Below are 126527 nucleotides of genomic sequence, written 5' to 3'. Positions count from 1 at the left end.
ATCAGTGGCTGTGAGGGGATGCTGGGAGTTGTAGGCTTATAATGTTGGTATTATTTCCAGGGGTGTCCGGATGTTTTACACTTTACTTGGAAAAGTGTTATAGGAAAAGTGGCCAGTATTGGACTGGGCCGGTGGGCCCCAGCAGACACTGCCGGCGCAGACCCAATCCCACCAGTACTTCCCCCGGGCTGCTGATCTCGCTGCCCCTGGGCCACCGATCTCTCTCAGTCTCTCTGGACTGGGAGTCAAAATAGGCCCTGGGTGGCATTTCAAGTACACAGAGGCCCAAAAAGACCCCCACAAGCCCACTAAACAGTAACTGCCTATAGCACCTTACAGTAGCCCCTCTGGCATTTGCCCGAACCCACAGATTGCCAGTCCCGGGCCTGTGTCAGTCGGTGCAATAGCCTTACATTGGGACATCAGGAACAGCCTTTCTTTCTAGGCAGCAGGAAATAGAAAGTCCCCCTCCCCCCATTTAAAGAGCCACATGCAATCCACATCCTGCATGGCTAATTAGCATTTCATTTCGATGCCGGGCTACATGGGAATCAGTGCAGACTGCATTAAGCTTTACCAGTTACTTATATTGTGTGTGTTTGTATAGATATACTTAGTCTGAATTTATTAATTAGGAATTTCATTTCATTTCTATAAACGAAATTTGTGCCCTGGGTACCCCTGGAACTATAGCAGGGTGACTGTTACCCCAATGTTTCTATATATCTGTAACCTTGTTATGGGCTAAGGGGGCCCAGCCTGAAGGCCAGTTAGGGGGGGTTTTGGGTGAGTGCTTATTTGTGCCCTGGGTACCCCTGGAACTATAGCGGGGTGACTGTTACCCCAATGTTTCTATATATCTGTAACCTTGTTATGGGCTAAGGGGGCCCAGCCTGAAGGCCAGTTAGGGGGGGATTTGGGGTGAGTGCTTATTTGTGCCCTGGGTACCCCTGGAACTATAGCAGGGTGACTGTTACCCCAATGTTTCTATATATCTGTAACCTTGTTATGGGCTAAGGGGGCCCAGCCTGAAGGCCAGTTAGGGGGGATTTAGGGTGAGTGCTGATTTGTGCCCTGGGTACCCCTGGAACTATAGCGGGGTGACTGTTACCCCAATGTTTCTATATATCTGTAACCTTGTTATGGGCTAAGGGGGCCCAGCCTGAAGGCCAGTTAGGGGGGGATTTGGGGTGAGTGCTTATTTGTGCCCTGGGTACCCCTGGAACTATAGCGGGGTGACTGTTACCCCAATGTTTCTATATATCTGTAACCTTGTTACCTTGGGCCAGTATCCCTTTAAGACAATATAGTACATAAAGTGGCGGCTCCTATGATTCCCAGACTGTTGCTATATGACAGTTGCAGATTTATGCTGCAGGGAGGGTGGAACAGAAGTGCCATTTAAAAGAACATAAAACACGCAGATAAATCTCGCTGTCGGGCACATACAATACAATAAGCTTGGGGCCCTCCCCATTTCCGTTGGCCCCATATATTACTTGCATTGCTCTAAGACATTTGAAGATTTTTTTCAGCTTCTCGGCGTGTGGGTTTCCTCCCTGATCCCTGCAGCCCATGATAAGCACCTAGTGGGTGCCGGACAGGATGAATGGGACCCATTACAGGATTGTAAACAGGGGGAGAAGCTGGGAATGTATTTTCCTATCCAAGTGATTTATTTCATAACAATCTTCGTTTCAATGCTTAGAGCTCATTATCGTGGGTCTGGGGGAGACAGGGGGAAATTGGAAATCCTCCCATAAAATCATTTTCTGCCCCATCCTTTGTGTCGCCCAATCACTGCCTTGTATCTACGACCTCATAAATAACCCTTTATTTGCCATTCACATGATTTACTCCATTTTGCCCCCCCCCCTCGGGGTGTGTTCTGTGGACTCAAAACTTCCAGACGTTCCTTTCCGGATTCTTCTCATCGCAGAAGTAAAGAGAAACTTCTCCGATTTTCCAGCACTTTTCCTTTTTTTTTTTTTAAATGGAAATTTTGGCAAATGTTAAAGAATTCCGCAGCCACTTGTTTCTGTTGCCATGGAAACCTGCTGAATAAATACTATGACATCATTATCGTTATGACATTTTCGTATTTAAAGGAACTAAGTTTGCCCCGGAGCAGTAACCCATAGCAACCAATCACCAAATAGAATTTACTGGTTGCCTTTTTTAAATCAAACATCATATTGGTTGCTATGGGTTACTGCTCTGGGCAATCTTAGTGCCTCTTATTACATATGGGGGTTAGAGAAATCACCCTACTCTTTAGGGTAACTTTTAATATGTTATAGAATGGCTTATTCTTAGCAACTGTTTAGTTGGTCTTTATTTTTTTTATCGTTTTTGAATGATTTGCCTTTCTTTTCTGATTCTTTGCAGCTTTCCAATGGGGGTCACTGACCCCAGCAACCAAATAACTACTTCTCTGTGAGGCTCCAGTTTTATTGTTATTACTTATTTATGTACTTAGACCCCCTCCTCTATTCATATTCATGTTTCTTTTTTTAAATCACTGCCTGGTTGCTAGGTTAAAATGGACCCTAGCAACCAGATAGCTGCCAAAAACTCCAAACTGCAGAGCTTCTGAACAAAAAAAGCTGAACAGTTTAAAAACCTCAGTTATTAAAAAATGAAGACCAATTGCAAACTGTCTCCAAATAGAATTTTCGACATCATACTAGTAAATTTAACCCCTTTAATGCCTTATTTTCTGTTTTTATTTTAGAGTGTACCGGCAGGGCACAGAGCGCTCATTTGGGGAGTTTTAGAGCCCCCCGAGGTCCCATTCACCCCTGTAACTCTGTAGGCGGAGCCGAGGGAGGGGCCACTCTACAGCCCGGTGCTAGAGACACAGGACGTTCGTACATCTCAGATGTTGGTGGGGAATTTATTTCCCATGCAACTGATTTTCCCATTAACCTCAATGACGGCCCTGATTGACAGGCACAAGTTTAGGGGTGGGGGTTCAAATGGGCAATTAATTAACAAGGGGAAGTCACACAAGGGCAGATCAGTAGATCCCCCCACTAAGGGACCAGCTCCAGCTGAGACACCTGCTTGCCCCCCCCCCCTCGGTGTCACTTGGTACAGGGAAGGTGCTGCTCGGGGGTGTAACTACCTGGGGGGCCAGGGGGCTGGGGCCTTGGGCAGTGCCAGGTATTAATGGGGTGCTTCCCCTTTAAGTTAAGTTTTTGTTATTTTGTATAGTTTTTAATTATTTCCCTTCTTCTTCTGACTCTTTGCAGCTTTCAAATGGGGGTCACTGACCCCGGCAGCCAGAAATTATTGCTCTGTGAGGCTCCAGTTTTATTGTTATTGTTACTTTTTATTCCTTATCTTTCTATTCAGCCCCTCCCCTATTCATATACCGGCCTCTCATTCAAACCACTGCCTGGTTTCTAAGGTAATTGGGACCCTAGCAACCAGATAGATGCTGGAATTCCAAACTGGAGAGCTGCTAAATAATTGAAAAACCACAGAACATAAAAAGTGAAGACCAATTGCAAATTGTCTCAGAATATCGAGCTCCGTGTCATAGTAATAGTTAATATTAAGGTGGCACTGGATAGGCTGTGTATGTTACTGAATAAGGCAATGGCACAGGGGGGGGGGGGGGGGTGAAAAAGAGATGGGAATATGAATAGGGGAGGGGCCTGGATAGAAAGATAAGTCATAAAAAGTAACAATAAAACTGGAGCCTCACAGAGCAGTCGTTTTTTTAGCTGCCGGGGTCAGTGACCCCCATTTAAAATCTGGAAGGGGTCAGAAAATGATACAAAAACTACACAAAAAAAAAATGAAGACCAATTGAAAAGTTGCTATGAATTTGCCATTCTGTAAAGTTAACCTGAAGGGGAACCACCCCTTTAATGCATACTGGCACTTACATGGTTAAGGCAGTCTTCCAGCTGAAGGCCGGCTGTGCGAGTCAGAACCGACAGTCACTCACAAAGTCCTGTGTATCCCTTGGTGCTAAACCCAAACACCCGTCCAGCACCCGATGCCCCCCCCCTTCCAGGGTGATCCCATGACCCCTGCTTGCAAATATTTACAGCTTGCCCAGCTCTGTGGTCCCCCCCCATACAGGTAAACATTTCCCCCCCAGCTGTATTTGCAGAGCAGGGTTATCACATGACTGTTCTACTGACACTTAGCAACCAATCAGCAGGCAGCACCTACAGGTCTACATTGTGCCCCCTATTAGGGCAACACAAGGGGACACGAGAGCAAACGCTTGCCTGTAAGCCCCCCCTAGGGTGTCCATTGATTAATAAATCCATATTCAGCTTTATGGAGAGTTAGTTCTCCCAGACTCAGATGCCCAACACTCGATATTCTACTCATTATCGGGGGCAGTTAGTGATTTCCCACTCATATAGATTTGGGGTGTAACATAGCAGCCAAAAACTTAGCAAGCAATAGGGTTGTAATAGAATAGTCTGACCCCCCCCCCCCCCCCCCCCCCTCCCGCTTCATGTAGACACCCCTTCCCCAACCTGAATAAGCCCTGGATATTTGGATCCCAGTCCAGGGCTTGTTCAGGTTGGGGAAGGGGTGTCTACATGAAGCGGGAGGGGGGGTCAGACTATTCTATCCCAAGAACCCAGAAGCCCAAACAGCCCCATAAGGCAAATAGGTTGATCAGGGCAATGGGGGGCACCTGTGGGTGTGGCCAGCCTTAGGGCGAAGACACACGGGGCGATTAGTCGCTGCCACTTTTAATTAAGTCTGTTGCGGCGACTAATCGCAGCTACTTTTCTGCCATAGGGTAGAATAGCAGTCGCTGCGACTAATCGCCCCGTGTGTCTTAGCCCTTAAAACTACCAGCCCTACAGTGCCCTCCTGGGAGAACAATGGTGCAGAATGGAGCACAGGAACCAGCACCTTGGGGGGGCTCATTCACATTGGAAGCGTAAAATGACACTGACAGTGGAACTGGCGTAGTGTTTACTTGTCTCACATTGTGACCTATGAGGCCGGACACACACAGACAGCTGAGTTACCCCCCCCCCCATGGGTGCAGCTGGGGGCGCAGCGTCAGTGACAGGGGAGTGTTGCAAGGAAGTGACCCGACAGCTGAATTTGCACCAAGGTGTTAGAGGTGTTGCCTTCCCCTGTGTCTGTCCATGGGTGGCCATTCCTTCTGCTGTGAACATCCCCCCCCCCCAGTGGTCTGTATCTCCCTTTTGACAACTAGCGATTGGTCTTCATTTTTTATCATTCCTGGTTTTTTAATTATTTTGCTCTTCGTTCAGCAGCTCTCCAATTTTGAATTTTAGCAGCTATCTGGTTGCTAGGGTCCAGAGTACCCTAGCAACCAGGCAGTGGTTTCAGGGAGAGTCACGGATAGGAATAGGAGAGGGGCTGAATAGAAAGATAAGTATAACAATAAAACTGGAGCCTCACAGAGCAATAGTTTCTGGCTGCCGGGGTCAGTGACCCCCATTTGGAAGAGGAAGGCAAATAATTCAAAAACTATGAAAAATGAAGACCAATTGAAAAGTTGCTAAGAATCATCCAGTCTATAATGAACTAAAAATGAATGTTAATGTTGCAGTGACTTGGCAGTGGGGGTGACCCATAGTGCCCCCTATGGGGCCACATTGCCATGAATCCCCAGGAGGAGCCAACCAATGGCCTTACCTTATTGGATCACAAAATGCTTGGTTGGTCCCTGAAGGACCAATTTCATGAAGTGAATGCAGGAATGGTAGCTTTGCCTTCTGGTCACTTTCAATGAACCATTAGGATTCTGGGAAGGAACTGGTTATTCAGGTTAAACTGGTTTCATAGTCACTGGGGGGCCCCGGGGCCTCGTTGCACCAACTTAATGTTCTTTGTTTATTTGAAAAAAGAATTCTCTTCCCAAACCCCAAGCAAAGGCTCCCGTGGTCTCTTCTAATGGGAATTCCCAGGCCCCCGAGCTGCATCCCAGCCATTAGTGCCTGGGGGGATCAGTACAGGTAGGTACTTACATACAGGCCTCCCATCATCCCATAGGTGGGGTGTAGTTTGGCCACTTGACCAGCGTGCAGGTCAATTAAACACAAAGGGGATGTTGAGAAGTTTTGGCTTCTGTCATTTCTGGGGTCCCAACTATAAGATACAAAGTTCCTAATATTCATCTGATACCCCCCAACTTTCCAACCACCCACCAAGGGTGATTATAGCAAAAGGGTAAGGGGCGGGTAAAGCCTCCTGCAGCAAAGGTAACTGTCCTGTCCGGGGTACCCCGTGACTGTTACCCCAATGTTTCTATATATCTGTAACCTTGTTATGGGCTAAGGGGGCCCAGCCTGAAGGCCAGTTAGGGGGGGATTTGGGGTGAGTGCTTATTTGTGCCCTGGGTACCCCTGGAACTATAGCGGGGTGACTGTTACCCCAATGTTTCTATATATCTGTAACCTTGTTATGGGCTAAGGGGGCCCAGCCTGAAGGCCAGTTAGGGGGGGATTTGGGGTGAGTGCTTATTTGTGCCCTGGGTACCCCTGGAACTATAGCGGGGTGACTGTTACCCCAATGTTTCTATATATCTGTAACCTTGTTATGGGCTAAGGGGGCCCAGCCTGAAGGCCAGTTAGGGGGGGATTTGGGGTGAGTGCTTATTTGTGCCCTGGGTACCCCTGGAACTATAGCAGGGTGACTGTTACCCCAATGTTTCTATATATCTGTAACCTTGTTATGGGCTAAGGGGGCCCAGCCTGAAGGCCAGTTAGGGGGGGATTTGGGGTGAGTGCTTATTTGTGCCCTGGCTACCCCTGGAACTATAGCGGGGTGACTGTTACCCCAATGTTTCTATATATCTGTAACCTTGTTATGGGCTAAGGGGGCCCAGCCTGAAGGCCAGTTAGGGGGGGATTTGGGGTGAGTGCTTATTTGTACCCTGGGTACCCCTGGAACTATAGCGGGGTGACTGTTACCCCAATGTTTCTATATATCTGTAACCTTGTTATGGGCTAAGGGGGCCCAGCCTGAAGGCCAGTTAGGGGGGGATTTGGGGTGAGTGCTTATTTGTGCCCTGGGTACCCCTGGAACTATAGCAGGGTGACTGTTACCCCCAATGTTTCTATATATCTGTAACCTTGTTATGGGCTAAGGGGGCCCAGCCTGAAGGCCAGTTAGGGGGGGATTTGGGGTGAGTGCTTATTTGTACCCTGGGTACCCCTGGAACTATAGCGGGGTGACTGTTACCCCAATGTTTCTATATATCTGTAACCTTGTTATGGGCTAAGGGGGCCCAGCCTGAAGGCCAGTTAGGGGGGGATTTGGGGTGAGTGCTTATTTGTACCCTGGGTACCCCTGGAACTATAGCGGGGTGACTGTTACCCCAATGTTTCTATATATCTGTAACCTTGTTATGGGCTAAGGGGGCCCAGCCTGAAGGCCAGTTAGGGGGGGGATTTGGGGTGAGTGCTTATTTGTGCCCTGGGTACCCCTGGAACTATAGCGGGGTGACTGTTACCCCAATGTTTCTATATATCTGTAACCTTGTTATGGGCTAAGGGGGCCCAGCCTGAAGGCCAGTTAGGGGGGGATTTGGGGTGAGTGCTTATTTGTGCCCTGGGTACCCCTGGAACTATAGCGGGGTGACTGTAACCCCAATGTTTCTATATATCTGTAACCTTGTTATGGGCTAAGGGGGCCCAGCCTGAAGGCCAGTTAGGGGGGGATTTGGGGTGAGTGCTTATTTGTGCCCTGGGTACCCCTGGAACTATAGCAGGGTGACTGTTACCCCAATGTTTCTATATATCTGTAACCTTGTTATGGGCTAAGGGGGCCCAGATGATTATCATTACAATATGGCTAATAAGGCCGCTGGGGGCCCCAGAGATATCGCTGTATCTGCCCCTGATGAGACAATGAGGCACCTAACGATGAGACAATGGCCATTTCCGTGTCTGGCCGTCTGGCCATTCAGACTCGGCTACAGAGACCTCATTCAGGTGTGAGGTGCCCCATTGTGTGTATGTATAAGGGGCTGACCGCCATTACAGACCCATACAAAGACCCCCCCTTGCCCCTGATCCATTCTAGTGATACCCAGGCAGGTGCCTAAGCATTGTTATGGGATGTGTATTTCCCTTGTGCGCTGGGGGCTAATTCTGATTAATCCCTCAGCATTTCAATGGTACGGGGGTACTTCCACCATCTCCCACTACTTCCTGTCCTTACACCTGAAACACAATGTTTGATGCCAAATACAAAAAACAAGTAGCCCAGGCCCGGGGGGAGCACTGCACAAAGTAGACCATGAGCTCTATACGAACCCCAGATATTCCCATAAGATCACTGCAGAAAATGTATTCAGACTAGTGATGTTTGAACCGACCTTGAAACACACAGGGCCCACAGGTTTGCCCATGTGTCGGGCGGGTTCGGCAACCCCAACATATTGGGGTCATGGATGGGTTCGGGCCAAGCTTGTGTTGAACTGGGGTGTCTGGGGCCCACTAGGGCTGCTGCCCCCCCCACCACAGTCCGGACTTGCTACACCCTTCCCCCCTCCCCCCACCATGTACTGCACCGCCATATTGGGTTAGCATAGGAGGCCTGGGTCAACGGGGGCCATTTTTTTGCCAGTGCCCCACAGGCCCAGTCTGACCCTGGGCTGAATTCTTCCTGCCTCCCTTCCAACCCGCAACCTAACTATGCCCCACTTCCTGTCCCAGCAGTGTCTCTTTATAGGTGCACACCTGCCCCTTCCTGTCCCTTCCGTGTCGTCAGAGATGGGGCAGGTCATGCGTGGGTATATAAGTAGACACGGATCCGCGGGCCGAGTCGGCCACGGGTTGGGAGTGGGCAGGTTATAGTTGGGTTCAAGTCGACCATTAGTCACATCATTAATTAGGACCACTGATTCAACCCCAGATATGCCAGTAAAATCACTGCAGAAAATGGAAAATCAGCACTACATTAACCCCAGACATGCCAGTAAAATCACTGCAGAAAAATGGAAAATCGGCACTACATTAACCCCAGCCGTGCCAGTAAAATCACTGCAGAAAATGGAAAATCAGCACTACATTAACCCCAGATGTGCCAGTAAAGTCACTGCAAAAAATGAAAAATCAGCACTACATTAACCCCAGACATGCCAATAAAATCACTGCAGAAAATGAAAAATCAGCACTACATTAACCCCAGACGTGCCAGTAAAATCAATGATGAAAATGGATTCAGAACACACGCCAATAAGATCGCTGCAAGAAAAGTACTACATTAACTCCAGATATGCCAGTATGAATGATAAGTATTATATCCACTGTCTAAAACCTGGGGTCCTAATGTGACCCACCCTGTCCCCTAGTCCTTAGGCCAGTCCCAGTGTACCCTGGCGGTATGGCAACTCTCGCTTCCAGTGCAAAAGAACCTGCCCTTATATTTTACAACACTATTAAAGAAAAGGCCATCCTACATATGTAGGGTATATTTTCCCTTTAGTTGCCCCATAGCAGGACCAGTTGCTTCCTGTGGAGACAGTCACACGAGAGAGCGTCAGGCACAACACTTTTACCCCCCCATGGAGGCGGCAGCAGGTGTGTAGGTGGGGTGGGCTCACTGCTAGTCACTTATGGTGCCCCCATAGCACAGCTGCCCCCCCCCGCCCGACCAACACTAAATCAAAGGGAGCAACCTGAGCCCCCTTGTGCCAATGTCCAGTTGCCGGGGCTGTTTTCCCAGCTGTTAACCCCCCAACCATATGTCCGACCTGCCACAAAGCCCATCTTTAGTAGGGTCAGGGGGCCTGGGGATTTGGGATGGGGGGGCATTATTAATATAAGGAACCCTAGCAACCCACAACCTATTATTATTATAATCAAAAGGGGTAGTTCCCCTTTAAATTAGCTTTTAATATAATGTAGATATTATTATTATTGGTCTTCATTTTTTTTAATGGTTTTTCATGTTTTTTTAGCTCTCAATTAGTTATTTTAGCAGCTATCTGGTTGCTGGGGTCTTATTTACCCTAGCAACCAGGCAGTGGTTTAAACAAGAGATGGGAATATGAATAGGAGAGGGGCCTGCATAGAAAGATAAGTAATAAAAAGTAACAATAATTCATTTGTAGCCTCACAGAGCAATAGGTTTCTGGCTGCCGGGGTCAGTGACCCCCATTTGAAAATAATTCAAAAACTATACAAAATAAAAAATGAAGACCAATTGAAAAGTTGCTAAGAATAGGCCATTCTGTAACATACTAAACGTTAAGCTGAAGGTTCCCTCATTGTGGGTGAATGTCTTGGACACTGGGAAAGTCACTTAGGGTCAGTTGGTCTCTATATTAACCCCTTCATAATCAAAGCAATTAACCCCCCCCCCCCCCAAAAAAAAAAGAAATCAGTCTGTTTAACAGGCAGAAACAATGGCAGCTGATTGAATGCAAATGGGCACACTTATGGGGCTGAAGGGGACACAATGCCAATTAGGCCTGTGTACAAAACTAATCAGGATTCCGGCAATTAAGGGAAAAGCAAATTAGCCAAAGGCTTCACTTTAAAGGCCCGGCAACCAATTCAAAGAATTGGGGGGCAGGGGGGGGTGGGAATATACGAGAGGCAAGTGCTGTGGGTGTGAAGATGAAGTTAGCGAGCGTCTATGTTAATTGGTACATCTGCCCTAATTAGAGCAATAGGGGATTAGTGGGTCGGGCAGTAAATCACTCAGAGGCCCATTGGGGCCCCTGTTAAACCCGACGCCTCTGCTTAGTAAATAAACACCCATAATGGCTTCTGTGTGTACCGAGCTGTTAGCGGGGCCCTAACAAACCCGGCGTATGGGTGCCACCCTGCCCACCCCCGGGGGTGCTGTCCCACTGGCCTGTTCCAAGCAACTTTTCAATTGGTCTTCATTATTTATTGTTTTTGAATTATTTCTTCTGACTCTTTGCAGCTTCCAAATGGGGGTCACTGACCCCGGCAGCCAAACCCTATTGCTCTGTGAGGCTCCAGTTTTATTGTTATTGTTACTTTTTATTCCTTATCTTTCTATTCAGCCCCTCCCCTATTCATATTCCTGTCTCTCATTCAAACCGCTCCCTGGTTCCTAGGGTAATTGGGACCCTAGCAACCAGATAGATGCCGGAATTCCAAACTGGAGAGCTGCTAAATCATTGAAAAACCACAGGACATAAAAAGTGAAGACCAATTGCAAATTGTCTCAGAATATCAAGCTCCGTGTCATAGTAATAGTTAATATTAAGGTGGCACTGGATAGGCTGTGTATGTTACTGAATAAGGCAATGGCACGGGGGGGGGGTTTGAAAAAGAGATGGGAATATGAATAGGGGAGGGGCCTGGATAGAAAGATAAGTAATAAAAAGTAACAATAAAACTGGAGCCTCACAGAGCAGTCGTTTAAAATCTGGAAGGAGTCAGAAGAGGATCAAAATGATACAAAATAAAAAATGACGACCAATTGAAAAGTTGCTATAAATTTGCCATTCTGTAACACACGAAAAGTTAACCTGAAGGTGAACCACCCCTTCAACTCATACTGGCACTTACATGGTTAAGTCATTCATTCACTCTTACATGGTCACTCATTCAAACCACTCCCTGGTTGCTAAGGTCATTTAGATCCTAGCAACCAGATAGCTGCAGAAACTCCAAGCTGGAGAGCTGCTGAACAAACAGTGAAATAACTAAAAAAACTACAAATAAAAAAAGAAGACCAATTGCAAATTGTCTCAGATTAATCTCTACATCATACTAAAAGTTAACAACCCCTTTACTCCTGAGTAAAAACTCATTAAATGTGATTCACAGTGCTGTCACCGGTGCAGTCTGCAGCAGCGCTATGAATAGCTAAGTAGCCACGTGGATTGTAGGATTAGAGTATAAATGCCCCCCCCTTCCCGGCACGAACACCAGTCGACAGTTTAGTGGATACGCAATGATCAGTTTCTAGTTTAAAGGGGAACTCCACCCACACACTGATTTTTTTTTTTTTTGCCTAATGAAAGAAATGGTAATTATAGCCTCTTTCCAATATACATTGAGCGGTGGCCAAATATTGTTCATTGTATTCAGGTTAAACTAAACCCTCTTTATTCTGATGGCAGTGTCTCTTTAATTACTGCCTCCCTGTAATGAGGCACGGGGGGGGGGGGGGGGGGGCGCCCCCCAGTCCAGTTAAACAATAGAACATTCAATAAACATAGTAAAGCACTCTAACGATGCTAGAGATCATGTGTATATGATTAGAATGTGGATTTTAAGAATTAAACCTTCTTTAGCAGCCCAAGACCCTCGCAGCCCTTTAGCAGGGAAGGTCCGTGCCCCAAAAGTTGCCCCCGGTAGCCCCCCCACTCACTATATACCCCAGTACAGGGCAGCTCAGACATCAGTGCTGTCTACATCAAGCAGTCTACTTGATCAGGGTCAGACTGGGGGCTACCGGGCCCACCAGGCCTGCCACCACAGGGGCCCTGCACCCCCCCAAGGGACCCCACACAGCCCCCCTCCCCCAAACACACATACTTAGGCCCCCTCTCCAGACGTGCCTATGGGCCCTAGAGCACCCAGCAGGGATTGGTTCTTTCCTGGAGTCCCTCTGGCCCAGTCCGACCCTGTGCTTAATGATTTTTCACACCCCCTAAGCTTAGCTCCTCCCCAGAGCTCACTGAGCATGTGCAGTGCCGCTGACACACACAAGATGGCCTAACAAGATCCAAGATGGGGGGCAACTGTGAAGTCCTGGATCATTACTGTTATAGGACTGCTGCCCCTCTGGGCTGGTTCAGTGTCCCTCTGGCCCAGTCTGACCCTGTGCTTGATGATTTTCCACACCCTGTAAGCTTAGCTCCTCCCCAGAGCCCACTGAGCACGTGCAGTGCCGCTGACACACACAAGATGGCCTAACAAGATCCAAGATGGGGGGCAACTGTGAAGTCCTGGATCATTACTATTATAGGGCTGCTGCCCCTCTGGGCTGGTACAGTATATAAAAAATAATTTCTATCCAGATTCTTTTTCCCAGGCCTTAGTTCCCCTTTAAAGACCTAGAAGAACGCGCGTCAGAGAAACAAGCGACGTACTTTAAAGAACTTTATTACTGTAGGGCGTATTTACATGTCCGAGGGGGTTAAAACAGGACAGGGACAGGACATTGGACGCTTCGGTAAAAAGCAAAGTCTTTATTGCATATTTTTTTTGTACAAATAAAACACTGTATATGAACACGCGAGCGCCGGCGTCGGACGCGGCTGCCGTCACGCTGACCTTTTCGGGGGTTTTATTTCCGGAAATGAATCCTCTACGTTGAATTGGACCTTCTGTGGTTTCCTCGGGGGCGGGGCTGCCGCCTGTCGCTCCGCCCACGCCTAAAACGCAGCGTTATTAAAGTACTAGCACCATAGGGAGGAAACCAAGTCGCCGCCATCTTGAATCGAAGAATTGTCAGGAGTGTAGCACACGCGTGTGTCCCGGCAGCCTTCCTGCAACCCATGTACACTGAAATGTTTACAGTTTTAATGTCTGCTGTAGACAAACGCACACTAAAATACCCCCCAGGGGGGCAGATTGTCTGTTTATAGGAGGGGCTCATCCTATTCTCCCTGTATCTTCCCATATTGAGCCATTCACTGCCCAACAGCGCCCTCTGCTGATCACTTGCTGCACCTTACGAGGCAATCAACATGGCAGCATCCGCAGACCAGCTGACCCCCTGCTTATAAACAGTATCTGCCCCCTCCGTGATGGGATAAACCAGCATGTACCTAAGGACTACATTCATACAGAAATGATATATACACAGGGCAGTTTATGGTAAGAAAATGACATTGACTTCCATGGGTAACCCCCAACCTTGGGTTCCCGGTTGTTACTGGACTACAACTCCCAGCATGCACTGGGGACCTGTGGTTGAGAAACGAGGGACCAAAGTCCGAGACAGAACAGGGGGGGGAACACAAATCTCTATTTACAACGAGTCCAACGGGACAAACATCCGTTTCCGGTTCCATCTTGACACACAAAAAAAAAGTTCTGTATTATACAAATCCGTCCCCCAATGCTGAGCCCCTCCCCCTTTCCCCTCCCCCCCCAAAAATGTTGGGTTTTCTCTAAATATTTGCCGTGGTCAACAGATGGTTTGTTGTGCAGATAAAACAACAATGTAGAAAGTCTTGGAATAACCTAAAGTCTCTATAAGTCAATAAGGCGCTGGGCCAAACCAAGTGGAGAGCGGGGGGGCCCATTGTTCAGCTGGAGGCCTACACACAATACCACGCAAGCGGAGGGGGGGGCTGGAAGAGTGTGTAGTTGTCTGGAGCGGGGAGTTAACTAGTAGTAACTAGTAGCTTTGGTTGAGCCATTAGTGGTTAATCTTCTATGCCTGGGGATTCGCCCTGTTGTATCCGCGAAGCGATTCGGATGGCTTCCTCCAATGACTGCTGTTCCCCGATCTAAAAAAAAGGGGGGGGGAACAAACGAAAAAAAGTTATTTTTTTGTATTATGCGTTTAAATAAGTATCCAAACGAGGGGATCGTTACCCAATTAGGCTTATCCAATCACACGGCTCCCAGGCCAATGATCAGATCACAATGCAGGCCTAGTGGGAGAGGATCCCATCAACAGACTGATGCAATCCTCTTACCCGGCCAATCGTTATCCGGCCAATCCGTGGGCTCCTTCCGTGGGCCAATAAGCCCTAAAGGCCTGGTTCACCTTTATAGGTTATAGAAAGGTCAAATCTAAGCAACTTTTCAATTGGTCTTCATTATTTGTTTTTCATAGTTTTTGAATTATTTACCTTCTGACTCTTTGCAGCTTTCAAATGGGGGTCGCTGACCCCGGCAGCCAAAAACCTACAGTTTTATTGTTATTGTTATCTTATATTACTTTTCAACTCTATAACTTATATTTTCTATTCAGGTCCTTTACTGGTTGCTAAGGTAATTTGGATCCTAACAACCCATTAGCTGCTGAAATGCAAGCTGGAGAGCTGCCAAACAAAAACGGAAATCATTAAAAAAACAAAAAACTACAAATAAAAAATGAAGACCAATTGCAAATTGCCTAAGAATATTACTCTCTGGATCATAGAAGGCAAATAATTCAAAAACTATAAAAATATAAATAATGAAGACCAATTGAAAAGTTGCTAGGAATAGGTTATTCTTTAACATACTAAAAGTTAACTTAAACACCCCTTGTACAATTTTGGGGCATTTTGGGCTACTTTAGGGCCACTAAGTGGGCAAGACACACTGGTCAGCTGATCCTATGAGCACTGGTGGCTTGAAAGATAAGATCCCACCAATGAACTGGCAGAACCCAGTGACTGATTGGCTTCAAATAAGGAAAATAGAACCCAAATGAACTATATGGGAAACTGCTGGCCTATCCGATAGCCCAGGGGGCATTTGGGCCGCAGGAGAAGCCCCTGGAACAGCCCAAGTGCTGACAGGCATCTTCCCTGAGACAATAGTGCCCTTTAGAACCTTATTCTAGATCCAGTGATATCATATGGGTGGGAGGTCGCTCTAGAACAGAGGGCTCTTCGGCCGTTGCCAGCTACATCCCCCAGAATCCTCAGCTAGCCAGCATTTGGCTAAGGATCCTGGGAGCCGGGATACCCCCTGAACTACAAACACGTCAAGCAAAGGTGCAAACGGCCGGAGGTGCCGGGGGGCAAGTTTGAGGGGTGCCGTGTCCTGGGCGCTACTTACTTGCACTGCGATCTGTCTCCCATTGGAAGTGGCTAGTAATGTAACAGGTCTGGATTCACTGCCCCCCAGATTGTGGCTGTGCTGGGGGCCTGATTCAGTGGCAGAGGTGTGGAATGCAGATAAGTCTTGGGCAACTATTGCCACCTGTGACAGACAAGGAAACTGTAAACATGGGAGAGCGGAGGCGCAATTACCCCCCACCATCGGCCCTTCATGGCCGCCATCTTTAAGACTCCCTTCCCACTGGCTACTGACTCGGTATCTAACACTTTCCGTGGAAACGCCAGTGGGGAGGGACCCTTAATGCAGAGCGAGGCATCGGGAGGGAGCTGGAAGGGGCCAGTGTTAGCCAAAAGGCATCGTGGGTAGGTTGTAAGTAGGTTAAAGGCAAACTTTTCCATCAAAAAGAATAAAAGGACGGGCCCCGACTGGCTAACACAGTAACAGTTAAGGTCCCTGTATCCTTGGCTGTTGCCAGGGCACGTGACCCAGTGTGACCAATAAAATACAATGGTGCCCCATGTCTCTTGGCCACTCCCACTTGTTCTAAATGGTCAACTTAGCGGATTCCAGGTTCATGTTTTTAGTGGGTCACTGGCCAACCTAGGGCTGCATGGCCAATGGGTATCCAGGGACTGGTCCGATTGCCATCTTGGAGTCAGGAAGGAATTTTTTCCCCTCTGTGGCAAATTAGAGAGGCTTCAGATGGGGTTTTTTGCCTTCCTCTGGATCAACTAGTAGTTAGGCAGGTTATATATAGGCATTATGGTTGAACTTGATGGACGTATGTCTTTTTTCAACCCAACTTACTATGTTACTATGTTACTATGTAATGGTTGTCTTCTATCTCCTACAATAAAGTCATGTGGGGGTTATGTAATAAAAAGACACAGTTTGCCTAGGTGCAATAACCCATAGCAACCAATCAGCAGGTAGCATTTACTGGTCACCTGTTTAAAAGCAAATAGCTTATTGGTTGCTATGGGTTACTGCTCCTGGGAAAACTTAGAGCCTTTTATTCTGGAGTCCTGATCACTAATGCATTCAAACGGCCAATGAGCCGAGCAATAAACTGGCCAAAGTGGCCCAAGAAGGAAAAGAGTCAGAAGCATCAGCTTAGGCCTAGCGAGTGAATGGCAGAGCGAAGATGGAGGAATAGGAAGTGTCAGTAGGAAAGTACTCAGCCTCCGCAGCCACCGTCCTGCCTACCTACCTACAGCTTGGGGACCCCATGTGACCTGGCCTTCAGCTTATTGGCTACTGATCTGATGATGTTATTAGGTACTGGGCTCACTGAGGATTCTGGGAGACACCAGCAGTGGCTGAAGAGTCCCCACTGGGCAGGGTTGGCAACAAAGAATGGAGAGAACTCACATGGGATGTGCCATCCTGGGCAATGAGCGCCAGCTGCTGGCCCGACTGCGTTGTTTGGATCCCATCCTCTCCGTCCACTCCCGTTACGTAGGTGATCTGGGATCCTTTGATGACTTCGTCGGCTGCGGAACAGGGACATTGGGTTGGCACCATTAGAGCAATTAGCGCAGAACTAGATTTATTGTGTATTAATGTGTTTACTGGTAAAGTAATAGGAGCTGTGCACATAGTATGCATGGAACAGCAGCCCCTAGTGGCCATAAATGAGAGTTCTACATCCACACCCCCGTGCCCAACGCCCACACCCCCGTGCCCAACGCCCTCACCCCCGTGCCCAACGCCCTCACCCCCGTGCCCAACGCCCTCACCCCCGTGCCCAACGCCCACACCCCCGTGCCCAACGCCCACACCCCCGTGCCCAACGCCCACACCCCCGTGCCCAACGCCCTCACCCCCGTGCCCAACGCCCACACCCCGTGCCCAACGCCCACACCCCCGTGCCCAACGCCCTCACCCCCGTGCCCAACGCCCTCACCCCCGTGCCCAACGCCCTCACCCCCGTGCCCAACGCCCACATCCCCGTGCCCAACGCCCTCACCCCCGTGCCCAACGCCCTCACCCCCGTGCCCAACGCCCTCACCCCCGTGCCCAACGCCCTCACCCCCGTGCCCAACGCCCACACCCCCGTGCCCAACAGCCCTCACCCCCATGCCCAACGCCCTCACCCCCGTGCCCAACGCCCACATCCCCGTGCCCAACGCCCACATCCCCGTGCCCAACGCCCACATCCCCGTGCCCAACGCCCACATCCCCTGTGCCCAACACCCACATCCCCTGTGCCCAACACCCCAACGCCCACACCCCCCTTGCCCAACGCCCCCATCCCCGTGCCCAACACCCACATACCCGTACCCAACGCCCACATCCCCTGTGCCCAACACCCCAACGCCCACATCCCCGTTCCCAACGCCACCTTTCCCCTTGCCCAACGCCCCCACCCCGTGCCCAATGCCCACATACCCGTACCCAATGCCCACATCCCCGTGCCCAACGCCCACACCCCTGTGCCCAACGCCCACACCCCTGTGCCAGTGTATATGGAAGCTACTGTTTGTGGACGTCAGACAAGGGGATGAATGGCTAAACCCAAACTTTATCAAAGGCTCCGAAGGTTGAGTGGCTGTTATCTGTGGCCTCTCTGTGTTCCTTGCATGATAACCAGCACTACGGCACAGAGGGCCCGGGCACACTTGTATCCGAGTGTTTGCTTTGGGATCAGTCCGTTTGCTGACCCCGGGTCACTTAGCCTAAAGCTGGCCCACCCCACACACACGCCAAGGTCATGTGATTCAGCATTCTGCACCCCAACTGATCAAGGCTGCAATTCTGTGGAGCCCCTGTGCCAATAGGGCAGACCCACAGGAGAGCAAAAAGGTGCCATGTAGGGGCACAATCAGGTTGAAAAATTAAGTTTTTACATCAGATCTGATTGGTCCAAAGCTGGATAAATAGCTGAACTAGGGACCAGATGGGCCCCAAACTCTGCTGCCTAGGGTTGCCATAAAGCATTATGCCCTTCTCCCCTATATGGCCACACCCCAATCCTGCCCGTTTAACAATGTTAGGGACCCCCCTCTTCAACTGAGCCCCTGACAGAAGTCCAGGATACCCCACCCCCCATGGCCCCCCTCTGCTGCTGCCCATAGAATTGGGCGGCCAACTCTTCCGCTTTCCCGATGGCCTGGCATTCCAGTGACTGAATCTGGATCAGGGGCAGCAGTTTGATGGGGCAAGAGCTCCCACTAGGGTCCATATATATGTTATATAGTGAATAAAGTGCCCCCCTATTGTGCTTTTATACAGGTCATGGAACTCCGAGGTGACTTCTAATATCCTTATATTTTACAACAGGGGGTACGTGTTTCATGTGACTGAAATTACATCACTAAGCTGTGATTATAACTGATGACATCACTAAGCTCTGATTATAAAGATATAATTTCCAGTCTGGTCCCATAGGGAAATGGCTCTATAAGGCCTCAGGCTTGTATGGCAGAGACTGTAAGCAAACGCTGGTTACACATTATCCTGCTGATAACGCAAGAGATACTCGCCGGCTGCTATTGCCCTGGCTCAGCCATTAAACACTAATGCGGCTGTTGAGTCACAATTGACACAATGACAGCATTGTGTACCCACTTAGGCAATTGTGTCGGTATTTGGTTAACCATTTACTAGCCTCGAGTGGAGACTGGTGATAAGGAGCAATGATATAGTCAGGCTGCGATTTATGGCGTCTCTTGTTATTGTCCCGGCTCTGATTAAACAGAAACCATTATCCCCAGTCTGACATCATGCTATTTGGATTCTTATATCATCCAATGGGAGAAGCTCTGCTTTAGGGCGATTAGTTGCAGTGACTTTTTAAAAAAGTGAATTTTTTTTTTTAATAATAAAACAGTACCTGTACTTGATCCCAACTAAGATAATTACCCCTTATTGGGGGCAGAACAGCCCTATTGGGTTTATTTCATGGTTAAATGATTCCCTTTTCTCTGTAATAATAAAACAGTACCTGTACTTGATCCCAACTAAGATATAATTACCCCTTATTGGGGCAGAACAGCCCTATTGGGTTTATTTCATGGTTAAATGATTCCCTTTTCTCTGTAATAATAAAACAGTACCTGTACTTGATCCCAACTAAGATATAATTACCCCTTATTGGGGCAGAACAGCCCTATTGGGTTTATTTCATGGTTAAATGATTCCCTTTTCTCTGTAATAATAAAACAGTACCTGTACTTGATCCCAACTAAGATATAATTACCCCTTATTGGGGGCAGAACAGCCCTATTGGGTTTATTTAATGGTTAAATGATTCCCTTTTCTCTGTAATAATAAAACAGTAACCAGTAGCTGAAAGATGCAAACTGGAACGCCAGACTGTGAGTTTATGGGAAGGTGAACTTGCCCTTTAAAAGTCGGAGTAACAAAGGGAAGTGATTTGTTGGATTTGGCTGCTGGCCAAGCAGGTGTTCCGGCCAATGCCTTGGGTTTGACCCAAGCGGCACAGAACTTCACATAAAGATAAGAGAGAACTGTTACCCTTGTGTTTAGAGAGCGGAGGCCGAGCCAGTCAGGAATATTATTTATACGCACATTGTGTAACAGGCAATTTTGGGGGAGAATTGTTTGGGTTTTTTATTTGGGAGGGTGCGGGTATTTCAGTTGCTGGTTTGTCACAAAGCCAACAAGGAAAGTCAGGTGGTTTGAACTATTGCATATGGGACGGGGTTAGTATTAAATGGACAAACCACCGGCCCATTTCTGTAAATCTTAACCACTTCTGCGCAGCCGCCATGTTTAGCCACATCACTTCTGGTTCCTGTTGGTAAACACGACCAGTAGCACGGGACCAGGAGGTTATCGGAGTGAGCTGGGATCCAAAATAGGCCCTGGTATTCCAAGTACACAGAGGCCCAAACAGCCCCCCCAGCAGCCCAATAAATAGTGAGTGTCTATGGCACCATACAGCAGCCCCTTTGGCATTAGCCAGAACCCACAGATTGCCAGCCATATCACTCCAACTTGCAGCGCAGCAGTAAAGTGTGCCTGAGTCTGAGCTTTCAGAAGGAGCCAGCGCTACACATTAGAACTGCTTTCAGCTAACCTATTGTTTCTCCTACTCCCATGTAACTGGAGGAGTCCCAAGCCGGACTTGGATTTCTTACTATTGAGTGCTATTCTGATACCTACTGGGAGCTGCTATCTTGCTCCCTTCCCATTGTTCTGCTGATCGGCTGCTGGGGGTGAGGGGGGGGGGGATATCACTCCAACTTGCAGCGCAGCAGTAAAGTGTGCCTGAGTCTGAGCTTTCAGCCAGCGCTACACATTAGAACTGCTTTCAGCTAACCTATTGTTTCTCCTACTCCCATGTAACTGGAGGAGTCCCAAGCCGGACTTGGATTTCTTACTATTGAGTGCTATTCTGATACCTACTGGGAGCTGCTATCTTGCTCCCTTCCCATTGTTCTGCTGATCGGCTGCTGGGGGGGAGGGGGGGGATATCACTCCAACTTGCAGCGCAGCAGTAAAGTGTGCCTGAGTCTGAGCTTTCAGCCAGCGCTACACATTAGAACTTCTTTCAGCTAACCTATTGTTTCTCCTACTCCCATGTAACTGGAGGAGTCCCAAGCCGGACTTGGATTTCTTACTATTGAGTGCTATTCTGATACCTACTGGGAGCTGCTATCTTGCTCCCTTCCCATTGTTCTGCTGATCGGCTGCTGGGGGTGAGGGGGGGGGGGGATATCACTCCAACTTGCAGCGCAGCAGTAAAGTGCTACTGAAGTTTATCAGAGCACAGGTCACATGGCTGTGGCACCCTGGGAAATGAAGAACATGGCTAGCCCTATGGGAAAAACAGATTACAATGCAAGATTCTGCGGGAGAAGCTCTATTAACCAATGGATTTTGAAATAAACATGTTTTCCCATGACAGTATTCTGTGGATTGTGCCACGTTCCCACCATAACCCGACTGGCACCAATAAGGCTTATCTATAGGGCACTTACGCGGCTGCGGTACAAAGAAGCTCTCCTGCTCTTCCTCGATGGGTTCGGTGTCGTTGTGCGCCGTCCTCTTGTGCATGGCCAGGGTGGAGATCTGCTTGTAGGTTTTGCCGCAGTGGTTGCAGTTGTACGGCTTGGAGTGTGTGTGCACCACGTGGTGCTTGTACAGGCTGGAATACTCCGTGAAGCGCTTGTCGCAGCCGGGCACCGTGCATACGTAGGGCTTCTCCCCTGCCAGAAAATAACATTATATTAAACCAACAGCGGCCAATTCCCTCCCAGGAAGGCCAAGGAAAGGGGGGCACCTGTGTGTATCCGCACGTGGTTCTTGTAATTGGTGGCGCTGGCGAAGGCCCTGCCGCAGCCCGGTTCCGAGCAGTAGTAGGGTCTCTCCCCGGTGTGTGTGCGGATGTGGACCTTACGGATATTGGATGTAGTAAAGGATCTTCCACAGCCCTCAAACGGGCACTTGAACGGCCTTTCCCCTGTAGGAACACAAAGGCCCATTATAAACAGCTCGGAATGGGTAATGCCATAGGGCAGGCTGCTCCTGCTTGAGTCTCTGCTCTGCCAAAGCCTCCATCTTTCATTATCAGCACTATATTCCTATTAATTAATGTGAAATTAGCCCTAAATTAAATTAATTGGGCCTTCTGGGCCACTGTCTCTATCAAACCAATGGGATTTGTCCCTCTTCTTCCAATTCCTTCTCAATCCTCTGCTCCATTGCTCAGTTTGTATTTCCCTCCTGCTTTAATGGGCCAGTCAGCAGCACCCAGGCAGGGAATGGAACATTCCGCCTCAGGGCTGGAGAGTCTGGAAAGGCCCCGGGCCCCTCCCAAGGCACACAAAGCCCCCGCGTTGGCTGCCAAAGGCTGCAGTCTGTTGGAGGAGGTTATGTAATAAACCGTTGCTGCTGCTGCAACAATAATCTGTCTCCAATAAACAGGCGGCTGTCAGAGGGACAAGCTGGCAATGAGATACGGTGGGAGGGTGTGTGTGGGGCCGACAGCTGGACAATCGGTTACATCGAGGGCAGGATAACCGCACTGCATGCAATCAATTCCTGGCTGAAAGGGTAATAGAACAGGGAATACAGAAGCAGTAACAGAGCTCAGATGGGGGCCAGCAGGCATTTACTGACTGTATCATGCACTGACAGGGCTCTGATAGGGCCCAGCGTCACATGACAGGGCTCGGATAGGGCCCGGCGTCACATGACATGGCACGGATAGGGCCCAGCGTCACATGACATGGCACGGATAGGGCCCGGCGTCACATGACATGGCACGGATAGGGCCCGGCGTCACATGACATGGCACGGATAGGGCCCGGCGTCACATGACATGGCACGGATAGGGCCCGGCGTCACATGACATGGCACGGATAGGGCCCGGCGTCACATGACATGGCACGGATAGGGCCCGGCGTCACATGACCTGGCTCTGATAGGGCCCAATGTCACATGACCTGGCTCTGATAGGGCCCAATGTCACATGACATGGCACGGATAGGGCCCAGCATCACATGACCTGGCTCTGATAGGGCCCAATGTCACATGACCTGGCTCTGATAGGGCCCAATGTCACATGACATGGCACGGATAGGGCCCAGCATCACATGACCTGGCTCTGATAGGGCCCAATGTCACATGACATGGCACGGACAGGGCCCGGCGTCACATGACCTGGCTCTGATAGGGCCCAATGTCACATGACATGGACCCAGTATAGAGGTCCTACATTTCAATAGGTCAGTGAAAGGCATGGCACACAGCTCTGAGCGGAGCTCTTTACAGCAACCAATCACAGCTCTGTATATTCCAATCGCAGGACCTGACTGCACCTAGAGCACCGCTATTGCCCGGCCAGAGGGGGGAGATCAGACTGGGGGGAATGGGTTCATATAACAACCTTCATACACGCAGCTGCCCAAGCTGGGAACTTGGGTGCGAGCTACAGTATAAAGTACAGGGCCCCACATAATAATGGGCATTCATGGCAGCGATGGCGCCCCCTACCTGTGTGAGTCCGGACGTGTTTCTGCAGGTCTCCCGATGTCTTGAACGACTTGGTGCAGTTTTCTTCCGAGCAGCGGTACGGTTTCTCCCCCGTGTGCGTCCGTACGTGGCTTTTTAACCCATAACCTGCCACAAAGCAAAAGCGGGGGGGTTACGTAGGGGAAGCCAATATGGCGAATTCTCCTGCGTCGGCGCCTGTGCTGTGGGAACGAATCAGGAATGAGAGCAGCTACACGAAAGCATTCAGATGTAGGCGGCCCCCCCAATGGGGCTCATTGCACACCGCGTCCCCTGAAACATGGCCTGAACCAGAACGTACCACCTTTCATTAAAGGGGTTGTTCACCCGTGAGTTAACTTGATGAGACAATTTGCAATTGGTCTTCATTTGTTGTAGTTTTTTAAATTATTTACATTGTCCAGTTTGGACTTGCAGCAGCTATCTGGTTGCTAGGGTCCAAATTACCTTAGCAACCAGGGAATGTATGGTGTAAAAAGAAATAGAATAAAAAGTAACAATGACAATCGTTTTTTGGCTGCCGGGGTCAGTGACCCCCATTCTGAGGCTGAAGAAGGTTAGAAGGCAAAGGATTAAAAACTATATAAAAAAAATGATAAAGACCAACTGAAAAGTTAATGTAAAGGTGACCCAGCTCTTTAACGATTATGGGAATTCGCCCACAAAAGGTGCATTTGAGCCACAGCCGGTGGTGGATTTCAGAGCACTGTCGGTTCAGACTTCATACACACACATACATATTATTATTATTGGTTATATTATAAACAATGAGGGAGCACAGAGGCATAGCAGGGCCTGGGCTCTCCCTTCTTGCACTGGAAGAGAATGAGGATTAATACTTCCTGTTGGTTCCTACTCGGATTCCTTCACAGTCAGACAGGACAACTTTGAGGACATTCAACTGCTGCCACCTCATCTGGAAGGAAATATAGAGCCATATTCAACGTAAGCCCAATAGCCGAGGCCTATGTCGGAGAGGGTCCCCCTGGCTATGGCGCAGGGTTGCAGACGTTTTTGGGGGGTTAAGGTCCCTGTTTATGGTCCAACGTGTTCTTGCACCCCTTCATTTCAGAATAACAGTTTTAATTGCAAAGTTTGGGGAGTCAAAGGACAACCCCGCCAGGGTTACCCAGCTTGGCACCTAAAGGCGAGTTTAGGAAACCCAGTCAGACCTGTAGAAGGTTCCTTCCTGTAGGAAGTGAGTGTAATACAGTCATTGACTTTGTACAGCAATTAAAGGGGTTGTTTACCTTTAAATTTTTCCGGATAGCGGGTCTTTCCAGAATTTGGATCTCCTACCTTAAGTCTGCTGAAAAAATTATTTAAACAGTAATTAAATCCAATAGGATTGTTTTGCCCCCAATAAGGGGTAATTATATCTTAGTTGGGATCAAGTACAGGTACTGTTTTATTATTACAGAGAAAAGGGAATCATTTAACCATGAAATAAACCCAATAGGGCTGTTCTGCCCCCAATAAGGGGTAATTATATCTTAGTTGGGATCAAGTACAGGTACTGTTTTATTATTACAGAGAAAAGGGAATCATTTAACCATTAAATAAACCCAATAGGGCTGTTCTGCCCCCAATAAGGGGTAATTATATCTTAGTTGGGATCAAGTACAGGTACTGTTTTATTATTACAGAGAAAAGGGAATCATTTAACCATGAAATAAACCCAATAGGGCTGTTCTGCCCCCAATAAGGGGTAATTATATCTTAGTTGGGATCAAGTACAGGTACTGTTTTATTATTACAGAGAAAAGGGAATCATTTAACCATTAAATAAACCCAATAGGGCTGTTCTGCCCCAATAAGGGGTAATTATATCTTAGTTGGGATCAAGTACAGGTACTGTTTTATTATTACAGAGAAAAGGGAATCATTTAACCATGAAATAAATCCAATAGGGCTGTTCTGCCTCCAATAAGGGGTAATTATATCTTAGTTGGAGCCAGCGCTACACATTAGAACGGCTTTCAGCTAACCTATTGTTTCTCCTACTCCCATGTAACTGGAGGAGTCCCAAGCCGGACTTGGATTTCTTACTATTGAGTGCTATTCTGATACCTACTGGGAGCTGCTATCTTGCTCCCTTCCCATTGTTCTGCTGATTGGCTGCTGGGGGTGAGGGGGGAGGGGATATCACTCCAACTTGCAGCGCAGCAGTAAAGTGAGACTGAAGTTTATCAGAGCACAGGTCACATGGCTGTGGCACCCTGGGAAATGAAGAATATGGCTAGCCCAATGGGAAAAACAGATTACAATGCAGGAAGAAGCTCTATTAACTGATGGGTTTGGAGAGTTTTGGACAGTATTCCTTTAACGACTCCCTAAAGAGGCAGGGAAAGCGGTTGCACCTCCAGGCAGCAGGAGGGCCGGCACACTGTTCTATCTAATCTATCCCTACCCCAGTCTGATGTTGTCAGTCGCCTATCAACTACAATTCCAAAAAGGTAGGAAAAAAAAAAAATTCCCTTATAGTTGAAGCCAAAATAGCAGAGCAGGCGACTCGCTGCTTCACTATCTTGTGCCCAAGACAAAATGGCGTTCGGTTAGTCACCCGCCTCCCGCGCCCCCTATGTGCCAAGTGAGTAGTACTCACCGTCCGCTGTCTTCTGGATCCCCTGCACTCCGGACACGATCCGGTGCCTCCTCACACGGCCTCGTTGGCCAGGGTTTTGGGGGCGGCCCTCCTCAGGTACCTCTGGCGGTACTGAGGTCTCCTCGGGCGGCAGGTGATCCTCTCCCTCGGAAGGACCACTAGCTTTAGCCTTGTCCTTCCGAGGGCTCGCAGGAGCTGAGGACAAAAATAAAAAAATAAATGGAGGAGGAAATTGAAAAAAAAAAAACCTCAAAAAGGCTCTGAAGCTGCTCCCTGGGGGGGCTCAAAAACAGTCAGAATGGGGCAGTCGGTGGGACGAGGGGTATTTCTGCTTAGTGGGGGGACCCTAACAGCTCCTGTGCCCCTACAGACTATTGTATCGTCTCTTCCCCATAAATGTTCTAGGTTATAAACCATGATGAGAACGTGTGTTCCTTTAAAAATGGGATCTCCACGCAAACATGCTTTGGGCATAACAGGAGGAAATAAAATAATAAAACAGTACCTGTACTTGATCCCAACTAAGATATAATTACCCCTTATTGGGGCAGAACAACCCTATTGGGTTTATTTAATGGTTAAATGATTCCCTTTTCTCTGTAATAATAAAACAGTACCTGTACTTGATCCCAACTAAGATATAATTACCCCTTATTGGGGCAGAACAGCCCTATTGGGTTTATTTAATGGTTAAATGATTCCCTTTTCTCTGTAATAATAAAACAGTACCTGTACTTGATCCCAACTAAGATATAATTACCCCTTATTGGGGCAGAACAGCCCTATTGGGTTTATTTAATGGTTAAATGATTCCCTTTTCTCTGTAATAATAAAACAGTACCTGTACTTGATCCCAACTAAGATATAATTACCCCTTATTGGGGCAGAACAGCCCTATTGGGTTTATTTCATGGTTAAATGATTCCCTTTTCTCTGTAATAATAAAACAGTACCTGTACTTGATCCCAACTAAGATATAATTACCCCTTATTGGGGCAGAACAGCCCTATTGGGTTTATTTAATGTTTATATGATTTTTTTAGTAGCCTCAAGGTATGGAGATCCAAATTACAGAAAGATCTCTTACCCAGAAAACCTCAGGTTCTGTGAGGTTCCAGTTTTATGGTTACTTTTTGTAACTTACTTTTCTATTCAGCCCCTCCCCTATTCATATATCAGTCTCTCATGCAAACCACTCCCTGGCTGCTAAGGTAACTTGGACCCTAGCAACCAAATAGCTGCTGAAATTCCAAACCGTAGAGCTGAAAATGAAATAAAAAACTACAAATAAAAAATGAAGACCAATTGCAAATTGTCTCAGAATAATCACTCAAAACCACAGCATTTATCAAGCATGGGAGAAGGTACATTCATTTACCCCGGCGTGGTCGTGTTATTTGCCGACGCTATTCATAAAACTGTGAAGGAATTCATACAGATAGCCCATGAAAATAAAAAAAAAAAAAATCAAACTGTTGCCGATCATGTATAATGTTTCTGCGCCAGATGCTCCCGTATACGTCATTTCAGCACAATACACAAAGCCGAGATTTGGTGGAGTCTCGACTCCCATGGCCCCTCTGCCTGCTGGGAACAAACTGCATGCACCGAAATACAAGAACAAACTATGGCAGGATTCTGTGGGTTTCTATATATCTGTAACCTTGTTATGGGCTAAGGGGGCCCAGCCTGAAGGCCAGTTAGGGGGGGATTTGGGGTGAGTGCTTATTTGTGCCCTGGGTACCCCTGGAACTATAGCGGGGTGACTGTTACCCCAATGTTTCTATATATCTGTAACCTTGTTATGGGCTAAGGGGGCCCAGCCTGAAGGCCAGTTAGGGGGGGATTTGGGGTGAGTGCTTATTTGTGCCCTGGGTACCCCTGGAACTATAGCGGGGTGACTGTTACCCCAATGTTTCTATATATCTGTAACCTTGTTATGGGCTAAGGGGGCCCAGCCTGAAGGCCAGTTAGGGGGGGGATTTGGGGTGAGTGCTTATTTGTGCCCTGGGTACCCCTGGAACTATAGCGGGGTGACTGTTACCCCAATGTTTCTATATATCTGTAACCTTGTTATGGGCTAAGGGGGCCCAGCCTGAAGGCCAGTTAGGGGGGGATTTGGGGTGCTTATTTGTGCCCTGGGTACCCCTGGAACTATAGCGGGGTGACTGTTACCCCAATGTTTCTATATATCTGTAACCTTGTTATGGGCTAAGGGGGCCCAGCCTGAAGGCCAGTTAGGGGGGGGATTTGGGGTGAGTGCTTATTTGTGCCCTGGGTACCCCTGGAACTATAGCAGGGTGACTGTTACCCCAATGTTTCTATATATCTGTAACCTTGTTATGGGCTAAGGGGGCCCAGCCTGAAGGCCAGTTAGGGGGGATTTGGGGTGAGTGCTTATTTGTGCCCTGGGTACCCCTGGAACTATAGCGGGGTGACTGTTACCCCAATGTTTCTATATATCTGTAACCTTGTTATGGGCTAAGGGGGCCCAGCCTGAAGGCCAGTTAGGGGGGATTTGGGGTGAGTGCTTATTTGTGCCCTGGGTACCCCTGGAACTATAGCAGGGTGACTGTTACCCCAATGTTTCTATATATCTGTAACCTTGTTATGGGGGGGGCCAGCCTGAAGGCCAGTTAGGGGGGGATTTAGAACACTTCCCACACCAGCCAACAATATTGAGGGCTGCAACATTTTCATTCAGGGGAGTCAGACCAAAAACAGGAAAGCTTAAACCAAAACAGATTGAAAACCATCTCAGTCACAAACAAACTATTGCTCAGTATTCAGTGAAATTCACGCCGAATGCGGAGTTAGCTGGGCTTATGTTGAAAATGCTACTCTACTTATGGTTGTCATTGTAATTATTATATATATATATTAAGCCATGGCTGGCCGATACAATGACATAACATGGACTGCTTTACGGTCAGAGCTTTATCTAGATTCTATTTAGATTTATCTAGAATAAAGGGACAGGAATGCTGAGAGGGCCGCTTTCATTGATGCCTTAAGCCTTTGCAGCAGTGCCATATTCCAAGGATTTCAGCAGAAATTTTTCTCTGCTGTTTTGTTTCCACCAAATGCTCCGTCCTAGTGGAAGAAGGCAGAATCTATTAATAAACACACAGGAATGTATAAAAGTACTACTAATTAGTAAAAAGAAAATAAGAAGTTTAAAAGGAAAAAGTAACGGGGTGAGTAAAGTACCCACAAATCGCTGGTGGGAGGGGCAAGCGGTTGCTGCTATAAAAGCCACCTTGCTCCTGATTGGCTACAGGGAGTCCTACATAATGTGGATCCCTCCTATCTATTGTGTTGGATCCTACAGTTCAGACACGAGTCCTGCTGAAAGACCCAACCTGTGTTCCTGCCGATACTGCAGTCGATAACCATGATTAACAGATGCCCCATCAGATAGTTGCGACAGTGCCTTCCGCAGGATAGAGAATAAGGGGGACATACCTGTAGCGAACGCCTTCCTGCAGCCGCCATGGTCGCACTGGTACGGACGATCCCCTGTGTGTGACCTCTCGTGTACCTGCCGGGGACAATACAAATGTAAGAAGTTGGGTCTAAAGGAAGAACGTAAAGGACGTCACCTCCAAAAATACATTACCCATGTTCTTCTCCCACCCAAACACACTTGCACAGATGCCCCGTTACCTTGAGATGATGGGCAGTTGTGTACAGTTTCCCACAGCCTTCGTAGTCACAGCGGAAAGCCTTCTCGTTCGTCTGTGGGGGTTTGGCGGGAATGCGGGAGCCGTGGCTTAATACAATCTAAAAATACACACCGATTGGAGGCATAATAATCAATGTATGTGTATGAATGTATATTGTAAAAGCACACAGATTTACATTGCCTTTCAGGGGAAAGTGTTGGAAGGGTTACTGCCTGCCCTGCTCTCATTTCCCTACAGAAATAGGGGTTGGTAGCACTAGGTAGGTACCTAATATATAGGGGCAGAGACAGGGGAAAGTGTTGGAAGGGTTACTGCCTGCCCTGCTCTCATTTCCCTACAGAAATAGGGGTTGGTAGCACTAGGTAGGTACCTAATATATAGGGACAGAGACAGGGGAAAGTGTTGGAAGGGTTACTGCCTGCCCTGCTCTCATTTCCCTACAGAAATAGGGGTTGGTAGCACTAGGTAGGTACCTAATATATAGGGGCAGAGACAGGGGTAAGTGTTGGAAGGGTTACTGCCTGCCCTGCTCTCATTTCCCTACAGAAATAGGGGTTGGTAGCACTAGGTAGGTACCTAATATATAGGGGCAGAGACAGGGGAAAGTGTTGGAAGGGTTACTGTCTGCCCTGCTCTCATTTCCCTACAGAAATAGGGGTTGGTAGCACTAGGTAGGTACCTAATATATAGGGGCAGAGACAGGGGAAAGTGTTGGAAGGGTTACTGCCTGCCCTGCTCTCATTTCCCTACAGAAATAGGGGTTGGTAGCACTAGGTAGGTACCTAATATATAGGGGCAGAGACAGGGGAAAGTGTTGGAAGGGTTACTGCCTGCCCTGCTCTCATTTCCCTACAGAAATAGGGGTTGGTAGCACTAGGTAGGTACCTAATATATAGGGGCAGAGACAGGGGAAAGTGTTGGAAGGGTTACTGCCTGCTCTGCTCTCATTTCCCTTTATGTGCCTGTAGTACCTGTGCCAGCCTTTAGGTGGCGCCCAGGAAAGAGGGAAATATACAAACCTGCATCTTCTTTTCTGATTCAGATTCATTTATAAGTGCATTGCTACCGGCTCCTTCCCCTCCTTCAATCGACACCTACAAACACAATGATCCTTTATATTATATAGTGCAGCTATAGGGACATTTACTGGCCCACTGTCCATTTCATATCCTGAGTGTTACTCCCATGTCCAAGTGGCATACATTAAAGGGGTAGTTCAGCTTTAAATTAAGTTTTATGTCGACAATGATAGTCTAAGAGTATTTGCAATTCGTTTTTTTTTTTCTATTACTCTCCAGTTTGGCATTTAAGCAGCAGGTTGCTAGGGTCTGGTTTAACTTAGCAACCAGGCAGTGGTTGGAATTAGAGTCATGGAACAGGAATAGAAGGAGGTCTAAGTAGAAAGATAAGTAATAAAAAGTAACAATAATAAAACTGTAACCTCACAGAGCAATAGTTTTTTTTTAGCTGCTGGGGTCAGTGACCCCCTATTACTAAAAAGATGTAGAAAATGAAGGCAAATCATTTTAAAACTATAAAATATAAATAAGTAAATCCAATTGCAGGGAATTGACATTCTATAACATTAACCCCCATAGGTAATAAAAGGCACTAAGTTTGCCCAGGAGCAGTAACCCACAGCAACCAATCAGCAGGAAGCATTTACTGGTCACCTGTTTAAAAGCAGACAGCTTATTGGTTGCTCCTAGGCAAACTTAGTGACCCATACCTTCAGTGCCACAGGGTACTTGGAATAAACTAGTAAATCTCAGCTGGGGAAAATGACGGCAGAACCCTGTAGGTACCTTTGCGGCATACTGTTCCAAGGCGCTGATTGTGTCGGGGTCGATGGAAGCCTCCCCCGTGTGTAGCCCCGCGACGGTGCCGTCGGCTTGGATTGCCAGGATGGTATCGGACTGCGGGACCTGCACCGCGTGGTGAATATAAGCCGTCGTGCCATCTTCCAGCTGCACTGCTTGCACCGAACTCTGATCGTACGAGTCTGGAACAACATGGAAAAGCAATGCATTGTGGGTAATGTAGTTCCTGCATGCCGTCTGTAAGCTGCGGAGAAGCGGTTACAATTTGCAACATCAATGTTTTAGTCCCTCCTCCCCTGCCAGGATTTGAAATGATGCAGAAAGAGAATAACTGTTTTGCAGCTGGAGTTCAGCCTATAAAAATGGGATTTATTCCTACTTTTTTGAAGGAACAGATTACAGGGATGGGTATATTAGGGGTTTCTGTGTTGTGTGGGGCTCTGGAAGCTAGAGTTCCCCTTTAATCTCCCCAGGGCAGGGGCAAATGTGTATGACAGTCTATGATGATGCAACTCTAATCGAATGGCTTGGAGCTGCCAGTAGCCATAGCGACTGCCATTGATGGTGCAACTAGTAACCATTACCGATTCCCATTGGCCGAGAGCCGCGTGACCCAGAATACCTTTGGAAGAGTGATGGATGTAGGCCGTGGTGCCATCTTCCAACTGAACCGCCTGCCCGTCCTCCAGGCTCAGGTCATCTGCTCGTCAAAAACACAAGACTAGTAAGAAACATCTCGATAGGCCCCCCCTGTCCCTTCCCAAAATGTCCAGCAATGCAGCGATTGGCTAGTAAGGGGCGGCGTGACCCCGCGGAGGGAATACTCACCGCCTTTAGGGACGTGCTGGACGTAGGCAGCCGAACCATCTTCCAGCTGAATGACTTGCCCTTCCATTAATTTCCCATCTACAGATAGAAACCCGGCTCGTTAGGCAAATATGGATATTTTCATTCCCACCTAATGATACTAATAGTAGTACAAGTATCGGACCCCTTATCCGGAAATCCATTATCCAGAAAGTTCAGGATTACGGAAAGGCCATCGCCCATAGACTCCATTTTAATCAAATAATTCACATTTTTAAAAATGGTTTTCTCTGTAATAATAAAACAGTACCTGTACTTGATCCCAACTAAGATATAATTACCCCTTACTGGGGCAGAACAGCCCTATTGGGTTTATTTAATGGTTAAATGATTCCCTTTTCTCTGTAATAATAAAACAGTACCTGTACTTGATCCCAACTAAGATATAATTACCCCTTATTGGGGGCAGAACAGCCCTATTGGGTTTATTTCATGGTTAAATGATTCCCTTTCTCTGTAATAATAAAACAGTACCTGTACTTGATCCCAACTAAGATATAATTACCCCTTATTGGGGCAGAACAGCCCTATTGGGTTTATTTAATGGTTAAATGATTCCCTTTTCTCTGTAATAATAAAACAGTACCTGTACTTGATCCCAACTAAGATATAATTACCCCTTATTGGGGCAGAACAGCCCTATTGGGTTTATTTCATGGTTAAATGATTCCCTTTTCTCTGTAATAATAAAACAGTACCTGTACTTGATCCCAACTAAGATATAATTACCCCTTATTGGGGCAGAACAGCCCTATTGGGTTTATTTAATGGTTAAATGATTCCCTTTTCTCTGTAATAATAAAACAGTACCTGTACTTGATCCCAACTAAGATATAATTACCCCTTATTGGGGGCAGAACAGCCCTATTGGGTTTATTTAATGGTTAAATGATTCCCTTTTCTCTGTAATAATAAAACAGTACCTGTACTTGATCCCAACTAAGATATAATTACCCCTTATTGGGGCAGAACAGCCCTATTGGGTTTATTTAATGGTTAAATGATTCCCTTTTCTCTGTAATAATAAAACAGTACCTGTACTTGATCCCAACTAAGATATAATTACCCCTTATTGGGGCAGAACAGCCAAGAGTACCTTAATGCTGCTGTTCATGAAAAAACAAAACAAAAGTTGTGTACAGCAGTTTTATTTTCAAATGGCTGTACAGTAAAGTGGCATTATTTACCCTTTAAAGGGGAACTAAACCCACCCTAGATTTCTTTTTTTTAACTACTAGCCCCCAGCTGACTCTACAATACTAAACGGCCATGACTAGGAGCACTGCTGCAATGAATGCAAATAACCCCCAGTGCCGGAGCTTGCAGCCCCCCCCCCAGTAGGGAAAGCCGTACCCTTAGTGTTGTGCTGAATGTAGGCAGTGGAACCATCGGCCAGGGTGACTGCCTGCAGGCTCATACCCTCCATCGTGTCCATACTCTCGCCATCTGGAAGATAAACAAAGCCACTTGCTAGGACGCGAGCATCAGAGCAAACTGCCCCCATAGGGGCCGACGCACTCCGCACTCCGCTCTGTGCCCTTATGTATTATCAGTGCCAGAAGTTTAGTACATAGCACACAACATGACCAATCGTAACAATGACAGTGGCTGCAATATTTCTGCTCAACTCCCTGCCCCTCTTTCCCATTGGTTCCGGTCCAAACGTGGCTTAAAACTAGTGTAAAATGTCATTTTCCCACCAGTAAATGCCCCATTTCCACCCTAGGTGTGTTGCACAATAAAACAATGGCGTTCTAAACAATTAATGCATGGAAAGTGAAATCCTCCAAACAAATAAACATAAATGATAGTTTTATTCTAGTTTTTATGATATTAAGAGTCTTTATACTGCCGATATATTGAATTTAGTGCAAGGGCGCCACCTGCTGTTCATTCTGGCATCTGACGTTTCTCTGGTCAGTTCTAAGCAGAGCTCAGAAACATCAGGTCCTGTTACTTGGCGCACTGCCCGAGGTAGCGAGTAACCGACTGGAAACATTGGGGAAAATTTGTAACCCCCTCCTTTAAAAGGGGTTGTTTACCTTTAAATAAACCTTTAGTATAATGTAGAGAGTAAAATTCAGCAATAACTTGCAATTGGTCTTCGTTTTCTTTTTTTATTACTTATTTAGCTTTATTTTGTAGTAAATAAATGTCAGCGGCTATATAGTTGCTAGGGTCCAAACTATCCTAGCAACCAGATATTAGGACTGAAATATGAATAGGAGAGATCCTGAATAGAAAGGTAAGTAATAAAAAGTAACAGTAACAATTAAATTGGAGCCTTGCAGAGGAATCGTTTTTTTGGTTGCCGGGGTCAGTGACCCCTATTTGAAAGCTGGAAAGAGGAGGAGCAAGAAGGCAAATGATTCAAAAACTATGAAAAAAAAAGAAGACCAATTAAAAAGTTGCTTACGATTAGCCATTCTATAACTGACCCCTTTAAGATACAGGGTAGGGGGTATGTCCCCTTTAAGATGCCCATATATGGATTGATATCAAATGCTGGTTTTTTTTTTTTACATTCTTGATATATTCTTGACAGCCCATTGGTCCATTTACTCGACCAAAACCAGTCCGATCAACATGGAACCAGAACCTATTTTTAGAAACCATTTGGGCTGGAAGGAAAATCCCAGCCATGGACCCCAATGGCCGATATATATATATATAAATGGTCCACAGCCGACACCATTTTGCTTGCTGCGTTGGCTAAAATGGATGATGATTGGCTGGTTTGGTCACCTGACTAAACAAGCCAATCTCTATGGGCCGCTGAATCCGGCCAGTGTGGCCGCGGGATGCATGGCTGGGATTGGTCATTTCTGTACCTGCCACGGCTTCTGTAAGACACAGAGTGACGTGCTGGGCTTCCCCACCTCCTCCAGGAAACTCGGCCATTGCTTGGGAATCCCGATTGATTTGGGCTAAAAGCATATTTTTCCCTGAAAGATAAAAAAAATAAAAAATAATAATAATAAGTTTGAGGCAATTAAGGGGGCGCTGAATTCTTGTTGCTCGACCAGTAGGGCGGCCATTGCTGAAACCCGGCACACAATGACGGGGCCCATTTCCTTTTAAAGGGGAAGTTCACCATCAGTATGTTATAGAATGGCCAATTCTGAGCAACTTTTCAATTGGTCTTCATTATTTCTTTTTCATACTTTGCTTTCTCCTTCTGACTCTTTGCAGCTTTCAAATGGGGGTCACTGACCCCGGCAGCCAAACCCTATTGCTCTGTGAGGCTCCAGTTTTATTGTTATTGTTACTTTTTATTCCTTATCTTTCTATTCAGCCCCTCCCCTATTCATATACCCGTCTCTCATTCAAATTACTCCCTGGTTGCTAAGGTCATTTGGATCCCAGCAACCAAATAGCTGCTGAAACTCCATACTGGGAGCTGCTGAACAAAAAGTGAAATAAAAAAAAAAAAAAAATCTTTAAATAATAAAAACACAAAGACCAATTGCAAATTTGCGCAATACTGTATAGGGAATGTCTCTTGTGTTGCATGGAATTCGGAACACATTTAAACATGCTAGGCCCTATCAGCCAATGAATAGGCAGAGTTCTGCCTTTACCTCCCACACTACTTCCTGTTACAGTTAGAGCTGCATCACTTCCTGTCAGCTGATCTCTGGGGGAGCACAGAGCCCATCACTAAATGGCGGCTCAAGGGAAAGGATGTAAAAGGGCAATATTTACTGATATATATATTCCAGTTTGGATTCTTTAATAGGTCACTTAATATCATATAAACTGTCTGTTGGTTACGTATTCATTCTGAGGGTGTAGTTTCCCTTTAATCTGCCCTGTATTCCCTCTAATCTTATCAATATCATTACTAACCCTCTCTGTACCCTATAAAGCCTCTTCTCTATCCCATAATCCTCCTGGCACAGCCATCCCATCAGCCTTAGTGACACCTACAACCCCTTCTGAATAAACCAACCAGGGCTCAGCTCTTAGTTTGATTAAATTAGGGGTGTGGCCAACCTGACTAATCAGAATTATGGCTTCCCAATATGGTATGGGCTAAGGGGGCCCAGCCTGAAGGCCAGTTAGGGGGGATTTGGGGTGAGTGCTTATTTGTGCCCTGGGTACCCCTGGAACTATAGCGGGGTGACTGTTACCCCAATGTTTCTATATATCTGTAACCTTGTTATGGGCTAAGGGGGCCCAGCCTGAAGGCCAGTTAGGGGGGGATTTGGGGTGAGTGCTTATTTGTGCCCTGGGTACCCCTGGAACTATAGCGGGGTGACTGTTACCCCAATGTTTCTATATATCTGTAACCTTGTTATGGGCTAAGGGGGCCCAGCCTGAAGGCCAGTTAGGGGGGATTTGGGGTGAGTGCTTATTTGTGCCCTGGGTACCCCTGGAACTATAGCGGGGTGACTGTTACCCCAATGTTTCTATATATCTGTAACCTTGTTATGGGCTAAGGGGGCCCAGCCTGAAGGCCAGTTAGGGGGGGATTTGGGGTGAGTGCTTATTTGTGCCCTGGGTACCCCTGGAACTATAGCGGGGTGACTGTTACCCCAATGTTTCTATATATCTGTAACAGTGTTCTGAGGTATAGGGGCCCACCCTTGGTTGTACCCCAAAACAGATAGCAAAGCCAGGATTCAGCACATCTCCAGTTCAGGTTCCAAACCCAATCAGAACCCTAATCCCTGGGCAAGTACAGATGACCCATTAGAATAGCAGGCTATAGCTTTGTTTGTGGAGCCTCTGATGAACTCTCAATAAAAATCAGCCAATAGCCTAATCCAGCCAAGGTCACCTGACAAGCAGAACTTTACATGTATACCTGGCTTAAAGGGCGTGTATTCTGAAATAATTACTTTTTTTTAAAAAAAAGTAATTAATGAAAGAAAAGTAACGTCGCACATGAGCAATAAATGTATATTTGGAAGTTGTATCAGGAGTCAGAACCAGCAGTGCAGGGAAGGGAAAGGGACAGACACAGTGACAGTTACACATAACTATAAACCCAGTGAGAATGAGGAATGAATGGATATTGGGGAGTTGTATCAGGAGTCAGAACCAGCAGTGCAGGGAAGGGAAAGGGACAGACACAGTGACAGTTACACATAACTATAAACCCAGTGAGAATGAGGAATGAATGGATATTGGGGAGTTGTATCAGGAGTCAGAACCAGCAGTGCAGAGAAGGGAAAGGGACAGACACAGTGACAGTTACACATAACTATAAACCCAGTGAGAATGAGGAATGAATGGATATTGGGGAGTTGTATCAGGAGTCAGAACCAGCAGTGCAGGGAAGGGAAAGGGACAGACACAGTGACAGTTACACATAACTATAAACCCAGTGAGAATGAGGGATGAATGGGTATTGGGGAGTTGTATCAGGAGTCAGAACCAGCAGTGCAGGGAAGGGAAAGGGACAGACACAGTGACAGTTACACATAACTATAAACCCAGTGAGAATGAGGGATGAATGGGTATTGGGGAGTTGTATCAGGAGTCAGAACCAGCAGTGCAGGGAAGGGAAAGGGACAGGCACAGTGACAGTTACACATAACTATAAACCCAGTGAGAATGAGGAATGAATGGATATTGGGGAGTTGTATCAGGAGTCAGAACCAGCAGTGCAGGGAAGGGAAAGGGACAGACACAGTGACAGTTACACATAACTATAAACCCAGTGAGAATGAGGAATGAATGGGTATTGGGGAGCTGTATCAGGAGTCAGAACCAGCAGTGCAGGGAAGGGAAAGGGACAGACACAGTGACAGTTACACATAACTATATACCCAGTGAGAATGAGGAATGAATGGGTATTGGGGAGTTGTATCAGGAGTCAGAACCAGCAGTGCAGGGAAGGGAAAGGGACAGACACAGTGACAGTTACACATAACTATAAACCCAGTGAGAATGAGGAATGAATGGATATTGGGGAGTTGTATCAGGAGTCAGAACCAGCAGTGCAGGGAAGGGAAAGGGACAGGCACAGTGACAGTTACACATAACTATAAACCCAGTGAGAATGAGGAATGAATGGGTATTGGGGAGTTGTATCAGGAGTCAGAACCAGCAGTGCAGGGAAGGGACAGACACAGTGACAGTTACACATAACTATAAACCCAGTGAGAATGAGGAATGAATGGATATTGGGGAGTTGTATCAGGAGTCAGAACCAGCAGTGCAGGGAAGGGAAAGGGACAGACACAGTGACAGTTACACATAACTATAAACCCAGTGAGAATGAGGAATGAATGGGTATTGGGGAGTTGTATCAGGAGTCAGAACCAGCAGTGCAGGGAAGGGAAAGGGACAGACACAGTGACAGTTACACATAACTATAAACCCAGTGAGAATGAGGAATGAATGGGTATTGGGGAGTTGTATCAGGAGTCAGAACCAGCAGTGCAGGGAAGGGAAAGGGACAGGCACAGTGACAGTTACACATAACTATAAACCCAGTGAGAATGAGGAATGAATGGGTATTGGGGAGCTGTATCAGGAGTCAGAACCAGCAGTGCAGGGAAGGGACAGACACAGTGACAGTTACACATAACTATAAACCCAGTGAGAATGAGGAATGAATGGGTATTGGGGAGTTGTATCAGGAGTCAGAACCAGCAGTGCAGGGAAGGGAAAGGGACAGACACAGTGACAGTTACACATAACTATAAACCCAGTGAGAATGAGGAATGAATGGATATTGGGGAGTTGTATCAGGAGTCAGAACCAGCAGTGCAGGGAAGGGAAAGGGACAGACACAGTGACAGTTACACATAACTATAAACCCAGTGAGAATGAGGAATGAATGGATATTGGGGAGTTGTATCAGGAGTCAGAACCAGCAGTGCAGGGAAGGGAAAGGGACAGACACAGTGACAGTTACACATAACTATAAACCCAGTGAGAATGAGGAATGAATGGATATTGGGGAGTTGTATCAGGAGTCAGAACCAGCAGTGCAGGGAAGGGAAAGGGACAGACACAGTGACAGTTACACATAACTATAAACCCAGTGAGAATGAGGAATGAATGGATATTGGGGAGTTGTATCAGGAGTCAGAACCAGCAGATTTCAATTTGCTTTTATTATGCAAAACGTTATATTTGGGTTAAGATCCCCTTTAAAGGGGGGTGAAAAGGCACACAGGGCCCAAAGTTGCCCTTCCATGGCCCCCATTCATAGGGTTGGGGCAGTTCCAGTCAGGGTGGGGGTATCTATAGACTGCACTGCGCAGCCCCTCACTATTCTCTGGGCCAAACCTTATTGCACCCCGTCCACCCCAGGCTTTTACTGGCCACCTGAAATGGAAAAAAGTGATTGACAACCCTATCAGCCTATCAGAACTCACTCCTGGCAGGTAGGGGTAAGGGCATATGTTTATTGTGTATCAGTAGGACAATGGAGCGCAGACAGAAAGCAGTGCCAAATTATTCCTACCAGGGAAGTCAGAACTACAACTCCCAGCAACCAATCAGTCATCTCCGCCCCTTCAGAGGATGCTGGGAATTGTAGCCCAACAGCAGGAGCGACTGAGTGCCGAGTATCATGTGACACTGATATATCCAGGCTGATGAGTCAGGGTTTGTTTATACAGACACACCAGGGAGTGAGGGGGCGGAGTTCTGCAACCTGAGGCTCTCTGGCTAAACTATATTTCCCAGCATCCCACTGCAACTACCAACTAGACTACCACTCCCAGCATCCATTGCACCTACAATAATTTACTATATTACTGGACTACAACTCCCAGAATTCCCAGCCAGACGGGGTACTGAAATCAAAGTACTCCCAACAACCTCTGCCTGGGGGAAACCACAGAGCAAGGGGCCCTTTATGTGAAACTCAGCTGCAGCTCTCCAGCACTTACTGGACTATAACTCCCAGCACCCCCTGCCAACCCTCATCTCAGGGAAATACCCGGTGCAGTATTTATAGTTAATAAACTACAACTCCCAGCATCCCCTGACAGCCATGGGTCACAGTAACATACACTCACTATTTATAATCCAACTTCTGCCAGTTAATGAACTACAACTCCCATCATGCCCTGTTAGTCTGAGGCCAGGCAGTACGCCCACTTCCATTTCTTTGAGTTCCACCCAATCTGCAGCCCTCCATTAGTTATTGAACTACAACTCCCATCATTACCTGACAGGTCTCAGCTGGGGCAGAATACCCAATGTGTCATCTTACAGCCCATTATAAAAACTCATTTGTAGCTCACCCAGCTGTTATTAATCTACAACTCCCAGCAGCCCCTGCCAGCCCTCATCCCAGGGAAATACTCAGTGCCGTATTTAGTTAATAAACTACAACTCCCAGCACCACCTGCAACCCTCATCCCAGGGAAATACTCAGTGCCGTATTTAGTTAATAAACTACAACTCCCAGAACCCCCTGCAACCCTCATCCCAGGGAAATAGTTCAGTATAGTTAATAAACTACAACTCCCAGCACCCCCTGCAACCCTCATCCTAGGGAAATACTCAGTGCCGTATTTAGTTAATAAACTACAACTCCCAGCACCCCCTGCAACCCTCATCCTAGGGAAATACTCAGTGCCGTATTTAGTTAATAAACTACAACTCCCAGAACCCCCTGCAACCCTCATCCCAGGGAAATAGTTCAGTATAGTTAATAAACTACAACTCCCAGCACCCCCTGCAACCCTCATCCTAGGGAAATACTCAGTGCCGTATTTAGTTAATAAACTACAACTCCCAGAACCCCCTGCCAACCCACATCCAAGGGAAATAATCAGGGCAGTATTTAGTTTATAAACTACAACTCCCAGAACCCCCTGCAACCCACATCCCAGGGAAATACTCAGTGCAGTATTTAGTTAATAAACTACAACTCCCAGAACCCCCTGCAACCCTCATCCCAGGGAAATAGTGCAGTATAGTTAATAAACTACAACTCCCAGCACCCCCTGCAACCCACATCCCAGGGAAATACTCAGTGCAGTATTTAGTTTAATAAACTACAACTCCCAGCACCCCCTGCTAACCCTCATCCCAGGGAAATAGTGCAGTATAGTTAATAAACTACAACTCCCAGCACCCCCTGCTAACCCTCATCCCAGGGAAATAGTTCAGTATAGTTAATAAACTACAACTCCCAGCACCCCCTGCAACCCTCATCCTAGGGAAATACTCAGTGCCGTATTTAGTTAATAAACTACAACTCCCAGAACCCCCTGCCAACCCACATCCCAGGGAAATACTCAGTGCAGTATTTAGTTAATAAACTACAACTCCCAGAACCCCCTGCAACCCTCATCCCAGGGAAATAGTGCAGTATAGTTAATAAACTACAACTCCCAGCACCCCCCATGACAGCCTCAGCATGGCATAAAGACTCCTAGTAGGGCCCCCTTACGTATAGCCCATTGTGCAACTTTTGATTTGTTATTGAACTACAACTCCCAGCATCCCTATCCCATGACAGCTGTAGGCCGACAGGGGATTCTGGGAGTTGCAGTTCACCTTACTCTATCAACGCTCCTGCAGCGAAAATACATCTATTGAAGGTACAATGACATCTCTTCTGTCGCTTCCATCCAGCTGCGACCCCTGTGGGGCCCCCCGCCCCGGGGAAGGTGAATGCATAAGGAGCAGTGGGCGCCACGGCGGCAGCAGGGAGGGAGGCAGCGCGGCTCCAGGCCCATAAGGGGAGGCCCCAAGTGGATTTCACCTCCCAGCGCTCTCTCCTAGCACAGTCGCTGGAGCAGCCGCTATGTAGGGCCGGACTGGGGCAAGGGAGGCAGCGCGGAGAGGGTGCACCGCCTGGGGAATGTCCCTGAGCCCGGCGCCTCCCTCCTGGAAATGCGGCACCCTGGGTAACAACACATTTATATACCAACCTCCGGCACAATTTTCCAACAATTCCTCCGTCCGACCACCATGCACCAGGGCAGGAAACGGCCGAGGACTGCGCACCCCGCAACCCGAATAGGCGCATAACAACGGGGGAGGGCGGAGTTACAGCACGCTTTCTAGCGCGCCATAGGCTTAGCGGTAGGGACGCGCCGGGCAGCTGAGGGAAACGATTGGACGAGACCTTGCTCTGTAAAGAACATCAGGAGAATGCGGATTTTTATTTTATACAGGCGGCAGGGTTCCCCTGAGGAGCCTGGCGTCCCGTCCCTCCCCCGGGGCTGGCTCTACTCGCATCGGATTGGTCACTTCGCCTTGCAGTCAATCATTTCGCAGTCGCGATTGGTTAATGCGCTTGTCTGCTGATTCGAGCTCCCGCCCTGCGCTTGCCAGGTACATTGCTGGTTCTGGGGTGGATGAAACTCGGCGCCATTTTGTTGAAAGCGAAGCGGCGGGAGCAGCTGTTGTGTGCTAAGTGCCGGGCTGCTGGATTGGGCCTTCATTTCACTTATTGGGGAGTGAGATAGAGAAGCTCTCCCTGTTTGCGGCCTTTTAAAAAATGGCTGCCAGGTTTCGTGCAAAGCATAAGTGAGGGGGGACTGGTTACCCTTCATTTACTGTGAAGTTCCCGTACGTTTTATTCACTTATGCGCTGATATCCTGAGAGTTATAGTTTAAGGCAGGACTGCCCCACCTCACAGTAGAAATCACATTCCCTATAGAGCGGCTTGTAGGGCAGACAGGGTGAGCCTGAAAGCAAAAAGGAATTGGAGCCTCTGTCTATACTGCCCAATTGCATGCTGGGTATTGTAGTTTTCTATTAATCCTAGCTGTAGGCTAATTGTTAGATACAAACTACATTACCCAGCATGCAGTGGGACAGGCACACTAGGGGGGAAAAAACTGGCTAGTTTCCAAACTACAAAGCTGCCAAGGCTCCAAAAAATAGCCCCAAACTGTACCTTGGAGGGTTTGTGCTTTGGAAACCTGCCTGGGCTTTCAGTTAGTAGCCCGATTTGGTGGGGAAACTGCCAGTCTGGCAACCCTGGGGTCTGATAGGGGATGCTGGGAGTGACACATTATCAGCCATAAAGTGGCAGCTCACACTGCAATAAATTATGGGGAGGGTGAGTCCAAATCTAATTGAACTTGGTCTATATGATCAGTTAACTTGTACACTCTTGGTTGCTAGGTGTCTGCTGACACTAGTAACCAGGCAGCAGTGCCAATGGCCAGCTGGACGAATCAATAGGAGACATTTTCAATATAAATTAATAATAATAAATATGTCTTCTAAATTAATTTGGTTGCTGGGCAGAATAGCCAGTTTCTGGGTAAAGTATGACCAATTGCAAATGTTCCATCACCTCATATTCATTTTAAAGGACAAGGGACATTCAACTCACTGGGGACAATTTGTGCTGTTCCCCTACTGAGGGAAATAATCAGTTCCATTACTCTGTCACTCTATCCCTAAACACTCTGAACTGCAAAAAAAGAAATAGACGTATTTTGGTTCATACAGACTCATCTCATTCCACAGGTTGAAAGGAATCCATGATAGTCTGTCTCTGTGCTCGCAGGGACCTATGCTCCGCCCATTATCTTCAGTGTCATGCAACCCCTCCCTCACCTTATTCCATTGTTCTGAGAAAAGAGCGACTGAGCTGATAAAGGGAATGGGCTCAGTTATGGGGAAAGGCTGGCCCAGTTGGGATTGGTTACACTGGGGAAGGGGCAGTTAAGGGGGGGTCACTATATATAAATATATAAGGGGGGGGGCAGGAATGAAATAGAGAAAGTACAGGGAAGAGCGACTAAGCTGATAAAGGGAATGGGCTCAGTTATGGGGAAAGGCTGGCCCAGTTGGGATTGGTTACACTGGGGAAGGGGCAGTTATGGGGGGGTCATTATATATAAATATATAAGGGGGGGGCAGGAATGAAATAGAGAAAGTACAGGGAAGAGCGACTAAGCTGATAAAGGGAATGGGCTCAGTTATGGGGAAAGGCTGGCCCAGTTGGGATTGGTTACACTGGGGAAGGGGCAGTTAATAAGGGGGGGGGGGGTATTATTAGCAAGTGTAGTGTGTAAAGGGGTTAGAGAAATTCTCAGTACCAAGTTGATCCAAGGACACAGCAGCCTGTGGAGCTTACAATCTAAGATCCCTATGGGCATATGAAGGAAGTACCTACCCCCTGCTGTGGGAGCTGCCCTATTACATAACTGTGCCCCGCACTAACATGCCCATCAATGGGAGCAAGTAAGGATTATGGGTAATGTTGGACTGGGGTGTTTGTGGCTCATCAGGGGCTGACACCCAAGGGCCCACCACCCCAGCTGGGAAGGACCTCCCCCTCCCCCACATACTTCATCTTGTGGTTCCCACAGGCCCGGCCCAGGCCCTATCCGGCAAGTCTGTGGGTGGTGCTACTGAGCACGCTCCGAGCCGAAGGCCTGCACAGGGTGGGGCAGGGCTGGGGGAACATGGCAGCTCCATGCTCTTACAGTAAGAAGCATTTTCCAAGCTGGCACCTTTTATATGAATAATAAACTATTTTTGGCTTTACTTCTCTTTTAATACTGCAACCGTATTCCATAAAGGGCAACTGGTACTTTCAACCCATGCCACAAGGTGGCGCTGTATGGGGAAAAAAGATCCCAATTGGGAATAAATACCTTCCACACAAATGCTCTTGTTGAACTAGCACTTTGTGAACCCATAATATACCCATCACTGTAGGCTGGAACTTCAACATTTAAGTATAAATCCCATCTTTATATGCTGAAATCCAACTGCAAAACAGTTCTTCTCTCTCTGCATCATTTGAAATCCTGGCAGGGGAGGAGGGACTAAAACACTGATGTTACAAATTGTAACAACTTCCCCACAGCTTACAGACAGCCTGCAGGAACTACATCACCCACAATGCATTGCACTGGGATGTTCCTTTCCTTATTGACATCACGTGTGCAGCAGGGGATTGTGGGATTGGGAGGAGGCAGGCTGAGGACAGGCGACTACTGTTACATTTTGAGTCACAAAGTAGTCAGCCAATCAGCATGGGAACAGGGGGCGGGGCTTAGGGAACTGTTCCAAACCATATTATTACATTAATAACCATGAAAAGGCAGAATAAGTTTAATTGATGTATATTACAAAGTTGCATGAAATGATGTTTACTTTTCAAAAAGCTTAAGTTGTGTTTGGGTGGAGTTCCCCTTTAAGTATAAATAGCGCTTTTAGTACCAGGCTCTGAGTGGGTCTCACATTCACCCACACCCGCTTCTAAACAGTACAAAACTAGGCTAGAAATGCTGGCAGATCTGACCTCACTTCCTGCTTGATGATTTTCCACGCCCCCAATGCTTAGCTCCTCCCCAGCAGCCCAGAGCCCAAGGCTAGAAATGCTGTATTTTATATTCTGTACTTACTGTACCAGCCCAGACGTGTAGCAGCCCTATAACAGCAATGATCCCGGCCTTCACGGTTGCCCCCCACCCCCACCCCGGATCTTGTTAGGCCATCTTTTGTGTGTCAGTGGCACTGCACATGCTCAGTGGGCTCTGGGGAGGAGCTACGCTTAGGGGGCATAGCCATAAAGCAGGAAGTGCTGTCACATCTGTTATAGACGCTGATGCTACAGGGCTGGTTATGAATCAATTCTGATGCAGACTGCACTGGTTTCTATGCTGCCACAATGTAACTTGACTTTGAATTCATAACTAATCAGCCTTGTGTATATATTTGTGTATATTGGGCCAGTTCTATTGTATATATTTATACAGTATATTGTACAAGGCCGGCCTCTACCACAAGGCTGAAGAAACTGGATTTGTACTGTTGCCCTGCACTGGGAAAGGTTGTGTGTTTGCTACCAAAGTTGGATGCCCCCGGGGCTACACAGCAGCTTTGTTTATATAAACTACAGTAGGGTTCCGGGGGCAAACACACAGCTTTTAAAAGTATAGGGCACTACACTACATTTTTATTATTTGGCATTACTGTTCCTTTAAGAACGCAGCATGTTTAACCTTCTCCCTGACCAAGGAAGCTGCCATACTTCTTTCTTCTAGTTGGAAATGGCCTTCCCAGAAGGAGTATTGGCCGGGCCACAAGGCCGGGCCGGTCCCTCCAGCTCCACCACAAGGCCGGGCCGGTCCCTCCAGCTCCACCACAAGGCCGGGCCGGTCCCTCCAGCTCCACCACAAGGCCGGGCCGGTCCCTCCAGCTCCACCACAAGGCCGGGCCGGTCCCTCCAGCTCCACCACAAGGCCGGGCCGGTCCCTCCAGCTCCACCACAAGGCCGGGCCGGTCCCTCCAGCTCCACCACAAGGCCGGGCCGGTCCCTCCAGCTCCACCACAAGGCCGGGCCGGTCCCTCCAGCTCCACCACAAGGCCGGGCCGGTCCCTCCAGCTCCACCACAAGGCCGGGCCGGTCCCTCCAGCTCCACCACAAGGCCGGGCCGGTCCCTCCAGCTCCACCACAAGGCCGGGCGGTCCCTCCAGCTCCACCACAAAGCCGGGCCGGTCCCACAGCACAGTTCTGTCCCATAGCCCCAAGGCTGGGCAACGTGTTCAGGAAATGTACAGCTTGGCCCGTAGAAGGGCAACAGAATTTAAGAGGAACATAAAATATTTTAATATATTACCGGGCCGAGTAACCGAAAACAGTAATTAAATTAAATTATAAAAAACGTTAAGTTTCTGGAATAGCGAGTCCGATGGGAGGAGGCGCCGGTGTTGGCACCGCCCTGAGCTTATGATCCGCCCCAGGGGGAGGCAGTTACTCAAACTTCTTCTTCAGTTTCTTTTGGAAAATGGCCGGCAGTATGGAGAGTACGGCAAGTACCATGAGAATAATGACCGAGTTCCAGGACACGGCCTCCCCCGCCGTCGTGAGTTGGTACAGGGTCGTCCCGGCCTTGATTGCCACGAAAGAAGGCGGAGCCACCCCTGCAGCAGAGAAAGAGAAATAGGGTCAATAAAGTGTCACTTTGTGGCTACAGCCTATGGCCAGTACTGGTCAGTAAAGGGGTCGTTTAGTATGATGTAGAGACCAATATGCTGAGACAATTTGCAATTAGTCTACATTTTTTATTTTTTGGATTTTTTTTTATTTCACTTTTTGTTTAGCAGTTTGAAATTTCAGCAGCTATTTGGTTGCTAGGGCCCAAATTACCTTAGCAACCAGGGAGTGGCTATAATGAGAGACTGGAATACCAACAGGAGAAAACCGGAATACAAAAAGTAACAACAACAATAAAACTGGAGCCTCACAGAGCAATAGTTTTTTGGCTGCCGGGGTCAGTGACCCCCATTTGAAAGCTGGGAAAAGGCAGAAGAGAAAGGCAAATAATTAAAAAACTATAGAAAATAAATAATAAAGACCAACTGGAAAGTTGCTTAGAATTGGCCGCTATATTACATACTAAAAGTTGACCCGCCTGCTTAAGGCAATGCAGCCAATCATAAGCCATTTCTCATCATCTCTGCCCAAGAACTGAACTAATGCTGCACAGTACTGGCAGGTCCTAACCAGACAGGAAGTTGGGGGGCTCAATGTCACCACCGCCGAACGAGCGCTCACCTATAAATGTCCCCAGGAAGAAGACTTTGAGAGGAACGTTAATGACCGGAGAGGTGATATTGATGAACCAATTTGGAAGAAACGGCGTAATTCTCAGGAATATGATGTAATTAATCAGGTGATCTCGGTGCCGCTCGACCTGTAAATAAAGCAAAATAACGCTGAGTCTGCGCCGTGGGTACGGTTGCTAGGGGCGACGCTTCTATTCATCATCTTGTCCATTGGAATGTTGGATTCAGCTGCTTTATCCTGCTGGGGTACGGCAGCCCCCTAAATAAGAAGCACTGGCAGCTACTTCTCGGTTTGGCCGTATGTACATAGATATTGTGGGGGTGTCGGGTAAGGTGTTCTACTTACCTGCTGGGACCATTTGATAGCTTTGTCCGACAGGTATTTGTAGACGACCGGCCGCCCCACGAGATACGAGAGCAAGTAGCAGAATGAGGCGCCGAGTCCAGAGCACTGCAAATCCAAAGGAAATAGTATGAATGGGTGTGTGTCATCTGCCCAACTCTCAGAATAGGGGTGCCCCACCCAGTGCAAAGATCTGATATTGGATCTATGAAGCCAAAATGGCTGCTCCGTGTGACCTGCACCCAACCCTACTATTTGGGGCTTCAGCAAAATCTGATTCACTTGTGATGGCCCCACACCGGGGAGCCGAAGGTCCGACGGGACCCCACACCGGGGAGCCGAAGGTCCGACGGGACCCCACACCGGGGAGCCGAAGGTCCGACGGGACCCCACACCGGGGAGCCGAAGGTCCGACGGGACCCCACACCGGGGAGCCGAAGGTCCGACGGGACCCCACACCGGGGAGCCGAAGGTCCGACGGGACCCCACACCGGGGAGCCGAAGGTCCGACGGGACCCCACACCGGGGAGCCGAAGGTCCGACGGGACCCCACACCGGGGAGCCGAAGGTCCGACGGGACCCCACACCGGGGAGCCGAAGGTCCGACGGGACCCCACACCGGGGAGCCGAAGGTCCGACGGGACCCCACACTGGGAATGGCGCTGCTGCACACTGCAACTTTAGCCCACTCACTGTAGGTGTGTCATACCAACTTCTTAGACTCCATGGCCCCAAGACCCCATGATTGGTTCTGGCAGCAAACACCCCCCAAACTGAGGCCCGTCTGACCCTAAGCTGCCCGGGGCTTTGCATTAACCCATGGAGCTTACAGAGTCACTTACCAAGCAGACCAGGAAGAGAGCCAGAGGGAAGGGGTACAGGAACCCCGAGAGGATGCTGAGAAAGATGGAGCCTGGGATTGCAAAGGTCTGCAAGCTGGATACGTCTCAGTGAAGGATTTGTATGGAAATGGGAGATAGAGGCACAGAGGGGAGATTAAAGGCAAAGTAAACCCTCCCTGGGTAATTTATTATAAGAGAACGGACCGGTCCCAAAACGTTCTGTGCTGAGCAGAACCCGGACTGAATGACTTCCCATTGCTCCATGGAGCCAAGTGGGGTCTCGTATGTCTAATTCCCAGCCTGGGTGTAAAATCTCAGGATGTCTCATTTATTTCAGTAGGAAAATTCATGTTATTTACAATTATGGGGGCACAAACAGAACCGTTTCTTTGGGCCAGAGAAGTGTCACCAACAAATAAAAACCACCCCACAGTCCCAAGGGCTGCTCGGTAAAAAGGATACAATATGTAAGTGGTGAAATAAGCCACTAACACCTCCACATAGAACGTGTCTTTATACTTGGAGAGGACTTTGCCCAAAGCCTTAGCGTCGTCCATGTCTCGTGGGACTTTTATCTTCTCTCGCTCCTCTCTGTGGGAAGAAGCAAAGGGACAACATGGAGCCGCGCCAAGTGGGTATCGAGTGATGCGCTGGGGCTTAAGTGTAGCCCTGCTCATAGCACAGGCTGTTCCGTATCAGCGCTACATTAGTGTTTATAGGGACAACTATGCACCCTAATATTCCCTGCAATTCAACCAGGGGCTGGAACCAAAGCTGTGCCTTTCCCTACATTCCCACAGAAATGCTCAGCCAGGAATTCTGGGTAATATTCTACCTTACCTCATAATCACACAGAATGTCCCACACAGCCAGGCATTCTGGGTAATACCCCCACAGCACCCAGCGCTTCCCTCACAGCCAGGCATTCTGGGTAATACCCCCACCTTACCCCATAATCACACAGCACCCAGCGCTTCCCTCACAGCCAGGGATTCTGGGTAATATCCCACCTTACCCCATAATCACACAGCACCCAGCGCTTCCCTCACAGCCAGGGATTCTGGGTAATATCCCACCTTACCCCATAATCACACAGCACCCAGCGCTTCCCTCACAGCCAGGGATTCTGGGTAATATCCCACCTTACCCCATAATCACACAGCACCCAGCGCTTCCCTCACAGCCAGGGATTCTGGGTAATATCCCACCTTACCCCATAATCACACAGCACCCAGCGCTTCCCTCACAGCCAGGCATTCTGGGTAATACCCCCACCTTACCCCATAATCACACAGCACCCAGCGCTTCCCCCACAGCCAGGGATTCTGGGTAATATCCCACCTTACCCCATAATCACACAGCACCCAGCGCTTCCCTCACAGCCAGGGATTCTGGGTAATATCCCACCTTACCCCATAATCACACAGCACCCAGCGCTTCCCTCACAGCCAGGGATTCTGGGTAATATCCCACCTTACCCCATAATCACACAGCCCCCAGCGCTTCCCTCACAGCCAGGGATTCTGGGTAATATCCCACCTTACCCCATAATCACACAGCCCCCAGCGCTTCCCTCACAGCCAGGGATTCTGGGTAATATCCCACCTTACCCCATAATCACACAGCACCCAGCGCTTCCCTCACAGCCAGGGATTCTGGGTAATATCCCACAGCACCCAGCGCTTCCCTCACAGCCAGGGATTCTGGGTAATATCCCACCTTACCCCATAATCACACAGCACCCAGCGCTTCCCTCACAGCCAGGGATTCTGGGTAATATCCCACCTTACCCCATAATCACACAGCACCCAGCACTTCCCTCACAGCCAGGGATTCTGGGTAATATCCCACCTTACCCCATAATCACACAGCACCCAGCGCTTCCCTCACAGCCAGGGATTCTGGGTAATATCCCACAGCACCCAGCACTTCCCTCACAGCCAGGGATTCTGGGTAATATCCCACCTTACCCCATAATCACACAGCCCCCAGCGCTTCCCTCACAGCCAGGGATTCTGGGTAATATCCCACCTTACCCCATAATCACACAGCACCCAGCGCTTCCCTCACAGCCAGGGATTCTGGGTAATATCCCACAGCACCCAGCGCTTCCCTCACAGCCAGGGATTCTGGGTAATATCCCACCTTACCCCATAATCACACAGCACCCAGCGCTTCCCTCACAGCCAGGGATTCTGGGTAATATCCCACCTTACCCCATAATCACACAGCACCCAGCACTTCCCTCACAGCCAGGGATTCTGGGTAATATCCCACCTTACCCCATAATCACACAGCACCCAGCGCTTCCCTCACAGCCAGGGATTCTGGGTAATATCCCACCTTACCCCATAATCACACAGCCCCAGCGCTTCCCTCACAGCCAGGGATTCTGGGTAATATCCCACCTTACCCCATAATCACACAGCACCCAGCGCTTCCCTCACAGCCAGGGATTCTGGGTAATATCCCACCTTACCCCATAATCACACAGCCCCCAGCGCTTCCCTCACAGCCAGGGATTCTGGGTAATATCCCACCTTACCCCATAATCACACAGCACCCAGCGCTTCCCTCACAGCCAGGGATTCTGGGTAATATCCCACCTTACCTATAATGACATTTAAAAAATTCCCTCCATCAACTTAACCCTTTAGTGGCCAGAAAAGACCCCCCCCTCCCCCACACACTTACTCGCTGAGCTGTGGAAAGTGCTTGTAGACCAGGAACATGATGGAGGCGGCACACAGGAATATAGAGACGAGGATAAGGAGGGACATGCGCGCTGAACCCCCTTCCGAATGGACCTTCCCTGAAACAGATAAAACCATTGCTGAGCGCTATATTGATTAGCCGTTCCCCCGGCCGGGCGGCCCTCTGGCCAACATGAGACACAGGGGTGATTGTTATTCACTCTATAATGTAACTGCCTGCTGGACTCCGCCTCAGGTTCTGCTCATTTCAGCTTTTCCTTTGTATCCTGCCGCCAACATTGATTTATTAAAGGTCAACTTTAACTTTTAATAATCATTATAAATCTAAAATGTGTTTGTTGCCAAAGTCCGGTAACGCCAAGCCAATATGTTCCGCCAGATGATTTACAGTTCCTGGGGATCGGTCACGGGCGAGTGCATTGCTTAGAAGAGGGCATCTAGTATTAAAGGCACGGAGGGCACAGCGGCCAACACAACCAGCCAGGGCCGGGAATGTGCTAACTTGGCTTGTGCCAGCTCAGCCCTGTCCCACAGCCAATCCTCTGGGCTATACCTGCAATAAACTCATAGTGTCACTCTGTGTATATCAGGTCACAATAACCCCTGTGCTGGTTGGACAGATTCCCTAAAGCCTGTGCCAACTCCTGTAATATGCCATCAGTGTTCCAGTCCCACCCACTGCTTGAGTTACAGACTCCTTGCCCCCCTTGTAAACTTCCACTAATGATTTAGTCCCACCCACTGCCTGACTTACAGACTCCTTGCCCCCCTTGTAAACTTCCACTAATGATTTAGTCCCACCCACTGCCTGACTTACAGACTCCTTGCCCCCCTTGTAAACTTCCACTAATGATTTAGTCCCACCCACTGCCTGACTTACAGACTCCTTGCCCCCCTTGTAAACTTCCACTAATGATTTAGTCCCACCCACTGCTTGTGTTACAGACTCCTTGCCCCCCTTGTAAACTTCCACTAATGATTTAGTCCCACCCACTGCTTGTGTTACAGACTCCTTGCCCCCCTTGTAAACTTCCACTAATGATTTAGTCCCACCCACTGCCTGACTTACAGACTCCTTGCCCCCCTTGTAAACTTCCACTAATGATTTAGTCCCACCCACTGCCTGACTTACAGACTCCTTGCCCCCTTGTAAACTTCCACTAATGATTTAGTCCCACCCACTGCCTGACTTACAGACTCCTTGCCCCCCTTGTAAACTGCCACTAATGATTTAGTCCCACCCACTGCCTGACTTACAGACTCCTTGCCCCCCTTGTAAACTTCCACTAATGATTTAGTCCCACCCACTGCCTGACTTACAGACTCCTTGCCCCCCTTGTAAACTTCCACTAATGATTTAGTCCCACCCACTGCCTGACTTACAGACTCCTTGCCCCCCTTGTAAACTTCCACTAATGTTCTAGTCCCACCCTCTGCTTGCATTACAGTCTCCCTGTCCCCTACTATTAGGGAGTTCTAGTCCCACCCACTGCTTGTGTTGTACCTGGGCTCTCACACTCTCTGCTCACTGCCATGGGAATGCATTTTACCCAGTGTGTCCTAATTCAGTCTTAAAGGGGTAGTTCACCTTAATTAAGGGGTAATTCACCTAAATTAATATTTAGTATGTTATAGAATGGCCAATTCTAAGGAACATTTCAAATGGTCTTCATTATTTATTTTGTTATAGCTATCAAATTATTGCCTTCTTCTAACTCCTTGCAGCTTTCAAATGGGGGTCACTGACCCCGGCAGCCAAAAAACTCTGAGGCTCCAGTTTTATTGTTACTTGTATTTTTCTATTCAGTCCCTCTCCTATCCATATTCCTGTCTCTTACTCAAACCGCTCCCTGGTTGCTAAGATAACTTGTACCCTAGCAACCAGATAGCTGCTAAAGTCCCAAACTGGAGATCTGCTGAACAAACACTGAAATAATTAAAATAAAAGTTAATATTACAGGAATTAATGGATTATTACTCTCTACATCATACTAAAAACCCCTTTAAAATAAATCTTTAGATGAACCCAATACCTGTTGCAGGTGCTTTTTTCTCGCTGCCATGGTTACACTGACACGTGTGACCCCCTGTGTGTGACCTTTCATGCACCTATTAGGAAAACAAGGGGTTAATTTATTTTGCATCTTTATTATTAAATGAGAGTTTTCATCTGTCGATCCCCCAATATAAAGGCGCTACTGCACTGACAGCGACACCATTAGAGTTATATACAGACCTGCATTTTGTCCCTGGTTCTAGTTCAGTTATTTGACCTCTCACCAGTTGCCCCCTTTAACACCTGCAAGGAGAATAATTCTTTAAATTTCACAGTTCTGTAAAACAAAGGTGTTTCGTAGAGCAATATTACAGCACTAATAATAATAATTGGCTATTCCAGTTTAAAAAAGTAAAAGTTGCAGAAACAATATAAATGTGAGTTATATACTAAATGGTTGTGAGTTGGGGGGTATCCTAAATTATAAATTAAGAAGAGGGTATTTGTGGATAACAGACAGTGCAACTCTAGGCAGTGTCAGTGGCTACTAAAGCAAATAAAGTGCTGTCTTGTATAAAAAAGGGCATTGATTCAAGGGATGAGAACATAATTTTGCCCCTTTATAGGTCCCTGGTAAGGCCTCACCTTGAGTATGGGGGGCAGTAACAGTGAGTATGGGGGGCAGTTACAGTGAGTATGGGGGGCAGTTACAGTGAGTATGGGGGGCAGTTACAGTGAGTATGGGGGGCAGTTTTGGGCTCCAGTCCTTAAGAAGGATATTAATGAGCTGGAGAGAGTGCAGAGACTGCAACTAAACTGGTAAAAGTGATAGAAGATTTAAGCTATGAGGTTAGACTGTCAGGGTTGGGTACATTAGAGGGGATTATAGGCAGATGGGGGGGGGGTCTTTTTTTCCCAAAAAATCAATCAACGCACCAGACCCCCCCCTTTAGATTAGAGGAACAGAGCTTCCATTTGAAGCAGCGTAGGGGGTTTTTCACGGTGAGGGCAGTGAGGAGGCTGGGGAATGCCCTGCCGGGGGATGCTGGGAGGGCAGATTCTGTTAATCTCTATAAAAGGGGCCTGGATGATTTCCAAGGCTATTGTGATCTTAACATCAAAAGTTAGTTTAGTATAGGTATTGGTATATACAGTTATATATATACGTGTGAGTTTATCAGTAGGTGCGTATATGTATAAGGTATCTGGGGCATTAGTTGCTTGATATGAACTCCAGCTGCAGTTGTAGCCCCATTAAATAGACAGACTCTATTCCACACAAGGTCATGGGGGGGGGGAGCATAGTTGTACAGCCCCCAGATACACTAATGCGCACACGCACACACACACAAAACAATCACACTATTTACCCAAAACATGAGGGCACAACATACACAGCCTGAAAAACTGGTTCCATAATTCATGTGAGTATGTACATAGCAGCACAGCCCTGCCAATATGGGGGGGGATACGGCTGGCAGGGGCGGGGGGGTAGCGCTGGCAGCAGCAGGGTATGGCTGGCAGGGGGGGTAGCGCTGGCAGGGGGGGTAGCGCTGGCAGGGGGGGTAGCGCTGGCAGGGGGTAGCTCTGGCAGGGGCAGGGGGGTTAGCGCTGGCAGGGGCAGGTACGGCTGACAGGGGCAGGGTGGTACCGCTGGCAGGAGCGGGGGGTAGCTCTGGCAGCAGAAGGGTAGCGCTGGCAGGGGCATGGGGGGTAGCGCTGGCAGGGGCATGGGGGGTAGCGCTGGCAGGGGCATGGGGGGTAGCGCTGGCAGGGGCATGGGGGGTAGCGCTGGCAGGGGCATGGGGGGTAGCGCTGGCAGGGGCATGGGGGGTAGCGCTGGCAGGGGCATGGGGGGTAGCGCTGGCAGGGGCATGGGGGGTAGCGCTGGGCATGGGGGGTAGCGCTGGCAGGGGCATGGGGGGGGTAGCGCTGGCAGGGGCATGGGGGGGTAAGCGCTGGCAGGGGCATGGGGGGGGTAGCGCTGGCAGGGGCATGGGGGGGGTAGCGCTGGCAGGGGCATGGGGGGGGTAGCGCTGGCAGGGGCATGGGGGGGTAGCGCTGGCAGGGGCATGGGGGGTAGCGCTGGCAGGGGCATGGGGGGTAGCGCTGGCAGGGGCATGGGGGGTAGCGCTGGCAGGGGCATGGGGGGTAGCGCTGGCAGGGGCATGGGGGGGTAGCGCTGGCAGGGGCATGGGGGGGTAGCGCTGGCAGGGGCATGGGGGGTAAGCGCTGGCAGGGGCATGGGGGTAGCGCTGGCAGGGGCATGGGGGGTAGCGCTGGCAGGGGCATGGGGGGGTAGCGCTGGCAGGGGCATCGGGGGTAGCGCTGGCAGGGGCATGGGGAGGTAGCGCTGGCAGGGGCATGGGGGGGTAGCGCTGGCAGGGGCATGGGGGGTAGCGCTGGCAGGGGCATGGGGGGGTAGCGCTGGCAGGGGCATGGGGGGTACGGCTGGCAGGGGCATGGGGGGTAGCGCTGGCAGGGGCATGGGGGGGTAGCGCTGGCAGGGGCATGGGGGGTAGCGCTGGCAGGGGCATGGGGGGGTAGCGCTGGCAGGGGCATGGGGGGGTACGGCTGGCAGGGGCATGGGGGGGTAGCGCTGGCAGGGGTATGGGGGGTAGCGCTGGCAGGGGTATGGGGGGTACCGCTGGCAGGGGCGGGGGGTACCGCTGGCAGGGGGGGTAGCTCTGGCAGGGGTATGGGGGGTAGCGCTGGCAGGGGTATGGGGGGTACGGCTGGCAGGGGTATGAGCCCTAGAGCAGAGCTCCCCAGACGACCTCAGTGCCAGCCATCTGAATACCAACACAGACCATGGCCAGAGCAGCACAGCCTGTTATAGAACATACTTCCCATTACAAATGGGCATCCAACCCTCATAGCTCACACCAGCTGGCTGCCATCCCCTCCCTAAGCCCCAGGGTCAGAGCCCCCCTATACTATAGGATGGGGGGGGCTATATTGGCCGTGAGGGCAGAATGACTCCCCCACCCAGGGCAGTAACCCTCTGTGCCCCCCCTCAGCCCAGCCCGGGGCCTATGAGACCCACAGACAAGCGGTCCCGGCAGGGTGGAGAGAACTCACCTCAGAACCAAGAATCAGAGGAACTAAGGGCACACAGTGCAACACAAGCGCTTCCGGTATGAGTCATGTGACCAGGGTCACATGACTGAACCTCGACACCGGAAGATGACGTAAGGCGTGGAATGTCATTATGCGGGATAATAACCCCAGTGATTGAGCTATATATATACTGACCGCACCGGGGGGAGCGCCGCTACCTGACACCGGCTCCTCTCCGCTTCCCTCCCCCCTAAACACGTTTATGCACTAACCTCCGGCACTATTCCCCCTCCGACCGCCGCGCCCCAAGTACAGCAAAGAAGCCTTCACTGTGCGCCCCAATACGGATAGGCGCATAACAACGGAGGCGGGACTTACTGCCGCATTCTTTCACACGCCATTGGCTGCAGTAGGATGACGCGCCGATCAATTCGGACAATTGATTGGAGGCAGGCAGCGCCGGGTGGGGCCTCAGTCTGAGTGGATTGTATAAAAGCAGCACGACGCCAGGGTTCTACTCTGTTCTGAGGCGACGACATTCCGGTTTGGAATTGGCTGAGAAGTGTCAGCTGATCTCAAGGCCACGCCTCCTTGCATACATTTTTTTTATACTTACTGTGTGCTTTTATAGTGCTGACATACTCTGTAGCGCTGTACAGATATTATTAACCAGTTCCTGCTCTAGTTGGGTTTATAATTACTTATTTGGAGTGTAGGAATAAACCAAGGCAGACACAGGGAGAACTGACAGATTCCCTACATAGAGCTCAGGCTGGGCTTCAACCCAAGTGCTGGTGCTGTAAGTCTGTGCTGTATATATCATTTTTTTTCTTTGTCCCTCTCAAATTGGGATGGCACAAAAGGGGTTAACTTTTGTGGAAAGGTGGAGGCTATATAGCAAATGGGCAAAGTCCTTGCATAGAACAAAAAAATGACATCACTGGGGCACTTCCTGGTTCTGCCGATGATAGCAGCTCTCAGTACAAGTGAGGGAATACAGGGGTAGGGGAGATAGCTCTCAGTACAAGTGAGGGAATACAGGGGTAGGGGGGATAGCTCTCAGTACAAGTGAGGGAATACAGGGTTATGGGAGATAGCTCTCAGTACAAGTGAGGGAATACAGGGGTAGGGGAGATAGCTCTCAGTACAAGTGAGGGAATACAGGGGTAGGGGGGATAGCTCTCAGTACAAGTGAGGGAATACAGGGGTAGGGGGGATAGCTCTCAGTACAAGTGAGGGAATACAGGGGTAGGGGGGATAGCTCTCAGTACAAGTGAGGGAATACAGGGGTAGGGGAGATAGCTCTCAGTACAAGTGAGGGAATACAGGGGTAGGGGAGATAGCTCTCAGTACAAGTGAGGGAATACAGGGGTAGGGGAGATAGCTCTCAGTACAAGTGAGGGAATACAGGGTAGGGGAGATAGCTCTCAGTACAAGTGAGGGAATACAGGGGTAGGGAGATAGCTCTCAGTACAAGTGAGGGAATACAGGGGTAGGGGAGATAGCTCTCAGTACAAGTGAGGGAATACAGGGGTAGGGGAGATAGCTTCTCAGTACAAGTGAGGGAATACAGGGGTAGGGGAGATAGCTCTCAGTACAAGTGAGGGAATACAGGGGTAGGGGAGATAGCTCTCAGTACAAGTGAGGGAATACAGGGGTAGGGGGAGATAGCTCTCAGTACAAGTGAGGGAATACAGGGGTAGGGGAGATAGCTCTCAGTACAAGTGAGGGAATACAGGGGTAGGGGAGATAGCTCTCAGTACAAGTGAGGGAATACAGGGGTAGGGGAGATAGCTCTCAGTACAAGTGAGGGAATACAGGGGTAGGGGAGATAGGCTCTCAGTAACAAGTGAGGGAATACAGGGGTAGGGGAGATAGCTCTCAGTACAAGTGAGGAATACAGGGGTAGGGGAGATAGCTCTCAGTACAAGTGAGGAATACAGGGGTAGGGGAGATAGCTCTCAGTACAAGTGAGGGAATACAGGGGTAGGGGAGATAGCTCTCAGTACAAGTGAGGGAATACAGGGGTAGGGGAGATAGCTCTCAGTACAAGTGAGGGAATACAGGGGTAGGGGAGATAGCTCTCAGTACAAGTGAGGGAATACAGGGGTAGGGGAGATAGCTCTCAGTACAAGTGAGGGAATACAGGGGTAGGGGAGATAGCTCTCAGTACAAGTGAGGGAATACAGGGGTAGGGGAGATAGCTCTCAGTACAAGTGAGGGAATACAGGGGTAGGGGAGATAGCTCTCAGTACAAGTGAGGGAATACAGGGGTAGGGGAGATAGCTCTCAGTACAAGTGAGGGAATACAGGGGTAGGGGGATAGCTCTCAGTACAAGTGAGGGAATACAGGGGTAGGGGGGATAGCTCTCAGTACAAGTGAGGGAATACAGGGGTAGGGGGATAGCTCTCAGTACAAGTGAGGGAATACAGGGGTAGGGGGATAGCTCTCAGTACAAGTGAGGGAATACAGGGGTAGGGGGATAGCTCTCAGTACAAGTGAGGGAATACAGGGGTAGGGGGGATAGCTCTCAGTACAAGTGAGGAATACAGGGGTAGGGAGATAGCTCTCAGTACAAGTGAGGGAATACAGGGGTAGGGGGATAGCTCTCAGTACAAGTGAGGGAATTAACAGGGGTAGGGGAGATAGCTCTCAGTACAAAGTGAGGAATACAGGGGTAGGGGGATAGCTCTCAGTACAAGTGAGGGAATACAGGGGTAGGGGAGATAGCTCGCAGTACAAGTGAGGGAATACAAGGGTAGGGAGATAGCTCTCAGTACAAGTGAGGGAATACAGGGGTAGGGGAGATAGCTCTCAGTACAAGTGAGGGAATACAGGGTATGGGAGATAGCTCTCAGTACAAGTGAGGGAATACAGGGGTTATGGGAGATAGCTCTCAGTACAAGTGAGGGAATACAGGGTATGGGAGATAGCTCTCAGTACAAGTGAGGGAATACAGGGGTATGGGAGATAGCTCTCAGTACAAGTGAGGGAATACAGGGGTATGCGGGAGATAGCTCTCAGTACAAGTGAGGAATACAGGGGTAGGGGAGATAGCTCTCAGTACAAGTGAGGGAATACAGGGGTATGGGGGGATAGCTCTCAGTACAAGTGAGGGAATACAGGGGTAGGGGGAGATAGCTCTCAGTACAAGTGAGGGAATACAGGGGTAGGGGGATAGCTCTCAGTACAAGTGAGGAATACAGGGGTAGGGGAGATAGCTCTCAGTACAAGTGAGGGAAATACAGGGTAGGGGAGATAGCTCTCAGTACAAGTGAGGGAATACAGGGGTAGGGGAGATAGCTCTCAGTACAAGTGAGGGAATACAGGGGTAATGGGGATAGCTCTCAGTACAAGTGAGGGAATACAGGGGTAGGGGGATAGCTCTCAGTACAAGTGAGGGAATACAGGGGTAGGGGGATAGCTCTCAGTACAAGTGAGGGAATACAGGGGTATGGGAGATAGCTCTCAGTACAAGTGAGGGAATACAGGGGTAGGGGATAGCTCTCAGTACAAGTGAGGGAATACAGGGTAGGGGAGATAGCTCTCAGTACAAGTGAGGGAATACAGGGTGGGGGATAGCTCTCAGACAAGGGGAATAAGGGATAGCTCTCAGTACAAGTGAGGGAATACAGGGGTAGGGGGGATAGCTCTCAGTACAAGTGAGGGAATACAGGGGTAGGGGAGATAGCTCTCAGTACAAGTGAGGGAATACAGGGGTAGGGGGGATAGCTCTCAGTACAAGTGAGGGAATACAGGGTTATGGGAGATAGCTCTCAGTACAAGTGAGGGAATACAGGGGTAGGGGGGATAGCTCTCAGTACAAGTGAGGGAATACAGGGGTAGGGGGGATAGCTCTCAGTACAAGTGAGGGAATACAGGGGTAGGGGGGATAGCTCTCAGTACAAGTGAGGGAATACAGGGGTAGGGGAGATAGCTCTCAGTACAAGTGAGGGAATACAGGGGTAGGGGGGATAGCTCTCAGTACAAGTGAGGGAATACAGGGGTAGGGGGATAGCTCTCAGTACAAGTGAGGGAATACAGGGTTATGGGAGATAGCTCTCAGTACAAGTGAGGGAATACAGGGGTATGGGAGATAGCTCTCAGTACAAGTGAGGGAATACAGGGGTATGGGAGATAGCTCTCAGTACAAGTGAGGGAATACAGGGGTATGGGAGATAGCTCTCAGTACAAGTGAGGGAATACAGGGGTAGGGGAGATAGCTCTCAGTACAAGTGAGGGAATACAGGGGTAGGGGAGATAGCTCTCAGTACAAGTGAGGGAATACAGGGGTATGGGAGATAGCTCTCAGTACAAGTGAGGGAATACAGGGGTAGGGGAGATAGCTCTCAGTACAAGTGAGGGAATACAGGGGTAGGGGAGATAGCTCTTAGTACAAGTTGCCCCAGGGACTGGTCCGATTGCCATCTTGGAGTCAGGAAGGAATTTTTTCCCCTCTGGGGCAAATTAGAGAGGCTTCAGATGGGGTTTTTGCCTTCCTCTGGATCAACTAGCAGTTAGGCAGGTTATATATAGGCATTATGGTTGAACTTGATGGACGTGTGTCTTTTTTTTTCAACCCAACTTACTATGTTCTGTTCACACACTGTTGTACCGTCAAACTTCCCTCCCCAGGGACGGGCCAAACCAACCGGGCTCCCTGGGTAACTCAGTCGGCCACCCCTCCTTCCACTGCTAATGACAAGCGGCAGAGGCAATGACAAAGTAGTAGGACTAGGGGGTAGGCAGGAGAGGCTCCTGTCTGGCACCCCCCCCCCAGTCGTTGCACCCTAGGCAGCTGCCACTTCCTACCCCTAGTTCCGGCCCTGTCCTGCCCCATCCTTCCTCACCCACCCAGGAACATTTACAATGAGGGCAGGTTGGAATTGTGCCCAAAAATGAAAATTTGTTGAAGAGACTGCCAGTAGTTGGGGGACCCAGCAGGGTCTGCTTCCTCCATTTTACTTGTAAATCCCCACTCCTCCAAGGTAGGAGAGTGGCCGGAGGGGGTGGGGAACATTAGGGCAGGGGGGCAGATAATTTAACTACTGTCTCTGGTCTCTTTAAAGATTTTATTTTTTTTTTTTTGCAGGGGGGCCCAGCCCAGAGTAGTTACACCACAGACAACAGTCCAAATTGCCAGTGCAGGAGGCATGATGGGCTCTCCATTTAAACGACAAGTTGCCCATGAAATCTCCAAAGGCAAAGTAAGACTAGTTTGTAATCCGTAATGTTTGTCATATACATACGACTGCAGTTAATCCAAACTGTTCCAGACTGATAATGACCCCCAAAGTACCAATATATCTTATAGCAGTGTAATGGCCAGTAAAGGCAGCCAAGGGGCCACTAATGGGATCCTCCAACCGCAGCATTAACAGCCCACAAATATGTGTATTTATTTCCTATTATAGCACCACACATTCCCACAGGGCTTATACATCACTGATCAGCTGATCCAATCTGGTTCATATACTTAATGATTTCTAAAACAAGGCTCCGACACCCTGTACTAAGCGCACACCCCAGAACCCACCCCATACGGGGCTGCTGGGGCACCCATACCATATCCAACCACCCCCATATCAATATGGCAGCATAGCTTTCCTCCAGTATTAAGCACAAATGCATCTTATTTTCTGCCGATTCCCTGGGCTGCTGGCACTTACCTGTGCTTAGGGACCCACCCACAATATACTCTATATACAGTATAACATAAAAGTCACAATATAAGGTGGATTAGTAATTAGAGTTACATTACATGGCAGCTCACAAATCAGAATTTAATAATCAGCCCTGTAGCATCAGTTTCCATGAGCTCACTTCCTGCTCTTTTCCTTGTTCCTAATCAAAGCTTCCCAACAGCACTGAGCATGTGCAGTGCCACAGACACATAAGATGGCCTAACAAGATCAAAGATGGGGAAGCTTATATGGCTGCAAAACCCCTGGGCTGGTACAGTAAGTTCAGAATATAAAATACAGCATTTGTAGTTATTTGTAAAGGAGAAGGAAAAGTAAAAACTAAGCTTTATCAGAAAGGTCTATGTAAACACAGCCATAAGCTAGAGTCCTCTATCAAAATAAACATGATTTATTTTCTTCTTTTGTGTACACATGTTCTTCTGTGTCAGACTTCCACTCTCAGAAATATCTTTCAGGGCATTGGCACAAGTTTGTTCCTCTCTCCCCCTTCCTTCTGCTTCCCATCACTCCTCTCCCCCTCCCAACTGTGTAATCTGAGCTACCAGCAGCCAGAGCTGCAGCACGGAAGCTTCTGTGACCAAGCTAAAATGGCAGCTGCTATCTTAAACAAACAGAGGGAGCTTCTAGGGCTGTTTTCTCAGGTATGGTAAAGCTTTGTAAAGAATATAGTGACTATAAAAAATGCCACACTGCCTTCTCCTTTTTAACTTTTAAGCACAATTTAGTTAACATTGGCCTTCCTGCCAAGAATTCCCACAGCCAAACCTATGTCAAGAAAGAACGGAGACGTAATTTAGCCGAATTCATCTTTTTTTTATGTTTTTTTTTTTTTTTTAATAGATTGCATATATAGATGTTTCATCCACACACTTCAATCAAACTCTAAGAGTAGAGCTTCATGTCCAATTGTACATGCTTCAGAAGATAAATGGTGTCTGGTTTACCCTAGTGCTTACATGAACTCCTGTATCCAAATAGAACTCGTACGGTTAAGAGCATTAAAAAAACGAAAAAAAAATAAACCCAAAAAAAAAAGGACACGGAGGGTGTTTTGCCAGTCGTAGCAGCAATGAAATATTACTAACCCCCCCCCCCCCCCTTTTATTTTTATACATATCCAAATTCAATTCGCAACCAAAGGGGTGACGCCCCCCATAGTCACCAGATACAAAAACGGCTAAGTTCATTTTTAAATTAAACTCGAAACTGTCCCTAGTTCATATCCCTTATGCTCATGTGTCAACGGCAAGTCGTAATTTGTACACGGAGGGTGGGGCTTGGGAAGGGGGGGCCGAGCAGGTTCCTCTCCATATATAAAAAGTGCTGTCCATTTACATTTGTGTAGTGCTACGAGCGTTCGACATCAGGAACAGTCAAGTCTATTCGGAAATGGAAGCGGTGAAGCCTACGTCAGGGCTAGAACGACGCCCCCCGCCGCTACGAGTTACGCCGACCTATATCTGAGGCAAGAGATATGGCAATTTAAAGTAGACACACACAAAAAAAAAAAAAAAAAAGTGAAGTAAAATGAAAATTGGCCCTCGTGTTGTGTAAGATTTTATTTATATGGTACTGCCGCCCGCGTCTAACGTCTTTTCCAGGAAGAAAGAAAACAAAAAACGAAGCTGCTTCGGTGTCGTCGTCCCCCCCCCAGGCTTCGGATTTTCCTTGGTGTTGACTTGGAAACGTTGGAGGTGGAGCTCTTTACGTTCGTCAATTGGGAAATTAAAAAAAAACAAAAAAACAAAGTCAATCCTCCGTTGGCTGTCCCAGTGCCCGGGTTGCATGATTTACCCTTTATTTCCAGATTTCCGTATCCGACTAAAAGTTCTGGATTGGTTCGGAGCGAGCGTCATTCGGAGAGAGAGAGAGCATGAACCCGTGTTTGTCTGGAACCCGCTACTGGGAGGAACACAAGCCTGTTTCACTACAATCAGTCACACGTTAGCAGGAAAGGAAGCGGAGAGCTTTTATTTAATTCATTCCTGGGGCTGGGCTGCCGAAATTGAAGGAGCTTGGCACGACCGGGGCGTTGAATTTGTAGCCTCCGTGTTTCTCGATCATTTTGGATTCTGCGGAGGGGGAAGGAAAAACAGAGAATATGAACTTGAGAGCGAGACGTTGAAAGCAGGGAGGCGAGGGATGGCGGCAATAAAGGTCTATAAGGAAATCTTATTGGCTTAATAAAAGGACCCAGATAACTAATGATGTGCAGGTCGGGCCAATCAAAAGCAGCCATGGGCGGGTGTGGGTCGAGCCCTTCTGCCTCCCTCCCCCCACCTGTGACCTAACTGATCTCCACTTCTGGGTCTATTTATAGGTGCGTGCCTGCCCCGCCCCCTCACTGCCGTTAAGGGTCACTACCAACAACCATAAAAGCCTTACCCGCCCCTTCTAACGCCGCCCCATCTGCAATTGCACGTCTATTTATAGACCCTTGCCTGCCCCATCTGATGTCAGAGGGGGCAGAACAGACACGTGCCTATAGACAGATGCCACTCTGTTACGTTCAGGGAGGGAAGCAGAAGAGCTCAGCCCAAACCTGCCTGCGACCTAAGGCCACCTGACCTGCGGGTCATTCGAGTTTCAGGTTGGCCCCCCATTGCATCACTACCAGCAGCCAAAAAGTTAGTGTTTTAAGGCTACAACACTGTCTATTTGTCTTCCAGGCTATCATTCAAACCGCTGCCTGGTTGCTAGGGTACACTGGACCTTACCAACCACATAGCTCCTGAAATTCCCAACTAGAGAGCTGCCGAACAAAACCACAAAAAATAAAACCCAATTGCAAACAAGTACAGGTATGGGATCCCTTATCCGGAAACCAGATATCCAGAAAGCTCAGAACTACGGAAAGCCTGTCTCCCATAGACTCCATTTTAATAAAATAATTTAGATTTTTAAAATTGATTTCCTTTTTCACTGTAAAAATAAAAACGGCGCTTTGTATTTGATCCCAACTAAGATATAATTACCCCTTATTGGGGCAGAACAGCCCTATTGGGTTTATTTAATGGTTAAATGATTCCCTTTTCTCTGTAATAATAAAACAGTACCTGTACTTGATCCCAACTAAGATATAATTACCCCTTATTGGGGGCAGAACAGCCCTATTGGGTTTATTTAATGGTTAAATGATTCCCTTTTCTCTGTAATAATAAAACAGTACCTGTACTTGATCCCAACTAAGATATAATTACCCCTTATTGGGGGCAGAACAGCCCTATTGGGTTTAATTAATGTTTTATTGATTTCTTAGCAGACTTAAGGTATGAAGATCCAAACTACAGAAAGACCCCTTATCCGGAATACCCTTGGTCCCGAGCATTCTGGATAACAGGTCCTATACCTGTACATAATTTCACTCTATACAGCACCCTAGAAGTTAAATTACAGTGAAGGAGCAGGTTCCCCATCACTTAATGACCTCGTTGAGAGCAGACCAATCACATACCATGTGCTGCCCGCCTCTGATCTGCCAGCGTAGCTATGTCTTGTAACTGTTTTCCTTGATCTTCACTAAGTCCTTGAGTAAGCGCCTGATACCAGACTGGATCCCTACCTTGAAGCTCTGCAAAAGAATATATATATATGTATATAACAAAATTAAAACATAACAGAAGAAATACATAGCAGTATGTGCCATTGGGTAATCCTAAATAGAAAACTGCCATTTTATGTACTAAGGGCCGCCCCCTGGGATCATAGGATTCACAGTGCACACAAACAAGCCAAGGCACACATACATGCTAGGCCCCATCAGCCAATGAATGGGCAGAGTTCTGCCTTTTGCTGCCACTACTTCCTGTTACAGTAAGAGCTGCATCACTTCCTGTCAGCTGATCTCTGGGGGAGCACACAGCCTATCACTAAATGGCGGCTTAAGGGAAAGGACGTAAAAGGGCAATATTTACTGATATATATATTCCAGTTTGGGGAGATTCTATAATAGGCCACCTAATATGATACACACTGTTGGGTAAGTCTTTATTCTGGGGGTATAGTTTCCCTTTAAAGATTTAATAATGACACAATGTTTAATACATGTGATTAGGTAACAACAAATAGGTTAGCACTCACTCTGAAATATAGCTTTAAATATCTGATATTCATCAATAGGGGTGTCTTCATCGTCAATAAGAGTAGTATAGCCCTCTAGTGCAGTCTCTTCAGCGTCGTCATCTTCCCAGTCTTCATCATCACCATCCTCTCCAGCCTGTTTGGCTAGAATCTCTAGGTACTCCTGACCCTCTTCATCGATGTCATCTTCGTCACTGCCCAGCTCTGCTGGAAAGGGACACAGTTATTACCGATTCTCACGGAAATGCTGATTGGTTGGTGGCTGGGACAGTTCTCCGCACTATAACCCCGATATCCACCTGAAAGTCACTGCTTACACTGGTACAAAGCTGTATTTAGATGCTACGGACTATGGCCTACTGGGAGCATAAGACCGTATAAGACCATAAGTCCGGCTTGGGACTCCTCCAGTTACATGGGAGTAGGAGAAACAATAGGTTAGCTGAAAGCAGTTCTAATGTGTAGCGCTGGCTACCAAAAATACTATGAAATTCCTCTTACCAGCATCTTCGTCTTCTTCGCCGTCTTCCTCGTCGTCACTGTCATTCTCTTGCTCTGCATGGCAGGCGTAGGCTCTCTTCAGACCGTTAAACAAGAGGAGGAAAGCTGGAAGGATCTGGGCAGACATTTGATTTAACACTTGGGGTCGCTGATCCAGTTCAATAAGGGCACATAGGCCAAGGACACAGATCTTCCTATCATGCAACCTGTAAAGCAGACAATGGGGGTGATTAGGATTGGAGTTTACAGGAAAAAATCATGAATTTTACTCATCTAAATAGATAAGGAATGTGCTTTAAAAAGTAGTGTTTTGGGCTGATTTTTAAAAGTTTCACCAAAATCCCCACTAGTCCCGCCCATTTGTTCCACTTCCTGCTGCCTCCTTTCCCAGGCTGTGCAGGGGGGGGGGGGGGCAGCGGCACTGTAGGATAGGAACCAATCAGCAGCTAGGCTGACCTGATAGGTAGGGATATGAAGTCTGTCTGTGCTTGTGTGACTGCAGGGCTGTGATTGGCTGCTCCCCCTCCCACTGTATTGGGACAGGTAAGCCACGCCCACCCCTCACTTGAAACACAGACAGGGACCTGAGAGGATCTATAGGGAGCTCCAATAAAAGGGGCCATTGTTACAGATAGGGTTAATGTCTATCCCAAAGTGAAACCAGCACCGGATATTATTCATAATTGCCTAAAAGATTAGAGATTATTTTGTTTATCCTATATGTCTCTTTGGTTCCAGTTGGAGACCCCCCCCCCCACACACACAAATGAAGCCATGAAGATTACCCCAGGAAGCAGTCGACGTCATTTAACCACTGCTTGATAAAGTGATTTGTGACGGGTTCTTCGTTATTGGGGAAGCGAAGGTTTTCCAGAGTATTGAGCAGGAGGGGGGGGCTGTAGTACAGAGCAGCTATTGCAACCTGCAGGCACATCGTTCTCAGCTCGCTCGTCTTCACTTCCCGGGTTAGTCTCTCTAGAGCCGCCTCTACAAACAGTGGTATGACCTGCCGGGCACACAAGCAAACAGCCGTTAGTGACTCTGTACAGCACATCGACAATACAGTCTAGTCCCAAATTGGGGGTTCTAGACACCTCAAAGGGGTGGTTCACTTTTAACTTATGTTTTAATGTTATAAAATGAACACTTCTAAACAACTTTTCAATTGGTCTCCATTATTTATATGCTATAGTTATTGAATGATTTGCCTTCTTCAAACGCTTTGCCTTCACGGACTTTGGCAACCAAAAACTATTGCTCCGTGAGTCCCTTTTCAGCCCCTCTCCTATTCATATATGTCTCTCATTCAAGCTACTCCCTGGTAGCTAAGGTAGCTTGGACCCTAGCAACCAGATAGCCATTATAACGTCAAACTGCTGACCAATTATTGAAATATCTAAAAACTAAACAAATGAAGACCACTTGCAAATTGTCTCGGAATATTATGTCCCCAAACTTTACCAGTGAGCAACGTTTAAATATAAAAAAAAAAAAAGTTGGGGAGCAACGCAAGCATGAAAAAGGATCTTAAGGGGTGCTTAATAAAGGCTGTGATTGGCTATATTGTAGCCCAGCATGGACAGACAGCCTACAGGAGGCTCTATTTGGCAGTACATGGTCTTTAGGTGACCATGGAACAAAGGAAGCTTAATGTGAAGCTTAATTAGCGTGAGATGTGATGCAAAGCTCCGTTAGCTTAAAGGAACAGTAACACCAAAAAATGAAAGTGTATAAAACTAACTAAAATATAATGTGCTGCTGCCCTGCACTGGTAAAAGTTGTGTGTTTACTTCAGAAAGTCTACTATAATTTATATAAATAAGCTGCTATGTAGCCATGGGGGCAGCCATTCAAAGGAGAAAAGGCACAGGCACATAGCAGATAACAGATAAAACACTATTGTATTCTACAGAACTTATCTGTTATCTGCTATGTAACCTGTGCCTTTTCTCCTTTTTTGCAGCTTGAATGGCCGCCCCCGTGGCTACACAGCAGCTTATTATATAAATTATAGTAGTGTTACTGTAGCAAACACACCAGTTTTACCAGTGCAGGGCAACAGTGCATTATATTTTTATTACTTTAAAGCTCTTTTATTTTTTGGGGTTACTGTTCCTTTAAACATTCCTGGAACTAAGGCAGAAAAGCCAACAAAGCAATGTTTTTATATCTGTAATGGTTATTATGGCAATATCAAGTTGAATAAAGGCTACAGTCAACAGATGGAGGCCTATATAATAGAATGGTTTGTTTGTACTGTATGTGTGTTTGTTTTCTCACCTGGTCGATGCCACGTCCTTTACACTGCAAGATGACCACCTCCAACAGTTTAGCAGCATGACATTCAGCATCCTCTCCTGCCACCCCCGTCAGGACCTGAGCACAAACAGACGGATTATTAGGGTTTACTGCACCTTTAATATCACCAGTGACCCATTTATGCTGCCACTGGGGTAGTTCTGCTATTAGTCACAGTGTTTTCACTTTCACTTACCTTTTTACACATGCTGTAGATCATCTCCAGATATTTAGTATCAGACATCAGGGTATCTGTGTCCACTGTCACATAATTGTGAAGGAGGGGCATCATATCTACCAAGAGAAAGGCACAAATAACATTAATTTGTATGTCGCTATTTTGGTCCATTTAGACTTATGAAATATGGTTGCTGACACCACTATTATCCAAGGTAACAGAGAGCAATAGGATTCTCTCACCTGTGAAGTAATCAAAGCCGTCCTGTTGGAACACCTCAAAAACAAGGGGCAACAGCTGCCACATCTGGGCAGAAACCTGCTGGCACGTTAGGCTGTGGGCCAAGGAGAAGATCTCTTCATAAAACTCTAGAACAAGTACAAAGACATTTGTAAATGAAAAGTCACTTCCTTTTTCATTTATACACGTATCGGACCCCTTATCCGGAAACCCATTATCCAGAAAGTTCAGAATTACGGAAAGGCCATCTCCCATAGACTCCATTGTAATCCAATAATTCATATTTTTAAAAATGGTTTCCCTTTTCTCTGTAATAATAAAACAGTACCTGTACTTGATCCCAACTAAGATATAATTACCCCTTATTGGGGGCAGAACAGCCCTATTGGGTTTATTTCATGGTTAAATGATTCCCTTTTCTCTGTAATAATAAAACAGTACCTGTACTTGATCCCAACTAAGATATAATTACCCCTTATTGGGGGCAGAACAGCCCTATTGGGTTTATTTCATGGTTAAATGATTCCCTTTTCTCTGTAATAATAAAACAGTACCTGTACTTGATCCCAACTAAGATATAATTACCCCTTATTGGGGGCAGAACAGCCCTATTGGGTTTATTTCATGGTTAAATGATTCCCTTTTCTCTGTAATAATAAAACAGTACCTGTACTTGATCCCAACTAAGATATAATTACCCCTTATTGGGGGCAGAACAGCCCTATTGGGTTTATTTAATGGTTAAATGATTCCCTTTTCTCTGTAATAATAAAACAGTACCTGTACTTGATCCCAACTAAGATATAATTACCACTTATTGGAGCCAAAACAATCCTATTGGGTTTAATTACTGTTTACATTTTTTTTTTTTTTTTTATCAGACTTAAGGTAGGAGATCCAAATTACGGAAAGACCCCGGATCCCAAGAATTCTGGATAACAGGTCCCATACCTGTACTAACGCTGGTCAGTGTAAACCCTGCAACAGGGCCCAGGATAACCCTCTCATCTGCTCACTTAACCCATAACAAACCCATTTGAAGCTGTAACAGAGCCGAGAGCCTACCTAAAACATGTTGCTGCAGAACCGTTCCAATGACTTGTAGACAAATTCCTTCAAGCTGCTGCGTAATCTGAAAGGAACACAAATACTATATTAAAAACAAAGGTTTATATTACTTCTGCCAAAGTAAAGTGTTAAACGACCCAATTTTGTAAGAACAAATATACTGGAGAGTGTCATGGCTGCCGCTGCAGCAGGAAAAAAACAATAGGTTTCTTACCTCTTTGTGATCTTCTACAACACTAAGCAAAGTGTCGATTGTATTGAGAATTCCCATGGCTGTCACTGCTTTGTCGTCGCTTCCCTCTTCATCGGGTCCCGTCTGAATGACTTGATTGAATGTCATGGCCTGAGGTAGAGAGATTAAAGGTGAACAACCCATTAACTTTGAGAGTGATATTCTAAAAATTTGCAATTGGTCCTAATATTTGTGTTTTTCTTCTTTTTAATTTCACTTTGTTCAGCATCTCTCTCAGGAATTTCAGCAGTTATCTGGTTGCTAGGGTTCAAATTACCTTAGCAACCAGGGAGTGGTTTGAATGAGAGACTGGTATATGAACAGGAGAGGACCTAAATAGGTAAATAAGTATTAAAAAGTAACAATAATAAAATTGTAGGTTTACTGGGGTCAGTAAGCCCTATTTAAAAGTTGGAAAGAGTCCGAAGACAGCAAATAATTATTATTTAAGAAATAAAAAATGGAGACCAGTTGGAAAGTTGCTAAGAATAGGTCATTCTATAACATACTAAAAGTTAACGTCAATCATGGCATAACCCATAGGATAAACTACAGATAAAGAAATTGTTTGTGTCTGAGAGATTGGAGGCTGGCCAGTGGTAGAAGCGTCGGTTAGACATCACTAGACCAGTACTATGATCTCACATTGATCTCTGGCCGCAGGTTGCGTGTGTATGGCGCTGCCAGAATGCAGAACGCAAGCGAGCAGCTCCACAAACACAGACTGACACTGCGCACACTGGGCCTGCAGCCATAGTCATATAACCCACAATGCAACACTGACCAGATGCTGCGTCATCTCCACTGCGATCGGTGTGACTTCCTCGCTGTATTCACAGATCATTTTCTGAATCACATTGGTAAGGTCGTCGTTCTCCGTCTCCCTGATTATGTGCAGCAGAGCCTGCATGACAGGCCGAATAAACGGTGCAATATACTCCTTAGCTGAACAAGAAGGGTAGAGAAATATCAGTATAATGGGTAAAATGTTACTATTGCACTGGGGGGGCTATACAACAGCAGCATATGGGCCTACTTTCATTGGATATGGTCACTACAGCCCACCATAAAATACTGGAGGTCTACCTAAGGTGGGCGATATCGGCCTAATTCGATAATTTTGCCATAGGGCCAAATGACTGAATTAAACTGGATGGCTATCGGACCACATCAATGATCCGAGGTGCCCATACAGGCCCAAATTTGTGACAATGCCACAATGGCCAGGGCCTGGGGTGGCAAGCCGCCCAGCCACAGCTCGCATACGAAGCACTGTGGACGGGATGCGCATAACACTGTCCCCCAGTGCTCCACATGAGCACTACAAGGACATGCATGAGCGCGATCATGAGGGGGCGGCTCTGGGCGCCCAAAAACAAAATCCAACACTATGCCCATACACGGGCAGAAGCTACTGAATCGTCTTAAGGACCCGAATCGGCAGCTAAAATCTGCCTGTGTATGGCCACCTTAATATAAGTGGTCTCGTACCTTTTTCCTGATTGCTGATAAGTACTTGGAGGGCGATGGCTGCTTCTACTTTAACCGGCATTTCCCGGTCATCAATGAGACACCGCCTGGTCAGTTCTAGAGCAGTCTGCAGGTTCTGGTCAATCTTGAACTTGACCTCGCAGAAATAGTGCAGAACCCAGCATGCCTGCGGATGTAAGGATATACAGTCAACCTGGAGAACTTCCAAAAACTTCATTTCCATGAATGTGGCCAAGATTATGTCAGAGAGATTGGAGGCTGGCCAGTGGTAGGAGCGTCACTGGGACATCACTAGACCAGTACTATGATCTCATGTTAGTCTTGGGCTGCAGGGGACGTGTGTATGAAACTGCCGGCATGAAAAACACATACCAGCTGCTCCACAGACACAGACTGACACTGTGCACACAGGCCTGCAGCCACGGCAATAACTGCAGGAAACATCCCTACAGATATCAAAGCTTCTCATGGTCTCTTGTCCTCACAACCTGCCCCCTTGATCCTATGCCTCTTTTCCAAAATGTTAGCCAAATCCTGCTTTGGGAACTGGTAATAACTGAAATCAATCATGACACTTTAGGCTGATGCCACACGTGGCGTTTTTTCTCAGCCTAAAAACGCCGCACAAGCCACACAACCCCGACTATGGCGTTTTTCAGCCTAGTACTGGTGACGTAAGCAAATCCCGTTTCCATGGTGCTAATAGTGCGAAATAGCAAAAAAACGCCACGTATTTCCGCTAGGTCTGGCAGCTGCCTTTGCGTATACATAGGAATAGCTTGCTGTGCAAATACTGGCGTATTTCGGCCTACGCTTGAAAAATCCATGCTAAGGCGTTTTCTAGCGTATTTCCGCATTGTGTGGTTAGCTTTGAGTCTTTTCAAGCTATTTCTATGGGTGATGATATCGGGCGTTTTTCAGCCGCCGAGAGAATTAGAAAACACGCTTCGGAAAAACGCCACGTGTGGCATCAGCCTAAGGGCCAAAGCCCTAATGATGATAAACAGCACTTAATACCCTCAGGTTTGTACCTGTACGCTACTCACACACTTAAATTATAAGCTCTACACGGAAGGGATACACTTGGACCTTTACTATTTCTACTTATTGTTTTATAATTCAAGAGGTGGCGACCATACCCGTGCTCTCATGTAGCCAAGTTCACTGCTGAAGAGAGTAAACACGTGGTTTTGCAACATAAACTCCATCTGGTCCTTATAGATCTTTTTCTGGGAAATTAAAAAAAAAAAAAAAAAGAGTTAGGGCACAAAGCAAGAATAGACAACATATATATGTAACTAAAAATGACTATCTAGCATTTCCTTTACCTTCAGCAAGATCTCAGCCAGGGAGCCAATCATATGCAGAGCTCCGTCTTTCTTTCGAGGATCTGCAGCAGGTTCTGTCAGTATCTGGTAGCAAAAGCCCATGGTTTTCTGAAGAACCTACAAAACAACAATAGAGCACTTTAACACGAGTGAAGGGTAGCACTTTTTAACCCTAATGGTGCTGTGCCTTGCTAGCTTAGTAAAGGCAATCCTATGGAGGATTGCGGTTCTTCTCTCAAACTAAGTTATGTCCCCAAATTAGAAGACAGTATTTCCCCACTGAGCTGAACTCATCGCCTACCTCTTTCCTTTTACTGCAGGATGTGAAGAGCAGAGTTTGGGCAGCAGTAGTTGGGGAGATAAAGTCTTCAAACACATCTAAAGAAGAAGATATTCGTAAGAATTGTATTCCTATTTTATTTTTATAGCATTTGAAAAAGGAAGGAAAATAATAGTACCAAATTTCATGCGGATATATTCGTATGGATCCTCCTGCCACAGCTCCTCATCGGAGTCAGTATAACACATTAGAGGGAAGATGACATCTTGAATAATCCCCTGGGGACAGAGAGGGATAAAGAGACGATAAAGCTTGTATATAAGGCAATAATAGGCTCCTGCGGTACATTTTCAATGGCAACCTGTGGGGGCACGCACGACTACCATTACAATAAATGGAAAGTGACTGTGGATGTTTTGTTGCCCTTCAGTGAAGCTCCTGAACGCTTTGGGCAACGCAACATCAAGACTGGCTGTGTAAATCAGAGCAGCTGAAGTGTGGTAGGATAAGAACAACGTAACCCATATAAAATGCTATGCAGTACAGGTATGGTAACCTTAATAATAAAACAGTACCTGTACTTGATCCCGACTAAGATATAATTACCCCTTATTGGGGGCAGAACAGCCCTATTGGGTTTATTTCATGGTTAAATGATTCCCTTTTCTCTGTAATAATAAAACAGTACCTGTACTTGATCCCAACTAAGATATAATTACCCCTTATTGGGGCAGAACAGCCCTATTGGGTTTATTTAATGGTTAAATGATTCCCTTTTCTCTGTAATAATAAAACAGTACCTGTACTTGATCCCAACTAAAATATAATTACCCCTTATTAGGGCAGAACAGCCCTATTGGGTTTATTTCATGGTTAAATGATTCCCTTTTCTCTGTAATAATAAAACAGTACCTGTACTTGATCCCAACTAAGGTATAATTACCCCTTATTGGGGGCAGAACAGCCCTATTGGGTTTATTTAATGGTTAAATGATTCCCTTTTCTCTGTAATAATAAAACAGTACCTGTACTTGATCCCAACTAAAATATAATTACCCCTTATTAGGGCAGAACAGCCCTATTGGGTTTATTTCATGGTTAAATGATTCCCTTTTCTCTGTAATAATAAAACAGTACCTGTACTTGATCCCAACTAAGATATAATTACCCCTTATTGGGGGCAGAACAGCCCTATTGGGTTTATTTAATGGTTAAATGATTCCCTTTTCTCTGTAATAATAAATCCTTATTGGATGCAAAACTTAGACTTAAGGTATGGAGATCCAAATTACGGAAAGACCCCTCATCCGGAATACCCTTGATCCCGAGCATTCTGGATAACGGGTCCTATACCCGTATTATGTAATTCTCTAGTAGTATCTCACCTGGATGTGCGGCTTCAAGTTTTTCCAAGTCATAGCATGTGAGACCCCTTGGTTCAGATAATTCAGCGTCTGCTGCAGGACTCTTGGTGCTATGTATTGCTTCTCCTTATATTGGTAAAGCACCTTCAGCAAAACCTACACAGGATTAAACATTATTTGCAACATGGATCTGTGCTTATATTTATGGGGGGAAAAAAAAAACTATAAACACATTATCACTTGTTTCTGTATATGGTTAATCCACCTCCCTTATTATACCCTGGGGCCCCTTATTATACTGGTCAGTACTTCCTACTCTGTATCAACTATGGTGTTCCAAACCCCTTTAGGTGTCAGCTGTAAGGTCTGGGCTTAAACATACCTGCTGAACACCAACAGCAAAGGCCTTCAGGAAGACTTCGGCAAACTCATTATACTCCTTGGAGACATTTCCAGGGCTTCCGTACCTGAAATTAAATAAGCGAGAGGAGGAAGCAGATTTAAATGTGTTGCACAAACCTACTTCATGGGAAGGTCAGAGCAAAGCAGCCATGATCATCATTTCCAAACAGAATTATTTGAAGAAATACAAAAGCTGCAGCAGAAGCGGAGTTTATGAAAGGATTATAGAAGTTTAGCCTTTTTCCACTGTCACAGGGAGCATTAGACTGACGCGTACCTCTCAAACAGTCTTGCCAGTATGTGAAGAGCCCACTTTTTGCATTTCCACCAAGGCAATTCTGGCCTGTCATCTTCATCGACCTGAAGAGTCTCCTATTAAGGACAAAGGGCAAGTTGAAATGTGCTGCCAGACAAGGTGCATCAAGCCACAACAGCAAGGAGGGTATATTAAAATTACAGCTCATTTACACAAATACTTACAGCAGGTACATCCCGATCCACAACAGTCTTCAAAATCTCTATCCACTCCGCCAGATTCTGCTGATTAATCAGCTCCAGGGGCAGTGTGTACTGTAAAAACAAAACCAGAAGTACATATATTGAGCAATATAGAAATAATGTATCTTCTTCCACTCGGGGTCATTTATATTTCTTTGCAAGCAGCTTTAGCAAAAAGCCACAATAGCCACATAGGTTGTGTAAAAAAAAAAAAACACAAAAATACTATGGTTAGGTAATAATAGAGATTAGCTTGCTTGTTGCCTTACCTGCACAAGTGCATAGAAGATCTTAAAGATCTGTTTTTGAATAAGGACAGACTGCTCCGATGGGTCAGCGAGTAACTGGATGTAGCGGTCCTTTAGCATGGGAAGAAAGTGCTGCATAGCTGCTATCAGGGGGCTCCGCTCCTCAGGCTTCTTGTATCTGCAAAGAATCAAATATGATCCCTGAGCTGTATAAGAGTGATTGTATGAGTCTAATGGCAGATTCTACGGCCATAGCAAATGCCCTACATACACAAGCTATTTACAAACAAATGTAGTTATAGGTATGGGACCTATTATCCAGAATGCTCGGGACTTGGGGTCTATCAGATAAGACCCCATAATTTGGGGCACCATACCTTAAGGCCTGCTAAAAAAAAATCACTTAAACATTAAATAAACCCAACAGGATTGTTTTGCCTCCAATAAGGGGTAATTATATCTTAGTTGGGATCAAGTACAGGTACTGTTTTATTATTACAGAGAAAAGGGAATCATTTAACCATGAAATAAACCCAATAGGGCTGTTCTGCCCCCAATAAGGGGTAATTATATCTTAGTTGGGATCAAGTACAGGTACTGTTTTATTATTACAGAGAAAAGGGAATCATTTAACCATGAAATAAACCCAATAGGGCTGTTCTGCCCCAATAAGGGGTAATTATATCTTAGTTGGGATCAAGTACAGGTACTGTTTTATTATCACAGAGAAAAGGGAATCATTTAACCATTAAATAAACCCAATAGGGCTGTTCTGCCCCAATAAGGGGTAATTATATCTTAGTTGGGATCAAGTACAGGTACTGTTTTATTATTACAGAGAAAAGGGAATCATTTAACCATGAAATAAACCCAATAGGGCTGTTCTGCCCCCAATAAGGGGTAATTATATCTTAGTTGGGATCAAGTACAGGTACTGTTTTATTATTACAGAGAAAAGGGAATCATTTAACCATTAAATAAACCCAATAGGGCTGTTCTGCCCCAATAAGGGGTAATTATATCTTAGTTGGGATCAAGTTTCCGGATAACAGATCCCATACCTGTACTGGAATGGACAGAGTTAAGCTGGAAGCACCATGATATTTACACACTTACTCGTAGTTTTTCACCAGCTGATACAGACAGAGGAGGATTCCCAGCCAGCAGGCACTGTTGTCCGACTGGAGGTAAAAGCCGATCTTTTCCACAACAGCAGTCCAGCGATTGGGGTAATCATGTTTAATGATATGATGAATGCAGGTTGTGAGCTGAACCCTGAAAAGAATGTTATAAGTGAGACACACAGGAAGGAAGACCTCTATCCTACCTGAGCAGATCATTACTCTATATCCCCTTCAATCATCTTTCTAGGAATGCACTGAATTAATCATTTTTGGCTTGGGCAAGTACAAAAGTATTCAGCCGGCCCCAACCAAATTCAAGCCCTGTTGTGCATACTCAAATATAAGCAAATCCCTTCAAAGCCATGTCACACTTTAATTAGCCCAATGCCTTCAGGTGGCCATACACGGGCGGATTCTAGCTGCCGATATTGGATTCCTTAGACCAATTCGGCAGCTTATCGGGCTGTGTATGGGCACTAACGATGGGCCTGCCCGACTGATATCTGGCCTAAAATTGGCCAGATCTCGATTGGACAGGTTTGATTTTTAGTCGGGGACCACATCGGCTCGCTGATGCGGTCTCCGAACCCCCAGACGCCTATACCCGTCATTGTAATTCGATAGTTCTAATTCGATAGCCAAACGGTCAAGTTAGCCCGATATTGCCCACCCGTAGGTGGGGATATCAGGAGAAGATCTATTTGGCGACCTTGCCAAGATCTGCGTATTTGGCGACCTTGCCAAGATCTGCGTATTTGGCGACCTTGCCAAGATCTGCGTATTTGGCGACCTTGCCAAGATCTGCGTATTTGGCGACCTTGCCAAGATCTGCGTATTTGGCGACCTTGCCAAGATCTGCGTATTTGGCGACCTTGCCAAGATCTGCGTATTTGGCGACCTTGCCAAGATCTGCGTATTTGGCGACCTTGCCAAGATCTGCGTATTTGGCGACCTTGCCAAGCGAGCAGACCTTAGCGTGTATGGCCACCTTTAATCTAGTCTTTAGTAAGAGTAATATTCCCCATAACAATGGTACAGATTTTGGGTATGTACCTGATCAGTTCTGGGGAGTGAATAATTGCCTCTACGATGTTCTCTCTGATACAGTGACGGTCCTCCTCGGGGATGGTATGAGGGGGCAATTCTCCTGGGGTCACCTCCCGGTCCGGCCAGTACTGAGTAATCATATTCTTCAAATAAATAACACCTGCACGGACAGACAGACAGGTCAAGTGATGGATGGAAATGGGACAGTCTTGCCTTTATACCAGGAAATAGCGTAGTTTGTATATGTATAGGTTTTTTTCCCCATTATTTGTCCCTCTTCTGTTTCCAGCATTTAAATGGGGGTCAATGACCCCGGCAACCAGAAACTATTGCTCTGTTAGCCTACAAAATATATTATTGTTACTTTTTATAACTTATCTTTCTATGCAGGCCCTCTACTATTCATATTCCAATCTCTTGTGTAAACCACAGCCTAGTTGCTATGATAAATTAGACCCTGGAGAGCAAATGGAGAGCTGACGAAGAAAAAGGGAAGACCAATTGCAATTTCTCTGACATATCAATGTCTACATCATATTAAAAGATAATTTAAAGGTGAACTACCCCTCTCGTTGCTTTGGCCAGGCTACTCCAATCAATGCCACCATCTAACTTTACTCCTAAGGTCTTTGGAATCCCCAGTATCTCCCCAGTCTTTAGTGCATTCCCACCCAGTGTGCCCCTGGGACGGCCAGAAGGATAAATTTGGACATACACAAATGTATTTTGCAGATCTGCTGTTATTACAACAACAGGTGGTGAGCAAATGTGCATGTAACCCTGTAAGGCACCGTTGCTCACATTTAGTCAATGACCAATAGGCCAACAAGGTAACTCATAGGATAGTGAAGGAAAATAACCAGAGAGGGGAGTTGCTATGTAAGCTGTAAGGGTGAAGACACACAGAGCTACTAGTAGCAGCTACTTGCACGGCTACACAAAGACAATGCTGATCATTTACTGATAATTGTCCCTACGTGTGTTTTAGCAGAGGCAATTCTCAGTATTTTCTATGGCAGGGGATTTTCTGGCTTTTAGTAGCCCTGACAAGTAGCTGCTACTAAGTAGCTCAGTGTGTCTTCACCCTAATTCTTGCAGGGTAAAGAATCACAGACACATAAGGCCTTTCTACCATTTACCTGCGCTATGGTCTCTTGGTCACATTCATTCTTATCAGGAGGGGTAACAATAACCAATAGCATCTCTCACACCTCATCTCAAGAGTTAACTTTTAGTATGACGCAGAGAGTAATATTCCGAGACTATTTGCAATTGGTCTTAATGTTTTTATTTATTTAAGTTTCCCGTTAGGAGTTTTAGCAGCTATTTGGTTGCTAGGATCCAAATTACCTTAGCAACCCGTCTGAGGTTTGAATGAAAGACTGATATGTGAAAAGGGGAGGACTTGAACGGCAAAATAAGTACTAAAAAGTAACAATGACAATGAAACTATAGTTTCACAGAGCAATAGGTTTTTTGGCTGCCGGGGTCAGTGACCCCCATTAGAAAGCAAATAATTCAAAAACTATAAATAATAAATTATCAAAACTGATTGAAAAGTTGCTTAGAACTAGCCATTCTATAAAACTGAACCTCCCCTTTAACCACAGGACAAAGTACGGACAAGAGAGAAATGTTCACATTAATATTCTATGGGGCTTATTAATTACACGTTCCCATTTGGATCGGAGGCTCCTTGCCCAGAGATGTATGTAGCCCCGAGCCACATCCAGCCAGGATAAAGCCCAGGGAGTCAGCAGCAAACTATTTAACCATTCGATGCACATCACTGTGGCAATAACAAGTGTCTTGTAATTAGATAAATCTAATTTATATAAAAAAGTACAGAAATCCAACTTATTACGTATATTAAATGCCGTCGGTAGACTTGTAAAGTGCAGAGACTGCAAAATAATATCAATTTAAAGCCCTTTTTGTGTGCCCGAGTGAATGGATTTTGTGTCAAGGGCAAGTGTGACTACACAATGGTGCCCGCTGATCCTTGCTATGAACAGGGGAAAGCTGACACAGATTTATGTCTCTGCTGTCGGGCAGGCTTGGTAGCAAAGTGCCGAGTCAGCGGGCTGCAAATTGCCATTTTCTATTCTCTCTACGTCTCCCACAAGTTCCTCTATTAGTAGCAGATTAGCAGCTGCTGCAGAGGTCATTTTAGCTTATACATCTCTACGTGCCCCACTGTAATGCTAGCTGCCCTGGGATCTCCCCTGGGGGTTGTTCTTTTTGGCAGCTGCAAGAAGCCAACACTTTTCGGGGTAATGTAATAAAGGGCACCAAGTTTGCCAAGGTGCAGTAACCCATAGCAACCAATCAGCAGGTAGCAGTCACTAGTCACCTGTTTAAAAACAAACATTGTATCCGTTGCTATGGGTTACTGCTCCTGGGCACACTTACGGGCTTATTTATCAATTTTTGAGTTTGTGAATTAGAGTTTGTGAATAAAAAACAAAAAGCCAAATACCCAAGTTTACAAACTCAAATTGAACATATGGCTTGACTTTGCCTGTGACAATTCCCATTGACGTCTATAGGAACTCGCAAGCTTTTAGATAGTGAAGTTTTACATTCAACTTTTTAGCACTTAATAAATACCAGATATTTGATTTTTCAAACCATAACTCAAATTCAAAGTTTTTTAAGCTCAAAAAAAAACTCGAATTGAGGGGCAATAAAAGTGCCCCCTATTGTAAAATATAGGGATATTATAAGTCCCTGAGGGGTTCCTTATAATATATAGTGAATAAAGTACCCCCTATTGTAACATATAGGGATATTATAAGCCCCCGAGGAGTTCCTTATAATATATAGTTAATAAAGTACCCCCTATTGTAACATATAGGGATATTATAAGTCCCCGAGGAGTTCCTTATAATATATAGTGAATAAAGTACCCCCTATTGTAACATATAGGGATATTATAAGCCCCCGAGGAGTTCCTTATAATATATAGTGAATAAAGTACCCCCTATTGTAACATATAGGGATATTATAAGCCCCCGAGGAGTTCCTTATAATATACAGTGAATAAAGTACCCCCTTTTGTAACATATAGGGATATTATAAGTCCCTGAGGAGTTCCTTATAATATATAGTGAATAAAGTGCCCCCTATTGTAACATATAGGGATATTATAAGTCCCCGAGGAGTTCCTTATAATATATAGTGAATAAAGTACCCCCTATTGTAACATATAGGGATATTATAAGCCCCCAAGGAGTTCCTAATAATATACAGTGAATAAAGTGCCCCCTATTGTAACATATAGGGATATTATAAGCCCCCGAGGAGTTCCTTATAATATATAGTGAATAAAGTGCCCCCTATTGTAACATATAGGGATATTATAAGCCCCCAAGGAGTTCCTAATAATATACAGTGAATAAAGTGCCCCCTATTGTAACATATAGGGATATTATAAGTCCCCGAGGAGTTCCTTATAATATATAGTGAATAAAGTGCCCCCTATTGTAACATATAGGGATATTATAAGCCCCCGAGGGGTTCCTTATAATATATAGTGAATAAAGTACCCCCTATTGTAACATATAGGGATATTATAAGTCCCTGAGGAGTTCCTAATAATATACAGTGAATAAAGTGCCCCCTATTGTAACATATAGGGATATTATAAGTCCCCGAGGAGTTCCTTATAATATATAGTGAATAAAGTGCCCCCTATTGTAACATATAGGGATATTATAAGCCCCCGAGGGGTTCCTTATAATATATAGTGAATAAAGTACCCCCTATTGTAACATATAGGGATATTATAAGCCCCCGAGGAGTTCCTTATAATATATAGTGAATAAAGTGCCCCCTATTGTAACATATAGGGATATTATAAGCCCCCGACGAGTTCCTTATAATATATAGTGAATAAAGTGCCCCCTATTGTAACATATAGGGATATTATAAGCCCCCGAGGAGTTCCTTATAAAATATAGTGAATAAAGTGCCCCCTATTGTAACATATAGGGATATTATAAGCCCCCGAGGAGTTCCTTATAAAATATAGTGAATAAAGTGCCCCCTATTGTAACATATAGGGATATTATAAGCCCCCGAGGAGTTCCTTATAAAATATAGTGAATAAAGTACCCCCTATTGTAAAATATAGGGATATTATAAGCCCCCGAGGAGTTCCTTATAATATATAGTGAATAAAGTGCCCCCTATTGTAACATATAGGGATATTATAAGCCCCGAGGAGTTCCTTATAAAATATAGTGAATAAAGTGCCCCCTATTGTAACATATAGGGATATTATAAGCCCCCGAGGAGTTCCTTATAATATACAGTGTATAAAGTACCCCCTATTGTAAAATATAGGGATATTATAAGTCACCAAGGAGTTTCATGTCCATATAAAGGGATACGGCCAAAGGCTTTTACACAAGTCATGGAACTCCGAGGTGACTTCTAATATCTCATATTTTACAACAGCGGGTACTTGATTATAATATACAGGTTTCAGTGACTCATGACAGAAATGACATCACTAAGCTCAGATTATAACTGATGACATCACTAAGCACTGTTTATAAGGATATAGCTTACAGTTTGGTCCCATAGGGAAATGACCCAACAGCATAACATATATAATAATATATATAATAACTGCTACAGGGGGATACAGACAGGAATACATAAAGTTGCCTTGGAATCAGTCAGTCAGATGACAGGTCACACTGGGAGCAGACTGAATTGTTTCCCAGTGGTAAAGAAAAGTCTAGAGGCAGAACTCCTGGCAGCCATCCCTGTGTGATTACCCTCGGTTTGTATTGGCAGGCTTCCCTCGGCCCGGCAATGTCATATCAACAAGGAGATGCAAAAGACATACTTGCCTGCTTGCCTTACTGGTAAATCCAGTTGCTCAGACATGGTGATCTGAAGCAGAGTTGACACGAAGTGCAAAGACTTGTGGGACTGGAAGAGAAAAATAGAATAGAATCCATTATAGAGCTATAAATAAGGGTAAATATACCAAGGCAAGGGGCAGCAAACTTTGTAGAAATAAAATATCCACTTTATTTGCCAACCAACACACTGGGCCCAATTGGGATGATCCAAGCATCTGGCCCCTGGGATGGAGATTGGATAATAAAGGGGTCCTATTGGGACCTGCTTTATATCAGTCAGGAATGCCTTTTACAGAAGCCAACTGCGGAGAGGACTAGTCCATGGCTTTTATTGGCCCATAAGGTAACTAATCAGGAATTGCTTTAGGTGGGTGAGAGGCAAGAGCAGAGGCAAACTACCCCCCTAGGAATGTGCGAATGGGCTGCCCCACACTGCAGCAAAGGAAGTCTGTGTGGGGAGGTCTAAAACACCCCATTATTTACTTATTAGTTGGTAATATACATAATGCAATGTAACAATAATTGGCAACTACTGACATGGACAGAGGGGACTTGTGGGTAAAAAGGAAAAAAAAATGGACTTGTTTATCACTGTTGTAAAATCTCTACCTGAATTAGAACAGGATGGCCCTGTTCTATGGTTCGGCCGGTCAATCTACACAATCGGACCATTTGCAGCCAATCAATTGGGCTCTTGAGTAAGTCTGATTGGGGGGGGTGGGGCTTCCCTCAAGCAGCTCATTGTGCAGCCGAGGGGAGGGGGAATCCTGGAACACTCGGCCTATTTACCTACTGGCAGCGCTCACGTGGCCCTTACTCTCCCGGCACCACAGGGTCAACCGGCACAAACCCCTTGTCCCCCTGTCCGGCAGCTCAGGGTACTGTACAGCACTGCTGCCCGGTGATTGTTTGGCAAAAATGAGGGAAAATCTATGGTCCTTCTTGAAATATGGGGTGCAGCTATCATAACCTGTCACTCCCATAACAACAAATGACAGATCTCACATACCAGAAATTAATGCAAGATTAAACTGCACACTGGATAATGCATTCCTTGTTCTGCGCTAACGAGGCAGGGCGTCCTTAGTACAGGGGAATCCCTATGTGCCATAGTTTTATGGTATCTCTCTGTACAGGCTATGGGCAAACTTAGGGGGCTGTTCCTGCTGAATTGTGCTTAGTACAGGGGAATCCCTATGTGCCATAGTTTTATGGTATCTCTCTGTACAGGCTATGAGCAAACTTAGGGGGCTGTTCCTGCTGAATTGTGCTTAGTACAGGGGAATCCCTATGCTGCCATAGTTTTATGGTATCTCTCTGTACAGGCTATGAGCAAACTTAGGGGGCTGTTCCTGCTGAATTGTGCTTAGTACAGGGGAGTCCCTATGCTGCCATAGTTTTATGGTATCTCTCTGTACAGGCTATGAGCAAACTTAGGGGGCTGTTCCTGCTGAATTGTGCTTAGTACAGGGGAATCCCTATGTGCCATAGTTTTATGGTATCTCTCTGTACAGGCTATGAGCAAACTTAGGGGGCTGTTCCTGCTGAATTGTGCTTAGTACAGGGGAATCCCTATGTGCCATAGTTTTATGGTATCTCTGTACAGGCTATGAGCAAACTTAGGGGGCTGTTCCTGCTGAATTGTGCTTAGTACAGGGGAATCCCTATGCTGCCATAGTTTTATGGTATCTCTCTGTACAGGCTATGGGCAAACTTAGGGGGCTGTTCCTGCTGAATTATGCTTAGTACAGGGGAATCCCTATGTGCCATAGTTTTATGGTATCTCTCTGTACAGGCTATGGGCAAACTTAGGGGGCTGTTCCTGCTGAATTGTGCTTAGTACAGGGGAATCCCTATGCTGCCATAGTTTTATGGTATCTCTCTGTACAGGCTATGGGCAAACTTAGGGGGCTGTTCCTGCTGAATTGTGCTTAGTACAGGTGAATCCCTATGTGCCATAGTTTTATGGTATCTCTCTGTACAGGCTATGGGCAAACTTAGGGGGCTGTTCCTGCTGAATTGTGCTTAGTACAGGGGAATCCCTATGTGCCATAGTTTTATGGTATCTCTCTGTACAGGCTATGGGCAAACTTAGGGGGCTGTTCCTGCTGAATTGTGCTTATTACAGGGGAATCCCTATGCTGCTATAGTTTTATAGTCTTTTGGCACAAGCTATGGAAAACCCCAGGTAGGGGCCTACCCAGTACAAGCAATTTACCAATAAGCTAAAGAATGGTCATTGCCTAAAGCCCAGCCCTCCATAACCTGATGCAGAGACACTTTTTCCATATTTAGGAGGGATAAGAAGTGAGAATAGAAGTAGTTAAAGCAGCATTAGATACACCCAGGCCACAATGGCCCAAGTCTGGAATGCAGAGAATACATAGTGATTCGGTCACTGCAGCCAATGGCATTGTGTGTTCGGTTGAACTCGGGGTCAGTGAGAATGGGGAGACCGGCTCCGCCACCAGCTGACTGTGTGTCTGGAAAGACAGCTGAGCAGACATTTCACTCATTCATAGCTGCGGGGCCATTACCCGGCAATGGAAGAACAAATGACTCAACAATGGGAAGGGTTAATGTTCTGGGAATCCATATTGGCAAGTCTCACCGCTGCCGGCTTACAGTGAAATTATCAGCAGTTTTACACGTGGGCTTTACATTCCCTTCCTTTAGCAAATCAAACTAACACCCTATATACAGATTCCTTCTGTACAGGCAGTGACAGGCATTTCTAGGGTTAAAATAGGGGCAAATAAACCATTTGGGCTGAGCAGAACTTAGGTGGCCATATATGTTAAAGGGGTGGTTTCACCTTTAAATTAACGGTTAGTATGTTATAGAATGACCTATTCTAAGCAACTTTTTAATTGGTCTTCATTATTTATTTGTTATAGTTATTTGTAATTATTTGCTTTGCTGTTTTTAAATGGGGGTCACTGACCCCTGGGCCTACAGTTTTATTGCTATTTTTTGTAACTTTCTTTTTCTATTCAGTCCCTCTCCTATTCATATAGCTGCTGAAACTCCAAACTGGAGATTTGCTGATCTGAAAATGAAAAAAAAAAACTACAAACAAAAAATGAAGACTAATTGCAAATTGTCTCAGAATATTACTCTCTACATCAGAGCCCTGGCTGTAATTGAACCTGGGACCGGTGTATGATGTTGAGAACTTGCAATTGGTCTTCATTTTTATATTTGTAGTTTGTTTTTTCAGCAGCTCCCCAGTTTTGAGTTTCAGTAGCTATTTGGTTGCTAGTGTCTAAATTACCTTAGCAACCAAGATGTGGTTTAAATGAGAGAGGAATAGAGAGGACCTGAATGAAAAGATACAGAATAAAAAGTAATAACAATAAAATTGTAGCCGCACAGAGCTTTCAGTGACCCCCCCAGCTGCAAGGAGTTAAAAGAACAAGAAAAATAATTCAAAAAGAATAAAAAAAAAAATAATGAAGACCAACTGAAAAGTTGCTGAGAATTTGCCATTTTATAGCATAACAAAGGTAAAGCACCCCTTTAAATGCCTAATGCTTTGGCTGAAGAGCTAGCGCTCCATTCCTCCTCCGATGGAATCCAATTGCCAGTGTTCCCTCCCCTATTGGCACGTTACAGACTGACACACAGTCGCACACTATAGAAGGATACAAAGTTGCACAGACCAGCGCTACAGTGTAACCGGTAACACATACAGGGAATTAAAGGCATTTTTGCATATGAAGCAACGGGGAGAAGTGCGGTGTATACTCTCTAAATACACACACACACACGGTCATTGTGTTACTGGCACAGCTATTTAACTGGATGCAGCTCTTTGTATTACAGTCATCTCCCTGTCACAGTCACACTGCTACTCTGGCACTGACAGCCCTGTGAGCCGGAAATGACTAAGGGCCGGGGCTGGGTATGGGGAGGGGCACCATTCATTCCTACCCCTTATCCCTCACCCTGCCCTGGGAAGCATCATATCCTATACCCGCATATGGGTCTGCCCCCCCATACCCCTGGAACTATAGCAGGGTGACTGTTACCCCAATGTTTCTATATATCTGTAACCTTGTTATGGGCTAAGGGGGCCCAGCCTGAAGGCCAGTTAGGGGGGGATTTGGGGTGAGTGCTTATTTGTGCCCTGGGTACCCCTGGAACTATAGCAGGGTGACTGTTACCCCAATGTTTCTATATATCTGTAACCTTGTTATGGGCTAAGGGGGCCCAGCCTGAAGGCCAGTTAGGGGGGGATTTGGGGTGAGTGCTTATTTGTGCCCTGGGTACCCCTGGAACTATAGCGGGGTGACTGTTACCCCAATGTTTCTATATATCTGTAACCTTGTTATGGGCTAAGGGGGCCCAGCCTGAAGGCCAGTTAGGGGGGGATTTGGGTCATTTTGTTTCCTTAGATACCCCAGAAACAGTATTGGGAGGACTAAAGTGAACACCATAAACACACAAATAATATGTGACTAAACCCATAAAATCAGTAATTGCTATAAGCAGAATTTGTTTATAGATCAGTCTAATCATCTGGCTTCTGCTACATAGTTTCAGGAGTCAACAGTGCAGACAATACAATCACACAGAGATGCTGCTGTCAATAGTAGGATTACATTTAATCATAACTTTAAAGCCACTGGTATGTTGTAAGCAATGTAAAGTTGTTTAGAGGGACACACACATACATATATACATAAAGATGAAGAGTAAAAATTAATAAGTGGGAGTTAGTGGGGCAAATAATTTGTCTCCCAGCAAAGCAATATACAGAGCTATAGTACCAACTATTAGGGCAGTTAAGACATTAGTGGGGTGCAGTGTCAGTCACAGAACACACACAAATATAAAACACATTAACACTAATGGGGCGCAGTGACATGTTGATCAGCAATGAAAGGACGTTACCAGATTGCAATGTTCACCCCAGAAGCTTATGGAACACATTATTGGGGTGCAGGGTCTGTGCCAGAGAGTAGAATAGGGCTCCCACATTCACAATATAGAGGCGGGTGAGGGAGATGTTTTTGGGGTGCAGAGTGACAGGGGGACTGAAATGAACACCACACACAAGAATCTCTCACATTATTGGGGGGCAGTGTGACAGGGGACATGCAAGCATATAACACAGTATTGGAGGGCAGTATTGGAGGATAGGATAGCGTTATTTGGGGTGCAAGGTGACAGGGGGTACCTATAGTAACACCACCCATATAAGGATCTCACATTTTTGGGGGGCAGTGTGACAGGGGGTACCTATAGTAACAACTCACATAAGGATTTCACACATTATTGGGGGGCAGTGACAGGGGGTACTTAGAACACAAGGATCTCGCATATTATTGGGGGGGCAGACATGGGGGTACCTAGAGTAACTCACATACAAGGATCTCTTACATATTATTGGGGGCATAGATACTGGGGTACGTATAGTAACAACTCACATATAAAGGATCTCATATTATTGTGGGGGCACCTACAGTTACTCACATACAAGGATCTTACATATTATTGGGGGGCAGAGATACTGGAGGTACCTATAGTAACAACTCACATATAAGGATCTTACATATTATTGGGGGGGAAGAGATACTGGGGGTACCTATAGTAACACAAGGATCTCTTACATATTTATTGGGGGGCAGAGACACTGGAGTACCTATAGTAACTCACATACAAGGATCTCTTACATATTATTGGGGGGCAGAAATACTGGGGCACCTATAGTAACAACTCACATACAAGGATCTGATACATATTATTGGGGGGGCAGACATACAGGGGGTACCTATAGTAACTCACATACAGGGATCTCTTACATATTATTGGGGGGCAGAGATACAGGGGGTACCTATAGTAACTTACATACAAGGATCTCTTACATATTATTGGGGGGCAGAGATAAAGGGGGTACCTATAGTAACTCACATACAGGGATCTCTTACATATTATTGGGGGGCAGACATACAGGGGGTACCTATAGTAACTCACATACAGGGATCTTACATATTATTGGGGGGCAGACATACAGGGGTACCTATAGTAACTCACATAAAGGGATCTCTTACATATTATTGGGGGGCAGACATACAGGGGTACCTATAGTAACTCACATAAAGGGATCTCTTACATATTATTGGGGGGCAGAGATACTGGGGGAACCTATAGTAACTCACATACAAGTATCGGATACATATTATTGGGGGGCAGAGATACTGGGGTACCTATAGTAACTCACATACAAGGATCAGATACATATTATTGGGGGGCAGAGATACTGGGGTACCTATAGTAACTCACATAAAGGGATCTCTTACATATTATTGGGGGGCAGACATACAGGGGTACCTATAGTAACTCACATAAAGGGATCTCTTACATATTATTGGGGGGCAGAGATACTGGGGGAACCTATAGTAACTCACATACAAGTATCTGATACATATTATTGGGGGGCAGACATACAGGGGGTACCTATAGTAACTCACATACAGGGATCTCTTACATATTATTGGGGGGCAGAGATACTGGGGTACCTATAGTAACTCACATACAGGGATCAGATACATATTATTGGGGGCAGAGATACTGGGGTACCTATAGTAACTCACAGGGATCAGATACATATTATTGGGGGGCAGAGATACTGGGGTACCTATAGTAACTCACATACAGGGATCAGATACATATTATTGGGGGGCAGAGATACTGGGGTACCTATAGTAACTCACATACAGGGATCAGATACATATTATTGGGGGGCAGAGATACTGGGGTACCTATAGTAACTCACATACAGGGATCTGATACATATTATTGGGGGGCAGAGATACTGGGGTACCTATAGTAACTCACATACAGGGATCAGGTACATATTATTGGGGGGCAGAGATACTGGTGTACCTATAGTAACTCACAGGGATCAGATACATATTATTGGGGGGCAGACATACAGGGGTACCTATAGTAACTCACATAAAGGGATCTCTTACATATTATTGGGGGGCAGAGATACTGGGGTACCTATAGTAACTCACATACAGGGATCAGATACATATTATTGGGGGCAGAGATACTGGGGTACCTATAGTAACTCACATACAGGGATCAGATACATATTATTGGGGGCAGAGATACTGGGGTACCTATAGTAACTCACATACAGGGATCAGATACATATTATTGGGGGCAGAGATACTGGGGTACCTATAGTAACTCACATACAGGGATCAGATACATATTATTGGGGGGCAGAGATACTGGGGTACCTATAGTAACTCACAGGGATCAGATACATATTATTGGGGGGCAGAGATACTGGGGTACCTATAGTAACTCACAGGGATCAGATACATATTATTGGGGGGCAGAGATACTGGGGTACCTATAGTAACTCACAGGGATCAGATACATATTATTGGGGGGCAGAGATACTGGGGTACCTATAGTAACTCACATACAGGGATCAGATACATATTATTGGGGGCAGAGATACTGGGGTACCTATAGTAACTCCCATACAGGGATCAGATACATATTATTGGGGGGCAGAGATACTGGGGTACCTATAGTAACTCACAGGGATCAGATACATATTATTGGGGGGCAGAGATACTGGGGTACCTATAGTAACTCCCATACAGGGATCAGATACATATTATTGGGGGGGCAGAGATACTGGGGTACCTATAGTAACTCCCATACAGGGATCAGATACATATTATTGGGGGGCAGAGATACTGGGGTACCTATAGTAACTCACAGGGATCAGATACATATTATTGGGGGGCAGAGATACTGGGGTACCTATAGTAACTCCATACAGGGATCAGATACATATTATTGGGGGGCAGAGATACTGGGGTACCTATAGTAACTCCATACAGGGATCAGATACATATTATTGGGGGGCAGAGATACTGGGGTACCTATAGTAACTCCATACAGGGATCAGATACATATTATTGGGGGGCAGAGATACTGGGGGTACCTATAGTAACTCCCATACAGGGATCAGATACATATTATTGGGGGCAGAGATACTGGGGTACCTATAGTAACTCCCATACAGGGATCAGATACATATTATTGGGGGCAGAGATACTGGGGTACCTATAGTAACTCCACAGGATCAGATACATATTATTGGGGGGCAGAGATACTGGGGTACCTATAGTAACTCACAGGGATCAGATACATATTATTGGGGGGCAGAGATACTGGGGTACCTATAGTAAACTCACAGGGATCAGATACATATTATTGGGGGCAGAGATACTGGGGTACCTATAGTAACTCACATACAGGGATCAGATACATATTATTGGGGGGCAGAGATACTGGGGTACCTATAGTAACTCACAGGGATCAGATACATATTATTGGGGGGCAGAGATACTGGGGTACCTATAGTAACTCACAGGGATCAGATACATATTATTGGGGGCAGAGATACTGGGGTACCTATAGTAACTCACAGGGATCAGATACATATTATTGGGGGGCAGAGATACTGGGGTACCTATAGTAACTCACATACAGGGATCAGATACATATTATTGGGGGGCAGAGATACTGGGGTACCTATAGTAACTCACATACAGGGATCAGATACATATTATTGGGGGGCAGAGATACTGGGGTACCTATAGTAACTCCCATACAGGGATCAGATACATATTATTGGGGGCAGAGATACAGGGGGTACCTATAGTAACTCCATACAGGGATCAGATACATATTATTGGGGGCAGAGATACAGGGGTACCTATAGTAACTCACAGGGATCAGATACATATTATTGGGGGGCAGAGATACTGGGTACCCTATAGTAACTCACATACAGGGATCAGATACATATTATTGGGGCAGAGATACAGGAGTACCTATAGTAACTCCACAGGGATCAGATACATATTATTGGGGGGCAGAGATACTGGGGTACCTATAGTAACTCACATACAGGATCAGATACATATTATTGGGGGCAGAGATACTGGGGTACCTATAGTACTCCTACAGGGATCAGATACATATTATTGGGGGCAGAGATACGGGGTAACCTATAGTAACTCACAGGATCAGATACATATTATTGGGGGCAGAGATACTGGGGTACCTATAGTAACTCACATACAGGGATCAGATACATATTATTGGGGGGCAGAGATACTGGGGTACCTATAGTAACTCCCATACAGGGATCAGATACATATTATTGGGGGGGCAGAGATACTGGGGGTACCTATTAGTAACTCACAGGGATCAGATACATATTATTGGGGGCAGAGAATACTGGGGTACCTATAGTAACTCACATACAGGGATCAGATACATATTATTGGGGGGCAGAGATACTGGGGTACCTATAGTAACTCACATACAGGGATCAGATACATATTATTGGGGGGCAGAGATACTGGGTACCTATAGTAACTCACATACAGGGATCAGATACATATTATTGGGGGGCAGAGATACTGGGGGTACCTATAGTAACTCACATACAGGGATCAGATACATATTATTGGGGGGCAGAGATACTGGGGTACCTATAGTAACTCACAGGGATCAGATACATATTATTGGGGGGCAGAGATACTGGGGTACCTATAGTAACTCACAGGGATCAGATACATATTATTGGGGGCAGAGATACTGGGGTACCTATAGTAACTCACATACAGGGATCAGATACATATTATTGGGGGGCAGAGATACTGGGGTACCTATAGTAACTCACATACAGGGATCAGATACATATTATTGGGGGGCAGAGATACTGGGGTACCTATAGTAACTCACAGGGATCAGATACATATTATTGGGGGCAGAGATACTGGGGTACCTATAGTAACTCACAGGGATCAGATACATATTATTGGGGGGCAGAGATACTGGGGTACCTATAGTAACTCACAGGGATCAGATACATATTATTGGGGGGCAGAGATACTGGGGTACCTATAGTAACTCACATACAAGGATCAGATACATATTATTGGGGGCAGAGATACTGGGGTACCTATAGTAACACTGGGGGGCAGTATAAGGGGCAGGACACAGTTACCCGGAACACGTTGGCACAGAGCAGACAACACCGGGACACCAGGCCCCACACAAGGGAGTTACAGTTGCACACATCCCGGGGCGGAAGTGTCAGGGCGGCCGGACAAGCCGGGGTGTCAGCATTGCCGGGCCGCAGGCCCCACTCTCACCTCGTTGAGCTGTCTCTCGGCCGCCTCCCGCAGGGCCGGGTCCATAGTACCCCGCAGGGCCTCGATCAGGATGTTGGGGTCCATGTGTGCGTGTGTGGGAGCGGCAGGGACGCGGGACTGTGGCACTGACCGAGGCTAACGAGCAGCTGCGCACATGGAGCCGCCACACACCCCAGCAACCGGCGCGAAAGGAAGGAGAGCGCCAAGGCCCCGGATAGATCCGCCCCCTGCTGCCACCGCGCCACTTCCGCACTGGGCGCGCTGCATCATGGGACGTGTAGTCCGCAACCGGCATTTCCGGCCTCTCTGAATGGGAATGCGAGAAGCGCGGGAAAATGTATATGCCGCATAAAAAGGCTAGGCAGTTGTAAATGTCTCAGAGACCAATGGCACAATCCAAAAGCCAACAATATCCTGTAATTTGTTTCCTTCTATATGGTGCTTAGTGGTGGCATTTCTGTCACATGACTCATTGAAACGTGTGTATTCTAGTAAATAGTGCACCCCCTAGAAGTTACCTCAGAAGTGCTTTTATATGGTCATGGAACCCCTCAGTTACTTATAGTATTCTTATGTTTTACACCAGGGGGTAAGTTATATATAATGTAATGCCCTAGGCGGGGTTTGTTTTTGATTAAAAGGGTTCTTCCATGATATTTATGGGGTACTTTTTATTTCTAAATGACACTGTTACACAGCAAATAATTCCCTCTGCCATTTAACCTTTTATTCTTGTACCAACAAATGTATTTGTAGCTGTAATATTGGTGTGTAGGCGCCATCTCAGTGCATTGTGCCTGAGTCTGAGCTTCCAGCCAGCGCTACACATTAGAACTGCTTTCAGCTAACCTATTGTTTCTCCTACTCCCATGTAACTGGAGGAGTCCCAAGCCGGACTTGGATTTCTTACTATTGAGTGCTATTCTGATACCTACTGGGAGCTGCTATCTTGCTCCCTTCCCATTGTTCTGCTGATCGGCTGCTGGGGGTGAGGGGGGGGGATATCACTCCAACTTGAAGCACAGCAGTAAAGTGTGACTGAAGTTTATCAGACGTTACATGGCTGTAGCAACAACTTCCATGTTTTCCCATGGCAGTAAGGAAACTTGGCAGCTACAAAAGAAGTTTTATATCCAGTGCCCAAAGTAATACACATCACCCTGACAATAAGAGCGTCAGTGGGATCTGTAAGTAGCAGAAATGCTAAAAGTGCACATAAAAACAATGAGTCAGAAACTTCCATGGAACACTATGGAACTTTATCCATAATTCTTGGTTCACAATCAGCATCTAATGATAAAAATATAATATATGTAGGGAGATATATTCTGTGATAATTTGTAATTGGTATTCATTTTTTATTATTTGTAGTTTTTGGTTATTTCAATTTTGGTTCAGGAGCTTTACAGTTTGGAGTTTCAGCAGCTATTTGGTTGCTAGGGTCCAAGTTTCCCTAGCAACCAGGGAGTAGTTTGGATGAGAGACTGGTATATGAACAGGAGAGGGGCTGAATAGAAAAGAGTTACAACAATAAAAATGTAGCGTCACAGAGCAACAGTTTTTTCACTGCCGGGGTCAGCCATTCAAGCTGGAAATAAGGAGAAAAAGCACAAGTTCCATAGTAGATAGAGGATAAGCAGATTCCCATTGTATTCTACAGAGCTCATTGCAATTTGCAATGGGTCATCATTTTTTATTATTTCGGTTTTTAGCTTTTTGTTCAGCACCTCTCCAGTTCGGAATTCCAGCAGCTATCTGGTTGCTATGGTCCAACTTATACTAGCAACCAGGCAATGGTTTGAGAGACTGGAATTTGAATAGAGGAGGGGCCTAGAAAGATAAGGAATAAAAAGTACCTAATAGATTATAACATTCTCTTTGCAGCCATCAGACATAGAATATATGCCATGGAAGAGCCCATGTAATGGAGCCCAAGACGCCCCTATATCAACTGATGCCCAAAAGGGATCGGGGTGCTATGTCCAGACTGGAAGACAGACCAACCCCAGTAATACGAAGCCCCCTGTCCAGGAGAGGTGCTGGTGTCTCTACTGATGATCACAGGTAGGGCACAAAAACACTGCGGGGCCCAATTGGGACCATTTTGGTGGGGCCCCCTACACAAGGTGTTGCCAGTTGGCACAGGGTTCCAGGGCTGGGTGGGCAAATAGTCCCTGTCTCTGGTGTAATTCTGCCTTTTCACCTCTCTTTCTCTTGTTCCATTGGCCCCAACATTTCATGGCAAAATGTGGCCCCCAAGCACTGGGCACTGACACACCTACCATACTATATACAATGTGAGACAGTGATTATTGCCCCCCAAGCACACTATATACAGTGTGAGACAGTGATTATTGCCCCCCATCACACTATATACAATGTGAGATGGTGATTATTGCCCCCCAAGCACACTATATACAGTGAGAGACAGTGGGTACCCTGGGGTATCAGTTTGAATGCAGTGCCTACTTTGTGTTTAATGTCCCAGAATACATAGTTGTCTGCGTACCCCAGACTCCATGTGTGGGTCACTGTTTATACATTGCAAGGATTTACACACTGTAATGTAAACCGTAGCCTAAACTGGCTACAAATATAGTTATGTGAGCTACTGCTGCCCTCTAGTGGAATAAGTGGGGCTTTCTAGTGGGCAAGGTGGCAGCATGAAAGGGCAAATATAATATCTTACAATGATAAGCCAGGGAAGGGTAAAAATGTAGAAAGAAATACCAAAGAAACAATTGTTATTTAACTTTTGAGTGCTACCAGCAAACCACTAAATATTCTCACATCTGCCATGTTTTTCCCCCATAATGCAACTCTTACCCAGAATTCCAGCATCATTGTGGCCCCCACCACAATTTGCTCTCCTACCGTTTTTTTTAACTGGCCTTCAGGCTGGGCCCCCTTAGCTCATAACAAGGTTACAGATATATAGAAACATTGGGGTAACAGTCACCCCGCTATAGTTCCAGGGGTACCCAGGGCACAAATAAGCACTCACCCCAAATCCCCCCCTAACTGGCCTTCAGGCTGGGCCCCCTTAGCCCATAACAAGGTTACAGATATATAGAAACATTGGGGTAACAGTCACCCCGCTATAGTTCCAGGGGTACCCAGGGCACAAATAAGCACTCACCCCAAATCCCCCCTAACTGGCCTTCAGGCTGGGCCCCCTTAGTCCATAACAAGGTTACAGATATATAGAAACATTGGGGTAACAGTCACCCTGCTATAGTTCCAGGGGTACCCAGGGCACAAATAAGCACTCACCCCAAATCCCCCCCTAACTGGCCTTCAGGCTGGGCCCCCTTAGCCCATAACAAGGTTACAGATATATAGAAACATTGGGGTAACAGTCACCCCACTATAGTTCCAGGGGTACCCAGGGCACAAATAAGCACTAACCCCAAATCCCCCCCTAACTGGCCTTCAGGCTGGGCCCCCTTAGCCCATAACAAGGTTACAGATATATAGAAACATTGGGGTAACAGTCACCCTGCTATAGTTCCAGGGGTACCCAGGGCACAAATAAGCACTCACCCCAAATCCCCCCCTAACTGGCCTTCAGGCTGGGCCCCCTTAGCCCATAACAAGGTTACAGATATATAGAAACATTGGGGTAACAGTCACCCTGCTATAGGTTATGGGGTACCCAGGGCACAAATAAGCACTCACCCCAAATCCCCCCCCTAACTGGCCTTCAGGCTGGGCCCCCTTAGCCCATAACAAGGTTACAGATATATAGAAACATTGGGGTAACAGTCACCCCGCTATAGTTCCAGGGGTACCCAGGGCACAAATAAGCACTCACCCCAAATCCCCCCCTAACTGGCCTTCAGGCTGGGCCCCCTTAGCCCATAACAAGGTTACAGATATTTAGAAACATTGGGGTAACAGTCACCCCGCTATAGTTCCAGGGGTACCCAGGGCACAAATAAGCACTCACCCCAAATCCCCCCCTAACTGGCCTTCAGGCTGGGCCCCCTTAGCCCATAACAAGGTTACAGATATATAGAAACATTGGGGTAACAGTCACCCTGCTATAGGTTATGGGGTACCCAGGGCACAAATAAGCACTCACCCCAAATCCCCCCCTAACTGGCCTTCAGGCTGGGCCCCCTTAGCCCATAACAAGGTTACAGATATATAGAAACATTGGGGTAACAGTCACCCCGCTATAGTTCCAGGGGTACCCAGGGCACAAATAAGCACTCACCCCAAATCCCCCCCTAACTGGCCTTCAGGCTGGGCCCCCTTAGCCCATAACAAGGTTACAGATATTTAGAAACATTGGGGTAACAGTCACCCCGCTATAGTTCCAGGGGTACCCAGGGCACAAATAAGCACTCACCCCAAATCCCCCCCTAACTGGCCTTCAGGCTGGGCCCCCTTAGCCCATAACAAGGTTACAGATATATAGAAACATTGGGGTAACAGTCACCCCGCTATAGTTCCAGGGGTACCCAGGGCACAAATAAGCACTCACCCCAAATCCCCCCTAACTGGCCTTCAGGCTGGGCCCCCTTAGCCCATAACAAGGTTACAGATATATAGAAACATTGGGGTAACAGTCACCCTGCTATAGGTTATGGGGTAGTTCTATTGTACAGCTGATGTGGCAGTGCTGGGTGTAGGTATTACATGTATTATATACAATAAGCACCTCTGTCTGTAGAACTATAGACTCGGCCTTGATTCTCCAGCTTTCAGGTCCTGTTTATTCTCAGAGCCAAAGACCCCCGTGTAACAGATGAAGGACATAGTTACTTGAGTAGTGTGACAGCTCCTTACATTCCCTGTGAGCCCAGTGCAGCACTTCCAAGAATCCGTATTCATTGTCACATTGCTTGCAAACCTATTGTATCATGCCACCGGGCGCGGGACTGTCAGGGAATGTCACTTATGCCTGGCACGTTACCCGTCTGAAACATCCATTAGGCACCTCCATGAGAAATCACCTTCAATATGTTTGTTGTTTAGCAGAGCCCAGTGCCAAATGTAATGTTATCCCAGGATAAAATCTATTATTTGGCATATAACTGCGCTGACTGAAACCATTCCTTGGTTCTAAATATCCCAGTGACTGCTAATATCCTTATTGTTTACAATAGGGGGTACATTATCCCTTATAATACACGAGTGATACTCAGAGTTCCCTGTATAACTCAGCCTGCAGCCTTGTGCCTTTATATGGTCACAGAACCCCTCGGTGACTTCTAATATCCTTATCATTTACAGTAGGGGGTACAGTATCCCTTATAATACATGAGTGATACTCAGAGTTCCCTGTATAACTCAGCCTGCAGCCTTGTGCCTTTATATGGGCACAGAACCCCTCAGTGACTGCTAATATCCTTATCATGAACAGTAGGGGGTACATTATCCCGTATAATACATGAGTGATACTCAGAGTTCCCTGTATAACTCAGCCTGCAGCCTTGTGCCTTTATATGGGCACAGAACCCCTCAGTGACTGCTAATATCCTTATCATGAACAGTAGGGGGCACATTATCCCTTTTAATGCATGAGTGCCATTGCTCTTAATCACAGTCTCTCTTTGTATAATTTCTGTTATTTAACCAACTGGTTTCCTTCAGTTTTTCCTTTCTATGAATATAAGTAAGATAAAATGGCTGCCCAAAAAGAAACCCACCCTATTGTTTTATTACATCATAGCGGGGGGTACTGGGCTGGTATTTTCACAAGGCCACTTGTTCTCAGGCCGCTCCAGAAATGGGTGCTGTAAAAAGAATGCCGACTCCCATGATTGACAGGAAGGCCCTAACCCTGGGATGGAGAGATTTCAGCTATTTGGGGCATTAAGGGAGGCAATTAACCCACCACAGAGCCTGGTGCAGTAAAGTCTGCAGCTGCTGAAGAATCTCTGAGAAAGCAAAACTGTCAGGCCCTGCTCCTCGCCTGGCACTGAGACTGGGAGAAACGCCGTCACGAGTGGCAGCCTCAGCATCAAAGAGTTTCTGCAGCAGCCTGTGCCCCCAGGCAGTCTTTGATCAGATCTACAGTGACAGCCCTCACATGCTCTTGTGTCATTCAGTGGCCCCCAAAGAGCATCTCTGGCATCCAAAGGCTGTGCTTATACTAATGCAGTACTTACTGATCAGCCTGGAGCTAAGGGGGCTCAGCTGGAGGGCCAGTTAGGGGGGATTTGGGGTGAGTGCTTATTTGTGCCCTGGGTACCCCTGGAACTATAGCGGGGTGACTGTTACCCCAATGTTTCTATATATCTGTAACCTTGTTATGGGCTAAGGGGGCCCAGCCTGAAGGCCAGTTAGGGGGGGATTTGGGGTGAGTGCTTATTTGTGCCCTGGGTACCCCTGGAACTATAGCAGGGTGAGTGTTACCCCAATGTTTCTATATATCTGTAACCTTGTTATGGGCTAAGGGGGCCCAGCCTGAAGGCCAGTTAGGGGGGGATTTGGGGTGAGTGCTTATTTGTGCCCTGGGTACCCCTGGAACTATAGCGGGGTGACTGTTACCCCAATGTTTCTAGATATCTGTAACCTTGTTATGGGCTAAGGGGGCCCAGCCTGAAGGCCAGTTAGGGGGGGATTTGGGGTGAGTGCTTATTTGTGCCCTGGGTACCCCTGGAACTATAGCAGGGTGACTGTTACCCCAATGTTTCTATATATCTGTAACCTTGTTATGGGCTAAGGGGGCCCAGCCTGAAGGCCAGTTAGGGAGGGATTTGTTCCCACGGGTACCCCTGGAACTATAGCAGGGTGACTGTTACCCCAATGTTTCTATATATCTGTAACCTTGTTATGGGCTAAGGGGGCCCAGCCTGAAGGCCAGTTAGGGGGGGATTTGGGGTGAGTGCTTATTTGTGCCCTGGGTACCCCTGGAACTATAGCAGGGTGACTGTTACCCCAATGTTTCTATATATCTGTAACCTTGTTATGGGCTAAGGGGGCCCAGCCTGAAGGCCAGTTAGGGGGGGATTTGGGGTGAGTGCTTATTTGTGCCCTGGGTACCCCTGGAACTATAGCGGGGTGACTGTTACCCCAATGTTTCTATATATCTGTAACCTTGTTATGGGCTAAGGGGGCCCAGCCTGAAGGCCAGTTAGGGGGGGATTTGGGGTGAGTGCTTATTTGTGCCCTGGGTACCCCTGGAACATGCAAAAGTTGGAACACACTGCCCAAACCAATGACAGGAATCATTAATAAAATGACGACAGTAACAAGTTTGTGTCTGTTAAAAATAATTTATAGCCATTTATTTCCTTACAGAAAAAGTACAAAACAATAAATTAAAAACATAGAAAAAATAAATACTAAAGTGCTTGGTACAAATTCATAAAAGGAAGTTAGCAAATCACAGTGCTGGTGTTAGGGAAGAGGGGCTCCTGGCCTTACAGCATATACAGGGCCCCCCGACTGAAGGGGAGACATATATCATGTAGGACCATCACGCACCCCTTCACTGCCAGCGTTCCTAATGACACAAGCTTTGGGTTTTTACCTACACCCCCTGAGGGCTGAAAGCCCTGTATTATCTTACCTACAACCAGCCCATAGGCATTTCTCCTACTGCCCACTAACTTGGCTTTCAGAAGGGGTTGTTCACCTTCGAGTTAACTTTTAGTATGACGTAGAGTTTAATATTCTGAGACAATTTGCAATTGGTCTTCATTTTTTTTATCATTTGTAGTTTTTAGTTTTTTCTTATTTAGTTCAGGAGCTCTCCAGTCTAGAGTTTCAGCAGTTATTTGGTTGCTAGGGGCCAAATTACCAGGGAGTAGCTTGAATGAGAGAAGGGTATATGAATAGGAGAAGGACTCAATAGAAAAGAAAGATACAAAAAGTACCAATAACAATAAAACTGGAGCCTCACAGAGCAATAGGTTTTTCGTTGTCGGGGTCAGTGACCCCCATTTAAAAACTGTAAAGAATTGGAAGAAGAAGGCAAATAATAAGAAAACTATAACAAACAAACAATGAAGACCAATTGAAAAGTTGCTTAGAATAGGTAATTCTATAACATACTAAAACTTATCTTCAAGGTGAACCGCCAGCTCTCTTAAGCCCCTTAAACTTCTAACAGGGGCTATAGTAAATTACCCCATATATGCGTGTGATTGTCTAAATATAGATAGATATAATTATATGAATGTTGCAAAATACAGAGAGACACTTTGGTTTTAATTTCAATTCAAATTGCCACAAATATGGCAAAGTAAAAAAAAAATGTCTTTTTTTATGATATGGCTTAGTATAGCATTAATAGTTAAATAGGTAAGTAGATATAAAGGAATGTCCTAATGTCCTGGGTACCCCTGGAACTATAGCGGGGTGACTGTTACCCCAATGTTTCTATATATCTGTAACCTTGTTATGGGCTAAGGGGGCCCAGCCTGAAGGCCAGTTAGGGGGGGATTTGGGGTGAGTGCTTATTTGTGCCCTGGGTACCCCTGGAACTATAACAGGGTGACTGTTACCCCAATGTTTCTATATATCTGTAACCTTGTTATGGGCTAAGGGGGCCCAGCCTGAAGGCCAGTTAGGGGGGGATTTGGGGTGAGTGCTTATTTGTGCCCTGGGTACCCCTGGAACTATAGCAGGGTGACTGTTACCCCAATATTTCTATATATCTGTAACCTTGTTATGGGCTAAGGGGGCCCAGCCTGAAGGCCAGTTAGGGGGGGATTTGGGTGAGTGCTTATTTGTGCCCTGGGTACCCCTGGAACTATAGCGGGGTGACTGTTACCCCAATGTTTCTATATATCTGTAACCTTGTTATGGGCTAAGGGGGCCCAGCCTGAAGGCCAGTTAGGGGGGATTTGGGGTGAGTGCTTATTTGTGCCCTGGGTACCCCTGGAACTATAGCGGGGTGACTGTTACCCCAATGTTTCTATATATCTGTAACCTTGTTATGGGCTAAGGGGGCCCAGCCTGAAGGCCAGTTAGGGGGGATTTGGGGTGAGTGCTTATTTGTGCCCTGGGTACCCCTGGAACTATAGCAGGGTGACTGTTACCCCAATATTTCTATATATCTGTAACCTTGTTATGGGCTAAGGGGGCCCAGCCTGAAGGCCAGTTAGGGGGGGATTTGGGTGAGTGCTTATTTGTGCCCTGGGTACCCCTGGAACTATAGCGGGGTGACTGTTACCCCAATGTTTCTATATATCTGTAACCTTGTTATGGGCTAAGGGGGCCCAGCCTGAAGGCCAGTTAGGGGGGATTTGGGGTGAGTGCTTATTTGTGCCCAGGGTACCCCTGGAACTATAGCAGGGTGACTGTTACCCCAATATTTCTATATATCTGTAACCTTGTTATGGGCTAAGGGGACCCAGCCTGAAGGCCAGTTAGGGGGGGATTTGGGGTGAGGGCTTATTTGTGCCCTGGGTACCCCTGGAACTATAGCGGGGTGACTGTTACCCCAATGTTTCTATATATCTGTAACCTTGTTATGGGCTAAGGGGGCCCAGCCTGAAGGCCAGTTAGGGGGGGATTTGGGGTGAGTGCTTATTTGTGCCCTGGGTACCCCTGGAACTATAGCAGGGTGACTGTTACCTTAATGTTTCTATATATCTGTAACCTTGTTATGGGCTAAGGGGGCCCAGCCTGAAGGCCAGTTAGGGGGGGATTTGGGGTGAGTGCTTATTTGTGCCCTGGGTACCCCTGGAACTATAGCAGGGTGACTGTTACCCCAATGTTTCTATATATCTGTAACCTTGTTATGGGCTAAGGGGGCCCAGCATGAAGGCCAGTTAGGGGGAGATTTGGGGTGAATGCTTATTTACCACCCCTAATACTGCTGGGAATGTGTAGCAAGTAACTGCTACAATATGGTTCCTGCCGCACTAGACACATTATTAGATAAGGTGACATTGGAACACAAACAGGGGCTTGTAGCCAAGCAGTCTGACAGTCTATAGAAGATGAGGAGATTGGTTGTTGGTGAGTTTTCTAGTTCTTTCATAAGATTTGCTCATTTGGATTCCCTGAGTACAATAAATCACTGTTATTAGGAGAATGGGAACACACCATTTGGTCTTTGCCCATTTATGTACACACTATTGAAGGTTTGATGTGCAGTAAATAAACTTGTAGCCAATCACAGCCTGAATGAAAATAGTCCGAACCAACTGCAATAGGAACGGAGAGAAAAAAATTTGTAGCAAATCACAGTCTTTTTTTCATTTTTGCAGTTGGCTATGATCATTTCAATTGTGAATGTTCTAAGGCTGTGATTGGCTACAGGTTTCAGCCTTTATAATAAATTTAAAATGAATAGAGCAAAATACGCGAACCTCATCTCTCTGTGGAACAGTCACACATTTGCAATATACAAAAACAAACATAAATAAATATACATTCCTTTCCCTGCCTTTAGTGCAAATACACAATTTAGATGCATTATACAAGTTGGACTATGCCCGCCCTGTGGCACAAAGTGACTTGGGTGTCTCATACCCTTGGGTGTCCCATACCCTCATACCCTTGGGTGTCCCATACCCTCATACCCTTGGGTGTCCCATACCCTCATACCCTTGGGTGTCCCATACCCTCATACCCTTGGGTGTCCCATACCCTCATACCCTTGGGTGTCTCATACCCTCATACCCTTGGGTGTCTCATACCCTCATACCCTTGGGTGTCTCATACCCTCATACCCTTGGGTGTCTCATACTGCCCCGTACAGAAATGACACTTCCAAGCCCCTGATGCTTTGCCTGTGGCACCTACCAGATACATAAGAGCAAATGGAATCCCTTTCATTGGATGCCAGGCTTTAAAGTATTGTCCTTAGTACTGTGCCGATGCAAGGTTTTTTGGGGTGCAGTTTTGGGTTTGTTTTCCTCCATTTTGTGTTTCTGCGGCTTCGGTGGCCGGTGATCTGCGATCTTGGGAGTCGATTCCTGCGGGGTGCTGACCGAGGCCGAGTACATGTCCTGTAACTTCATCTGAAGCCATTCCTGCCGCTGGGAGCTATGTATGAACTCTCCATAGTTGTGCATAAGCTGCAACTCACTCACAGCCCGTCTCCTACACCAGATACGGACAGAAAGAGCATCTGGGTTTATTTTTAAACCATTACCTGTTAGTAAGATGTGCAGTCAGCTTGCCTGCTTCTTTTTTCTTAGTTGCTAATTCCACCTCCAAAACTGTCTTTGACTTGGGGATCTACATACATAGTAGCAATGGAGTAATAGCCTCTGGGATGGGACTGCAGCTGTGGGATAGCAGGTATAGTAGGGAGAGATGGTGCCTATAGTAGCAGTGGAGTAATAGCCTCTGGGATGGGACTGCAGCTGTGGGATAGCAGGTATAGTAGGGAGAGATGGTGCCTATAGTAGCAGTGGGATAATAGCCTCTGGGAAGGGACTGGGGCTGTGGGATAGCAGGTATAGTAGGGAGAGGTGGTGCCTATAGTAGCAGTGGGGGGATAATAGCCTCTGGGAAGGGACTGGGGCTGTGGGATAGCAGGTATAGTAGGGAGAGATGGTGCCTATAGTAGCAGTGGGGGGATAATAGCCTCTGGGAAGGGACTGGGGCTGTGGGATAGCAGGTATAGTAGGGAGAGATGGTGCCTATAGTAGCAGTGGGGGGATAATAGCCTCTGGGAAGGGACTGGGGCTGTGGGATAGCAGGTATAGTAGGGAGAGATGGTGCCTATAGTAGCAGTGGAGTAATAGCCTCTGGGATGGGACTGCAGCTGTGGGATAGCAGGTATAGTAGGGAGAGATGGTGCCTATAGTAGCAGTGGGATAATAGCCTCTGGGAAGGGACTGGGGCTGTGGGATAGCAGGTATAGTAGGGAGAGGTGGTGCCTATAGTAGCAGTGGGGGGATAATAGCCTCTGGGAAGGGACTGGGGCTGTGGGATAGAAGGTATAGTATGGAGAGATGGTGCCTATAGTAACAGTGGGGGGATAATAGCCTCTGGGAAGGGACTGGGGCTGTGGGATAGCAGGTATAGTATGGAGAGATGGTGCCTATAGTAGCAGTGGGGGGATAATAGCCACTGGGAAGGGACTGGGGCTGTGGGATAGCAGGTATAGTAGGGAGAGATGGTGCCTATAGTAGCAGTGGGGGATAATAGCCTCTGGGAAGGGACTGGGGCTGTGGGATAGCAGGTATAGTAGGGAGAGATGGTGCCTATAGTAGCAGTGGGGGGATAATAGCCTCTGGGAAGGGACTGGGGCTGTGGGATAGCAGGTATAGTAGGGAGAGATGGTGCCTATAGTAGCAGTGGGGGGATAATAGCCTCTGGGAAGGGACTGGGGCTGTGGGATAGCAGGTATAGTAGGGAGAGATGGTGCCTATAGTAGCAGTGGGGGGATAATAGCCTCTGGGAAGGGACTGGGGCTGTGGGATAGCAGGTATAGTAGGGAGAGATGGTGCCTATAGTAGCAGTGGGGGGATAATAGCCTCTGGGAAGGGACTGGGGCTGTGGGATAGCAGGTATAGTAGGGAGAGATGGTGCCTATAGTAGCAGTGGGGGGGATAATAGCCTCTGGGAAGGGACTGGGGCTGTGGGATACCAGGTATAGTAGGGAGAGATGGTGCCTATAGTAGCAGTGGGGGGGATAATAGCCTCTGGGAAGGGACTGGGGCTGTGAGATAGCAGGTATAGTAGGGAGAGATGGTGCCTATAGTAGCAGTGGGGGGATAATAGCCTCTGGGAAGGGACTGGGGCTGTGGGATAGCAGGTATAGTAGGGAGAGATGGTGCCTATAGTAGCAGTGGGGGGATAATAGCCTCTGGGAAGGGACTGGGGCTGTGGGATAGCAGGTATAGTAGGGAGAGATGGTGCCTATAGTAGCAGTGGGGGGATAATAGCCCCTGGGAAGGGACTGGGGCTGTGGGATAGCAGGTATAGTAGGGAGAGATGGTGCCTATAGTAGCAGTGGGGGGATAATAGCCTCTGGGAAGGGACTGGGGCTCTGGGATAGCAGGTATAGTAGGGAGAGATGGTGCCTATAGTAGCAGTGGGATAATAGCCTCTGGGAAGGGACTGGGGCTGTGGGATAGCAGGTATAGTAGGGAGAGATGGTGCCTATAGTAGCAGTGGGGGGATAATAGCCTCTGGGAAGGGACTGGGGCTGTGGGATAGCAGGTATAGTAGGGAGAGATGGTGCCTATAGTAGCAGTGGGGGGATAATAGCCTCTGGGAAGGGACTGGGACTGTGGGATAGCAGGTATAGTAGGGAGAGATGGTGCCTATAGTAGCAGTGGGGGGATAATAGCCTCTGGGAAGGGACTGGGGCTGTTTTCAGTATACAGAGGTACAAAATTTGAAGGTAAGATTTGTGCAGTGAAGAGCTGTATATTTGATGATCCTGATTATAAAAACCCACATTTTTTCAATATTCCAATCATAGAGCACATCATGCCATGAATTATATATTTCATACTACTGAAATCAAATAAACTCACTTTACGGGCCGGCAGCCACATTCCGTTAGGTACGATAATCCGCACAGGATAATTCCAATTTTGGTGAGATCAGTTAGAAAATTCATGGCACCTGTGAGAAAGTCAGTTGAAAAATATAACTAGTCCACACATTATTATTTTCTTATTATTACAGGTATGGGACCTGTAATTCAGAATGGGCTGGGGTTTTCTGGATAAGGGATCTTTCTGTGATTTGGATCTCCATAGTTTAAAGTGACACTGACACAATTTGTTTACACATTGTTTTGCCTCCAATAAGGATTTGTTATATCTTAGTTGGGATCAAGTACAGGTATAGGACCCATTATCCAGAATGCTCGGGACCAAGGGTATTCCGGATAAGGGGTCTTTCCGTAATTTGGATCTTCATACCTTAAGTCTATTAAAAAATCAATAAAACATTAAACTCAATAAGATTATTTTGCATCCAGTAAGGATTAATTATATCTTAGTTTGGATCAAATACAAAGCACTGTTTTATTTTTACAGAGAAAAAGAAAATCAATTTTTAAAATCTGAATTATTTGCTTATAATGGAGTCTATGGGAGACAGGCTTTCCGTAATTCGGAGCTTTCTGGATATCGGGTTTCCGGATAAGGGATCCTATACCTGTACAGGTACTGTTTTATTATTACAGAGAAAAGGGAATCATTTAACCATTAAATAAACCCAATAGGGCTGTTCTGCCCCCAATAAGGGGTAATTATATCTTAGTTGGGATCAAGTACAGGTACTGTTTTATTATTACAGAGAAAAGGGAATCATTTAACCATTAAATAAACCCAATAGGGCAGTTCTGCCCCCAATAAGGGGTAATTATATCTTAGTTGGGATCAAGTACAGGTACTGTTTTATTATTACAGAGAAAAGGGAATCATTTAACCATTAAATAAACCCAATAGGGCTGTTCTGCCCCAATAAGGGGTAATTATATCTTAGTTGGGATCAAGTACAGGTACTGTTTTATTATTACAGAGAAAAGGGAATCATTTAACCATTAAATAAACCCAATAGGGCTGTTCTGCCCCATTAAGGGGTAATTATATCTTAGCTGGGATCAAGTAGAAGGGAAATCATTTTAAAAAAACGGAATTATTTGGAGTCTATGGGACATGGTATTCCCGTAATTAGGAGCTTTCTAGATAACGGTTTCCAAAAAACGGATTGCATACCCGTACTATCATTATAAACTTACGTTTACCAGCCTATAAATATTTCAGTTCATCAAAGCATATTTCATTTTGGGAACAAAAAGTAATAAAAACCTTGAGCGGAGAGGAGGGTTACGTTACAGCGACAGGAAACCCGCAGTGCTGAAGCACGGAGTACGCGTTTAAATACGGAAGAGAATATATATAGTTTGCACTGGCTCCCGTTTCACAAATAAAAACATTTGGTCAGGGGGCCGGTGTTACGTTTCCTGGGCAGAAAAAAAAGAATTCATTTAAAAAAAAAAATTCCTTACATTTTGAAGCATAAACTCTGCCCCAAAAGAAAGGAAAAGTTGGAAGATTATTGCATAACTCTTACAATAATTCCAAGTGACATCGACCTCTATGAATAGTGCAAATAGTCCTTACATCACCCTGCGTCTCTGCCACTAAACTTAGTCTACGTGGGACCTGTAATGTAAACTCCAAATCTGAAGTGTTGCTTTCATTCATTGTAATGTAACCTTTTGGCCATACATGTTGTGTATGTAAACCGATGCCGCCCAAGGATGCTGCTGGCGGAACAGCTCCTTCTCCCTGAACGGCTTTTGACTTCATCTTTCTGCTATCCACCACAACACTAATTCTGTCTCCGACGCATTTTAAATTTAAAAAACATTCAATACATTTCTTTAGAAATTAAACCAGTTTTACAAAATCGAGACAAATTGTTAAAAATAAAACGTTGATTCCCTTTTCTCTGTAATAACAAGACAGTACCTGTACTTGATCCCAACTAAGATATAATTACCCCTTATTGGGGGCAGAACAGCCCTATTGGGTTTATTTCATGGTTAAATGATTCCCTTTTCTCTGTAATAATAAAACAGTACCTGTACTTGATCCCAACTAAGATATAATTACCCCTTATTGGGGCAGAACAGCCCTATTGGGTTTATTTAATGGTTAAATGATTCCCTTTTCTCTGTAATAATAAAACAGTACCTGTACTTGATCCCAACTAAGATATAATTACCCCTTATTGGGGGCAGAACAGCCCTATTGGGTTTATTTCATGGTTAAATGATTCCCTTTTCTCTGTACTAATAAAACAGTACCTGTACTTGATCCCAACTAAGATATAATTACCCCTTATTGGGGCAGAACAATCCTATTGGGTTTATTTCATGGTTAAATGATTCCCTTTTCTCTGTAATAATAAAACAGTACCTGTACTTGATCCCAACTAAGATATAATTACCCCTTATTGGGGCAGAACAGCCCTATTGGGTTTATTTAATGGTTAAATGATTCCCTTTTCTCTGTAATAATAAAACAGTACCTGTACTTGATCCCAACTAAGATATAATTACCCCTTATTGGGGCAGTACAGCCCTATTGGGTTTATTTAATGGTTAAATGATTCCCTTTCTCTGTAGTAATAAAACAGTACCTGTACTTGATCCCAACTTATAATTACCCCTTATTGGGGGCAGAACAGCCCTATTGGGTTTATTTAATGGTTAAATGATTCCCTTTTCTCTGTAATAATAAAACAGTACCTGTACTTGATCCCAACTAAGATATAATTACCCCTTATTGGGGCAGAACAGCCCTATTGGGTTTATTTAATGGATAAATGATTCCCTTTTCTCTGTAATAATTAAACAGTACCTGTACTTGATCCCAACAGAGCTATAGTTAATACGTATTGGAGGCAAAATAACGCCATTGGGGTTATTTAATGTTTAAATTATTTTTAAGCAGAATAAAGGTATGAAGATCTAAGAAAGATTTCTTATCCGGAAAACCCCAGGTCCCGAGCATTCTGGATAATAGATCCCATACCTGTACAAGATTAAATTCTTGATGGATAGATTTGAAATAAGAAAATAATTCTAATTTTAAAAAATGATTTCCTTTTCTTTATAGTAATACAGCAGTACCTTGAACTTGATCCCAACTACAGTAAAATGAATCCCTATGGAAGGCGAAACAATCCTTTTGGGTTTATTTCCTGTTTAAATTAGTTTTGAAGTAAAGTATAGTGATCCAAATTAAGGAAAGATCCCTTATCCAGAACCCATAGGTCCCTAGTATTCTGGATAACAGGTCCTATTTCTGCATGACCAGCATATTAAGCATCCTTAGTCGGCTTTAAAACTAAATTCAAGAACAGATGTAGCACAATGTATTTATAGGATAACGTAGAAGGCACCAAATACTCAACGGCAAATCTATATATTACAACACCTTGTACTCACTTTTGTTTTATCTTTGAGGGGTCCGGTGACGTAAAAAACCTGATATTGGAAAGAAAAATGTAGATGATATTGGATATTTATTAGTGAAACACAAACAAGCAAAACATTGATTCCAAGTTAAGTTCAAATTTCAAGATTTCCCTGTTTTAAATTGAAGATAAAGGGTTTTCATTTATGGTAACTATACAACTACAACTAACTATACAACTATCACTGTAACTATACAACTACAACTAACTATACAACTATCACTGTAACTATACAACTACTACTAACTATACAACGATCACTGTAACTATACAACTACTACTAACTATACAACGATCACTGTAACTATACAACTACTACTAACTATACAACTATCACTGTAACTATACAACTACTACTAACTATACAACTATCACTGTAACTATACAACTACTACTAACTATACAACTATCACTGTAACTATACAACTACTACTAACTATACAACGATCACTGTAACTATACAACTACTACTAACTATACAACTATCACTGTAACTATACAACTACTACTAACTATACAACTATCACTGTAACTATACAACTACTACTAACTATACAACGATCACTGTAACTATACAACTACTACTAACTATACAACGATCACTGTAACTATACAACTACTACTAACTATACAACGATCACTGTAACTATACAACTACTACTAACTATACAACTATCACTGTAACTATACAACTACAACTAACTATACAACGATCACTGTAACTATACAACGATCATTATAACTACAACTACATTATAACTACAACTACAGGTATCGGACCCCTTATCAGGAAACCTGTTATCCAGAAAGCTCTGAATTACTGAAAGCCCGTCTCCCATAGACTCCATTTTAATCAAATAATTCAGAATTTTAAAACTGATTTCCTTTTTTTCTGTAGTAATAAAACAGTACCTGTACTTGATCCTAACTAAGATATAATTACCCCTTATTGGGGGCAGAACAGCCCTATTGGGTTTATTTAATGGTTAAATGATTCCCTTTTCTCTGTAATAATAAAACAGTACCTGTACTTGATCCCAACTAAGATATAATTACCCCTTATTGGGGCAGAACAGCCCTATTGGGTTTATTTAATGGTTAAATGATTCCCTTTTCTCTGTAATAATAAAACAGTACCTGTACTTGATCCCAACTAAGATATAATTACCCCTTATTGGGGGCAGAACAGTCCTATTGGGTTTATTTAATGGTTAAATGATTCCCTTTTCTCTGTAATAATAAAACAGTACCTGTACTTGATCCCAACTAAGATATAATTACCCCTTATTGGGGCAGAACAGCCCTATTGGGTTTATTTCATGGTTAAATGATTCCCTTTTCTCTGTAATAATAAAACAGTATCTGTACTTGATCCCAACTAAGATATAATTACCCCTTATTGGGGGCAGAACAGCCCTATTGGGTTTATTTAATGGTTAAATGATTCCCTTTTCTCTGTAATAATAAAACAGTACCTGTACTTGATCCCAACTAAGATATAATTACCCCTTATTGGGGCAGAACAGCCCTATTGGGTTTATTTAATGGTTAAATGATTCCCTTTTCTCTGTAATAATAAAACAGTACCTGTACTTGATCCCAACTAAGATATAAATAATCCTTATCGGATGCAAAACAATCCTAATGGGTTTAATTAATGTTTTACTGATGTTTTAGTAGACTTAAGGTATGGAGATCCAAATTATGGAAAGACCCCTTATCCGGAATACCCTTGGCCCCGAGCATTCTGGATAATGGGTCCTATACCTGTACAACTATGGCTATAACTATACAACTATCGCTATAATTATACAACTATCGCTATAACTATACAACTATCGCTATAACTATACAACTATCGCTATAATTATACAACTATCGCTATAATTATACAACTATCGCTATAATTATACAACTATCGCTATAACTATACAACTATCACTATAATTATACAACTATCGCTATAACTATACAACTATCGCTATAACTATACAACTATCACTATAATTATACAACTATCGCTATAACTATACAACTATCACTATAATTATACAACTATCGCTATAATTATACAACTATCGCTATAATTATACAACTATCGCTATAACTATACAACTATCACTATAATTATACAACTATCACTATAACTATACAACTATCACTGTAACTATACAACTATTGCTGTAACTATACAACTATCACTCCTATATACACTCATATTTAGGAACCTGAGTAAAACGTTTGTTGAATATTACGGATTAAAGAAACATATTGGGATACACTTACCAGCTTGGGCTGTTTATTGTTGGCAGCACAAGTAAGTCCTTGAATGTTAATGAATTGATGGGTTTGTATACAGGGTTCCAAGTATGTCATTTATCACTCATGTGAATCTGGGAGGTTATATACCCTTCCAACTGATGTCACACCCATGCCTCTGTTATCTGTATACCTTATAGGGGCCTACATACACCCACCGGCCCGTTGTGTCCTCCCCTCCAAGGTTAACTCATTGCAGCCTCCGGGATACAGCTGTGCTCTCATCCTAGTAGTAAAATAAAACAGACAAAATCGGAAACGCATGATTAATACCAAAACTACTCGAGAGGCATAAAATATTGCCAGGAAGGACAGACGGCCACGGGTCATGGATTACGGAGCCGCAGAGCAGAGATTAAAATAAACCATAGTACAAAGCTGAGTAATCATATACATGTGCCGGCTGTAGGGATTTCATTTTAGAAGTCTGTTCCCCCAAAAAAAGCACATTTATTTGCATTACTCACAGGCTGTGGCTGTTTTTACTACAGTGAGAAAATTCTCATATAAAAAAAGATTCAATTGTAAATTTCTGGTTTTACTACTAACTCTTACTATAGCACATACATGGACATTTCATGAACAGATTTCACTTTATCAGTCAAAGGCAAAGTATAAAGCCTAGTTTTCTGTTGCAATACTTTACATTTGAAGGGAATAATTTAGACATGAAATAAACCCAATAGGGCTGTTCTGCCCCCAATAAGGGGTAATTATATCTTAGTTGGGATCAAGTACAGGTACTGTTTTATTATTACAGAGAAAAGGGAATCATTTAACCATGAAATAAACCCAATAGGGCTGTTCTGCCCCCAATAAGGGGTAATTATATCTTAGTTGGGATCAAGTACAGGTACTGTTTTATTATTACAGAGAAAAGGGAATCATTTAACCATTAAATAAACCCAATAGGGCTGTTCTGCCCCAATAAGGGGTAATTATATATTAGTTGGGATCAAGTACAGGTACTGTTTTATTATTACAGAGAAAAGGGAATCATTTAACCATTAAATAAACCCAATAGGGCTGTTCTGCCCCAATAAGGGGTAATTATATCTTAGTTGGGATCAAGTACAGGTACTGTTTTATTATTACAGAGAAAAGGGAATCATTTAACCATTAAATAAACCCAATAGGGCTGTTCTGCCCCAATAAGGGGTAATTATATATTAGTTGGGATCAAGTACAGGTACTGTTTTATTATTACAGAGAAAAGGGAATCATTTAACCATTAAATAAACCCAATAGGGCTGTTCTGCCCCAATAAGGGGTAATTATATCTTAGTTGGGATCAAGTACAGGTACTGTTTTATTATTACAGAGAAAAGGGGAATCATTTAACCATTAAATAAACCCAATAGGGCTGTTCTGCCCCAATAAGGGGTAATTATATCTTAGTTGGGATCAAGTACAGGTACTGTTTTATTATTACAGAGAAAAGGGAATCATTTAACCATTAAATAAACCCAATAGGGCTGTTCTGCCCCCAATAAGGGGTAATTATATCTTAGTTGGGATCAAGTACAGGTACTGTTTTATTATTACAGAGAAAAGGGAATCATTTAACCATTAAATAAACCCAATAGGGCTGTTCTGCCCCCAATAAGGGGTAATTATATCTTAGTTGGGATCAAGTACAGGTACTGTTTTATTATTACAGAGAAAAGGGAATCATTTAACCATTAAATAAACCCAATAGGGCTGTTCTGCCCCAATAAGGGGTAATTATATCTTAGTTGGGATCAAGTACAGGTACTGTTTTATTATTACAGAGAAAAGGGGAATCATTTAACCATTAAATAAACCCAATAGGGCTGTTCTGCCCCAATAAGGGGTAATTATATCTTAGTTGGGATCAAGTACAGGTACTGTTTTATTATTACAGAGAAAAGGGAATCATTTAACCATTAAATAAACCCAATAGGGCTGTTCTGCCCCCAATAAGGGGTAATTATATCTTAGTTGGGATCAAGTACAGGTACTGTTTTATTATTACAGAGAAAAGGGAATCATTTAACCATTAAATAAACCCAATAGGGCTGTTCTGCCCCCAATAAGGGGTAATTATATCTTAGTTGGGATCAAGTACAGGTACTGTTTTATTATTACAGAGAAAAGGGAATCATTTAACCATGAAATAAACCCAATAGGGCTGTTCTGCCCCCAATAAGGGGTAATTATATCTTAGTTGGGATCAAGTACAGGTACTGTTTTATTATTACAGAGAAAAAGGAAACCATTTTAAAAAATGTGAATTATTTGATTAAAATTGAATCTATGGGAGATTGCCTTTCGGTAAGTCAAAACTTTCTGGATAATGGGTTTCCGGATAAGGGGTCCGATACCTGTATTATTGTCTCTTTTTTTTTTAAGTAAATTAATGCTTGTCAAAGGCTGATAAACCAATAAAAAAATTTTTTAGCTTTTATTCCAGTTATTCCAATTTATTTTTCTCAGTGTATTCATTAAGAATTGGAATTGTCAGAGGGAACATTTTTTTAATTGTTCATTTATTGTTATTTTTTTTTTTTTATTTCTTTAGAAATTAGAAATTTCGGTAACTTATTATTACTGAAAATTATATTTATGAATATTTAAAATATTTATTGAAAAATTATAAATAGGGAGAAAACTTATTAAATAAGACTCAGTGGGGAAGAATGCAATTTTTCCTATAAATGAAACATTTATAAAAAAGTTTAAAAAAGTGTCCTAGTCTTTTTTTTTTATGAAACCTGGTATTATTTAATATCATGTCATAAATTATAATTTTACAGGGCTTTCTGGTCCAAGCAATCGAAGCTGTACAAAGAGACAGACGTCCATAATTAATCAAGAAGAAGATGAGACAAATCCTCTTTGTTGCCTCAGAATGGGGAAAAAAAAATCCTACAGAATTAAAATGGCACCCAAACCTGTCTTGAAGCTTTTTAATGTCTCTGCTAGTTCAAGCCCTTCATGGGAAAGAATTCGACAGCTTCACAGCTTTATAGCAAATAATTCCCTCTGCCATTTAACCTTTTATTCTTGAACCAACATATATATTTGTAGCTGTAATATTGGTGTGTAGGCGCCATCTCAGTGCCTTGTGCCAAAGTCTGAGCTTTCAGCCAGCGCTACACATTAGAACTGCTTTCAGCTAACCTATTGTTTCTCCTACTCCCATGTAACTGGAGGAGTCCCAAGCCGGACTTGGATTTCTTACTATTGAGTGCTATTCTGATACCTACTAGGAGCTGCTATCTTGCTCCCTTCCCATTGTTCTGCTGTTCGGCTGCTGGGGGTGGGGGGGACATCACTCCAACTTGCAGCGCAGCAGTAAAGTGTGCCTGAGTCTGAGCTTTCAGCCAGCGCTACACATTAGAACTGCTTTCAGCTAACCTATTGTTTCTCCTGCTCCCATGTAACTGGAGGAGTCCCAAACCAGACTTGGATTTCTTACTATTGAGTGCTATTCTGATACCTACTGGGAGCTGCTATCTTGCTCCCTTCCCATTGTTCTGCTGATCAGCTGCTGGGGGTGAGGGGGGGGGGATATCACTCTAACTTGCAGCGCAGCAGTAAAGTGTGCCTGAGTCTGAGCTTTCAGAAGGAGCCAGTGCTACACATTAGAACTGCTTTCAGCTAACCTATTGTTTCGTCTACTCCCATGTAACTGGAGGAGTCCCAAGCCGGACTTGGATTTCTTACTATTGAGTGCTATTCTGATACCTACTGGGAGCTGCTATCTTGCTCCCTTCCCATTGTTCTGCTGATCAGATGCTGGGGGTGAGGGGGGGGGGATATCACTCTAACTTGCAGCGCAGCATTAAAGTGTGCCTGAGTCTGAGCTTTCAGAAGGAGCCAGTGCTACACATTAGAAATGCTTTCAGCTAACCTATTGTTTCGTCTACTCCCATGTAACTGGAGGAGTCCCAAGCCAAACTTGGATTTCTTACTATTGAGTGCTATGAGCTATCAAGCTATGAGCTTGAGCGGGATGTTTCAGCTGAACTCACATGGTCTGAGAAGGACTGACTTACCCTCAATGAGGTGCAAAGTCACCTGCCCATGCTTTCAGTGCAGCCCGGTCTCGGGGCATGCGTGGTATGCCACAAAGTGTTGGGTTAATGCAGTATGTCACATTTCTGAGATGGTTACACAAGCACAGCAGGACCTTAAAAGAGTGTGAAAACCTTTCGGGGAAGATAAATGGTTGTCACTCGGGATCTCCACTATGCCAAGATAGAAACATTCTCAAGCCGCATTTAGAAAGGTTACATCACTGTCATCTGAAATATCACGCATTGCCACCGTAGACAACCTAAAAGGGCTAAAGGCAATAAATATTCCACTTAGCCATTTTCACCAAACCGATTGATCTGTCGTAGGCTCTTCTAGCCCCGTTTGTGCGTGTCAAATGGCATCGACCTCCAAACATTAAAATAGGTCATATTGCTGTTCGACTATTTGGGTTCCCCAAAGCCTTGCCATTAGCTTGCATTGCACGGGAATCCATTTGTAGCCACATAAAAGCCGCAGGATTCGAGTTATCAATCTGTAGTGTAAAAGCCACAAGTGATTGGGATTCTGGGGTTCCAAATATCAGTGGCCATACACCTTCAGATCCGCTCGCTTGGCAATGTCGCCAATCGAGTGGATCTTCTCCCGATATCCCCACCTACGGATGGGTGATATCGGGAGAATCCAGGCTAATTCGGTTTATTATTTCGTTAATTATAACAAAGGGTATAGGCAAAGTCGATTTGGGGACCGCATCAACCAGCCGATTCGGTCCCCGATCCGACTAGATTTTTTAAGATTTCAGGCCAGATATCGGTTGGGCAGGCCCATTGGTAGTGTCCATACACAGGCCGATTAGCTGGCGAATCGGTCCCTTGGACCGATTCCGCAGCTTATCGGCCCATGTAGGGGCAGAAACGAGAGGCCTGCCCGACCGATATCTGGCTTAAAATGAGTCGGATCGGGGACCGCATTGGCTCATTGATGCGGTCCCTGGGCCCCCAGGGCCGAACGATCGAATAATTTTGTTTTTTTACCTACACACTCCCCGATATTGCCCACCCGTAGGTGGGGATATCGGGTGAAGATCCGCTCGCCGACCGATATCGGTAGCTAGAATTGGCCCGTGTATGGGCACCTTTAGGGGTGCTTGTTTATTTAAGGGGTCACAGTGGAAATGCCCTGGTCACCAAGAACATGCAATGGATCCAGGCCAATTGTATGGGGCTATCAATGGGCAAAGACTTAAATGTCAGCTCTATACATTCTACATTTGTCAACACATAAAAGCCTTCATCATATAGTAATACAAATAAAAGCTTCTCCTTTTTGTTGGTTCTTCCATTCCCCTTTTGTTCTGCTTAAGTGCCATGAAGTTGATCTTCTCCTTTGGCAACCGTATGGATATTGTTTTCCAGAATTTCATTTCTTCTGATTGGGTCTGGCTATCTTCGTCCACTTTGCCCTTCAAATCCTTTGAAAATGAACGTGTTTTTCAATAAATTGGCTCGTAATATTACAATGGAAAACAGCTTCAAGTAATGAATGATGAGCAGAAAATATGTTGCAACAGTTCCAGAAATATTAAAGTCTCCCACACAGTCAGGATGACTTGCAAATCTGTATAAACGTCCCCCCCCCCCACCTTGCTATTATCTATTACACTAGAGAGGCACCAAATCCATAATCGTTGGATTTTGCCAAACCCTTCACAGAATGATTAGCCGAATAAGAACCTAATTCAGACCCTTATGTGTATTTTCAAATGTGAGTACAACAGACAAAATTGCATAATCTACACACAAAAATGTGTTCAGTCGTCCACTGCATTGCATTGTATCTCAACACTAAACAACACGTTGCCAATGAAACTGCTGCAAATCGAAGTCAAGGCCAAGTGTAGAGGAGCTGAGACCTGGAACAGACTGGAGCGACTCTGTATGGAGAGATCTTGGAGAGTCTGTACTGCCCCCAGACTATGTGCATCCCACACCTGTTATGGTTACGTTGAGCTTAGTACTTTCAGCCTATTTTCATAATAAAGTCTACTCTTCTATCAACTAAAACTCCTTCTTGTCCATTCATCACATTTTGGGTAAGGCTTATATTTTGGCACAGTCTCTCTGTGTTTTGGCTCCTTTCTTTCATCCCTCTGAATATGGTTTAATAGAAAGGGATAACCCTCAAAGATCTGGACACCTTAAACCAGTGATTCCCAACCAGTGGCTCAGGGGCAACATGTTGCTCCCCAACGCCTTGGATGTTGCTCCCAAACCCCTTGGATGTTGCTCCCAAACCCCTTGGATGTTGCTCCCCAACCCCTTGGATGTTGCTCCCCAACCCCTTGGATGTTGCTCCCCAACCCCTTGGATGTTGCTCCCCAACCCCTTGGATGTTGCTCCCAAACCCCTTGGATGTTGCTCCCCAACCCCTTGGATGTTGCTCCCAAACCCCTTGGATGTTGCTCCCCAACCCCTTGGATGTTGCTCCCCAACCCCTTGGATGTTGCTCCCCAACCCCTTGGATGTTGCTCCCCAACCCCTTGGATGTTGCTCCCCAACCCCTTGGAAGTTGCTCCCCAACCCCTTGGATGTTGCTCCCCAACCCCTTGGATGTTGCTCCCAAACCCCTTGGATGTTGCTCCCCAACCCCTTGGATGTTGCTCCCCAACCCCTTGGATGTTGCTCCCAAACCCCGTGGATGTTGCTCCCAAACCCCTTAGATGTTGCTCCCAAACCCCTTGGATGTTGCTCCCAAACCCCGTGGATGTTGCTCTCCAATCCCTTGGATGTTCCTGACTTGGGGGCAAATTTTGGTTGAATAAAAACAAGATTTACTACCAAATTAAGTCCCCTGCAAGCTGATAGGGTGCATAGAGGCTGCCTAATAGCCAATCACAGCCCTTATTTGGCTCTTCCATTAACTTTTTTGATGCTTGTGCTGCTCTCCAAGTCCAAGGTTGGGGACCCCCTGCCTTAATCCATGGACTCTAAACCCCTCTTCCAGGGCACAAACTTCTTTGTAGTATCCTTCTTTTCACAATTCTTTATTGTATACTCTCAGTTGGGTCGTAGAGATTACACCGTGCTTATGTCATGATTTTATCTTTCTTATGCTATGATGCAAACTTTCTGACGACAGCAACAACGACAATCATTTTAGTTGTCTGCAATCCCGATGCTATCATTCTATCCTGCCAATATTACCATTACCAGCATCATCATAGAGAAACTCCATTGTCTATCAGATACTCTGACATCATCAATCAACCTTTCTTCATTCGTTCTGATATCATGACATCATAACTCTATTTGGCTGAAATCTTAGTTTCTTACTGGAATTGTTTCACCTTGATGACCTCATGTGTGTATTGTAGTTAGCAGTTTAATACTTTTTCATGAAAGTTGGTAAAGGTTACAGTTCTTTGTATTTTCTCAGGCACCCCTCCAGCGAAAGCGAGCTGTACAGACAGGACAGTGTGTGAGAACACTCATTCTTACCATTCCTGCTCTCTTCCCACACCTCCAGCCAATGCATGCCCACTTACATGTTGCGGAGTCAAGTCTCAGGGACATTCCTCCTGTAAACGTCTGATTTATTATTTGGTAGATACTATATGATGTTGTCACATTCTATTTGTTGGAAGCTGTACGACACGGCCCTACAAACCTTATATGGCCATGTACCCACAGAACCTCTGATCCAATTAGTTATAATTAAGCTAAAAAATATATTCACCGACACCTAAATAAGACAGTACTTACCAGTTACATTGGACCTTTTGTCCCTAATAAAAACAACTTTGTATTGTGTGTGTGTGTGTGTATATATATATATATATATATATATATAAACAGTTCTTAAGCTGCACACCAAAAGTTAGGGACAATACCTGGGTGCCAGAGCAATATAGCAATATAGGCAAACGAGAGAAAAAGAACGGCACTCGCAGGAAATTTTTACACCAAAGACAACATATGATTTGAAAAAACGTGAGGTTTCTTTATTGGTCCGACGTTTCAGTTCCCACAGGAACTTTCCTCAGGGACAGCAGTATTGTGTTATACAGTGAACGCCTTTTTAAATCCAAAAGGGCGCCAAAGTGGTTGCCAAGCAACCATCAACATATACAAACAGCAACATACAGTGCATATAGGACATACAAAGTACGTAAAAAACAAACAAGGGTCATATTATAACCATGCCCATATATGTAGGGCAATGGGGCGGGTGAAAGGAGGCAAAACAAAAGGGATAATCTGATATACACATAAGTTTCCAGAGCGCATCGATCTAGCGCATATAGTTTATGCAAGCAGGAGAGACACTGTTACATTCTTATAATAGCCAGCGTCAAAGGTGGATCCGCCAGCCTTCCCATCCAAAGTCTGAGACACACATCCCTTACCCGACTCATCGTATGATCAGCCCGTCCGTGCCCAACGCTATGCCGCTCTGCTATCTTACCGTTAGCCACCCGTACTTCCGACCAGTCACGGGTGGTTGCTAGGCAACCCGTCAGAGGTGAGGGGATTCGGTAATCCCTCAAGCGCAAGCAGTATCATTATTGTTGAGACTCGCGCAGTCACGTACATTATTTAGCCCAGGGTGGCAGGCAGGTCTCGTGGCCCCAACACAGCAGGGCCAGAGGTCTGCGCCAGTCCTATATCCAGCTGCGTGGCTCTTTAGAGTCGCTGACCCCCAAGGGGGGTAGGAGCGGATTTGGTAATGCTATAGGCGCAACTCACTTGAGGGTAATTGCCTATCTGTGTAACGCTTGGCCCTACGCAGGGCAACTTATTATAAGCAGACATGAACGTCCTTTGTACACTGGTCCAGTTCTGTTTATGCTACAGTTAATTCCCACCTGACACACAACTTGGGGCAGCAGGCGTGCCCTTGGGTCCTTTTACCCACTATGATAGATGTCCCGCGTGGGACCTAACAGGAAAGATGCCCCCGCGTGGGGACACGTGTCTATACCCGGGTCCGTTAATATATGCCTCTGCTTATAATAAGTTGCCCTGCGTAGGGCCAAGCGTTACACAGATAGGCAATTACCCTCAAGTGAGTTGCGCCTATAGCATTACCAAATCCGCTCCTACCCCCCTTGGGGGTCAGCGACTCTAAAGAGCCACGCAGCTGGATATAGGACTGGCGCAGACCTCTGGCCCTGCTGTGTTGGGGCCACGAGACCTGCCTGCCACCCTGGGCTAAATAATGTACGTGACTGCGCGAGTCTCAACAATAATGATACTGCTTGCGCTTGAGGGATTACCGAATCCCCTCACCTCTGACGGGTTGCCTAGCAACCACCCGTGACTGGTCGGAAGTACGGGTGGCTAACGGTAAGATAGCAGAGCGGCATAGCGTTGGGCACGGACGGGCTGATCATACGATGAGTCGGGTAAGGGATGTGTGTCTCAGACTTTGGATGGGAAGGCTGGCGGATCCACCTTTGACGCTGGCTATTATAAGAATGTAACAGTGTCTCTCCTGCTTGCATAAACTATATGCGCTAGATCGATGCGCTCTGGAAACTTATGTGTATATCAGATTATCCCTTTTGTTTTGCCTCCTTTCACCCGCCCCATTGCCCTACATATATGGGCATGGTTATAATATGACCCTTGTTTGTTTTTTACGTACTTTGTATGTCCTATATGCACTGTATGTTGCTGTTTGTATATGTTGATGGTTGCTTGGCAACCACTTTGGCGCCCTTTTGGATTTAAAAAGGCGTTCACTGTATAACACAATACTGCTGTCCCTGAGGAAAGTTCCTGTGGGAACTGAAACGTCGGACCAATAAAGAAACCTCACGTTTTTTCAAATCATATGTTGTCTTTGGTGTAAAAATTTCCTGCGAGTGCCGTTCTTTTTCTCTCGTTTGCCTATATATATATATATATATATAATTAGTACAGTGTATATTTGTATTTATACATATGTGTAGGAGGTGCCATAGTGTTTCCCTTAGACAGTACAGTATGGGGGTACAGCTTATTGTGTGCCCAGAACATTCCCTCTCTGTATATTTGTATTTATACATATGGGTAGGGGGTGCCATAGTGTTTCCCTTAGACAGTACAGTATGGGGGTACAGCTTATTGTGTGCCCAGAACATTCCTTCTCTGTATATTTGTATTTATACATATGGGTAGGGGGTGCCATAGTGTTTCCCTTAGACAGTACAGTATGGGGGTACAGCTTATTGTGTGCCCAGAACATTCCTTCTCTGTATATTTGTATTTATACATATGGGTAGGGGGTGCCATAGTGTTTCCCTTAGACAGTACAGTATGGGGGTACAGCTTATTGTGTGCCCAGAACATTCCTTCTCTGTATATTTGTATTTATACATATGGGTAGGAGGTGCCATAGTGTTTCCCTTAAACAGTACAGTATGGGGGTACAGCTTATTGTGTGCCCAGAACATTCCTTCTCTGTATATTTGTATTTATACATATGGGTAGGAGGTGCCATAGTGTTTCCCTTAGACAGTACAGTATGGGGGTACAGCTTATTGTGTGCCCAGAACATTCCTTCTCTGTATATTTGTATTTATACATATGGGTAGGGGGTGCCATAGTGTTTCCCTTAGACAGTACAGTATGGGGGTACAGCTTATTGTGTGCCCAGAACATTCCTTCTCTGTATATTTGTATTTATACATATGGGTAGGGGGTGCCACAGTGTTTCCCTTAGACAGTACAGTATGGGGGTACAGCTTATTGTGTGCCCAGAACATTCCTTCTCTGTATATTTGTATTTATACATATGGGTAGGAGGTGCCATAGTGTTTCCCTTAGACAGTACAGTATGAGGGTACAGCTTATTGTGTGCCCAGAACATTCCTTCTCTGTATATTTGTATTTATACATATGGGTAGGAGGTGCCATAGTGTTTCCCTTATAATATAACAAATGGTGCCTCTGTATGTGCAACTACATAGAAATAGAGACAAACAAGATGTAGTCTCCCTATAAATAAGTCTTAAATAAGATGTAACCATTGCAGGTATCTGAGGGGGCTGGCGTGCAGCCTGGGAACATGATGAGTGCTGGGTGCTACCGTACCCTCCCCGCACCTGTGTCCCATTGTCACAGTGGGAGACGCTGTGAGCCAATGACCCTGACCAAGTGCCGCTCATACTGGCACCCTGAGCTCATACTGGCGGGGGCACGGATCCCGCAGTCACTGCTGCAGCACCTGTCACATAATGACTTTCCCATCACGCCGGGAATGGCAGCAATGTTGTCAAACACTGGGAATGTTTGTTTGTATTACGGCTGCGGTTTTATAAGATTAATTAAAGCAGTGTGGCCTTCTGCTGTGTGGATTTGAGCCTCTTCATTATAAACACAGGGGATATATGAGACATTGCTGGTTTGTTTGGGTTGGCAGTGTCTCTCTTTCTCCCATCTATTCAGCTCTACCCTCTCTTCCATTGAGCTCCATCGATCTGATAACAACCCAGCTGCATAGTTACTTAGTTAAGTTGGGTTGAAAAAAAACAAATTCCATCAAGTTCAACCCCTCTAAATTAACAAATATACACACACTCTAACCATCCTATCGATACAATCATATATATATATATATATATATATCTATATATAGCAATATATACCAATATCTATAAAATCCTTCGTATGGACTGGAGCCCAAAACCGCAGGTGAGGCCTTACCAGGGACCTATGAAGAAGCATAATTATTTTTTCATTTCTTGTGGTAATGCTGCTTATAAACAACACTTCATTTTCTTTAGTAGCCACTAAATGACACTGCCTAGGGTTACACAGCTTGTTATCCATAAACCCCCCCCCCATCTCAGTGCATTGCGCCTGAGTCTGAGCTTTCAGAAGGAGCCAGCGCTACACATTAGAACTGCTTTCAGCTAACCTATTGTTTCTCCTACTCCCATGTAACTGGAGGAGCCCAAGCCGGACTTGGATTTCTTACTATTGAGTGCTATTCTGATACCTACTGGGAGCTGCTATCTTGCTCCCTTCCCATTGTTCTGCTGATCGGCTGCTGGGGGTGAGGGGGGGGGATATCACTCCAACTTGCAGCGCAGCAGTAAAGTGTGCCTGAGTCTGAGCTTTCAGCCAGCGCTACACATTAGAACTGCTTTCAGCTAACCTATTGTTTCTCCTACTCCCATGTAACTGGAGGAGTCCCAAGCCGGACTTGGATTTCTTACTATTGAGTGCTATTCTGATACCTACTGGGAGCTGCTATCTTGCTCCCTTCCCATTGTTCTGCTGATCGGCTGCTGGGGGGGAGGGGGGGGTTGGATATCACTCCAACTTGCAGCGCAGCAGTAAAGTGTGCCTGAGTCTGAGCTTTCAGCCAGCGCTACACATTAGAACTGCTTTCAGCTAACCTATTGTTTCTCCTACTCCCATGTAACTGGAGGAGTCCCAAGCCGGACTTGGATTTCTTACTATTGAGTGCTATTCTGATACCTACTGGGAGCTGCTATCTTGCTCCCTTCCCATTGTTCTGCTGATCGGCTGCTGGGGGGGAGGGGGGGGTGGATATCACTCCAACTTGCAGCGCAGCAGTAAAGTGTGCCTGAGTCTGAGCTTTCAGAAGGATTCGGCGCTACACATTAGAACTGCTTTCTGCTAACCTATTGTTTCTCCTACTCCCATGTAACTGGAGGAGTCCCAAGCCGGACTTGAATTTCTTACTATTGAGTGCTATGCTGATTCCTACTAGGAGCTGCTATCTTGCTCCCTTCCCATTGTTCTGCTGATCGGCTCCTGGGGGTGAGGGGGGGGGGATATCACTCCAACTTGCAGCGCAGCAGTAAAGTGTGAGTGAAGTTTATCAGAGCACAGGTCACATGGCTGTGGCACCCTGGGAAATGAAGAATATGGCTAGCCCCATGGGAAAAACAGATTACAATGCAGGATTCTGCTGGAGAAGCTCTATTAACTGATGGGTTTTTAAAAAAAACATGTTTTCCCATGACAGTATTGCTTCAAGTTCCATCTGTTCCACTTAGTTTAAATCCCTTTGTGCTTTCCAATGAGCTTATTATCAAGCCTTTATGTTGTACGCCATATCAAGCATAATTGTTGCTACACT

At 45.8% G+C, this 126527-nt stretch overlaps 3 protein-coding genes and 2 non-coding genes across 14 annotated transcripts; all 5 read right to left on the bottom strand.

Annotated features, from left to right (window-relative positions):
* Positions 1-13042: 13042 nt before the first annotated feature.
* On the bottom strand, positions 13043-42704 carry znf143 (zinc finger protein 143). 7 transcript variants are annotated; one of them, XM_012961223.3, is made up of 16 exons: positions 42499-42703; positions 35524-35589; positions 33998-34090; positions 32606-32683; positions 32400-32477; positions 31763-31959; positions 30977-31051; positions 29938-30054; positions 29737-29812; positions 26272-26466; positions 23649-23774; positions 21934-22113; positions 21632-21859; positions 17055-17176; positions 15681-15824; positions 13043-14413 (listed from the first exon to the last, which is right to left on the bottom strand). In XM_012961223.3, exons 2-16 carry the CDS (start codon positions 35579-35581, stop codon positions 14330-14332), a joined length of 1851 nt encoding a protein of 616 aa, XP_012816677.1. In that variant the 5' UTR covers positions 35582-35589; positions 42499-42703; the 3' UTR covers positions 13043-14329.
* Positions 42705-45629: 2925 nt separating this feature from the next.
* Positions 45630-57532, bottom strand: tmem41b (transmembrane protein 41B). Of its 3 annotated transcripts, none has more exons than XM_012961153.3 (9): positions 57447-57530; positions 54249-54311; positions 54046-54121; positions 51993-52110; positions 49761-49889; positions 49299-49392; positions 48460-48564; positions 48103-48241; positions 45630-47468 (listed from the first exon to the last, which is right to left on the bottom strand). In XM_012961153.3, the coding sequence occupies exons 2-9, from the start codon at positions 54252-54254 to the stop codon at positions 47299-47301; spliced, it is 837 nt and encodes a 278-aa protein (XP_012816607.1). In that variant the 5' UTR covers positions 54255-54311; positions 57447-57530; the 3' UTR covers positions 45630-47298. The 3 variants fall into 3 exon arrangements, with proteins under 3 accessions (XP_012816607.1, XP_012816604.1, NP_001016955.1); XM_012961150.3 differs by lacking the exon at positions 57447-57530 and adding an exon at positions 57090-57221; NM_001016955.1 differs by having other exon boundaries at positions 47134-47468; positions 57341-57532.
* Positions 57533-64313: 6781 nt separating this feature from the next.
* Positions 64314-94478, bottom strand: ipo7 (importin 7). 2 transcript variants are annotated; one of them, XM_012960394.3, is made up of 25 exons: positions 94236-94472; positions 84016-84097; positions 79160-79313; positions 78099-78257; positions 77004-77160; positions 76717-76806; positions 76514-76608; positions 76217-76301; positions 75856-75990; positions 74649-74748; positions 74492-74568; positions 74191-74307; positions 74002-74091; positions 72863-73028; positions 72156-72316; positions 71354-71482; positions 71137-71203; positions 70074-70199; positions 69850-69947; positions 69636-69731; positions 68141-68361; positions 67356-67561; positions 66855-67061; positions 66229-66345; positions 64314-64846 (listed from the first exon to the last, which is right to left on the bottom strand). In XM_012960394.3, exons 1-25 carry the CDS (start codon positions 94317-94319, stop codon positions 64749-64751), a joined length of 3117 nt encoding a protein of 1038 aa, XP_012815848.1. In that variant the 5' UTR covers positions 94320-94472; the 3' UTR covers positions 64314-64748. The 2 variants fall into 2 exon arrangements, with proteins under 2 accessions (XP_012815848.1, NP_001128290.1); NM_001134818.1 differs by having other exon boundaries at positions 64319-64846; positions 66855-67058; positions 94236-94478.
* LOC116410652 lies at positions 71940-72119 on the bottom strand. The gene has a single exon (XR_004222565.1). It is a non-coding gene; the product is annotated as a small nucleolar RNA SNORA23 (small nucleolar RNA).
* Positions 73100-73279, bottom strand: LOC116410653. Its single transcript, XR_004222567.1, has one exon. It is a non-coding gene; the product is annotated as a small nucleolar RNA SNORA23 (small nucleolar RNA).
* Positions 94479-126527: the final 32049 nt, after the last annotated feature.

The sequence above is a fragment of the Xenopus tropicalis genome, chromosome 4 (genome assembly GCF_000004195.4).
Source record: "Xenopus tropicalis strain Nigerian chromosome 4, UCB_Xtro_10.0, whole genome shotgun sequence".
Lineage (NCBI taxonomy): Eukaryota > Metazoa > Chordata > Amphibia > Anura > Pipidae > Xenopus > Xenopus tropicalis.
The sequence above is the reverse complement of the archived record's forward strand: the minus strand, read 5'-3'. Positions and strand labels throughout refer to the sequence as shown.

Coding starts and splice junctions, on each gene's coding strand:
- znf143 (XM_012961222.3), bottom strand. CDS start 35,581: ATGCTTTTAGCCCAAATCAATCGGGATTCCCAAGCAATGGCCGAGTTT. Junction 30,055..30,976: donor AATCAGAAAAGAAGATGCAG/GTTTGTATATTT, acceptor GTGTATTTTTAG/ATTGTATTAAGCCACGGCTC. Junction 14,414..15,680: donor GGAGACAGATCGCAGTGCAA/GTAAGTAGCGCC, acceptor CCTTTTTTTTAG/ATCGGGGAACAGCAGTCATT.
- tmem41b (NM_001016955.1), bottom strand. Junction 52,111..54,045: donor GAAAAAAGCACCTGCAACAG/GTATTGGGTTCA, acceptor TATCTGTTTCAG/GGAAGGTCCATTCGGAAGGG. Junction 48,565..49,298: donor CTCTCTTCCTGGTCTGCTTG/GTAAGTGACTCT, acceptor TTGGATTTGCAG/TGCTCTGGACTCGGCGCCTC.
- ipo7 (XM_012960394.3), bottom strand. CDS start 94,319: ATGGACCCCAACATCCTGATCGAGGCCCTGCGGGGTACTATGGACCCG. Junction 76,302..76,513: donor CTGGCAAGACTGTTTGAGAG/GTACGCGTCAGT, acceptor ATTTAATTTCAG/GTACGGAAGCCCTGGAAATG. Junction 71,204..71,353: donor TTGTAGAAGATCACAAAGAG/GTAAGAAACCTA, acceptor TGTTCCTTTCAG/ATTACGCAGCAGCTTGAAGG.